Source organism: Bos mutus, chromosome 19 (genome assembly GCF_027580195.1).
Source record: "Bos mutus isolate GX-2022 chromosome 19, NWIPB_WYAK_1.1, whole genome shotgun sequence".
NCBI classification, from domain to species: domain Eukaryota; kingdom Metazoa; phylum Chordata; class Mammalia; order Artiodactyla; family Bovidae; genus Bos; species Bos mutus.
The window spans coordinates 55,670,812-55,814,990 of NC_091635.1; the positions used below are offsets into that span (position 1 = coordinate 55,670,812).

Consider the following 144,179-nt stretch of genomic DNA (forward strand, 5'->3'; position numbering starts at 1 on the left):
ACCAAAATATAGGCATGGATCTCACTATCTGGGAAACCTTCACAAGGCACTCGAGCAGTCTGTTCCCCAAATACAACCTTCCAACCTCCAGAAAGGAGACCCCAAACACAGTGAATTAAACAGAATGAAAAGACAGAATAACAAGCAGTAGATGAAGGAACACGGTAAAAACACACAAGACCAAAGAAATGAAGATGAAATCACAATCTATTTGAAAAAAATTCAGAGTAATGATAGTGAAGATGATCCAAAATCTTGAAAATAAAATGGAGGCACCGATGAATAGACTGGACGCATGGACTGAGAAGATGCAAGAAATGTTTAACAGAGACCTAGGCAAATTAAAAAATAAACAATTGGCAATGAATATCATAATAACTGAGATTAATAATACACTAGAGGGAACCAATATCAGAGTAATTGAAGAAGAAGAATGGATGAGTGAGCTGGAAGTTAGCATGGTGGACATAATTGAAGCAAGGCAGATTAAAGAAAAGAATAAAAAGAAATGAGGACAGGTCTCAGAGATCTCTAGGATAACATTAAGCATAACAACATTAGAATTAGGGGTACCATCAGAAGAAGACAAAAGGAAAGGGCATGAGAAAATATTTGAGGAGATTATAGTAAAAAACTTGCCTAAAATGGGAAAGGAAACAGCTACCCAAATCCAGGAAACCTAGAGAGTGCCATACAGGATAAACCCAAGGAGAAATATGCCAGGACACATATTAATCAAACTAACAAATACTAAACACAAAGAAGAAATATTAAAACCAGCAAGGAAAAAGCAACAAATAACATACAAGGGGATCCACATAAGGCTAATAACTGATCTTTCAAGAGAAACTCTGCAGGTCAGAAAAAAGTGGTAAGATATACTTAGAGTGATGAAAGGAAAAAACCTACAACCAAGATTACTCTATCCAGCAAGGATCTCGTTCATATTTGAAGGAGAAATCAGAAGCTTTACAGACAAGTAAAAATTGAGAGAATTCAGCACCATCAAAACAGCTTTAACACAAATGCTAAAGGAACTTCTCTAGAGAGAAAACAAAAGACAAATTAAAGGCCTACAAAAACAAACCCTAAACAAGAAATGGTAATATGATCATACATATCAATAATTACCTTAAGTGTAAATAAACTATATGCTCAGTCAAAAGACACAGATTGGCTGAATGGATACAAAAATAAGACCCCTATATATTGTGTCTACAAGAGACTCACCTCAGACCTAGGGACACATACAGACTGAAAGTGAGGGGATAGAAAAAGATATTACATGCAAACAGAAATCAAAAGAAAGAGGGAGTAGCAATACTCACATCAGATAAAATAGACTTTAAAATAAAGACCACTACAAAAAAACAAAGAAGAATGCTACATAATGATAAAAAGATAAATCCAAAAAAAAAAAAAAAAAAAAGTAATTATAAAACATATGCACCCAACATAGGAGCACCTCAGTATATAAGGCAAATTCTAACAACTATTAAAGGGGTAATCAACAATAACAATAACACAGTAATAGTTGGATACTTTAATATCCCACTCACACCAATGGACAGATCATCCAGATGGAAAACTAATAAAGAAACATAAGTCTTAAAAGATATATCTACAGGGCATTTCATCCAATTACAGTAGATTTCACTTTTTTTTTTTTTTTTCAAGTGCAAGTGAAACATTCTCCAGGAAGAGACTGCACCTTGGGTCACAAATCAAGCCTTGGCATATTTAAAAATACTGAAATCATTTCAAGCATTTTTATGGTCACAACACTATAAGATTAAGCATCAACTACAGGGGAAAAAAAAACCCTATAAAAAAACAAACACATGGAGGCTAAGCAATATGCTTCTGAAAAACCAATAGATCACTAAAGAAATCAAAATATACCTAGAAATAAATGACAATGAAAACATGACATCTCAAAGCCTACAGGATGCAATAAAAGAAGTGCAAAGAGGGAAGTTTATAGCAATATAAACTTATCTCAAAAAAAAAGAAAAAGAAACAAGAAAAACATAAAATAAACAACCTAACCTTACACCTAAAGCAACTAGAAAAAGAAGAACAAAGAAACCCTCAAAGTTAGTGGAAGGAAAGAAATCATAAAAACGAGAGAAGAAATAAATGAAAAAGAAATAAAGGAGACAATAGCAAAGTCAATAAACTTAAAAGCTGTTTTTTTGAAAAGATAAACAAAATTGAGAAACCATTAGCCAGATTCATCAAGAAATGAGTCAATGAGGGAGAAGACTCAAATCAATAAAATTAGAAACAAAAAAGTTAGAAAATACAGCTCAGAACTACAAAGGATCATAAGACATTATTATGAGCAGCTATATGCTGATAAAATGGATAACCTCAAAGAAATTAACGAGTTCTTAGAATAGTGAACCAGTAAGAAATAGAAAATATGAACAGACCAATCACAAGCAGAGAAATCAAAAGTATAAAAAAAAAAAGAAGCCTTCCAACAAACAAAAGCTCAGGGCCAAATGGCTTCACAGACAAATTCTACCAAAAAAGTTTGGAGAAGAGCTAACATCTATACTACTCAAACTCTTCCAGAAAATTGCAGAGGAAGAAAAACTCCCGAAGTCATTTTATGAGGCCACCATCACCTTGAATCAAAAACCAGACAAAGTTGCCACACAACAAAAAGACAAAATTATAGACCAATACCTCTGATGAACATAGATGCAAAAATTCTCAACAAAATTCTAGCAAACAGAATCCAACAACACACTAAAAGGATCATACATCATGATCAAGTGGGCTTTTCCCAGGGATGCAAGGATTCTTCAGTACACTCAAATCAATCAGTATGATACACTATATTAACAAATTGAAAGATTAAAAACTATACGGTCATTGCAGAGAAAGCCCTGACTAAAAACCAATTTATGATAAAAAAAAAAAAAAAAACTTTCCAAAAAGTAGGTATAGAAGGATCATTTCTCAACCTAATAAAGGTATACAACAAACTCCCTGCAAACATAATTCTCAGTGAAGAAAAGCTGAAAGCCTTTCGTCTAAAATCAGGAATAAGATAAGGGTGACCACTCTTGCCACCATTATGTAACATAGTTTTGGAAGGCCTAGCCACAGCAATCAGAGAAGAAAAAGAAATAAAAGGAATCCAGAACAGTAAAGAAGTAAAACTGTCACTGTTTGCAGATGACATGATATTTATATTATACATAGAAAACACTAAATATTCCACCAGAAAATTACTAGAGCTAATCAATGAATATAGTAAAGTCACAGGATATAAAATTAATACACAGAAATTCCTTGCTTGCTGTGCAGGTGCAGGAGGGCCTACAGGAGCTATCCCACGTTGAAGGTCAGCAAGGGCAGCAGTGAGGAGTTACCCCTCGTCCAAGGTAAGGAGCAATGGCTGCACTTTGGTGGAGCAGCCGTGAAGAGATACCCCACGCTCAAGGTAAGAGAAACCCAAGAGAGACGGTAGGTGTTGCAAGAGGGCTTGAGAGGGCAGACACACTAAAACCATACTCACATAAAACTAGTCGATCTAATCACACTAGGACCACAGCCTTGTCTAACTCAATGAAACTAAGCCATGCCCGTGGGGCAACCCAAGACGGGCGGGTCATAGTGGAGAGATCTGACAGAATGTGGTCCACTGGAGAAGGGAATGGCAAACCACTTCAGTATTCTTGCCTTGAGAACCCCATGAACAGTATAAAAAGGCAAAATGATAGGATACTAAAAGAGAAACTCCCCATGTCGGTAGGTGCCCAATATGCTACTGGAGATCAGTGGAGAAATAACTCCAGGAAGAATGAAGGAATGGAGCCAAAGCAAAAAGAAAACCCAGCTGTGGATGGGACTGGTGATAGAAGCAAGGTCCTATGCTGTAAAGAGCAATATTGCATAGGAACCTGGAATGTTAGGTCAATGAATCAAGGCAAATTGGAAGTGGTCAAACAAGAGATGGCAAGAGTGAATGTCGACATTCTAGGAATCAGTAAACTGAAATGGACTGGAATGGGTGAATTTAACTCAGATGACGATTATGTCTACTACTGTGGGCAGGAATCCCCCAGAAGAAATGGAGTAGCCATCATGGTCAACAAAAGAGTCCAAAATGCAGTACTTGGATGCAATCTCAAAAATGACAGAATGATCTCTGTTCGTTTCCAAGGCAAACCATTCAATATCACAGTAATCCAAGTCTATGCCCCAACCAGTAACGCTGGAAAAGCTGAAGTTGAACGGTTCTATGAAGACCTACAAGACCTTTTAGAACTAACACCCAAAAAAGATGTCCTTTTCATTATAGGGGACTGGAATGCAAAAGTGGGAAGTCAAGAAACACCTGGACTAACAGGCAAATTTGGCCTTGGAATACAGAATGAAGCAGGGCAAAGACTAATAGAGTTTTGCCAAGAAAATGCACTGGTCATAACAAACACCCTCTTCCAACAACACAAGAGAAGACTCTACACATGTACATCACCAGATGGTCAACACCGAAATCAGATTGATTATATTCTTTGCAGCCAAAGATGGAGAAGCTCTATACAGTCAGCCAAAACAAGACCAGGAGCTGACTGTGGCTCAGATCATGAACTTCTTATTGCCAAATTCAGACTTAAATTTAAGAAAGTAGGGAAAACGACTAGACCATTCAGGTATGACCTAAATCAAATCCCTTATGATTATACAGTGGAAGTGAGAAATAGATTTAAGGGCCTAGATCTGATAGATAGAGTGCCTGATGAACTATGGACTGAGGTTCGTGACATTGTACAGGAGACAGGGATCAAGACCATCCCCATGGAAAAGAAAAGCAAAAAAGCAAAATGGCTGTCTGGAGAGGCCTTACAAATAGCTGTGAAAAGAAGAGAAGCGAAAAGCAAGGAGAAAAGGAAAGAAATAAGCATCTGCATGCAGAGTTCCAAAGAATAGCAAGAAGAGATAAGAAAGCCTTCTTCAATGATCAATGCAAAGAAATACAGGAAAACAACAGAATGGGAAAGACTAGAGAGCTCTTCAAGAAAATTAGAGATACCAGGGGAACATTTCATGCAAAGATGGGCTCGATAAAGGACAGAAATGGTATGGACCTAACAGAAGCAAAAGATATTAAAAAGAGATGGCAAGAATACACAGAAGAACTGTACAAAAAAGATCTTCACGACTAAGATAATCACGATGGTGTGATCACTGACCTAGAGCCAGACATCCTGGAATGTGAAGTCAAGTGGGCCTTGGAAAGCATCACTATGAACAAAGCTAGTGAAGGTGATGGGATTCCAGTTGAGCTCTTTCAAATCCTGAAAGATGATGGTGTGAAAGTGCTGCACTCAATACGCCAGCAAATTTGGAAAACTCAGCAGTGGCCACAGGACTGGAAAAGGTCAGTCTTCATTCCAATCCCAAAGAAAGGCAATGCCAAAGAATGCTCAAACTACCACACAAACGCACTCATCTCACACGCTAGTAAAGTAATGCTCAAAATTCTCCAAGCCAGGCTTCAGCAATATGTGAACTCTGAACTTCCTGATGTTCAAGCTGGTTTTAGAAAAGGCAGAGGAACCAGAGATTAAACTGTCAACATCTGCTGGATCATGGAAAAAGCAAGAGAGTTCCAGAAAAACATCTATTTCTGCTTTATTGACTATGCCAAAGCCTTTGACTGTGTGGATCACAATAAACTGTGGGAAATTTTGAAAGGGATGGGAATACCAGACCACCAGACCTACCTCTTGAGAAATCTGTATGCAGGTCAGGAAGCAATAGTTAGAACTGGACATGGAACAACAGACTGGTTCCAAATAGGAAAAGGAGTACGTCAAGGCTGTTAATTGTCACCCTGCTTATTTAACTTATACTCAGAATACATCATGAGAGACCCTGGACTGGAAGAAACACAAGCTGGAATCAAGATTGCCAGGAGAAATATCAATAACCTCAGATATGCAGATGACACCACACTTATGGCAGAAAGTGAAGAGGAACTAAAAAGCCTCTTGATGAAAGTGAAAGTGGAGAGTGAAAAAGTTGGCTTAAAGCTCAACATTCAGAAAACGAAGATCATGGCATCTGGTCCCATCACTTCATGGGAAATAGATGGGGAAACAGTGGAAACAGTGTCAGACTTTATATTTTTGGGCTCCAAAATCACTGCAAATGGTGACTGCAGCCATGAAAGTAAAAGATGCTTACTCCTTGGAATGAAAGTTATGACCAACCTAGATAGCATGTTCAAAAGCAGAGACATCACTTTGCCAACAAAGGTGCATCTAGTCAAGGCTATGGTTTTTCCTGTAGTCATGTATGGATGTGAGAGTTGGACTGTGAAGAAGGCTGAGCGCCGAAGAATTGATGCTTTTGAACTGTGGTGTTGGAGAAGACTCTTGAGAGTCCCTTGGACTGCAAGAAGATCCAACCAGTCCATTCTGAAGGAGATCAGCCCTGGGATTTCTTTGGAAGGAATGATGCTAAAGCTGAAACTCCAGTAGTTTGGCCACCGCATGTAAAGTGTTGACTCATTGGAAAAGACTCTGATGCTGGGAGGGTTTGGGGGCAGGATAAGAAGAGGACGACAGAGGATGAGATGGCTGGATGGCATCACTGACTCGATGGACATGAGTCTGAGTGAACTCCAGGAGTTGGTGTTGGACAGGGAAGTCTGGCGTGCTGCGATTCATGGGGTCACAAAGAGTCGGACACGACTGAGCGACTGAACTGAACTGAACTGAACTGAAAGAGACGAAAGACCTTTGTCCAGAGAACTATCAGGCTTGACCAAGGAAATCAAAAATGACACAAATAGATGGAGAGATATACCGTATTCTTGGGGTTCTCTAATAGCTCAGCTGGTAAAGAATCTGCCTGCAATACAGGAGACCATGGTTCAATTCCTGGATAGGGAGGATCCCCTGGAGAAGGGAATGACTACCCACTCCAGTATTCTGGCCTGGAGAATTCCATGGACTGTATCGTCCATGCAGTCTCAAAGAGTTGGACACCACTGACCGACTTTCACATTCACCATGTTCTTGGATTGGAAGAATCGATTTTGTGAAAATGACTGTATTACCCAAACCAATCTAAGATTTGATGCAATCCCTATCAAACTATCAATCGTATTTTTCACAGAACTAGAGCGAAAAACTTCACAATTTGTATGGAAACACAAAAGACCCGAAGCAATACCCAAAGCAATCTTGAGAAAGAGAAAGAGAGCTGGAGGAATTAACCTGCCTGACTTCAGGCTGTACTACCAAGCTACAGTCATCAAGACAGAATAGTACTGGTACAAAATCAGAAATATAGACCAATGGAACAAGATAGAAAGCCCAGAGATAAACCCATGCTCCTATACTCACCTTGTCTTGGAAAAAGGAGGTTAGAACACACAATGGAGAAAAGACAGTTTCTTCAATAAATGGTGCTGGGAAAGCTGGATGGCTACATGTAAAAGAATGAAACTAGAATATTTCCTAACACCATACACAAAGCTCATAATAGATTAAAGACTTAAATGTAAGGCAAGAAACTATAAAGCTCCTAGAGGACAACATAGGCAGCACACTCCTTGACAAAAATCACAGCAAGATCCTCTGTGACCCACCTCCTAAAATCATGGAAATAAAACCAAAAATAAACAAGTAGGACTTAATTAAATTTAAAAACTTCTGCACAGCAAAGGAAACTATTAATAAGGCGAAAAGAGAACCCTCATAATGGGAGAAATTAATAGCAAATTAATCAACTGAGAAAGGATTAATCTCCAAGATATACAAGTAGTTCATTCAGCTCAATACCATTAAAATAAAGAACCCAATTAAAAAGGCGGCAGAAGACCTAAACAGACGTTTCCAAAAAAAAAAAAAAAAAGACATCTAATTAGCCATTAGATGGCTAATAAATGCATAAAAAGATGCTTAACATCATTCATTATTAGAGAAATGCAAATCAAAACAATGAGGTATGACGTCACACTGGTCAGAATGGCCCTCATCAAAAATTCTACAAACATACAGCAGAAATAAATGCAAAAGAAACAAAAGAGACCATATCAAAAATCAACAAAACCAAAAGCTGGTTCTTTGAAAGGATAAATAAAATTGACAAACCATTAGCCAGACTCATCAAGAAACAAAGGGAGAAAAATCAAACCAATAAAATTAGAAATGAAAATGGAGAGATCACAACAGACAACACAGAAATACAAAGGATCATAAGAGACTACTATCAACAATTATATGCCAATAAAATGGACAACCTGGAAGAAATGGACAAATTCTTAGAAAAGTACAACTTTCCAAAACTCGACCAGGAAGAAATAGAAAATCTTAACAGACCCATCACAAGCACGGAAATTGAAATTGTAATCAAAAATCTTCCAGCAAACAAAAGCCCAGGTCCAGATGGCTTCACAGCTGAATTCTACCAAAAATTTAGAGAAGAGCTAACACCTATCCTGCTCAAACTCTTCCAGAAAATTGCAGAGGAAGGTAAACTTCCAGACTCATTCTATGAGGCCACCATCACCCTAATACCAAAACCTGACAAAGATCCCACAAAAAAAGAAAACTACAGGCCAATATCACTGATGAACATAGATGCAAAAATCCTTAACAAAATTCTAGCAATCAGAATCCAACAACACATTAAAAAGATCATACACCATGACCAAGTGGGCTTTATCCCAGGGATGCAAGGATTCTTCAATATCTGCAAATCAATCAATGTAATACACCACATTAACAAATTGAAAAATAAAAACCATATGATTATCTCAATAGATGCAGAGAAAGCCTTTGACAAAATTCAACACCCATTTATGATAAAAACTCTCCAGAAAGCAGGAATAGAAAGAACATACCTCAACATAATAAAAGCTATATATGACAAACCCACAGCAAATATTATCCTCAATGGTGAAAAATTGAAAGCATTTCCTCTAAAGTCAGGAACAAGACAAGGGTGCCCACTTTCACCATTACTATTCAACATAGTTTTGGAAGTTTTGGCCACAGCAATCAGAGCAGAAAAAGAAATAAAAGGAATCCAAATTGGAAAAGAAGAAGTAAAACTCTCACTATTTACAGATGACATGATCCTCTACATAGAAAACCCTAAAGACTCCACCAGAAAATTACTAGAACTAATCAATGACTATAGTAAAGTTGCAGGATATAAAATCAACACACAGAAATCCCTTGCATTCCTATACACTAATAATGAGAAAACAGAAAGAGAAATTAAGGAAACAACTCCATTCACCATTGCAACGGAAAGAATAAAATACTTAGGAATATATCTACCTAAAGAAACTAAAGACCTATATATAGAAAACTATAAAACACTGGTGAAAGAAATCAAAGAGGACACTAATAGATGGAGAAATATACCATGTTCATGGATTGGAAGAATCAATATAGTGAAAATGAGTAAACTACCCAAAGCAATCTATAGATTCAATGCAATCCCTATAAAGCTACCAACAGTATTCTTCACAGAGCTAGAACAAATAATTTCACAATTTGTATGGAAATACCAAAAACCTCGAGCAGCCAAAGCGATCTTGAGAAAGAAGAATGGAATTGGAGGAATCAACCTACCTGACTTCAGGCTCTACTACAAAGCCACAGTTATCAAGACAGTATGGTACTGGCACAAAGACAGAAATATAGATCAATGGAACAAAATAGAAAGCCCAGAGATAAATCCATGCACATATAGACACCTTATCTTTGACAAAGGAGGCAAGAATATACAATGGATTAAAGACAATCTCTTTAACAAGTGGTGCTGGGAAAACTGGTCAACCACTTGTAAAAGAATGAAACTAGAACACTTTCTAACACCATACACAAAAATAAACTCAAAATGGATTAAAGATCTCAATGTAAGACCAGAAACTATAAAACTCCTAGAGGAGAACATAGGCAAAACACTCTCCGACATACATCACAGCAGGATCCTCTATTACCCACCTCCCAGAATATTGGAAATAAAAGCAAAAATAAACAAATGGGACCTAATTAACCTTAAAAGCTTCTGCACATCAAAGGAAACTATCAGCAAGGTGAAAAGACAGCCTTCAGAATGGGAGAAAATAATAGCAAATGAAGCAACTGACAAACAACTAATCTCAAAAATATACAAGCAACTCCTCCAGCTCAACTCCAGAAAAATAAATGACCCAATCAAAAAATGGGCCAAAGAACTAAACAGACATTTCTCCAAAGAAGACATACAGATGGCTAACAAACACATATCAAGATGCTCAACATCACTCATTATCAGAGAAATGAAAATCAAGACCACTATGAGGTACCATTTCACACCAGTCAGAATGGCTGAGATCCAAAAGTCTACAAATAATAAATGTTGGAGAGGGTGTGGAGGAAAGGGAACCCTCTTACACTGTTGGTGGGAATGCAAACTAGTACAGCCACTATGGAGAACAGTGTGGAGATTCCTTAAAAAACTGGAAATAGAACTGCCTTATGATCCAGCAATCCCACTGCTGGGCATACACACTAAGGAAACCAGAAGGGAAAGAGACACGTGTACCCCAATGTTCATCGCAGCACTGTTTATAATAGCCAGGACATGGAAGCAACCTAGATGTCCATCAGCAGATGAATGGATAAGAAAGCAGTGGTACATATACACAATGGGGTATTACTCAGCCATTAAAAAGAATACATTTGAATCAGTTCTAATGAGGTGGATGAAACTGGAGCCTATTATACAGAGTGAAGTAAGCCAGAAGGAAAAACACCAATACAGTATACTAACACATATATATGGAATTTAGAAAGATGATAACAATAACCCTGTGTACGAGACAGCAAAAGTGACGCTGATGTATGGAACAGTCTTATGGACTCTGTGGGAGAGGGAGAGGGTGGGAAGATTTGGGAGAATGGCATTGAAACATGTAAAATATCATGTATGAAACGAGATGCCAGTCCAGGTTCAATGCGATACTGGATGCTTGGGGCTAGTGCACTGGGACGACCCAGAGGGATGGTATGGGGAGGGAGGAGGAGGAGGAGGGTTCAGGGGGGAGCATATATGTATACCTGTGATGGATTCATTTTGATGTTTGGCAAAACTAATACAATTATGTAAAGTTTAAAAATAAAATAAAATTAAAAAAAAATTCTACAAACAATAAATGCTGGAGAGGGTGTGGAGGAAAAGAAACCCTCTTGCACTGTTGGTGGGAATGTAAATAGATGGAGAAGAGTGTGGAGAGTCCTTAAAAAACAAGAAACAAAATTACCATATGACCGGACAATCCCACATTGGGAATATACCCTGAAGAAAACGTAATTGAAAAAGATGCATGTATCCCAGTGTTCACTGCAGCACTGTTTACAATAGATAGGACATGGACACAACCTAGATGTTCATCGACAGATTAATGGATAAAGAAGTGGTGGTACATATCAATGTATACAGTGAAATATTATTCATCCATAAGAAGAAATGCATTTGAGTCAGTTTCAATGAGGTGGATGAACCTACAGTCTATTACACAGACTGAAGTAAGTCAGAAAGAGAAAAACAAATATATTAATGCATATATAAGGAATCTAGAAAGATGGTGCTGATGAACTTATTTGCAGGGCAGCAATGGAGATACAGACTTGTGAGAGAACAGACTTGTGGACACAGCGGAGGAAGGAGAGGGAGGGACGAATTGAAATATATACATTACCGTATATAAAATAGATAGCAGCGGGAATTGGCTGTATGATGCAAGGAGCTCAAACCCAGTGTTCTGTGACAATGTAGAGGGGTGGAATGGGACTGGAGGTGGGAGGGAGGTTCAAGAGGGAGGGGAAATATGTATACCTATGGCTGATTCATGTTGATGTATAGTAGAAGTTAACACAATATTATAGAACAATTATCCTCCAATTAAACATTTTAAAGAAAAATTCTAAAAATTCATTTGTTCTAAAAGCTCACTCTTTTGTTAAGAAATGGGTGGAACACAAGTAAATTTAGTGTAAATGAAAATTTAGTGTAAATTTAAAAATAAAGTGTAAATTTTTATATCATCTTTCTGCTGTAGGTTCAAATTGAGATCCTAGGGCTTAGGATTGTTGTGCCACCATTGATTCATTCATTCATTCAGCAGAGAGTTTAAATGCTCTGTGTTCTCTATATTGAGTGCGTAGCTGGGAACAAGACAAAGTTCCCTTCTGTCTTGGAGTCTTTATGCATATACAAGGATGAGCATGAAATGATCTAATGTGTGTGAAGTGTTCACCCTGTGATTTAGAAGTTGGTTAATATACATTCACTGTTATTAGGTATTACCTATCTCTGTGCTTTAACTCAAGATATCCCTTTTACCTCCTCAGGTTTCAAAGGAAATCCTCTGCATGTTTTTTCAAATTTCTGTCCAAATTCAACATTTATCACAAGGCATTGGCTCACATGATTATGTCGACTGAGAAGTCCAAAAATATTTTGGAAACTGTTTTTAAGTAGTTTAATGACTTGAGTGATTTTTTTTGAATATATGAGAAGATGGAAGACATTGGGCTCATAAAGTCTTTTGAAAAAATAAAAACAGCAAAATTCTGTAAAGCAATTATCCTTCAATAAAAAATAAATTAATTAAAAAAATATATACATCTGATAGCCTATTCTGTCACATCTTTCTGAGCAGAGTGCCTCATTCCTGACCTCCACTCTGAATTCCTTATAGCATTTGTTGAAGATCAACAACTGAAGCCAGTACTTCATTCTTGTAATAACAGATGGTGCCAGTTAATAGTTTGCAATAGTCCCTCACGATTATAAATTGGATCATGGTTTTGGAGACATGTCATAATCATTCTGTCCCATGGTGCTAGGAATGCTTATTCCTAGGTCAGGCAAAGATTTCATTGATAGGCCACTCAGTGTGCTAATATCAAAATAGTTAGTATACACACTTGGTCTGGCAACTTGGGTCAGCTGTCTACTTCAGATATATATGTGTGTGTATATATATATATATAGATAGATTTTTTTTTTTCTCATCTTGGTCTGCTAGAATCTTCTCTGTTTGAGCATTCCTTTCAGGAGATTTTGAAGTCAGCAATCCTCTCTATAGACCAGTTTAGTGCAGGGACCCTTTTTGAGTAGAAATATTCATCCAAGAGTCAGTTCCTTCAGTGTTGCTGTGCAGGAGCAAGTTAAGCATACCTGATAACAGTCCTTCCATTGAGGTCGGTGGTGATGTCCAACTCTTATGACCCCATGGACTGCAGCCCACCAGTCTCCTCTGCCCATGGGATTCTCGAAGCAAGAATACTGGAGTGGGTTGCCATTTCCTTCTCTAGGTTGGAGACAGTCCTTTAAATGTTGTCTTTCAGTATGCATAATCTGCTGCTTGCAAATCATAGGGTTTCTGATCTTCATACAAATATAGATTAATAAGATAAACTTCAGAAACAAACTTGATTGTCCTTTAAATAATTCAGTTGAATTTTACAATAATATAACAGCAAGGAGCTAACTGGGAAGTAACTCTTAGTAAACTGCAGACCTTAACTAACAAAATTCAATGATTCAGCAGGTTGCACAAAACAGGGTGGGTGGGGTGGTGGAAATCCGAGACAGCCAAAGAGGGCAAGGTAAGCCTCAACTCCTGTTGCAGGTGGTCTAACTCACTGTCCCCAAGTGACTCTCGAGGAGGGTCTGCTGGCAAGAGGATGACCCAAGTCTTGCATGCTTCAATCCCCTTCCCAGGGACTCCCAGCCCAACCCTCTCTTTGGGCCTTCCCCTCCAAAGTGCCCAGACCTGCCCTACTCTGTGGAGATGCCTTAAGGCTACCACCTTGATCTGGACTTTCTCAAGAACAAGTACTTGAAGTACATTGAAAAAGTACAAGTACTTGAAAAAGGGCCACATGCCGAGGCAGGTGGTTGTGCAGCATGGGGCCTGGCCTCAGCTTCCTGCCCGGTTATAGCCTGGGCTCCTGGTGGATTCCTACCGCAGCTGCCGCTTTTGCCCACAGTAAGGCACCCTGGCTTCTTGTGCCAGCTTCAACCTACTTGTGCAGCACAAGCAGCTAGACACCTGTCACCACCTTGAGGACCAGAAGACCGCACCCACTGGCCTGGACTGCCTGACTACCAGTGTAGCAGGCTTCATGTGCTCGCTGGTAAGTGAGGGGCTGCCGCCAATGACACCATGGGGATAGGGATTGTCCACACCTCTGCCACCCAGCACTCCTCAGCTGAGCCATGTGTGGGAACAGATGGCCAGAGAAGTTGTAGCAGCTAGAGGAGCAGGTGAAGCTGATCTCTGTGTTCTGAGTGAAGCAGTTGATGCTGCAGGAGGAGAAGTGGCAGCCCATGGTGCAGCTCAAGAGCCAGAAATTCATAGGGACCCCGCGGAGCCCTGGGGGGAAGTGAGCTCTGCCAGGACTTCCCTGAACCCCCCAGGAACCCAGTGGCCCTCTAGACCTGGAGTGTGGGCACCTGGGTCCAAGAGCAGGGCTTGGGCATGCCGGAAACTGAGGCAACTTGCTGCTAAGGTTGCTGTACTAGAGACTCAGCTCAAGAAAATGCTCCGGGAACCACTAGCAGCTCATGCATGGCAGGCTGACCTCCAGCCTTAGACCTGCCCACCACCGAACAGCCCAGTTTCTGTGGACACCACTGGGGTGGTGGAGGGGCTGAGGAAGGTGGAGATGGTGACCAGCATAACTCCTGGGTCCCCTGGAGAGCGGCCCCAGAGTCTGCAGCCCTACGGGGGAGGGCCTGGCAATGTTAGCAGGGCTGAGAGTCCCGCTGGGTAGTCATAAGGTGGTGGAGACAGTAGGTATGCATCGCCCACTGCACACACCAGCAACATCCACCTGGTGAAGATCAGCATTACAGAGCCCAGCTGCAATGTGGTGGCAGGTGAGTCACAGTTGGCTGGGTCAGATAGTGGAGGGTCCTTTCTTATTCCTCTGAGTGCTGGCTTCTAGCCCCAGCCCTAAGTTCTTCAACCAGCTCTCAGAGCCTTGGTCTCTTCATCTGAGAATAAAAGGACAGTTGTGCAATTGACTCAGTGCCTCTAGTGACCGTGTGAAGAAACTGGGTGTCTGTTAAGTGAATGTGCTTATGTCTAGCACATTGTAACTCTTTAGAAAACAGAAGATATTTGGGGAGGTCCCCAAGGCTGTTGGTTGCTGGGCAAAGAATCATCTCTGTTTGTTCAGTAAGTGGCAGGAACCAATCTTAGATCATGAAAAGGAAGTATGTTGTTCATGTAACTTAGTTACAGCCTCAGGCAGAGTTGGATCCAGGTGTACAAATATAATCAGGATTCTCTAACTCCCTCTCTTTCTTCCTCTGTGCACCCTGGAGGTTCTCAGACAGGATAAAAAGGTCTCCACCACTCTGGACATCTGTCCTTGCAGCTCAGTAGAAAGGGAGCCCCTCAATCCAGATCAGATCAGTCATTCAGTCGTGTCTGACTCTTTGCGACCCCATGAATCGTAGCACGCCAGGCCTCCCTGTCCATCACCAACTCCCAGAGTTCACTCAGACTCATGTCCATCGAGTCAGTGATGCCATCCAGCCATCTCATCCTCTATCGTCCCCTTCTCCTCCTGCCCCCAATCCCTCCCAGCATCAGAGTCTTTTCCAATGAGTCAACTCTTCACATGAGGTGGCCAAAGTACTGGAGTTTCAGCTTTAGCATCATTCCTTCCAAAGAAATCCCAGGGCTGATCTCCTTCAGAATGGACTGGTTGGATCTCCTTGTAGTCCAAGGGACTCTCAAAAGTCTTCTCCAACACCACAGTTCAAAAGCATCAATTCTTTGGTGCTCAGGCTTCTTCACAGTCCAACTCTCACATCCATACATGACCACAGGAAAAACCATAGCCTTGACTAGATGAACCTTTGTTGGCAAAGTGATGTCTCTGCTTTTGAACATGCTATCTAGGTTGGTCATAACTTTCATTCCAAGGAGTAAGCATCTTTTAATTTCATAGCTCTAGTCACCATCTGCAGTGATTTTGGAGCCCAGAAAAATAAAGTCTGACACTGTTTCCACTGTTTGCCCATCTATTTCCCACGAAGTGGTGGGACCGGATGCCATGATCTTCGTTTTCTGAATGTTGAGCTTTAAGCCAACTTTTTCACTTTCCACTTTCACTTTCATCAAGAGGCTTTTGAGTTCCTCTTCACTTTCTGCCATAAGGGTGGTGTCATCTGCATATCTGAGGTTATTGATATTTCTCCCGGCAATCTAAATTCCAGTTTGTGTTTCTTCCAGTCCAGCGTTTCTCATGATGTATTCTGCATATAAGTTAAATAAATAGGGTGACAGTATACAGCCTTGACGAACTCCTTTTCCTATTTGGAACCAGTCTGTTGTTCCATGTCCAGTTCTAACTGTTGCTTCCTGACCTGCATACAGATTTCTCAAGAGGCAGATCAGGTGATCTGGTATTCCTATCTCTTGAAGAATTTTCCACAGTTTATTGTGATCCACACAGTCAAAGGATTTGGCATAGTCAATAAAGCAGAAATAGATGTTTTTCTTGAACTCTCTTGCTTTTTCCATGATCCAGCGGATGTTGGCAATTTGATATCTGTTTCCTCTGCCTTTTCTAAAACCAGCTTGAACATCAGGAAGTTCACAGTTCACATATTGCTGAAGCCTGGCTTGGAGAATTTTGAGCATTATTTTACTAGCGTGTGAGATGAGTGCAACTGTGCAGTAGTTAGAGCATTCTTTGGCATTGCCTTTCTTTGGGATTGGAATGAAAACTGACCTTTTCCAGATAGCACAAATAAAATTCTCAGAGGCGGTCCTTCTTAACTGGCTTGGGTCATATGCCCATTACTGAGCTAATCACTGACCAGGCTAAGGTCCTGGGATAGAAGAGCCCCACCCAAGTCCTGAGGGAGGAAGGTAGTGCTCCCTGGAGGAAATGCTGAGTCCTTGTGCCAGGAAAGGGCATGTGGAATGTGCAGAATGGCAGCTGCCCCACCACTGCCATCCTGAGGCCCCTGGGAGAAGCTGCCAGAATGATTCCTAATAATGACAGCTGCTCTTTATTAAACACCAGCCTGGTGCTAAGGGCTCTGATAAGTGTTCCACCCATGGAGGAGCTGTGCGGTCAGGCAACCTGGGCTCAAATTCCATTTCTTACTGTGTAACTCTGAATGAGCACTTCATCCCCCAGGCCTCAGCTGCCCTATTTGTTAAGTGATATATTAGTGAATACAGTAAGCACTTAGTTAGTGCTTGTTGCTATTTCCATTGATCATTTTTCTTTTTTTTCAGGTTACAGCTCAGAGTTTTATTCACCAAGCAAAGGAAAGTACACCCTCCAGGCATGGGGTTGGGCGGACCTCAAAGGAGAGAGGCCTCAATCTGTCTTGGCTTTCTCTTTTTATACATTTTGTCTCCCCACCCACCCCCCCGCCCCGCCTCCCCGGCCCTCTCCATCCAGTCTACTGATCATTTTAAGGTCACTTCTATTTATAGCTGGGAAAACAGACTAGAGGAGAAGCTTTACTTGCCCTGTATCACACAGTCAGGATTCAAGCCCAGGCCAGCCAGACCCCACAGAAGGATTCAAAGGTGGGGCCTAGATCCTTACCCCAGACTTGAATGTCAGGCCAGAGCCTCATGGAGGGACCAGAGGGCACAAGCTGGAGGGCAGGGAACCAGTTCTGTTTTCTTGATTCCCCTGTTATTCCTGGCCAGCTCCTGACTCCACTTCTCTGTTCTGCATTTATACTAAACAAAAAACACCCAGCCCTAAGACTCTGGCCCCCAGCCAGGGGCCCCACCCAGCCCAGCTTCAGGATCCTTGAGAGTCAACTTCCATACCAGACTTGTCTCCCATGGCAGCCATGGGGCCTCCTGCCTGCACGGTACACAGACATGGCTATACCACCACCCTGTGCAAGCTGGTGCCTCCAAAAATTCAATCTTTGGTCCCACTTAACTCCCTGTTGCTGTAACCAGGCCCAGTCTATGCCTTTCTTGGGCAGGACAGTTCAGTTCAGTTCACTTCAGTTGCTCAGTCATGTCTGACTCTTTGCGATCCCATGGACTGCAGCACGCCAGGCCTCCCTGTCCATCACCAACTCCTGGAGCCTACTCAAACTCATGTCTGTTGAGTCAGTGATGCCGTCCAACCATCTCATCCTCTGTCATCCCTTTATTCTCCTGCCTTCAATCCTTCCCAGCATCAGGGTCTTTTCAAGTGAGTCAATTCTTCATATTAGGTGGCCAAAGTATTGGAGTTTCAACTTCAGCATCAGTCCTTCCAATGAATATTCAGGAGTGATATCCTTTAGGATGGACTGGCTGGATCACCTTGCAGTCCACGGGACTCTGAAGAGTCTTCTTCAACACCACAGTTCAAAAGCATCAATTCTTTGGTGCTCAGCTTTCTTCACAGTCCAACTCTCACATCCATACATGACTACTGGAAAAACCATAGCCTTGACTAGACGGACCTTTGTTGACAAACTAATGCCTCTGCTTCTTAATATGCTATCTAGGTTGGTCATAACTTTTCTTCCAAGGAGCAAGTGTCTTTTCATTTCATGGCTGCAGTCAGCATCTGCAGTGATTTTGGAGCCCCCCAAAATAAAGTCTGTCACTGTTTCTCCATCTATTTGCCATGAAGGGATGGAACCAGATGCCATGATAGTTTTCTGAACGTTGAGTTTTTTTTTTTAATTAATTAATTTATTTTAATTGGAGGCTAATTACTTTACAATATTGTAGTGGTTTAGCCAACTTTTTCACTCTCATCTTTCACTTTCATCAAGAGGCTCTTTAGTTCCTCTTCACTTTCTGCCATAAGAATGGTGTCATCTGCATATCTGAGGTTATTGATGTCTCTCCCGGAATCTTGATTCCAGCTCGTGCTTCTTCCAGCACAGCATTTCTCATGATGTACTCTGCATATAAGTTAAATAAGCAGGGTGACAGTATACAGCCTTGGGCAGAACAGGCATGTGCTAATTCACTTCAATATCTTCTCATCTTCCAAACATGTGTTGAGTACTTGCTATTTGCCAGACTCTTCCAGGCACTGGGGACACATCAGTGAACAAGACAGGTAAAGACCTTCAGAATAAACAAGAGACCACTGGAAGCAAGTGAAGAAATATCATTCAGAGAACACATGCTTGAAACAAATAAAACAAGGGCATGGAATGGCTGGTGTTTGGATGGAGTTGTGGTTTGGGTTCAAATTCTGGTTTCCATGCACTCAGGCTCCGTGCCTTCTCTGTGCGGCATTTGCAAATTAGTGGTCCTGACAGTCTGATGTCACCAGATCAGTGTAAGTTTAAAAGCATCAGTTGGTGCTGAATGTTCAGCATGGTACCAGGTGCTGGAAGGTGATCAAAGTTTAGCTGTTGGCTCTTTGAACCAAGATGTGAAAGGAAAGAAATAGCCAGGTGGCTGCTTGACAAATGCTTGGACTACTTTTTCTTTCAGGTCAGTAAGCTCAATGGATAGATCAGATAGAGGAGGCAGGGAGGATCCCAGCCTTTCTAGCATCTAAGATTTGCTTGCTGTAGCCCAGGACAGGGGATGTGACTGGCAGGCTTCCCCTCAGGCTGGCAAACATGGGTGGGTAAGGCAGAGGCCTGGAGACCCTACAAAGTCTCCTTCACCCTATACCTCTCAAAGGCACCACAGAGAGATTAGTGAGAGAAGGGGCAGTGGGGTGCATGCATCCATGGGGTCTCTCCAAGGCTTTGACATTTCTCATGATTTTGTTTAAAACATTCCTATGAAAGCAATTCTTTGTGGAAGTTTTGAAAAGTACAGAGGATTCTAGAACACAAAGTAAAGTGTCCATACCCCTCCCCAGCAACCACCAAAAATCCCAAAATCAAAAACCTTGAATCTAATATCCACTGAAATATAATCTTTTTCTCTCTAAAACAATCCTAATTTCTACCAAATATAGCCAAATTTAGATGAATTTTTTTTTTGCAAAATAACTCTGGTTTCAGTACTTGCCTGGTGTGAATTTCAGAAGTGTAATCGATCATACAGGCTGTTTTAAAACTGGTTTTGTGGGACTCTTTTACAGGGAAACTCAGAGTGAATTTTTAAAATGTTTATAAAGGCCAGGAAAGCCACACTAAAGGCTTGCCACAGATTTCTACAAATTTGGGCAAATTTCTCCATTTTCAGGGTACCTCAAATGCTTTAGGATTCTTGTGTGTGTTGGGAGATGAACCTCCTAATTTACCTGATTTTTAAAGTTGTTTGGAACCTAAGAGTTTCCAATCAAAGGAAGGATCAGTTACATAAAAAAGACAAAACTTTTGATTCTGCTTACAAAAGTATAATTTACCAAATTGTTGTAAGTCATAATTAGCTTGAGAGGAAATCTCTCTTTATATCTAGAAAACACAGATTAAAAGTCAGTAATATTTCACACAGAAACCATAAATTTTATAATGATATTCATCAGTTCCCACAGTCCTATATAAATGATCCTTTTAGTTAACAACTTTATAAAGACATCAGATTTTCCATTAGAATTCTTTAATTTCTTACTCAGTTCAGTGGTATGATCAGAAAGTTGTCAGAATCTTGTACTTGTCAAAAAGTCCTTGCTAAGAGTCTTCTTGAAAAGGAAGCACTTTTGCAAAAGCATCAAAATAAAATTATAATTGTATGAATGACTATTTAAGAAGGGGCGGTTGAAGACCTGTTCACAATGCAATAGACAAAGAAACTTGCTTACTGCTGTGATATACAACATTTTCAGATAATTACTAGAATTATGACAAATAATATTTTACTAGGAAATATGAGAGTTTTAGGAGTTCCATTTAATTTCTGGAATATCTAGATTAGTAACATTTACTCATATAAGCTAAGGAGATTTATTACTCATTTGACAATGCTTCTCATGTAATTTAACATAGCAAATACACCTAATTAGTTTAATATCTCTCTTTGGGATGTTTCAGGGTCCTTTGAAGCATTTTAAAATTAGCTAGACTGGACAGTTACATGTAAAAGAATGCAATTGTGATACTTCTTAACATCATACAGAAGCATAAACTTAAAATGGACTAAAGACCTAAATATAAGTCCAGAAAGTATAAAACTCTTAGAGGAAAACATAGACAAAACACTCTATGACAAATCATAGCAAAATCCTCTATGACATATCTCTTAGAGTAACAGAATTTTTTTTAAATGGTACTTAATTAAACTTAAAAACTTTTGCACAGCAAATGAAACCATAAATAAGATGAAAAGATGAACCTCAGAATGGGAGAAAATAATTGTAAATGAATTTCCAAAATATACAAGAAGCTCATGAAGTTATACAGTTCAATATCAGAAAAATAAACAACCAAATCAAAAAGTGGGCAAAAGACTTAGACACTTCTCCAAAGAAGACATACAGATGGCTAATAAATACATGAAAAAATGCTAACATTGCTTATTATTAGAGAAATGCAAATCAAAACTACAATGAGGTATCACTTCACACTGGTCAGAATGGCCATCATCAAAAAATCTACAAACAATAAATGCTGCAGAGGATGCGGAAAAGAGAAACCTTCCATTGTTGAGAGTGCAAATTGATACAGTCACTATGGAGAGCAGTATGGAGATTCCTTAAAAAACAAGGAATAGATCTACCATATGACTCAGCAATGCCACTACTTGGCATATACCCTGAGAAATTCACAATTCTAAAAGACACATGTACCCCAATGTTCACTGAAGCACTATTTACAATAGCCAGGACATGGGTGCAACCTAGATATCCATTATTGGATGGATGGATAAAGAAGTTGTGGTACATATATACAATGAAATATTAGTCATAAAAAAGACTGAATTTGAGTCAGTTGTAGTGAGGTGGATGTATCTAAAGCCTGTTATACGAGTGAAGTAAGTCAGAAAGAGAAAAACAAATATTGTTTATTAGCACATATATATGGAATCTAGAAAAATGGTAATGATGAACCTATCTGCAGGGCAACAATAGAGACACAGACATAGAGAACAGACTTATGGACACAGCAGTGGAAGGAGAAGGTGGGATAAATTGAGAGAGTAGCACTGAAATATTACATATATATATATATATATATATATATATATATATATATATATATGCTATGCTAAGTCGCTTCAGTCGTGTCTGACTCTGTGTGACCCCATAGACAGCAGCCCACCAGGCTCCCCGTCCCTGGGATTCTCCAGGCAAGAACACTGGAGTGGGTTGCCATTTCCTTCTCCAGTGCATGAAAGTGAAAAGTGAAAGTGAAGTCGCTCAGTCGTGTCTGACTCTTAGCGACCCCATGGACTGCAGCCCACCAGGCTCCTCCGTCCATGGGATTTTCCAGGCAAGAGTATTGGAGTGGGGTGCCATTGCCTTCTCAATATATATATATATATATATATTTTATATATATATATATATATATACATATATACATATATACACACACACACACACATAATATATATAACCATATGTAAAATAGACAGTTAATAGGAAGTTGCTGTGTAACACAAGGAGCTCAATCTGGTGCTCTGTGACAACGTAGAGGGGTAGGATGGGGTGGGAGGGAGTTTCAAGAGGAAGGAGTCATATGTATACCTATGGCTAATCCATGCTGATGTATGGCAGAAACCAGCACAACAATGTAAAGCAATTATCCTCTAATTAAAAATAAATAAATTTATAAAAAAATTAAATTAGCTAGAGGTCAAAGGAACTTCATTAGATTTTGATTTCGAAATTTGTCGAAGATACCAAAAAGTTGCAAAACACTTGCTCAAATAGGATCACAGATCACTGTGAATCAATACTTATTCACTTAACCAACCAAAGTGACAAAGATTTCAAAGGCAAAATTAGAAACCTCTAACAGATTACAGTGTTGTTGTTTAGTCGCTCAGTTGTATCCCACTCTTTTGCTACCTCATAGACTGTAGCCCACCAGGCTCCTCTGTCTGTGGAATTTTCCAGGAATGATTACTGGAGTGGGTTGCCATTTCCTCCTCCAAGAGATCTTCCTGACACAGGGATTGAACTTACTTCTCTGTATTTCCTGCATTGCAGGCAGATTCTTTACCATTGAGCCACTGGGGAAGCCCCAAGAGATTACTGGTTAAAGGTAAAATAAGCCTTATAATCTGTTATCAAAAGCAGATCAATATTTTAAGAAAACTGTTTTCTTAACAGAGGAAAAAAAAAAAACTCAAATTCTGGTTTTGCACCAGCCTACTTCTAAAATTTACTCAGTTGAATTTATTCTAAGCTATCTCTACTGGTCCAGTGGTTAAAAATCCGCCTGCCCATACAGGGACATAGGTTCAATCCCTGCTCCAGGAAGATTCCACCTGCCCATGGGGACGACTAAGCGTGTGTGCACAATTACACAGCCTGCACTCTAAAGCCCATGAGCTTCAACTATCAAGCCCAAGTGTCACAACTACTGAACCCCAGGCACCCAAGAGCCCACGCTCTGCAACAAAAAAAGCCACTGCTGTGAGAAGCCCGTGCACCACAACCTGAGAGCAGCCCCACTCACCACAACTAGAGAAAGCCTGTGTGTAGCAATGAAGACACAGTACAGCTAAAACTAAAAATAAACCAATTAAAAATTTATTCTAAACTTAACTAATTCTGACCATGTGCAAAACTCTTTTCTCAGAGTTCCTTTTCCACAAACCTTCCATAAGTTTCTGTATCCATATTAGTTGGTCACTTATTTTTTTATATCCAGAAACTAATAGCTCGAAGACTATATTACTTACTTTTCTCTTAATAAAACATAACTCCATTCCTCATACCTTCTTTATGAAAACACAGATCCTACTTTGCTACTGTATACTGAAATATTTCTCTAATTATTTCTAGTAGCTTTAATGGCATATTTTAAATTTGAATCCTCAACTCTTAAAAACACTAATTTCTAGTAAAAACCAAGACATAAGCAATTATGAACTGTTTTTCACATTAGCATTCCATAGACAAGTAAACATAAATACCAATAATAATTTCTAAAAACATGTGCTTATAAGAAATCTCAGTATAGCATTAAACATATCTATTAATGGTATTAAATACCTTTGGTTTCTTTGTAAACGGAAACCAATTGTTCAGTAATTAGTGTTTCAGTGTCTTATCTTACTTGGGAATGACATTTAACTTAATTTAGCACGACTCTAAGATTTCAAGTTACCAAAATCTGTAGAGGTTATATTTTTAACTAAATACTCCTAAAGCATAATTATTCCTAAAGAATTCACACAACTTTTACCTCATTTAGAAATAATTTACTTATACAAATTTTATCATACCAAGATTTTTTTTTGCTAGAAAATTTGCAACTGATATAATAAGATCTTATTTGACTTCTATTAAACCTAGGAAAAATAAAAGTATTATACAGAAAGTTGATGACTCTAAAAAACATTCAAATATTAACTAAATCAATAAACTTTAACTTTAATACAGGTATTAATTTAATACCAACTATTTCCCAGTTCATATGAACCTAACATTCATTCTGTTCAGTTTCCTTTCATAAATCTTAGAGTTTATGCAAACACTTAATTCCCTTTAAGTCAATTGTGCATGCTAAGTTGCTTTGGTTCTGTCCAACTCTTTGCGACCCTGTGGACTGTAGCTCATCAGGCTCCTCTGTCTATGGGATTCTCCAGGCAAGAATACTGGAGAGGGTTGCCATGCCCTCCTCCAAGGGATCTTCCCAACCCAGGGATTGAACCCTCATCTCTCATGTCTCCTGCATTGGCAGGCAGATTCTTTACCACTAGCACCACCTGGGAAGCCCTTAAGTCAATTAAGAAAACTAACTTACAAATTAATTTTTATAATATTGCACACATAGATATAAAGACAGACCCAACCAAAGATTTCATAGCTTCATTCTGTAAACTTGGTCATGAATCAGTATTACAATATAAAATTCTCTACTTTATAAATAGCAATTAGAATATGTTACATTTTAAAAGTCCTCTTTCCCCCTTTTCTAGTCCCTCAGTTTCAAGATGTTATAGATAAGATAAGCATTCCTGAGAACTGTGGTACAACAAAACATCTTAAGGTACAGAGAGGGAAAAGCAACTTCTCCTAGAAGGACTTAATCCCTCAGAATCAGGATCCTGAAAAAGAAGTTTAACCGGGCCAGCTTTCTCCAGCAACTTGTACAAAATAAAGGAGCCCATATCATCCATTTTCAGGGCAAAATTGTCCTTTGCTTCCCAGTTGAGTAAGTAAGAGTTTTGTACATACATACGGGTATTAATCAGAGGCTGGTTTTCCAGCACCCTGAATTTCTCTGTTTGATAAGCTTGATTCCCATTTTAAAGTTGAATTTGTTTGGAAACAAAACTAACTAATGAAATTGTGTGATGGGCTGGTGTGCTGCTTATGAATTTAACTCCATTAACCATCACCCTAGAGTTATCTCACTTCCTCTTAAAATGTCTTAGTTTCTTCCTTTGTGGCTTAGATCTTGGTTTCATCATGGGTGGTCAGATCACTGAATGGCCAATTCTTATTCATGATCCCTAGATGATCAAGTCTTTTTACTAATGAATGGATTTCCCTATGGTACCACTGCAAGGTATGAGGACTCTGCCTCCAGCACTCTTGTAAATTTCTCAGTTGCCTTGAAAGCCATAATTAACTGGGAAGAATCTTGTCACTCTTATTTGGAAAAAAAAATTAACATCTAGTATCTTCACTTTGCAGCCGATGCACTTCTGTGCAGGGCAGGAGGGCCGAGAGGAGCTACTCTACGGCCAAGGTCAGGAGGGGCGGCTGTGAGGAGATACCCCTCATCCAGGTAAGGAGCAGCAGCTGCGCTTTGCTGGAGCAGCCATGAAGAGATACCCCACGTCCAAGGTAAGAGAAACCCAAGTAAGATGGTAGGTGTTGCGAGAGGGCATCGGAGAGCAGACACACTGAAACCATAATCACAGAAAACTAGCCAATCTGATCACAGGGACCACAGCCTTGTCTAACTCAATGAAACTAAACCATGCCATGTGGGGCCACCCAAGACGGGAGGGTCATGATGGAGAGATCTGACAGAATGTGGTCCACTGGAGAAGGGAATGGCAAACCACTTCAGTATTCTTGCCTTGAGAGCCCCATGAACAGTATGAAAGGGCAAAATGACAGGATACTGAAAGAGGAACTTCCCAGGTCGGTAGGTGCCTAATATGCTACTGGAGATCAGTGGAGAAATAACTCAGGAAAGAATGAAGGGATGGAGCCAAAGCAAAAACAATATCCAGTTGTGGATGTGACTGGTGATAGAGGCAAGGTCGGCTGCTGTAAGAGCAATATTGCATAGGAACCTGGAATGTCAGGTCCATGAATCAAGGCAAATTGGAAGTGGTCAAACAAGAGATGGCAAGAGTGAACGTCAACATTCTAGGAATCAGCAAACTAAAATGGACTGGAATGGGTGAATTTAACTCAGATGACCATTACATCTACTACTGTGGGCAAGAATCCCTTAGAAGTCATGGAGTAGGCATCATGTTTAACAAAAGAGTCCGAAATGCAGTACTTGGATGCAATCTCAAAAACGACAGAATGATCTCTGTTCGTTTCCAAGGCAAACCATTCAATATCATGGTAATCCAAGCCTATGCCCTGACCAGTAATGCCAAAGAAGCTGAAGTTGAAGGTTCCATGAAGACCTACAAGAGTTTCTAGAACTAACACCCCAAAAAGATGTCTTTTTCATTACAGGGGACTGGAATGCAAAAGTAGGAAGTCAAGAAATACCTGGAGTAACAGGCAAATTTGGCCTTGGAGTATGGAATGAAACAGAGCAAAGGCTAATAGAGTTTTGCGAAGAGAAAGCACTGGTCATAGCAAACACCCTCTTTTGACAACACAAGAGACAACTCTACACATGGACATCACCAGATGGTCAACATCAAAATCAGATTGATTATATTCTTTGAAGCCAAAGATGGAGAAGCTCTCTCTATACAGTCAGTGAAAACAAGATGAGGAGCTGACTGTGACTCAGATCATGAACTCCTTATTGCCAAATTCAGACTTAAATTGAAGAAAGTAGGGAAAACCACTAGACCATTCAGGTATCAGTTCAGTTCAGTTCAGTCGCTCAGTCATGTCCGACTTTTTGCGACCCCATTAACTGCAGCACGCCAGGCCTTCCTGTCCATCACCAACTCCGAGTTCACTCAAACTCACGTCCATCGAGTCGGTGATGCCTTCCAGCCATCTCATCCTCTGTCATCCCCTTCTCCTCTTGCCCCCAGTCCCTCCCAGCATCAGAGTCTTTTCCAATGAGTCAACTCTTCACATAAGGTGGCCAAAGTACTGGAGTTTCAGCTTTAGCATCATTCCTTCCAAAGAACACCCAAGGCTGATCTCCTTTATAATGGACTGGTTGGATCTTCTTGCAGTCCAAGGGACTCTCAAGAATCTTCTCCAACACCACAGTTCAAAAGCATCAATTCTTTGGCACTCAGCCTTATTCACAGTCCAACTCTCACATCCATACATGACCACAGGAAAAACCATAGCCTTGACTAGACGGACCTTTGTTGGCAAAGTGATGTCTCTGCTTTTGAACATGCTATCTAGGTTGGTCATAACTTTTCTTCCAAGGAGTAAGCGTCTTTTAATTTCATAGCTGCAGTCACCATCTGCAGTGATTTTGGAGCCCCAAAAAGTAAAGTCTGACACTGTTTCCACTGTTTCCCCATCTATTTCCCACGAAGTGATGGGACCAGATGCCATGATCTTCGTTTTCTGAATGTTGAGCTTTAAGCCAACTTTTTCACTCTCCACTTTCACTTTCATCAAGAGGCTTTTTAGTTCCTCTTCACTTTCTGCCGTAAGGGTGGTGTTATCTGCATATCTGAGGTTATTGATATTTCTCCAGGCAATCTTAAATCAACCACTAGACCATCCAGGTATGACCTAAATCAAATCCCTTATATATATACAGTGGAAGTGAGAAATAGATTTAAGGGACTAGATCTGATAGGCAGAGTGCCTGATGAACTATAGATGGAGGTTCATGCCATTGTACAGGAGACAGAGATCAAGACAATCCCCATGGAAAAGAAATGCAAAAAAGCAAAATGGCTGTCTGCGGAGGCCTTACAAATAGCTGTGAAAATAAGAGAAGTGAAAAGCAAAGGAGAAAAGGAAAGATATAAGCATCTGAATGCAGAGTTCCAAAAAATAGCAAGCAGAGATAAGAAAGCCTTATCTTATCCAAAGAATTAGAGGAAAACAACAGAATGGGAAAGACTAGAGATCTCTTCAATAAAATTAGAGATACCAAGGGAACATTTCATGCAAAGATGGGATTGATAAAGGACAGAAATGGTATGGACCTAACAGAAGCAGAAGATATTAAGAAGATGTGGCAAGAATACACAGAAGAACTGTACAGAAAAGATCTTCATGACCCAGATAATCACGATGGTGTGATCACTCACCTAGAGCCAAACATCCTGGAATGTGAAGTCAAGTGGGCCTTAGAAAGCATCACTATGAACAATGCTAGTGGAGGTGATGGAATTCCAGTTGACCTATTTCAAATCCTGAAAGATGATACTTTGAAAGTGCTGCACTCAGTATGGCAGCAAATTTGGAAAACTCAGCAGTGGCCACAGGACTGGAAAAGGTCAGTTTTCATTCCAATCCCAAAGAAAGGCAATGCCAAAAACGCTCAAACTACTGCACAGTTGTACTCATCTCACATGCTGGTAAAGTAATCCTCAAAATTCTCCAAGCTAGGCTTCAGCAATACGTGAACCATGAACTCCCAGATATTCAAACTGGATTTAGAAAAGGCAGAGGAGGAGGCAGTCCTAAGACATTGGAGAAATAGAATGGGGAGACCCACTTTCTCCCCCACAAATTCATCAGAAGAACATCTAAACACTGAGTAAATTCCACAGAACAACTTCTGAATGCTGGCAGAGGACATCAGGCACCCAGAAAAGCACCCCATTGTCTTCAAAAGGAGGTAGGAAAAAATATAAAAGACAAAAAATTAGACAAAAGAGGTAGGAATGGAGCTCCCTCCCAGGAAGGGAATCTTAAAAAGAGAGAAGTTTCCAAACACCAAACACTCTCACTGCTGAGTCTGTGCCAAGCCTTGGAAGCACAGAGGGCAACATAAGAGGGAGGAAAAATAAATAAATAATTAAAACCCACAGATTACGAGCCCAACCATAACTCCCCCAGTCGAGAAGCAGCACAGACTCCTGCACCCGCCACTAGCAAGCAGGGCCTGGGCAGGGAGGTGCGGGCTGCACTGCTTAGAGTAAGGATCTGGTCTGAATGGGCCAAGGGCAATTGCCAATTGCCAAGGGCAATCTGAGTGAAAGAAATTGGACTAGCAAACCAGACTGTGGGATAGCTACCACGCGAAAAGCCCTAAGACACCGCCAGGCCCGTGCACAGAACAAAGGACTGAACAGAACTAGCCAGCTGCAGACCATCCCCTTCCAGGGACAAGCAGCCAGAGCCAGAAGGGGTCAGTCACAGCCCTAGAGAGACATTATATACCAAACTGCAAGCAGGCTTCTTTGCTAACTAAGACTTCCTGGGGTTCTGGACAGTCAACATCTGCCTGAGAAGGTGTGCCAGTTTTACACCCAGAAAACCAAGCGGCAGGGACAGGGGAGGTGATAAGTCACAGCAACAGCACTCACCAAACACATCACATGAGCTTCTCGGACCTGGGAAGGGCACAAAACGCAGGCCCAACGGAGTCTGCGACTTTGAGGACTACTCGAGTGCCTGAACCTGAGCGGCTTAGACCTGGGAGGTGCATGTAGCCCAGGGCTAGCCTCAGACGGTTCCCAGCAGAGCAACCTAGAGCCTAAGCAGTGTGGGCAGGGAGAGCACACACGCCGTGAGCTGGGGCAGGCCCAGTGTGGCTGAGACACTTGAAGCACACGCCAGTGTTATTTGTTTGCGGATTTCCCTCCCTCCCCACAGTGCGACTGAACAAGTGAGCCTAAAAAAAGTGCCCACCACTCCCACCCCCCCACCCTTTGTGTCAGGGTGGAAATCAGACACTGGAGAGACCAGCAAACAGAAGAAGCTAAAACACAGGGAACCGCCTTGGAAGTGCAATAGATTAAAGCCCTATCGTTAGTACCTAACATAGGAAGGGGCCTATGCTGCTGCTGCTGCTAAGTCACTTCAGTCGTGTCCGACTCTGTGCGACCCACAGATGGCAGCCCACCAGGCTTCCCCATCCCTGGGATTCTCCAGGCAAGAACACTGGAGTGGGTTGCCATTTCCTTCTCCAATGCATGAAAGTGAAAAGTGAAAGTGATGTTGCTCAGTCGTGTCCGACTCAGTGACCCCATGGACTGCAGCGTACCAGGCTCTTCTGTCCATGGGATTTTCCAGGCAAAAGTACTGGAATGGGGTGCCATTGCATTCTCCAAGGAAGGGGCCTATAGATATTGAGAAATTTAAGCCGGACCAAGGAACTATCCAAAAATGAACTGACCCCATGATACCCACAACACCAGAGAAAGTCCTAGATATATTTTTACGATCATTCTTTTTTTTTTTTTTTTTTAATTTTTGACTCCTCTACTACTCCTTTAATTTTCACTTTTACAACCTACTATTACTTTGCAAAAAAAAGACCCTATTTTTTAAAGCAAACTTCATATATATATTTATATATACATATTTATAATTTTGTGACTTTTTTTCTTTCTTTCTTTTTTTTTTTTTTTTCTTTAATATTGTATTTTTGAGAGTCTAACCTCTACTCTAGATTTGTAATCTTTGCTTTTTGGTATTTGTTATCAATTTTGTACCTTTAAGAACCCAATCTTCAGTACCCATTTTTACTTGGGAGTGAGATTACTGGCTTGACTACTCTCTCCCCCTTTGGGATCTCCTTTCTCTCGACCAGGTTACCTCTGTCTCCTCCCTTCCCCTCTCTTCTGTACCCACTCTGTGAATCTCTGTGTGTTCCAGACGGTGGAGAACACTTAGGGAACTGATTACTGGCTGGATCTGTCTCTCTCCTTTTCATTCCCCCCTTTTATCCTCCTGGCCACCTCTGTCTCCTTCCTCCCTCTTCTGTTCTCTGTATAACTCCGTGAACATCTCTGAGCAGTCCAGTGGTGGAGTACACATAAGGAAGTGATTACTGGCTAGCTTGCTCTCTCCTCTGTTGATTCTACCTCATCTCATTCGGGTCACCTCTAACTCCCTCCTCCCTCTTCTCTTCTCCATGTAACTCTGTGAACCTCTATGAGTGTCCCTCACTGTGGAGAAACTTTTCATCTTTAACCTAGATGTTTTTATCAACAGTGCTGTATAGAAGGAGAAGTCTTGAGACTGCTGTAAAAATAAGACTGAAAACCAGAAGCAGGAGGCTTACATCCAAATCCTGAGAACACCAGAGAACTCCTGACTCCAGAGAACATTAATCGAAAGAAGCTCATCAAATTCCTCCATACCTACAGTGGAACCAAGCACCACCCAAGAGCCAACAAGTTCCAGAGCAAGACATACCACACAAATTCTCCAGCAACACAGGAACACAGCCCTGAGCTCCAATATACAGTCTGCCCAAAGTTACTCCAAAACCATTGACATCTCATAACTCATTACTGGACACTTCATTGCACTTCAGAGAGAAGAAATCCAGCTCCACCCACCAGAACACTGACAGAAGCATCCCTAACCAAGAAATGACAAGCCACCTGTACAACTTCACCCATAGTGAGGAAACTCCAGAATAAAGAGAACTCCACAAACTGCCAGAATACAGAAAGGACACCCCAAACTCAGCAATATAAACAAGATAAAGAGACGGAGGAATATCCAGCAGGTAAAGGAACAGGATAAATGCCCACCAAACCAAACAAAAGAGGAAGAGATAGGGAATCTACCTGATAAAGAATTCCAAATAATGATAGTGAAAATGATCCAAAATCTTGAAATCAAAATGTAATCACAGATAAATAGCCTGGAGACAAGGATTGAGAAGATGCAAGAAAGGTTTAACAAGGACCTAGAAGAAATAAAAGAGAGTCAATATATAATGAATAATGCAATAAATGAGATAAAAAACACTCTGGAGGCAACAAATAGTAGAATAACAGAGGCAGAAGATAGGATTAGTGAATTAGAAGATAGAATGGTAGAAATAAATGAATCAGAGAGGAAAAAAGAAAAACGAATTAAAAGAAATGAGGACAATCTCAGAGACCTCCAGGACAATTTTAAATGCTCCAACATTCTAATCATAGGAGTCCCAGAAGAAGAAGACAAAAAGAAAGACCATAAGAAAATACTTGAGGAGATAATCATTGAAAACTTCCCTAAAATGAGGAAGGAAATCATCACCCAAGTCCAAGAAACCCAGAGAGTCCCAAACAGGATAAACACAAGGTGAAACACCCCAAGACACATATTAATCAAATTAACAAAGATCAAACACAAAGAACAAGTATTAAAAGCAGCAAGGGAAAAACAGCAAATAACACACAAGGGGATTCCTATAAGGATAACAGCTGATCTTTCAATAGAAACTCTTCAGGCTAGGAGGGAATGGCAAGACATACTTAAAGTGATGAAAGAAAATAAACTACAGCCCAGATTACTGTACCCAGCAAGGATCTCATTCAAATATGAAGAAGAAATCAAAACTTTACAGACAAGCAAAAGCTGACAGAATTCAGCACCGCCAAACCAGCTCTCCAACAAATGCTAAAGGATATTCTCTAGACAGGACACAAAAAAAAAGGTGTATAAACTCGAACCCAAAACAATAAAGTAAATGGCAACGGGATCATACTTATCAGTAATTACCTAAAACATAAATGGTTTGAATGCCCCAACCAAAAGACAAAGACTGGCTGAATGGATACAAAAACAAGACCCCTACATGTGTTGTCTACAAGAGACCCACCTCAAAACAGGGGACACATACAGACTGAAAGTGAAGGGCTGGAAAAAGATATTCCATGCAAATAGAGACCAAAAAAAAGCAGGAGTAGGAAAATGCATATCAGGTAAAAATAGACTTTAAAACAAAGGCTGTGAACAGAGACAAAGAAGGACACTACATAATGATCAAAGGATCAATCCAATAAGAAGAGATAACAATTATAAATATATATGCGCCCAACATAGGAGCACCGCAATATGTAAGACAAATGCTAACAAATATGAAAGGGGAAATTAACAATAACACAATAATAGTGGGGGACTTTAATACCCCACTCACACCTATGGATAGATCAACTAAACAGAAAATTAACAAGGAAACACAAACTTTAAACAATACAAAAGACCAGTTAGACCTAATTGGTATCTATAGGACATTTCACCCCCAAACAATGAATTTCACCTTTTCCTCAAGTGCACACGGAACTTTCTCCAGGATAGATCACATCCTGGGCCATAAATCTAGCCTTGGTGAAGTCAAAAAACTTGAAATCATTCCAAGCATCTTTTCTGACCACAATGCAGTAAGATTAAGATCTCAATTACAGGAGAAAAACTATTAAAAATTCCAACATTTGGAGGCTGAACAACATGCTGCTGAATAACCAACAAATCACAGAAGAAATCAAAAAAGAAATCAAAATATGCATAGAAATGAATGAAAATGAAAACATAACAACCCAAAACCTATGGGATACTGTAAAAGCAGTCCTAAGCGGCAAGTTCATAGCAATACAGGCATACCTCAAGAAACAAGAAAAAAGTCAAATAAATAACCTAACTCTACACCTAAAGCAACTAGAAAAGGAAGAAATGAAGAACCTCAGGGTTAGTAGAAGGAAAGAAATCTTAAAAATTAGGTCAGAAATAAATGCAAAAGAAACAAAAGAGACCATAGCAAAAATCAACAAAGCCAAAAGCTTGTTCTTTGAAAAGATAAATAAAATAGACAAACCATTAGCCAGACTCATCAAGAAGCAAAGGGAGAAAAATCAAATCAATAAAATTAGAAATGAAAATGGAGAGATCACAACAGACAACATGGAAATACAAAGGCTCACAAGAGACTACTATCAGCAATTATATGCCAATAAAATGGACAACGTGAAAGAAATGGACAAATTCTTAGAAATGTACAATTTTCCAAAACTGAACCAGGAAGAAATAGAAAATCTTTTTTTTTTATTTTATTTTTAAACTTTACATAATTGTATTAGTTTTGCCAAATATCAAAATGAATTCATCACAGGTATACATATGCTCCCCATCCTGAACCCTCCTCCCTCCTCCGTCCCCATACCATCCCTCTGGGTCGTCCCAGTGCACTAGCCCCAAGCATCCAGTATCGTGCATTGAACCTGGACTGGCATCTCGTTTCATACATGATATTTTACATGTTTCAATGCCATTCTCCCAAATCTTCCCACCCTCTCCCTCTCCCACAGAGTCCAAAAGACTGTTCTATACATCAGCATCACTTTTGCTGTCTCGTACACAGGGTTATTGTTATCATCTTTCTAAATTCCATATATATGTGTTAGTATACTGTATTGGTGTTTTTCCTTCTGGCTTACTTCACTCTGTATAATAGGCTCCAATTTCATCCACCTCATTAGAACTGATTCAAGTGAATTCTTTTTAATGGCTGAGTAATACTCCATTGTGTATATGTACCACTGCTTTCTTATCCATTCATCTGCTGATGGACATCTAGGTTGCTTCCATGTCCTGGCTATTATAAACAGTGCTGCGATGAACATTGGGGTACATGTGTCTCTTTCCCTTCTGGTTTCCTTAGTGTGTATGCCCAGCAGTGGGATTGCTGGATCATAAGGCAGTTCTATTTCCAGTTTTTTAAGGAATCTCCACACTGTTCTCCATAGTGGCTGTACTAGTTTGCATTCCCACCAACAGTGTAAGAGGGTTCCCTTTTCTCCACACCCTCTCCAGCATTTATTATTTGTAGACTTTTGGATCTCAGCCATTCTGACTGGTGTGAAATGGTACCTCATAGTGGTCTTGATTTTCATTTGTCTGATAATGAGTGATGTTGAGCATCTTGATATGTGTTTGTTAGCCACCTGTATGTCTTCTTTGGAGAAATGTTTATTTAGTTCTTTGGCCCATTTTTTGATTGGGTCATTTATTTTTCTGGAGTTGAGCTGGAGGAGTTGCTTGTATATTTTTGAGATTAGTTGTTTGTCAGTTGCTTCATTTGCTATTATTTTCTCCCATTCTGAAGGCTGTCTTTTCACCTTGCTGATAGTTTCCTTTGATGTGCAGAAGCTTTTAAGGTTAATTAGGTCCCATTTGTTTATTTTTGCTTTTATTTCTGATATTCTGGGAGGTAGGTCATAGAGGATCCTGCTGTGATGCATGTCAGAGAGTGTTTTGCCTATGTTCTCCTCTAGGAGTTTTATAGTTTCTGGTCTTATGTTTAGATCTTTAACCCATTTTGAGTTTATTTTTGTGTATGGTGTTAGAAAGTGTTCTAGTTTCATTCTTTTACAAGTGGCTGACCAGTTTTCCCAGCACCACTTGTTAAAGACATTGTCTTTAATCCATTGTATATTCTTGCCTCCTTTGTCAAAGATAAGGTGTCTATATGTGCATGGATTTATCTCTGGGCTTTCTATTTTGTTCCATTGATCTATATTTCTGTCTTTGTGCCAGTACCATACTGTCTTGATAACTGTGGCTTTGTAGTAGAGCCTGAAGTCAGGTAGGTTAATTCCTCCAGTTCCATTCTTCTTTCTCAAGATCGCTTTGGCTATTCGAGGTTTTTTTGTATTTCCATACAAATTGTGAAATTATTTGTTCTAGCTCTGTGAAGAATACTGTTGGTAGCTTGATAGGGATTGCATTGAATCTATAGATTGCTTTGGGTAGTATACTCATTTTCACTATATTGATTCTTCCAATTCATGAACATGGTATATTTCTCCATCTATTAGTGTCCTCTTTGATTTCTTTCACCAGTGTTTTATAGTTTTCTATATATAGGTCTTTAGTTTCTTTAGGTAGATATATTCCTAAGTATTTTATTCTTTCCGTTGCAATGGTGAATGGAAGAAATAGAAAATCTTAACAGACTCATCACAAGCACAGAAATTGAAACTGTAATCAGAAATCTTCCAACAAACAAAAGCCCAGATCCAGACGGCTTCACAGCTGAATTCTACCAAAAATTTAGAGAAGAGCTAACACCTATCCTACTCAAACTCTTCCAGAAAATTGCAGAGGGAGATAAGCTTCCAAACTAAGTCTATGAGGCCACCATCACCCTAATACCAAAACCTGACAAAGATCCCACAAAAAAAGAAAACTACAGGCCAATATCACTGATGAACATAGATGCAAAAATCCTTAACAAAATTCTAGCAATCAGAATCCAACAACAAATTAAAAAGATCATACACCATGACCAAGTGGGCTTTATCCCAGGGATGCAAGGATTCTTCAATATCCGCAAATCAATCAATGTAATACACCACATTAACAAATTGAAAAATAAAAGCCATATGATTATCTCAATAGATGCAAGGATTCTTCAATATCCACAAATCAATCAATGTAATACACCACATTAACAAATTGAAAAATAAAAGCCATATGATTATCTCAATAGATGCAGAGAAAGCCTTTGACAAAATTCAACATTCATTTATGATAAAAAAAAAAAAAAAGAAAAACAACTCTCCAGAAAGCAGGAATAGAAGGAACATACCTCAACATAATAAAAGCTATATATGACAAACCCACAGCAAACATTATCCTCAATGGTGAAAAATTGAAAGCATTTCCCCAAAAGTCAGGAACAAGACAAGTGTGCCCACTTTCACCACTACCATTCAACATAGTTTTGGAAGTTTTGGCCACAGCAATCAGAGCAGAAAAAGAAATAAAAGGAATCCAAATTGGAAAAGAAGAAGTGAAACTCTCACTTTTGCAGATGACATGATCCTCTACATAGAAAACCCTAAAGACTCCACCAAAAAATTACTAGAGCTAATCAATGAATATAGTAAAGTTGCAGGATATAAAATCAACACACAGAAATCCCTGGCATTCCTATACACTAATAATAAGAAAATAGAAAGAGAAATTAAGGAAACAATTCCATTCACCATTGCAATGAAAAGAATAAAATACTTAGGAATATATCTACCTAAAGAAACAGAAAAAAAACCTATATATAGAAAACTATAAAACACTGGTGAAAGAAATCAAAGAGGACACTAATAGATGGAGAAATATACCATGTTCATGGATCAGAAGAATCAATATAGTGAACATGAGTACACTACCCAAAGCAATCTATAGATTCAATGCAATCCCTATCAACCTACCAACGGTATTTTTCATGGAGCTGGAACAAATAATTTCACAGTTTGTATGGAAATGCATAAAACCTCAAATAGCCAAAGCAATCTTGAGAAAGAAGAATGGAACTGGAGGAATCAACCTACCTGACTTCAGGCTCTACTACAAAGCCACAGTCATCAAGAACAGTATGGTATTGGCACAAAGACAGAAATATAGATCAATGGAACAAAATAGAAAGCCCAGAGATAAATCCACGCACCTATGGACACCTTATCCTTGACAAAGGAGGTAAGAATATACAATGGATTAAAGACAATCTCTTTAACAAGTGGTGCTGGGAAAACTGGTCAACCACTTGTAAAAGAAAGAAACTAGAACACTTTCTAACACCATACACAAAAATAAACTCAAAATGGATTAAAGATCTCAATGTAAGACCAGAAACTATAAAACTCCTAGAGGAGAACATAGGCAAAACACTCTCCGACATGCATCACAGCAGGGTCCTCTATGACCCACCTCCAAGAATATTGGAAATAAAAGCAAAAATAAACAAATGGGACCTAATTAAACTTAAAAGCTTCTTCACAACAAAGGAAACTATAAGCAAAGTGAAAAGACACCCTTCAGAATGGGAGAAAATAATAGCAAATGAAGCAACTGACAAACAAGTAACCTCAAAAATATACAAGCAACTCCTGCAGCTCAATTCCAGAAAAATAAATGACCCAATCAAAAAAGGGCCAAAGAACGAAATAGACAGTTCTCCAAAGAAGACATACAGATGGGTAACAAACACATATCAAGATGCTCAACATCACTCATTATCAGAGAAATGCAAATCAAAACCACAATGAGGTACCATTTCACACCAGTCAGAATGGCTGTGATCCAAAAGTCTACAAGCAATAAATGCTGGAGAGGGTGTGGAGAAAAGGGAACCCTCTTGCACTGTTGGTGGGAATGCTAACTAGTACAGCCACTATGGAAAACAGTGTGGAGATTCCTTAAAAAACTGGAAATAGAACTGCCTTATGATCCAGCAATCCCACTGCTGGGCATACACACCAAGGAAACCAGAATTGAAAGAGACACGTGTACCCCAATGTTCATCGCAGCACTGTTTATAATAGTAAGGACATGGAAGCAACCTAGATGTCCATCAGCAGATGAATGGATAAGAAAGCTGTGGCACATATACACAATGGAGTATTACTCAGCCATTAAAAATAATACATTTGAATCAGTTCTAATGAGGTGGATTAAACTGAAGCTCATTATACAGAGTGAAGTAAGCCAGAAAGAAAAACACCAATACAGTATACTAATGCATATATACGGAATTTAGAAAGATGGTAACGATAACCCTGTATATGAGACAGCAAAAGAGACACAGATGTATAGAACAGTCTTTTGGACTCTGTGGGAGAGGGAGAGGGAGAGGGTGGGATGATTTGGGAGAATGGCATTGAAACATGTATAATATCATATGTGAAATGAATTGCCAGTCCAGGTTTGATGCAGGATACAGGATGCTTTGGGCTGGTGCACTGGGATGACCCAGAGGGATGGGGTGGGGAGGGAGGAGGGAGGGGGTTCAGGATAGGGAACACGTGTATACCTGTGGCAGATTCATGTTGATGTATGGCAAAACCAATACAATATTGTAAAGTAATTAACCTCCAATTAAAACAAATAAATTTATATTAAAAAATGAAAGGCATTAGAGGAAAAAGTTAAAAAAAAAAAATAAAAGAAAAAGAAAAGGCAAAGGAACCAGAGATCAAATTGCCAACATCTGCTGGATCATGGAAAAAGCAAGAGAGTTCCAGAAAACCATCTATTTCTGCTTTATTGACTATGCCAAAACCTTTGACTGTGTGGATCACAATAAACTGGAAATTTCTGAAAGAGATGGGTATACTAGACCACCTGACCTGCCTCTTGAGAAACCTATATACAGGTCAGGAAGCAACAGTTACAACTGGACATGGAACAACAGACTGGTTCCAAATAGGAAAAGGAGTATGTCAAGGGTATGTATTGTCACCTTGCTTATTTAACTTCTATGCAGAGTACATCATGAGAAACGCTGGGCTGGAAGAAGCACAAGCTGGAATCAAGATTGCCGGGAGAAATATCAATAACCTCAGATATGCAGATGACACCACCCTTATGGCAGAAAGTGAAGAGGAACTCAAAAGCCTCTTGATGAAAGTAAAAGAGGAGAGTGAAAACGTTGGCTTAAAGTTCAATATTCAGAAAACTAAGATCATGGCATCTGGTCCCATCACTTCATGGGAAATAGATGGGAAAACAGTGGAAACAGTGTCAGACTTTATTTATATATATATATTTTTTTCGGCTCCAAAATCACTGCAGATGGTGATTGCAGCCATGAAATTAAAAGACGCTTACTCCTTGGAAGGAAAGTTATGACCAACCTAGATATCATATTGAAAAGCAGAGACATTACTTTGCCAACAAAGGTCTATGTAGTCAAGGCTATGGTTTTTCCAGTGATCATGTATGAATGTGAGAGTTGGACTGTGAAGAAAACTGAGTGCCAAAGAATTGATGCTTTTGAACTGTGGTGTTGGAGAAGATTCTTGAGAGTCCCTTGGACTGTAAGAAGATCCAACCAGTCCATCCTAAAGGAGATCAGTCCTGGGTGTTCACTGGAAGGACTAATGCTGAAGCTGAAACTCCAATACTTTGGCCACCTCATGTGAAGAGCTGACTCATTGGAAAAGACTCTGATGCTGGGTGGGATTGGGGGCAGGAGGAAAAGGGGATGATAGAGGATGAGATGGCTGGATGGCATCACCGACTTGATGGATATGAGTTTGAGTGAGCTCTGCGGGTTGGTGATGGACAGGGAGGTCTGGCGTGTTGTGATTCATGGGGTTGCAAATAGTCAGACACGACTTAGTGATTGAACTGACTGAACTGATCTTCACTTTATCCCAGTAAATTCTATTAAGGCACCAAATTGAGGAAATATGTCAGATCAGCCTCCTATCTTAACATTCAGTCCCAGGTCATTTTGTGTCTTTGAACTGAGCAAACTAATTTCTTTCAACTGGGTAGGCAATTTCCCCAGTGTCTTTCAGCTGCCCCCATCCCCCCAGTATCTTTCAACTGGGGGCCATATACCTATTATAGATCACCAAATAGAACTCAAGATCATCAACCTATAAGCGAGATGCAAGAACCAAGAGAGACTCACTCTAAATTCATCTGAACTCTCTAAGAAAGTGGAGGGGCACAGAAGATCTCTATTGGTACCAACCTCTGGTTCTTCATAAAGTTCAGAAGAAGGCAACAAGTCTGCTCTGGGTCTGTTTGTTGATTGCCAAAGTTGTCAACAAAAAAAAGCACAATGTGAGAGCTGTGAGTTAAGTTTTACTTGAGACAAAATGGAACTATAGCCCAGGGTTCAGACTCTCGTATATCTCTGAGGAACTGCTCTGGAAAGTAGGCAAGGGACGTCAGTATATATGTGATTTTAGTGAAGGGGGATACATGAAGTCAAGCAAATATTTTGGCAGAGGGTTTCCACTAGTCTCAAAAAGATTGATGCTATTCATGTGGAGCAGATGTCCGATAATAGTTTTAGTGATTTTCTAGATATAAGAAAAAGCAAGAAATTGGGCTAATAAAATCTTCTCCTAAAAATATCCAACTATGCAAAAATCTGTTTTACCAGAACTTCCCAGAGCACTGAATGCTTTATTCCTAATTTCAGCCCTGAACTCCTTTAAAGGTCTATTGAAGGTCAGTGAGTGCAGTAGCTGGGGACTTCACTCTTGTAGTGCCAGGTGGCAAGTGACAATTTTTAGTTGGCAAAGGGAAAAAAAAAGATTTGTTTTATAGATGAAAGAATGTTTTATAGTAATTTAATTGGCTCCTATAGCTGAACCATTTCTTGGTTAGAAGTTTGGGCACATAACCAGATTAAAATGAGGGAATTTTCCACTGTTTTTTTCAACACCACTCAATTGTCCTATAAAATAGGTCTATTTACCAACTATTATCCTAGATCACATGAATCTGGAAAACATTTGGGTTAGTTTCTATGTTTCTGATAGTACACTTGATTTGTATATTTCTTGTTGAACTTCAAGTCAGTTAGCCAGAGCCTTTAAAAATAACTTTGGAAATATCATTCAGAAGTACAAAAAATTCACTATAGCATATAGATAGAGAAAGAAATAAACAGGTATGATAATATGAAACTCAGTGGTTTATAGAAGAAGATTTGGATCCATTGTGATCCTGGAAGATGGAATAAATTAAGGTTATCTGCTCAGATAGTTTTTTACTAATATTTCCGAGTGAGACTTTTAAGATGTTTCCTGCTGCTGCTGTTGCTGCTGCTGCTGCTGCTAAGTCACTTTAGTCGTGTCCGACTCTGTGTGACCCCATAGACGGCAGCCCACCAGGCTCCCCCGTCCCTGGGATTCTCCAGGCAAGAACACTGGAGTGGGTTGCCATTTCCTTCTCCAATGCAGGAAAGTGAAAAGTGAAAGGGAAGTCAAAAGCTCAGTCATGTCCGACTCCTAGCGACCCCATGGACTGCAGCCCACCAGGCCCCTCCATCCATGGGATTTTCCAGGCAAGAGTACTGGAGTGGGGTGCCATTGCCTGCTCCTGTTTCCTACTACTAATTATCAAAATGGATTTTTCTCTCTTTTCGTATGAGATTCCTTTGTATCCTAGAGAAGACTATGTAGAATATTTATATCTCAAAGACACAAAGAAAGAATGGAAGTTGCACCAAGGACTTTTGTTCCTTAAGTTCATAACTTTTAGAATATCTGCAAATATTTTGAGATAAAAAGGGTACATTTGGGCATTGGTAAAAAGGACAAGTGGGCTTTGAATTCTTCCTAGAGCCTCCTTTTCAGTTATAATAAAGGCCTGGTTTGTAAGATAATATAGGTTTCTTTAATTCCTCAAAGAATTGAGTGGCAACTTGAACAATATGGAGGACAACCCACCCATCCATCTTTATTATCCTCAGTTTGCTTCTTTACATCAGGGAGAAGATCTGCAAGTAAGATGGAAATCAAAAGATTCCTATGTTCTCAACCTAGAGGGGTGGGATGGGGAGGGAGAAGGGAGGGAAGTTCAAAAGGGAGGAGATATATATATATACATACACCTTTCATGTTAAGGTTTGACAGAAAACGACAAAATTCTGTAAAGCAATTATCTTTCAATAAGAAAATAAATTATATATAAAAAAGATTCCTATGTTCTTGATTTAGAATTGTATGTCTTTGGAACATTTTGGTAAGTCCATCCACAAAGACTTCAGAGTTTTTCTTGCCCTCTTGGTGTAAAGTTTCATTTTAGCTTAGTGGAGAAGGCTTAAAAACAAATTCCCATCAGGCACTTATTATCAGCTTCATATTTGGCCAGTTTCCTACAAGAGAGCTACTTAAAAAAAAAAAAAAGCCCTGCCAAATATTTTGTCAAGTTTGAGCTGGACAAACAGTACATATTTCTGGTAGTATTGAACAATCCCATGGGAACAAGGGAAGTCCCCAAAGAGAGTGCAAAATACATTATCCTCCCAAGATCTAGAGCAAGTCCCAAGGGTAAGCAAAATGAAGAAAAGGCTGAGAGCTGGCAACAGGGATAAAACCATAGCTGCACATGGAGTGCAACCCACATTCTTCCAAGTCAAACATTTTGGGGATCCCAACCTGGCTTTTGCTAAGCCAAGTTCTCATGACAAAAGTTAGACAAACAAGAAGGAAATGAGTGTCTTTGGGGTAGAAGGGATCTACAATGAATGTGGACTCAATAGCAAGTTTGAGAGTCACAGTTCAAAGATCTGATACATTTAAATGTTTTGTCCCTGTCAATCTAAATTTGGAAAGGAAGGGAGAAAGTGCAATTTAACCTTGCTCTGTTAAATAAGCACCACAGGTGGAGATAGAGATGAGAGAGCTGACTTTGGTAGGAACCCTTACCTTTGCTATCTGCAGGCTCTGGAGTAAGAAGGATGTCCCAGTGGGTCCCATCCTGATCACTGAAAATTTTTAGAGAAGGAAAAATCATTTTTCCTCTACCCTTTATCATGAGATCACTTATGTTCTAGATAACATCATAAATGATGAGAAAATCTGGGGTAAAATTTCTCCCCTGTGGCCACCAAGATCAAGATTATTTTTGGTAAGGGTAGCTTATTTGTCCAGCCTTAAAACAAAAGTTTATTCTCCTGAGGCCTCACACTGGACTCAGTCCAACTTGAATAAGGCCCCGTCTGACTCTGGACTGAGTCCAGTTTCTAAGCTGGACCAAGTCCAGTTCGAGACCCAGACCAACTTCTAAGTCAGATTTAGTCTCTTTCTGGACAACTTTGGGCCCCAGTCCAGAGAAACAAAGGCTAAAATAAAGTATGAACGCTCATGTAAAACTGCAGAGCTAGAATTTGAGAAGGACTTGCTCACAACTTCCAGAAGCAGTGGGAGAGCAGTGAGCTGAAAACCTCAGCAGACATCCAAGTATCCCTGTTTGTGCTGCTGAGGTCCTTTTGGCTCAGTTCATTCTTCTGACACCAGAGCTGTTAAAAGATAAACTGAAGAATATTAAGATTTTTAAGAGTTTATCTGAGCAAAAATCAATTAGAATGGGCAGCATCTATCCCAGCAATAGAAAGGAGCTCTGAAGGATACTTTGAGCCCCTGAGGAGAGGCAGACCCTGAGGAATACAGGTCAACCTCCAAAACACCAGTTCTGTTTTTTAGGCCCCTGACATTTGTTATATGCCCCTTCATGGATCAAAGCCTTGTCTTGCATAAGGGACTTGCACAACTCAATGAAGCTCTGAGTTATGCCATACCATGCCATTCAGAGCCACCCAAGACAGGTGGAGAGTTCTGACATAGTGGAGAGTTCTAACAAAATGTGGTCCATTGGAGGGAGGAAGGGCAAATCACTTCAGTATTTTTGACCAAAGAACCCTATGAATGGCATGAAAAAGCAAAAAGATATGACAATGGAAGATGAGTTCTACAGGGTGAAAGGTATCAGTAAGGACCTAATAGAAGCAGAAGAGATTAAGAAGAGGTGGCAAGAATACACAGAAGAACTATACAAAGAAGGTCTTAACAACCCAGACCCCCATGATGGTATGGTTACTCACCTAGTGCCAGACATCCTGGAGCGAGAAGTCAAGTAGGCCTTAGAAAGGATTGCTACAAACAAAGCTAGTGGAGGTGATGGAATTCCAGCTGAGTTAGTTCAAATCCTAAATGATGATGCTGTTAAAGTGCTGCTCCCAATGGCAAAAAATTTGCAAAACTCAGCAGTGGCCACAGGATGGGAAAAGGTCAGTTTTCATTTCAATCCCAAAGAAGGGCAATGCCAAAGAATGTTTAAACTACAGCACAATTACACTCATTTCACATGCTAGCAAGATAATGCTCAAAATCCTTTAAGCTAGGCTTCAGTGTACACGAACCAAGAACATCCAGATATAGAAGCTGGATATATTCATTGGATATAGAGAAAACAAGGGAATTCCAGAAAGAAAAAACAAACAAAACAAAACATATGCTTCATATACTATAGCCTTCGACTGTGTGGATCACAACAAACTGTGGAAAATTCTGAAAGATATGGGAATACCAGAATAGGCACCTTACCTGCCTATTGAGAAACTTGTATGCAGGTAAAAAAGCAACAGCTAAAACTAGACATGGAACAGATGGACTGGTTCAAAATTGGGAAAGGAGTATGTCAAGGCTGTATATTGTCACCCCGCTTATTTAATTTCTATGCAGAGTACATCATGTGAAATGCTAGGCTGGTTGAAGCACAAGATGGAATCAAGATTGCCAGGAGAAATAACAAACCTCAGATATGCAGATGCTACTACTTTAATGGAAGAAGGTGAAGAAGAAATAAGGAACCTCTGGATGAAGGTGAAAGCAGAGAGTGAAAAAATTGGCTTAACATTCAAGATTCAAAAAGCACAAAGATCATACCATCCAGTCCCATCACCTCATGGCAAATAGAAGGGGGAAAATGGAAACAGTGACAGATTTTATCTTCTTGGGCTCCAAAATCACTGTGGATGGTGACTGCAGACATGAAATTAAAAGATGCTTGCTCCTTGGAAGGAAAGCTGGGACAAACCTAGACAAAGTATTAAAAAGCAGAGACATTATTTGCAGCAAAAATCCATATAGTCAAAGTTATGGCTTCTCTGGTAGTAATATACAGATGTGAGAGTTGGACCATAAAGAAGGCTGAGCACTGAAGAATTGATGTTTTCAGATTGTGGTGCTAGAGAAGACTCTTGAGTCCCTTGGACTGCAATGAGATGAAACCAATCAATCCTAAAGGAAATCAACACTGAGTATTCTTTGAAGGACTGATGCTGAAGCTCCAATACTTTGGCCACCTCATGCAAAGAGCTGACTCATTGAAAAAGACGCTGATGCTGGGAACGATTGAGAGCAGGAGAAGCAGGCAACAGAGGATGTTGTATTTGGATAGTGTCACTAACTGAATGGATATGAGTTTGGGCAAACTCCAAGAGATAGTGAAGCACAGGAGCTTGGTATGCTGCAGTCCATGGGGTCAAAAGAGTTAAACATGTGTTAATGACTGAACAACAAGAAGTTTACTGTTTGCTCAGGGGTTCTCAGTTTCCCATGTAACCTCAAGTTTCAATGCTGTGTAGGACTGTCTTTCCTGATTCCGAAATCTTGAATGCCAAGAGGGCCTTAATTCTACTAATCAGAGCAAGCTTAGTGACTTTTAAAAAATCTCCTACCTAGAATGTTAGGATTCTTAGTAATTCAGTGTTTTTAGCAGATCATCAAATACTGTTTAAATATACAGTTTGCCTGACAGCATTTCATGTCAACTCTCTACTCAAAGGCTATAATTTTAGTACTTGTCTTTCAATGACAAATGACTGGTAACTTGACCTCAATTACATGAGACATTCACATTTACTTTACTAAAATTAAATTCCAGCCACCTTCCTGATAGTGATATTTTCATGACACATTTATGAAGTAATTGTTGATTTGCACAGTTCTATCCACGTGACCACAGTGACTGCAGCAGGGATTGCCGTATGTTTTAGAGGGAAGCAGAGGAGGGTTCTGGATCTACTGGAAAGAAACACTGTCTTTTATTGACTTGGCATGAACCTGGGAAGATGCAGGCCTACCCTTTGCTAACAGAAGTGATCCTGCCAGCAAAAACAGCCTAACGTTAAAGAAAGCTTAAAGAACAGAGTTGATTCCAAATGCCAGCCTGAGCACCCATAAACCCTTACCTGAGACCACTCTATATTTGATCTTACATGTAAGTGAGTCTAAAATATCTTGTATATTCAAGTATGTGAGTTAGATAGGATGTGACTTGCAAACCGAAGAGACTTAACAGATGCATTCACACAAAAGGAACAAAGCAGGAAGGAGACTGAAGGACAAGTGTAAGTCACTATTTGGTATTCAATGCACTATGCCTTCTAAAGAGAAAAGACAAAATCTGAGGTATCCCATTAATAATTTTGCTGCTTCTGGGAATTAATTGCTGAAATTTTATGCCCATTAATCAAGGTTTAGTGCCATCACACACAGTAATTAAAATGTTACCCAAGATTTTAAGACTGTCCCTTTGTACACAGAATATCTTTCCTTCAAATGTCAAGAGAAAAGTAGAAAATGGGTGAGAGAAGTGGATAACTTAGGTAGAATTCCTGAGAGAAAATTGGAGTCAACCAGAATACTAATTCAATAACAAGGAAACTATTATCCCTTTCCAAGGCAAGAATGCTGAAGTGGTTTGCCATTTCTTTCTCCAGTGGACCATGTATTGTCAGAACTCTCCACCATGACCTGTCCTTCTCGGGTGGCCCTGCATGGCATGGTTCAGTTTCACTGAGTTACATAAGACTGTGATCCATATGATCATTTTGGTTAGTTTTCTGTGATTGTGGTTTTCATTCTGTATGCCCTCTGATAGATGAGGATAAGAGGCTTGTGCAAGCTTCCTGATGGGAGGGACCGGCTGTGGGGAAAACTGAGACTTGTTCTGGTGTGCAGGGCCATGCTCAGTAAATCTTTAATCCAATTTTCTGCTGGTAGGTGGGGCTGTGCTCCCTCCCTGTAGTCTGGCCTGAGGCAGCCCAGTCCTAGAGTTGTCCCTTGGACTGCAAGGAGATCCAACCAGCCCATTCTGAAGGAGATCAGCCCTGGGATTTCTTTGGAAGGAATGATGCTAAAGCTGAAACTCCAGTACTTTGGCCACCTCATGCGAAGAGTTGACTCATTGGAAAAGACTCTGATGCTGGGTGGGATTGGGGGCAGGAGGAGAAGGGGACGACAGAGGATGAGATGGCTGGATGGCATCACTGACTCGATGGACATGAGCCTGAGTGAACTCCGGGAGTTGGTGATGGACAGGGAGGCCTGGCGTGCTGCGGTTCATGGGGTCGCAAAAAGTCGGACACGACTGAGCAACTGAACTGAACTGAACTGAACTGATAGGCTCTATGATAGGGGTAATGGCAGCCTCCTCCTAAGGACTTATGCCAGCATGCTTGCCATGCCTCCCAGGACTGCTGCTGCCAGTGCCCCTGAACCTGCAGCAGGCCCCTGTCAACCCAGTGAGATACCCAGACAGTACATTAAAAAGCAGAGACGTTATTTTTCCGACAAAGGTCTGTCTAGTCAAAGCTATGTTTTCTATCCAGTAGTCATGCACAGATATGAGAGTTGGACCATAAAGAAGACTGAGCACCACAGAATTGATGATTTTGAACTGTGGTGTTTTAGAAGACTCTTGAGAGTCCCTTGGACTGCAAGGATATCAAACCAGTCAATCCTAAAGGAAATCAATCCTGAATACTCATAGGAAGGACTGATGCTGAAGCTGAAACTCCAGTACTTTGGTCACCTGATGCAAAGAGCCAACTCATTGGAAAAGACCCTGATGCTGGGAAAGATTGAGGGCAGGAGGAGGACAGGGACATGGAGGATGAGATGGCTTGGATGGCATCATTGACTCAATGAACATGAGCTTTCGCAAACTCTGGGAGATGTGTAAGACAGGAAGCCTGGCATGCTGCAGTCCATGGGGTTGCAAAGAGTCAAATATGACTGAGCCAACTGAACAACAACAACAATTATCCCTCCGACATCTCCAAACATTCTAGAAGAGAAATCCATTTCTTGCCTAAAAGACAATTTATTCAATGATGTGTAAAACAGGTTGGTTTCTGTTAACTGCCAGAGCAGTCTTGATGCCTCAGTGTCCAGAAATTCAGAGCAATTAAGGTACAGACAGCCTTCTCCAGTGGCAGAGAAAAACCCAGACACCAGTACTGAAATAACTGTCACCACACTGACATGTAGTCAAGTCTGCAACATTTTTCAAAATGATTTGAAATTGAAACTGCTCATGATCCTGTACAAATAGAAATGGGGAGAGGCTTAGATTATCATTTCAAATCAGGCAAATCAAGTCAGCAAAGCAAAAGGGAAATGGACATGAGTCTTTCATTCTTTCTGTACTGCAAGTCAACTCTGCTCTTGTGTTGCAAAAACTCACATGTGGGAAGGAAACAACTTGCTCGGGTCAGTCACTCTTAGGCAGTGTTACCACTCCACCAACCATCCCCCTAGAATGCAACAATGGAATGACTGGATTCCCTCCTGAGGATTCCCCTTTGAAAAAATAAACAATCAAGTTTATTTGACCGAATCTGACCCACATTCTACAGTGAAACAAGGCAGTGTGTCCCAGAGTGGGGAGAATGGGAAAGGAAGCCAGGCATCAGGCTGGCACCCTTGGGCACAAGGTGCTGGAGTGTGTGCAGGCTTCTGAGATGGAAAAATGACAGACATCCTGAGCAGCAGTAGTTGGGGCACTTCCAGGGACATCATTCATGAACAAAAAGCTCCCAAATCTCTCTTAGGTTCTCCTGGTACCTCAGGCAGGCATCCTCCAGGTCAGCCAGGAAGCCAGGAATTGCATTCTGCAAAGAAAAGGAGATTGTCATTACTCTGTCCTCACAGCAACTACTCTTGATTCTCAGGATGTGGCAAAGGTGAAGGAAGATGCCTTGGGGAATAATAAATAAGACAATAGGGCTCCTGGTAAGATTTCAACAGAATGTTGGCACTGATGATGAAAAAGGTAAGACTCAGGGCACAGGTAATGTAGGGGCCACAGTTTTCAGACCTTGCATATTTTAGCTTTTGCTAGTAGAAAGCTAAGACAATTCTAAGACACTATTTTTGAAAAGAAAAAGAAAACTCAGGAAATGGGACTGGGCTGGGCTGTGTGATTCTTCCAAAAAGATGAAAGAAAGGACTTGCTTTACAAAATTAGAAAATTGGTAAGAATTGGGAGCAAGAGGCAGGATATGTCATCCCTTTAGTGTTGAACATTGCCAAGACTTTCCCCAAATGTTGTTTTGGTTACTCCTTCTCTACATTGTGGAAATATCCATCCCTGTTTTTTGGAGGGGAGAAACTGATAGCTTCCTTAGATTACACAGTCAGAAGTAGGGACCAGAATTCAAAGTATGATGTGTTTTACTCAAGTTTGTGTACTTTCTTACTCTCCCTGTGAATTGGTGAGCCCACCAGCCCGTAAGTAGGACCTCACAAAGCAGACTGAATGGTCTCCAGGAGTGATCTGCATACCACTGAAGTCCCTTCTCCTTATAGAAAGAAAACACAAAAATGAAACTGGAGGCTTCCCCAGGCTTGAGCATATCTCATTGTCTCCCAAGCCATGTTGGCCTAACTCCTGCATAAGCAGATACAGGGTCCACAGGCACCCTTGTTCCTACAAGGACCAGGTTATTGTCCAAAGGTTCCAGAGAGTGATGCTGGCGGGATCTTGGTGGGAAAGTAGTGGGGAGCTGATATTCCAGGTGAAGAGTTTGGTCTTTTGTCCCAGCCTCAGTCCTGGGTGTTGGCAACCCCAGTCCTAACCAGAGTCAGTCAACCATGCTGCTTCGTAAAAGAGCATCATGAGGCCTGAGATTGCACATCTCTTCAGGCTAACAGCCCCACAGGGTAAGTCAACATTTGTCAAGCACGCTTCCCCCCTGCCTCTGGGGGTCTCACCTTGACAACCATGTTGATGAGCCAGGATGGAATCCAGCCACCAGGGTTTATGAAGCAATAAATAAATACTAGAGAGGGAAAGAAGGGACAATTCAAAAGGAGGAAAAATACAGCAGCAAACATCCAGGTTTACATTCAGGCCAAAAAATTAAGGAGGGAGGTAACACACAATTCAAGTGGACTCTCCCATCTCCTTTATGGGACACTTATATACACACTTTGGCAAACAGTCAAGGCACATTCTGCTGCTATTTATTAAACCCATGGCAAGTGCTAGATGGGGAGGGCATGGCAATCCACTCCAGTATTCTTGCCTGGAGAATTCCCATGGACAGAGGAGCCTGGGGGGCTACAGTCCATAGAGTTGGACATGACTGAAGTGACTTAACATAGCATTGCATAGCATAGCATAAGTGCTAGATATTTGGATATATATCTCAGTTATTTCTCTCAATTATCTTAATTATAAACATTGATAAAATTAAACTCCAGTTTATAAATGATAAAATTGAGACTTAGAAGAGTGGGGTGATGCATCCAAGGCGGCAGATCTAACACACACCAGAACAATGTTCAGATTTCCCTGCAGTCTCCAGGCCACACCCATTCCAGTCCAGCAGGTGGCCACATAAACCCCTCCCAGATTCTCTCCTGAGTATGGAACTCAAGGCAGACAGGTCCTGAGTCCCTTAGCTTTTTGCTGAGTGAGAGGTACCTCCTCAGAGATGGTCCCACTAGCCTTCCTGCTCACCTCCAGCCAGAATGTGCAGAACAAGAGCAGCCTGAAGTGAATTCCTAAACCTTTTGGTTCACTTCGATGTTCTGATTTCATTTGCACAATGCAAGAGTAAGTAAAAAATAGATTGATCAGATTTAAACATCCACCTTGCATTGTAGCCAGACTTCAGGGGTGGATTGAGTCTCCTCTGTTTCCTCTGAAGTCATGCCCAGTTCTCTGACCTCAGGGGAAATGCATCCTGCATATTCTGAGCCTCACAGTCACCGCAGCCCTCACAGGGCACACCAGCACACCAACAGCTGCCTTCGTTTTACCTTTGCTCTGGTTATGGCCAGCACTCTCCACAGCCAGCTTCACCTGGCACTGGCTCACCCGGATGAAGCCTGGTCTCTCTGGAAACTGTGGCAGTGAGGTGCCCTGGCCAGGACCACCTGAATCTTCTGCCCTCTGAAGTCCAGTTCTCGCCGCTGCTTCACATAGACGCACTACACTGCCAGTCAAGGCAAGGCCAGAGTCAAACCTCTCAGATGGATGAAAGGAAAGCCCACAAGTCAGAAGCAAAAGGCAATTGTTTTGTTGCCTCCACTTGGTGTTTGCTCCCTTAATCTGCCAGTTCACTGCCTGCTTGGTCTGCCTAACTTCCCTGCAGAGCCCTGTCACCTCCCACCTGGTGTTCTCTTTTCATAGCAGGCATGGTGTACATACTCAGTTCCCAGTGGTGTCTGACTCTTTGTGACCCCATGGACTGTAGCCTGACAGGTTCTTCTGTCCATAGGATTCCCAGGCAAGAATACTGGAGTGGGTTGCCATGTCCTGCTCCAGGGAATCTTCCTGACCCAGGGCTCAAACCCACAGCTCTCCTGCATATCTTGTACTGGCAGGCAGATTCTTCACCACTGAGCCACCCGGGAAGCTCAAGAGCATGCATTCAGATCAGATCAGATCAGATCAATCGCTCAGTCATGTCCGACTCTTTGCAACCTATCTGTAATAATTCCTTGCTGCTCTAATTATGAGGGGAACCCACTCCTCCTTTCTCCAATAAAGCAATGAGATCTCAGAGGATTGGTCATTTATCAGCTGTGATCCTGGGTAACTTAATTTTTCTGAGATTCAGCTTCACTGTGCAAGAAAAGAGAGGAACACTGCCTGTAGACAGGCTTGGTGGGGGCATTGGAGAAAGACTGGAGCAGAATCTCACGCAGGAAACAATGGGGTCATTGCTCTCTGTCTTCCCCTTAAGCCCTAATCATTGACCTCTGGGCACAGAGGATGGTCAGGCAAGGTTACTTACACCTGGTGACCACAGGAAGATATGTGGATATCCAAATAGTAGTAGGCAAATGTCCTCACTGGTTCTGGTTCACCAAGAGTAATATAATCATTTCATCTCAATAAAGATTCACAGACCAGCCACCACATCTATGGCGCTATTACAGGGAAGGTAATTCAGTTTTAAGAAACTGAGCGGGAAACACACACTCACAGGGTCCAGAGCCAATGCTGGGGGAGGAGGGGCGGTGGAGAGAGCTGGAAACGCGGGGCCTGAGTTCCATCCCTGAGTCGGCTGCTCACCGCCTGTGCGCCTCGGTCACCTTAACTCTCTGGGGCCCAGCTTCCTCCTCTACAGACTGAGGGAGTGTAGTGAATACTCTGAAGGAAAAGTTGTTTTCAGGCCCCCAAATCTGTGGTACAAGGATTTTCTAGGAAAAATCTCAGGAAAGTATGAGCTGCCTTCCCACAATTATAGATGCTCCATGTCGTCAGACCCAGAAATCACACTGAGATCTCTGAAAGCTACACAAGAAGCAACAGCTTTAGCAGATGCTTATGCAAGAGTCAAAGACAATGTTGTCCACCTTCTGGATATACCGCCATTGAGTCATGGCCATGAAGAACAAAGACACTTAGAAAGCTGAATAATAGTATGCATTCGAAAAGGATACATCTCTGCTGGACACAAAAAAAGGGAACTCCATTTTCATGTAGGTCACTGTTTCTCCATTGCATTCTGTTTCATAGGCTTCTATTAGACAAAGCAAAACAAACAAAAAAAAAAATAAACACAAAAGACGTTATTGCATCTGGAAGTCCCTTTGGCTTCAATTAACAAGAAGCTTTGATATGACAACCTTGTAGGGTGATAAACCACTAACTCACAAGGCATTGAATTTTAGAGAAAGTCAGATATTTAGAACCACTGAAATCTTGTTGTCCAGGGACAGTGTCTGGTAGATAGAAAAACACAGTAGAAATAAAAGAACCCAACAAAACTTGTTCATTGTATACCACAAACAACATTCTAAGACAGAATGCAGTGAAACAAAATTAGGCATCCAAAAATAAATTTTCAAGTTCTAAAATCTTGGTAATCATCAGATGACACTACAGTGCCAATAATTTTTCTGTTGTGACCTTTCTCCTCATCTTAAATTTTGTGACATATTACAGGTGTCCTGGAACTGAGCAACCCAGCTTAGAAATGAAGTTTCAAGAGAGGTTAGTGTCCTTCTGAAAAAGCTAGAAAGTGGCTTAACTATGTTAACTGTAAGATGCTTGCCTCTCTCCCGTGTTGCTTTATATCATAGTTACAGGGACCAAATCTCCTTAAACCCACCATGCTACTGTGTGCAAATAGCATCAGCTCTTGGAGAGAGAGAGCAAAGCAATGCTATGAAGTGCACAGCCTCTGCCCTCAAGCTGTGTGGGAAGCTTCTAACTAATTATTTAGAAGAGGAGCCAAGCCTAAGCTTCTGAAGGAACCAAGAGAATCCCTAAAGAAGGTGCTGACAGCACAGAAATGTGTTATTTAATTCAGCTTTTGAAAGAAAGAAAACCTATTAGAAGCAGACCATGGAGTAAAGAATTTATCAGCCCATTACTACAAGAGGTTGAAGATGACCTTGAAAGGAAGGGAATGAGTGGACATCTGCTGCTTTTGCCTGCTCTGCTATGACTCTCCCCTTCTTGCACCAGAATCTCATTCTCCTTCAGGGCATCACCTTTTACCTCCTTCTCCCACTATGTGGTTTAAGCAGGACTGTTCAGTTCAGTTCAGTCACTCAGTCATGTCTGACTCTGAGACCCTATGGACTGCAGCACGCCAGGCCTCCCTGTCCATCATCAACTCCCAGGGCTTACTCAAACTCATGTCCATTGAGTTGGTGATGCCATCCAATCATCTCATCCTCTGTCATCCCCTTCTCCTCCCACCTTCAATCTTTCCCAGCATCAGGATCTTTTCAAATGAGTCAGCTCTTTGCATCAGGTGGCCAAAATATTTGAGTTTCAGCTTCAACATCAGTCCTTCCAAGGAACACTCAGGACTGATCTCCTTTAGGATGGACTGGTTGGATCTCCCTGCAGTCCAAGGGACTCTCAAGAGTCTTCTCCAACACCACAGTTCAAAAGCATCAATTCTTTGGCACTCAGCTTTCTTTATAGTCCAACTCTCACATCCATACACGACTACTGGAAAAACCATAGCTTTGACTATGTGGACTTTTGTTGGCAAAGTGATGTCTCTGCTTTTTAATATAATGTCTAGATTGGTCATAACTTTCCTTTCAAGGAGCAAGTGTCTTTAATTTCATGGCTGCAATCACCATCTGCAGTGATTTTGGAGCCCCCAAAATAAAGTCTGACACTGTTTCACTGTTTCCCCATCTATTTCCCATGAAGTGATGGGACCAGATGCCATGATCTTTGTTTTCTGAATGTTGAGCTTTAAGCCAACTTTTTCATTCTCCTCTTTCACCTTCATCAAGAGGGTCTTTAGTTCTTCACTTTCTGCCAGAAGGGTGGTGTCATCTGCATATCTGAGGTTATTGATATTTCTCCCAGCAATCTTGATTCCAGCTTGTGCTTCATCCAGCCCAGCATTTCTAATGATGTACTCTGCATATAAGTTAAATAAGCAGGATGACAATATACAGCCTTGACATACTCCTTTTCCTATTTGGAACCAGTCTGTTGTTCCATGTCCAGTTCTAACTGTTGCTTCCTGACCTGCATACAGATTTCTCAAGAGGCAGGTCAGGTGGTCTGGTATTCCCAGACTGACTCAGTGTTAATTTCAGGGCTGGGAAAATGAGCAGAACATGGTCACAGTGATTAGTTCAGGGAAGGCATATGTGGACAGAATCCTGGCTTGCCACTCTCCCAAGTTTAGGCCCAAAAGTGGCTTTGTAAAGTTCTCAGGTAGCTTATAGAAGATCTGGGAGGACCAGAGTTAGGTTAAGAACCTCAGGATGATTCCAGAAAAGTCAAACTACTGCAGCCTCTGGACCATACTCCATAGTGTGGACTGTTGATAGCAAGTACCACACATCAGAGGCTCTGTAAATGGCTACAGCACATGACTGAATCACAACTGGCAGGGAGATGGCCAGAGAACACCTGGCTTCTCCCTCGAATATACGGCACCACCATTCCCCATAAAGTAAGTGTGTTTGAAAACAGTATGTGGCCCTAAACCATGACAAACATGCTGAAAGAAATAATATATTATCCAGGCTGAGGTGATAAGAGCCAATCCTGAGACTCTGGATGCCATCAGTAGAAAAGTTCCTGTTCCTCTGGGGTTGTGTACTTGGTTAGAATGTAACCAGTCCATTCTGAAAGATCAGCCCTGGGGTTTCTTTGGAAGGAATGATGCTAAAGCTGAAACTCCAGTACTTTGGCCACCTCATGTGAAGAGTTAACTCATTGGAAAAGACTTGGATGCTGGGAGGGACTGGGGACAGGAGGAGAAGGGGATGACAGAGGATGAGATGGCTGGATGGCATCACTGACTCAATGGATGTGAGTCTGAGTGAACTCTGGGAGTTGGTGATGGACAAGGAGGCCTGGCATGCTGCAATTCATGGGGTCACAAAGAGTCGCACACGACTGAGCGACTGAACTGAACTGAACTGAAGCCTGCCTCTTCTGGTGGCCTCTCTGCATGACACAGAATCTGCCTGAGAATCTGGTCAATACAGAAGAAGGCAGAGTCCAGCTGGAGAAATGAACTATTATGTGCAGCTATCCTGGAAGCCAGACAACTATGGATTTTCAATGTCATGAACCAATAAACATTTTTTCCTTTCATTACACTGCAATTTGTTAGCTTTTCTTCCTTGCAACCAGGATTCCTAACCACAGCAAGTGCCTGTCAGGGTTTCTGGCCCCTGGGCTAGCTGTATCTGGTCCATTGTGCCTGGGACAGCAGAGATCACTCCCCACTCTAAGTGCCAGAAAGATCCCCTATCTAATGCCACTCATAATTCTCCATCATTTCTGGGAAAAATCTAAGAAGTGTAGTCAGGTGACCAGCCTAGGCCCTTGGGTCCCTGGACTCTCCTCCCAGGCTAATTCCAGATTCTGCTACCCCAACAACCCAAAAGCACCCAACTGCTCACAGATTAAAAAAAAAAAAAAAATCATATTGTTTCATGCCTTCCTCATTTTACTCATACTGTTCCCTGGGCCAAATGTCCTTAACCCACTCACCCTTCACTTTTCACCTCACCATGTATATATATTCTTAAAACTTTGATTCAATTTGTCAAACAAAGCTCAGACACCACTTTGTCCAAGAAGTCTTCCATGCTCTTCCTGGTGTGTGTGTGTGTGTGTGTGTGTGTGTGTGTGTGTGTGTGATGACAACAAACTTGTAGTAAGTTCAAACAGGAGCAAACAGGAGAGTGAATCTATTAAAGTATAAAAAGGAAGTCCTAGAAATATTGAAGGCATATTTCAGCACAGAACCTCAGATATTTAAGCCAAAATTTAAAATGAAACATAGTATAATAGAAAGTAAACCTATTGATTTCTGCTGGTTAGAGAAAATAGCAATAGATTCTACCTTCTAACTGATTTTTTTAAAGGAATACATGTCACTCACCCGTCACTTGTGGGATCCGCCGTCTTATATAGCCCAAATCCATACAGATATCTGCAAGTATATCTGGTGGGGCTCTCAGGGTACCAATGAGCTTATACTCATAAAGTCCAGTTGGCTGTAAAATGAGAACAGACAGAAACAGCCTATTGATTCCCCAGTTGCTATTACACAGCATATGAAAAATAGTTGCTTGTGCCATCTCACTACCGGGCATCTCCTCTGCAGTCTTGGAAACGCAATGGTGAAAGAACAGGTGAAGATCTTGCTGATCTTGCTCTCATAGTTCTATTTGTTCTTTACCACAGGTGCTGGTGACAGCTACCCAGGTCATTTAAGTAGGATAAAAGGAGGTGATGTGATAAATGGTGTCTAGTTTTGGGGGGCTGGTGGTTTGTTGTATCACCAGGTGTTCAGGGAATGTCTCTATGAGGGATTTATCAGAAGAGTTTCTTCTGAGTATTAGAAGGAGCTGGCCATGGGAAGATGAGAAATGCCCATTCCTGGTAGGGAGAAGGCCCACAGGCTGATGGATTGATTGTCTTCCTCAAAGAACAGAAAGTCAGGGAGACCAGAGAACTGTGATGGGGAAAAGTGATAGGAGCTGCTGTCAGAGAAGTAGTGGGGGCTGGGTCCAGAGGGCTTTGTGAACCAAGGCAGTGGGCAAAAAGATTTTATTCTAGTAACTATGGAAAGCCAGTCAATAACTTAAAATAGGGAAATTATTTTTTAATAGTTCTTGCTTCTTGGTAGAAAATAGAACATAAATGAGTAAGGAGATGGGTTAGAAGACCAGTACAATGATCCAGAGAAGAGAGGTTGACGACTGGCCAGAGTGGTAACAATAGTGATGGGGAGAAGTCAGTAATTTAGGGTAACATTTTGGAAGTAATGTCAACAGAAATTGCTGACAGGTTGGCTGTAGAGACAGAGATAGCTAGAACAAATCTTTTAACATTTGCTTAAACAACCAGGTAGATGGGAGATCCATTTCCTGAGAGAGAGAAAGCTTGCAGAGGTGGTGACCTGTGGGCTGACCAGAGTTCTACTTTGAGCATGTTGAGTTTGAAGTGCTTGTTAAACACTCATGTGGAAATGTCACATAGGCAGAGTTCAGACTATTTTAGATAACCATGGGCCATAATGAAACCCAAAACATTATTGTTTTACCAATTCCAAGATGGAATTTTTCAGCAACTGCTTTTTTTTTTTCTATAAAAAAACTTGTATATAAAAGAATGAAAAAGGATATGTAGATAGAGAACAGATTTGTGGATACAACAGAAGAAGGAGAGGGTGGGACAAATTGAGAGACTAGCATTGAAACCTATACATTAACATATGTGAAATAGAAAGCTGGTGGAAGCTGTTGTATAACACAGGGAGCTCAGCCTAGTGCTCTGTGACAACATAGAGGGGGGGGATGAAAGGGGAGGATGGAGGAGACCTACAAGAGGGAGGGGATATATGTATGCTTATGGCTGATTCATGCTGTTGTATTGTATTGAAGAAACCAACACAATATTGTAAAGCAATTATCCTCCAATTAAAATTTTTAAAAAGATAAAAAAAAAACAAATGGGGAAAGAAACACCAGCTTCAAATCACAGTCCTTTTTATTCAGAAAAAAAAGATCATTTCTAAATGTCTAAGTACAAGAGATTTTCCTTGTTTTCAAGCCATATTCTGTGAGGATGTAGGCTGGAGGGGATACACTTCACTCTCTGTACAATGGCAACTAATTCCTGACACCCCTGCCAAAAAGTTTATTGTACAATTCCTGACCCTCTTGGCAAAGGGTTCTTTGTTAAGATTAAACTAATGACTTAATTCCAGTACAGAAACAAACAAACACAAGAAACAAAAATGAACCTTTTAAATGTACCTCTACTTCCAGGTGCTAACGCAGTCCTAATGGCTAACCCCAGAGGAATGAACCTACATTCTTAAACACTGTTCCAAGAACTTATGTGAAGTCAAGGTGTAAACGTGAAAATCTTTCTAGAGATCCTGAGGCTTCAAGGGTCTCCTGACTTAGGTGGCATAACCATAATTCTCAGTTTAGGAATCTCAGATGTCTGTGAAAGTACCTGGCAGAAAATGGAAAGTAAAGTTGAAACTGAATTCATACTGGTGTTTCAGCTCTGAGAGCATGTGGCATTATACCAAGAGTTTCCAATGAGCAAATGAGAGGCTGGTAGGTCTGACCTCCACGCGTGCTGTGCCGTGGAACCCCACAGGAGGGAGGGAGTCAAGAGAAAAGCCCTCCTCCTCCTGTCTCCTCCCATCAACTTCACAGAGGATGAGGCTTTATACCAGCACATATCTACACCCACACACGTTTTAGTTAGCTTGGGAAGACAAAGAATTACCTTCTGTTCAGGAATAGTGTGGCCCTGTTTTCTATACACAGTGAGCAAAAAGGATAGCTATGTGTAGAGATTGTGATCTCCCCAACTTCACATGAATTAGCTTTGGTTATCTGGATAAATGAAGACAAACTGCTTCCTGGAACTAGTTCCCAGCCCTCCTGCATGTATCGATCATTTGAGCCCTTAGGGACTTCAGTCCTGTAATATTACAGAAAAGAAAAAAGAAAGCCCTCAAAGAAGAGAAAAATAAAACAGTGTGATTTATGTGAATACCCAAGAATGAACTATCATGACAACTTTCTTTAAACACTGTCTTCATGGCAGGACTGAAAATGCCAGAACACCAGAGGACAAATTGTGGGATGACACCTTTCCTTGTCCATCAATAAAATGTTCTTTACAGGTGTTTAGCAGCCCCATCCAAATTCTTGCATCAAAGAATCATTTCCTTTGAAAGAGGACCTCAGCAAACATATTCACAACTTCATTTTGTCTTTGAAACAATAAAGTGAATTTTTATAACTATAAAAATAATTCATATTCATTAAGAAAAATTATAAAATGTGAAGAAAATTTAAATGGCATGTAATGCTAAAATCCACAAATAACTAATTGCAATATATGATATATTGCTTCTCTTTTTACAATTTTTTATTGAAGTATAGTTGATTTACAATGTTGTATTAAATTCTGCTGTTTAGTAAAGTGACTCAGTTATAGATATACATACCTTCTTTTCCATGGTCTTTTCCATTATGTTTTAATTTATCACAGGATATTGAATGTAGTTCCTGAGCTATACAGTAGGATTTTTTGTTCACCCATCTTACATGTAAAAGTTTGCATCTGCCAGCCCCAAACTCCCAATCCTTCACACCCCCGCTCTATCTCCCCCAGGCAACCACAAGTCTGTTCTCTGTATCTGTTAGTCTGTTTTCGTTGCATAAACATGCTCATTTGTGTCCTACTTTAGATTCCATATATAAGATAAGCATATAAGATATCACTTATATGCTGAAGGACTGATGCTGAAGCTCCAACACTTTGGCCACCTGAGGTGAAGAACTGATTCCTTAGAAAAGACCCTGATGCTGGGAAAGATCGAAGGCAGGAGAAGAAGGGGATGACAGAGGATGAGATGGTTGGATGGCATCATTGACTTGATGGACATGAGTTTGAGCAAACTCCAGGGTTGGTGATGGACAGGGAGGCCTGGCGTGCTGCAGTCCATGGGGTCTCAAACAGTCATATACGACTGACTGGCTGAACTGAACTGAGTTTCTATACAGTGAGCAAAAGGGATAATTATGTATAGAAAAAAAGATCTTCTCAGCTTCCATGAGTTAGCTTTGGTTATCTGGACGCATGAAGACAAAGTGTTTCCTGGAATTAGTCCCCTTCCCTTCTGAATGCAGTTTCTGCTCTTAGTGACTTCACTCCAGTAATACCACAGAAAACAGAAAGCCCTCTAAAAGAGAAAAAGAGAGTGATGCGACTTACGTGAATACCCAAGAAGGAACTACTATGACGACTGCCTTTAAACAGTCCCTTCACGGCAGGACTGAGAAATGCCGGAACACCGGAGAAGCAAAGTGCTTGGTGACACCTTTGCTAGTCCGTCCATAAAATGCTCTTTTCAAGCACCGAGTAGCTCCACTCAAATTCCGGGTCAAAGCAATTTTTACCCCTCATTCCTTTCAAAAGAAGGGGTTTGTTTCAAAAGAAACAAACTCACATTTTCATTATGTCTCTTAAAAATGAAATTTTCATAATTATAAAAGTAAGTCATATTCATTGAGAAAAATTAGAAGATGCCAAAAATAATAAAGAAAACTAAAACATGTAACTTCATAATCCTCAAATACCAACTGATAATATTTTGCATATTTTTTGAGTAAATAAATATTTCTATGTGTTATAAAATGGGAGTAAGATAGTATAAACAGACTGTATTCCTATTTTTAATGACATCATTTTGAAACTGAGTGATCACAGCTAATTTTATTATTCTGTAAGTTATTTCTGTTTCCATATATTTTCACAATTATGAACATTGCTGGAAAAATTATTCCAAATGGACAAACCTGGTTCCTAATTCTAACTTCCTCATTAGGCAAGCAAAATGCCTCTTCAGAGATCAATTTTAGGGTCAATGACATTAACATTTTAATGCTCTTTATACTTTTTATAAATCTTTAAGAAAGAATTTTACCTATTTATACTCTCACGGTAGCAAAGAAGCATCTCACCAGGACTGGGTACCATTGTTTGTACAAATAATTTAGTAGGAGGAAGCATAAATCTTAGTTTTATTTGGGCAATGTACTGATGTGTAATTCTCTTTCAAATTAGAGATATAATTCTGGTGCAAAATTTTTTGCAGATACGTTTTGAAATTCTAACATTTCAATAAATGACTAAACAAGTATACTCAAAAGGTGCTTGGCTTTTCCTGAAGGTCCTCCAGAAAAACACTTTTAAGAATGGCTCAATTTCTTTATCCAAAGTAAAATGCAATGCATGCTTTTCTTTTTTACATTACTTTTAGGGTTAGTTTCTACTGTATACCAAAGTGAACCACTTGTACAAATATCCACTATTTTTTAAGACCCTGATGTCAGAAAGATTGAGAGCAGGAGGAGAAGAGGGAGACAGAGGATGAGATGGTTGGATGGCATCATCGACTAAATGGACATGAGTTTAAGCAAACTTTGGAAGACAGTGAAGGATAGGAAAGCCTGGCGTGCTGCAGTCTATGGGGTCACAAAGAGTTGGACACGACTGAACAACAGAAAAACAACATACTTTTCTAATGACACACTGATTACAGGATACTGTAATTTCCTACATTACAGGTGGTAAAAGAATTAGTCAATGGTAGAGAATCAGTTGATACCATGTGTAGAATATAATTCCCAGAAGAAACGGGAGATTCATTATAGCATATACTCTCTTTCTTACTAAGAAAATTGCACAGCTGATAATTTTCCTCATCTCTTTTACAGGTAGAGGCAGCCATAAGACGATTCTTTCTTCTTTTGAATATGGGTATGATGTCTAGAGCTGAAGCAGCTATTTTGTGATTAAGAGACAATAAAAATGAGAAAGCAGAGTGAAAATATTCAGAGTTTTACTGACATTGTTGATCAACTGATTCAACGCCAGCAACTGCTAACCTCTGGACTACTTGCTAGGTGAGAAATAGAAACCCCTCTTTGGGGACTTCCCTGGTGACTCAGCTGGTAAAGAATCTGCCCGCAATGCAGGAGACTGGGTTCGATCCCTGGATTGGGAAGATCCCCTGGAGAAGGGAATGGCTACCCACTTCAGTATTCTGCCCTGGAGAATTCCATGGACTGTATAGTCCAGGGGGTCCAAAGAGTCGGACACGACTGAGTAACTTTCACTTTCCCTTTTCACTTGTTTAAGTCTTTGTTAATCCAGTTGTCTGTTACTTGCAGCTAAAAGCAATCCTACTTATTACAAGTGGTTCTTATTGAGAATTTTATTTGAGCTCTGTGATCCTGAAAAACAACAGAGATTAAGAAACTCTCCCATGCTTTGTGTTTCAAAAAACAGCTATCACAAAAGAATCACTTTTACACACACACACACACACCCTTTGTTTACCTATCACAAGGCCAGACACAGCACCTCTAAATTCCCTTTGACGGTCCCACAAATGATCCGCTAAGCTACTTATTCCAAGGATCAATAGGCACAAAACGGTTGTTCACCAAACTAGTTAAGCATCTCCTTCCTCCAGACTCTAAATTTTGGCCCAGCCTCAGTCTAAGCAGCATCCAGCCCTGCTGAGAATGAACTGGCCTCAAGGTAAGATATTCTGTTCTATTCTCCAGCAGACCACCTTCACCTCACTTCCCCACATGCAGTTTCAGTCTTGCTGACTCCTCTCTCTCTGGGAAAAAAAAAAAAGACCTTTCTGCCTCTCCCTGAGAAACTCACGGGTCTTATGGTCAAAGTATTCTTCCTAATACAATGTCCTCCAACTCTAAGTCCAGGTTTGCTTCTTATTTGACATTAAAGTAGACTGACGAAACAGTACTGATCAGACTTCTGAACGTTTCCAAGCATGTAAGACTGTGTGATTCATTAAAACAGTACAAAATAGTACACTATGTAATTCATTAAAATAGTACAAAAACACATAAGCATTACTAAAACAAATAGTTAAGGAAGAGAAATAAGAGATAATGGACACAATTAATGGACATTAAACTGCAGCATATTTAATTCTGCATAGAAATCTGAAACTTCACACACTCTATTACAGAAAGTTCCACCTCCTTCTACTATGTACCACAGGAAAAAAAAAAAAAAACAACAGCAACAACCACCATGGGCCCACTATATTCTTGGGCCTGAGAAAACAGTCAGGCAAGGTTTACACTTGGCTTTTCAGCTTGGAATGGATTTGCCTTGGTGATCTGTCAGCGTCACTACAGCTGCCATGCATTCTGCACTGGAAGCTGTCCAATCACTCTGACCTAAAACTCTTTCAATAATACGAACATTCATTTCTCTAAACACAGTGCAGGTTCCAGTTTTAGGTTCACTATCTTGTGTAATCTCAACAGAGCCCTGTGGTATCAATAGGGACACTGGTGTCATGTCCCTATGACATGAAGCTCAGAGAGGTGACATACTTGCTCGAGTTCTACAGTTAGCTCTGGGGACAGCCAGAGAGAGGAGGGCACCATCCCCTTCTTCTCCCCACGACGGCTCCTAATATGGCTCTACTCTCTCTGCACACTTGCTCCAAGCCACTGTTCCAAACGACAAGCTAAAGATGTCAGTAAAGATGGCACAGGCTCTCAGAGCTGGAAGGAGTCTTAGATCCTTATGTAAAAAATGACAGCAACGCATCAAAAGGCAGCTGATGACTCCTGCTGGCAAAACCTGGATGGGAAACTTTCCTTCCAGTCCCTAACCCAGTGTTCCTGCCCCAGACTACCCAGAAAAATGCAAATCTGCAGAGACACCAAGTAGCTTGGTGGCTGTCTAAGACTGGGAACGGGAACAGGGGATGACTGCAAATGGGGAACAGGTTTCTTTGGGGATGACACAAATATTCAAAAATTAGACTCAGGGAAGGATGTGTGACTCCATAAACTTACTAAAAATTAGTGAACTATACACTTAAAATGAGTAAATTTTGAGGTACTTAAATGATACCTCAAGAAATACAGCTGTTAACACTAGAAGATTATGAAACTCACTCAAGGTCACACAAGTAATGAGCTTGACCTGAAGCTCATTGGTTGCAAAAGAACCTGGACCTGAAGCCAGCGATGTGATGGCAGAGTTCACAGCCTGTGATCCCACCTCCAAGCATCACTGGCCTCTCCCAACATATTATTAGAGAAATAACAAGCCATCAGAGTAGACAGAGCTGTGGCCAAGGTGACCGACCTTGTGATTGACCATTCTAGTGGACAGTTCTGAGTGAAAGAGCTTTGTCATATGTTTCACCAGGACAAACATAATGCAGGTCTTGAAGGGTAGAGTAGAACATAGATCACCCTACTCACAGCAAACACCATTTAATTTACTAGGGGCTTCAAAATGTATCCTCTCATTGGATCCCTGGCACAACTCTGGCAGAAAAGGAATTATCTCCAGCTTACAGATGAGGAAGCTGAGACTCAGCTAGGGCCCTAGGTTCATAAATCCCAAAACCTCAGAGCAATTAAACATCAGAACTGTATTTTAGACCAGGAGTTACTGAATCTGTCATGCTGTCTATTTTTCACAGTCCACAGCTAACAATAGTTTTTAGATTTCAAAGTGGTTATGTAAGGAAATATACAGCCTCTTAGTCTATAAAGCCTAAAGTAGTTTCTATTTGGCTCTTTACAGGAAAAAAAAAAAAATTGCAATCCCTGCTTTAGACCATTGCTGCCACCACTTCTAAAAACATACAGTCCAGAAAAGCTCTGGATTACTAGAGTCATACTGCTATTCCACATGCAAGAGAGGAATCTTTGCATTATAAACCCCAAATATATTATATTTTATTTTAAATCACATGTGGCTTTACCATTTAAGCTCAGACCACTCTTCAAAGTAAATCTGCTGATCTTGAGCACACCATACAGGATAAACAACAACACTCTTAAACAAAACATATTCAAACTCAGAAAACCAAAGAGAAAAAGAAAATCTTAAAAGAAGCTGTCAGGAAGGAATGGGCCATCACTTTACTTATAGACAAATACCGATGATAATTAGAGCAGACATCTCATCAGAAACCACTCTGCAAAAAGAGAAAAGGTAGGGTGAAATATACACTAAATAAATCACTGACCTAGAATTCTATACCCAATGAACCTGTCCTTCAGAAGTGAAGAAGAAATACAAACTTTTTCAGACAAACAGAAACAGGGAATTCATCAGCAGCAGACCTGGCTCTGGAAGAAATGTTAAAAGAAGCTTTTCAGGGAGAAAAACATATGATATAGGTCAGAAACTCAGATAGACATTGCATAAAAGGTGCCTGTTTTATTGTCTTAAAGTTTCTGGAAGGTATGAACTTTCTGTCTGATGAATACGTCAGGCATCACCAAAATGCAGGCACACAGTAAGTTCTGAAACACTGCTTGAATGGGTCATGAAGCAGTATTTTGGAGGTTTCTTCTTACTAGGGTGTATTCAAACAGCCCCAAACCAGCTGTGCAATACAAAGTCTGACTTACACCCGCAGACAGGCCTGGGGGATCCTGCTCCCCCTCCCCGCTAAGGCATGCCTTCAAATCTTGGACCAGCACCTTGTCATTGGTCAGCATCTTCATGCTGCCTCACACCACAGGCTCATCCTGAGAGAAGTGAGGAGAGAGAGCTGAGGCTCCAACATTATCTATCCAGTTACACTGAGGGGCGATGGGACAGGAGAGAGACAGAGAGAGAGAGCAGACCTGCACCAGTGGCAGCAAGTAGAGGAAGGCTGCACATGCTGCTCAGCTTTAGCCACGGTGGTCCTACCCACTCGTACATATGGCTCTGTAAGTGTCCCCAATGCATCAACTGCTCCATCAGTCATGTTGGTACCTAGAAGGATGGGAAAAGGGAGAAGAGTCCTGTCACCCAGAAGTGAAGAGGTCCATGATGCAAGTTGGATTATGATCCCATCTGGGAAATCAGAGTGAAGCTTCTCACCACTGAGGTAAATCTGTTTCCATGGCAGTTTAATCACTGCTTCCTTCCAAAAGGCCAAGCCATCTCTCGACACAGCACGGCTGAACCTAGTTTTCCAGTAAGGCCAGGCTCTCAGTAGTTCAGTAGGGCAACAGCACAGGAAAGAACAGTCCCTGGGAAAGTACTGTCTTCTCTTGACCAAACTCACTGATGAGAAGACCTTTGCAAGGACAAAGGCAGCCGCTTCACACAGTGCCAGACACTTGGTTTCAAATCATAAGAAGTCAAGCCCTCAGTCAGATCTTTCCAGACCAACATTTTCTTGGTCTAAATCAATGATGTGAGCTCTGCATGCCAGTTTCACACCATCTACAGGCAGGTCACAGTGTCTACTGGCATGGTATCCAGCCTAAAGCTCCAGCGAGACCTGACTGCAGATCTCTGGGAAAGCTTTTGCAAATGACCCACAACCCTTCTCTCCCAGGGAACCTTCTCCCTGCTGTTCAGGGGACCACATCCACTCCCAAGTGGCCACTAATTTAAAAACCAGGAAGAGTTGGTCTTCACCTGGACATGACTTCCACCTTAAGATAGTCCTCCTTTTCACTCTTCCCTCTCCTGAGCCTCTTGCTGCCACCACATGGGGTGGTGCACCTGAGCACCACGTGAGAAGCTCCCCTTACATCAGTGGTTCACAAAGTATAATCCATGGAGCTTCAGTATCACCTGGCCATTTGGTAAAAACAAAATGTTAAAAAGGAGGAGGAGGAGAAGTAAAGAAATGTAAAGCCAACTCTCAAGTCCCACCCAGATCCACTGAATCTGAAACAGAGTAGGATATTAACTGTGATTTTAACAGGCTTTGCAGATGAATGTTAACAGGCTTTGCAGATGAGTCTAGTGTATGCTCAAGGTCAAGAATCACTCTGCCATGGATCATTTCATTCAATGTTTGTCAGAAGCCAATGATCCTAAAAAGCAAGAATTAGACTTGTTTTGCAAATGAGGAAGCTGAGATTTTAAAATGAAATAGCAGCTGGCCAATATCCCCCAAGTAGTAAGTGGGGGCCACTCTCCAACACCAGGTTCACCCTGGTCCTGTGTCCTTCTGGCCCCTCCTGGAAAAGGAGGGAAGGTCAGCCTGGCTCTGGAACTTAGCACTCAGCGTTCCCTCTACTGCAATGGTTTATAACACAGCACACTCATTACAATTTCTTGGGAAGCTTTAACATGAAAAAACAAAAAGAAGCAACAAAAACATATTTTATTTTGAAGCATTTCAAACACACCAAAGTAGACAGGACAGAATAATCAGCCTCTAAAATCCCATGAAAGGGGCCTGGTAACTTCCATGGGGTCAAAGAGTCGGACACGACTGGACCATCCAAGCTCCACATTGGAGAAGGAAATGGCAACTCTGTGTTCTTGCCTGATGGGGCTCTAATAGGGCTGAGAGGTGTCCTGAGAGCTCCCCAGGCAGCTCTTGAGCTTTGAGGAACACTCTCTGGTCCATTTCTCCTCTGATATTTGCAGGGCACAATCTCTTCTTTCATTTATATCTCCACTCAATTGTTAACCTCTGGAAGAGGGTTTTTCCAGATTCCCTGTATCTAAAGCACACCTGGATATCCCCACCTCTGCCATAACATCTCTGTATCCCTTCATCCCACTTTGCTGTTTCTGTAGCATTTTTCAGCTGCCATTTCATTATATACTATGTTTATTATCATCAGTGAGTACTGTTTATTGTTTAAGAAGCTCATTCACTGAACCAGCAGCTCCAACTGCCTGCTCCCTGCTTATGCCCAGTGTCTGTCAGGGCACTACCACATGGGAGGCACGCAGTGAACATCTCCTGAATAAATGAATGACAGCGGAACAGAGCAGAGACTGCAACTCAACACTGTCTGCCTCCAAAATCCATGCTCTTTTCCACAGCACCACATAGACTAGCATAGCACACAGCAGTGTTGCCCTAGCTTTGCTTTCAGGTCAGTTCAGTCGCTCAGTTGTGTCCTACTTTTTGCGACCGCATGGACTGCAGCACACCAGGCCTCCCTGTCCATCACCAGCTCCCAGAGCTTACTCAAACTCACATGCATCGAGTCGGTGATGCCATCCAACCATCTCATCCTCTGTCATCCCCTTCTCCTCCCTCCTTCAATCTTTCCCAGCATCAGGGTCTTTTCCATTGAGTCAGTTCTTCATATCAGGTGGCCAAAGTATTGGAATTTCAGCATCAGCATCAGTCCCCCAGTCAATATTCAGGACTGATTTCCTTTAGAATTGACTGGTTTAGCTTTGCTTAGCTTGGAGAAAAAGAATGTAGTTCTGAATTGAAGCAAGCTATATATTTGGTACTGAGTTTATCCAAGTACACTGGTTCGTGTCTAATTACTAGCGATGAGGGCTTGTGTGGCTCGCTCTGGGTCTTACTGCCATCCATAAAATAGGAAAATAAACCTGTCTCTACCTATCTTCTATATTTGTTGAGAGGGATAAATGAAAACTTACATGTAATAGCATTTTGTATATTAAGGGGCCATGTAAAGATAAGTTAGCACTACACTTGGGGAGAGAAAAAGAAGGTGAGAACAAGGAAACAGAGTAGGCAAAGAAAGCAGGAAGAAAGAAAAAAGAAAGGGTGATGGTAATTGGACAGAATGGTTGCAAAGAGACTTTCTAAATCTAAAATTCTGTGATTTAACAGGAAAAGAGAAAATGGAAAAGTATCAAAAGTAGCCATTTGTCAAGAACAAGATTCAGAATTCTTCATGTCTACTAAAAAGAAGCCACAATCTTTTTTAGTTTAAAATACAATTTATCTGTCATACTGCAAACTCTTTCAAGTAGCTCTATGCTTATGTCAGTCTTTTCAAATCATGTGATGGTAACTTTGTTAGAGCATCATTTTTAGATCATGATCACACCTCCCTGATTCAGACTCACAGCAGGTTATTCCCTGTGGAACAGCCAGCCTGGTTCAACTGGATAAAAGTCACTGAAAAGTCTGAGAAGGGGGCCTGTCTGATTCTTCTTATTCCATAAATTCCAAATGGTACACCCCTGATGAAACAGCTAATATGCTTTGTATGCAAACCATGATGGACTGCCTTTACCATAATCAGGACATTCATCCATTGAACATGTCCCTTACTCAACAAAGATTTAGAAAGAACTTTGATGAAAAGGGTTATTTTTGTATGGGTACCAAACGTAACCTTACTGAAACAAAATCAAGCATTTCAAGAAGCCTTATAGGATTACCTGTCTCAGCTTCTGCTCATGGGTTTCACATTAACAAGAAATAGGAAGAGACAGGAAGAAGCAAGGGACTCATTCCAGCAGGGTGGAAATCTGTAGATGGTTATTAAGAAATAAGATGAATAATGTGTCTATTGATGGGACTGAAGGAAAGGTCTTAATGCAACTCCATCAAAAGTCAGGTGGATCAATAAGACCCTCTGCTAGTCCCCTAACATTAAAGGGCCCCAAACAAGTCCACTCTGTACACCAGTCGGAAGAATTGAAAAAGCCAGATGATAACAATTGCAATGAAAACCCTGACCTGGAATGACCTGGGCAATAGTCTGGTATGTAAACCAAGGTGAACATTAACAGAGGGGCCAGGATTTTTTGGTTGGACCTCCAGTCAGGGACCTGGGGACCCAAGGCCATATGCACAATGGCTCTAGGCAGGAAAGTGTGGGGAAGAGGAAACAGAGTCACATAATATCAACAGCATGCATGGTGGATGAAACCACACTGGATCACCAGACAGAAGAGGGCACAGGGTGTTAGGGGAGATAAGTGCAGGTCTAGGCAGGGTAGGACAAGCTGAATTCACTTGACGTGGAGTGGCATTCAGAAGACAAGATTTACTAACCGAGGGATTCGATGGAATTCTCCTCCAGGAGGAAAGTAAAGGATGGGAGTCAACCTGGAAAGGAAATGAGGCTCTAGCAAAATGGGTCAGGCAGCAAATAACACTGGATGTGCAACTAAGGCTCTAGGAAAGGGCTCACACCTGACACAGCAGGGTCCCTAGACACTGAATGCACGTGCAGATCACGGTGGTCATGGGCAGTGGCCCCAGCCTAGCTGCTGGGGCTCAAGGCCACGCCTATGGCCTCCAACTTACGGGAGCTCTCTGGAAAGACTTGTAGCTTACATCAATGTACTATAACTGCCCTCATGCCCAGAACAGGTGGAAATACGACTTATATCATGGTTCAGAGGGATAGGAACAGTTCTGAATACCCATCCTCCCCCCAGGAGGGAGGTGGGCCCTGCTCCATGTCAATACACAATGGAAACAATACAAAGCCAGACATTCTGCCTCAGCTCAGGCAGCAGCTGCTGTGGGATAAAAGGCACAGCCCTTCAGGGGATGTGAGGGGAGTGGTCAGGGCTGATGGGAGGACAGGACCAGTGTGGAGGAGCCATGGGCCCTGGACCAGCCTAGTCCCCGAGCACAGCCCACCTGGCATACTTGCCCTCTCAGAGTCAGTGGAGGAGTGTATCATAGCGTAGGTCTGGAGCTAGAAAACTGAGTTCCAACCCCAGCGTGAGTCTTGAGCCTTCAATTTATTTATTTATTTATATTTTTTTTTTTTATTTTTTTTAAAATCACATGCTCCCATCCTGAACCCTGACCCCTCCCAATGGCATACCATCCCCTGGGCCTAGCGCAGCACAGCCCCAAGCAGGCATCATGCACTGAACCTGGACTGGCATCTTGAGCGTCAGACATGACATTTCACATGTTTCAATGACATTCTCCCAAATCTTCCCACCTTCCCACAGAGTCCATAAGACTGTTCAATACATCAGTGTCCTTTGCTGAAGGGGGTTCCATCTTTCTAAATTCCATATACAGGTTAGTATACTGTATTTATGATTTCCTTCTGTGTTGGATAATAGGCTCAGTTTCATCCACCTCATTAGAACTGATTCAAATGTATTCTTTTTAATGGCTGATCATACTCCATTGTTTATGTACCAGAGCTTTCACCATTCATCTGCTGATGGACAAGGTCAATGTCCTGGCTAATAAACAGTGCTGGATGAACATTGGGGTACACGTGTCTCTTTCCCTTCTGGTTTCCTCAGTGTGTGCAGCAGTGGGATTGCTGGATCATAAGAAACTATTTCCAGTTTTTTAGAAGAATCTCCACACTGTTTTCCATAGTGGCTGTACTAATTTGCATTTTGCCAACAGTGTAAAGGGTTCCCTTTTCTCCACACCCTCTCCAGCATTTATTATTTGTAGACTTTTCCATCTGAGCCATTCTGACTGGTGTGAAATGGTACCTCATAGTGGTTTTGATTTGCATTTCACTGATAAAGGCCCATCTTTTCAAAGTGTTTGTTAGCCATCTGTATGTCTTCTTTGGAGAAATGTCTATTTAGATCTTTGGCCCATTTTTTGATTGGGTCATTTATTTTTCTGGAGTTGAGCTGTAGGAGTTGCATATTTTTGAGATTAGTTGTTTGTCGGTTGCAGTTTGCTATTATTTTCTCCCATTCTGAAGCACTTTTCACCTTGCTAATAGTTTCCTTTGATGTGCAGAAGCTTTTAAGTTTAATTAGGTCCCATTTGTTTATTTTTGCTTTTATTTCCAATATTCTGGGAGGTGGGTCATAGAGGATCCTGCTGTGATGTATGTCAGAGAGTGTTTTGCCTATGTTCTCCTCTAGGAGTTTTATAGTTTCTGGTCTTATGTTGAGATCTTTAATCTTTCCATATATCCATTTCCAAATTGGTAATAAGGTGATGGTCTATATAGTGCCTGACAACCTGGCACCGATGTGAGGACTAAGTCAGTGCTGCAGAGCACTTAACCCTGCCTGGAGCATAAGACAGCATGCAATGAGTAGGCTATTACTGTAGGTTTTATTTTTTACGCAATCAACAGGGCCATTGGAAGGGGCATGATAAGATCACAATCTCTTTCAGGTGCTTGATTTCAGGTGTGCAGGATGGAAGGGAAAGGGTGGAAGGCCAAGAAGCAAGTCAGAAGATCACTGCAATTCTAGGGAAGAGGTGGCACTCAGAGTGACAGGGGTCAGGGAAAAAGGGAAGGGGAAGGGGCCAGACATCAGATACATCTGAGCAGTGAATTGCCAACATTTGGCAAATGCCTGGAAGTGGCCGGTGTGGAAAATGAAACAATTTTATCCAGAAGATCAAAGGAGTTTTTCTGAAAACATGTCCATTTTTGCAGCCAGGTAAATGCTTAAAGGACACTCAGAAATTAATTCTGCCTGGTCTACACTGAGCTTCCTGCTCATCCTGTTGTACCCAGTGACGCTGGGACACACAGACTCAGAGTTCCTCCCTACTCTAACAGTTTCATACTCTGGTCTCTGCCAGGAAACAGGCACTTCACTTCTCTTGCCTAAAGGCGACTTTTAAGCTAGTTACCACGCAGCAGCTAGCACACAGAGCAACCGATGACAGGCCATCATTCCACCTGGCCGGTTACCTGGCTGCAAAGGCCTGCCGCACACCCGCAACTCCATTCCTCCTACCCTTCAACTTTTCCCCAGACTTTTTCTCAGGCTAAAGCTATTCGGTGCAATTTACAAGGAATGGGGCAGCACTCCAAGGAGCAAGTTAGTGAAATGACTAGAGTCGACGGTAGGTCCCTTCTCAGCAACATTCCTCACACCACACATACCACCCTGTACATCCACTCTCTGAACAGCCCAGTCGCTTATCTTCCTGGATTCAATCTGAACATACTCCCCGCCACACAGATATCACTGGCACCCACCCGGGAGAGAGGCTCACGTCCCTTGCAGGCAAGTGGGTGGGGCTAAGCAAGAATCCGCAGACCCACGTTTTCACGCTGTCATCAACTTGTAACAAAACACTGTCTGGTCCCCACCCCAGGCCCCCAGGACCCCTCCCCCACCCCACCCCCAGAGCACCCCCACCCTGCCCCCGCAGACGGCCGCCCGGCGGTCCTCTGGGGGCGGACAGCTACCTGGTCCAGCAGCCGGTAGACGCTGATGCCCTGGGTCTCCATCAGCAGCTCCCAGGCGGCCCCGGAGAGTGCGGGCCGCTGGAGCTCGGCGCAGGCCTCCCTGAATCTGCTCCTCCGAGAAGGTGCCGGTCCCAGGCTCCATCCTTCTGCAGCGGCTGCCCAGGGGCCCGGAAGGAAGAGGGGACAGGTGGGGATCGTGTTCGGAGACGGGACGAGAGAGTGGCCCAGAGCGACTGGCAGGGACTGGAGAGGGACCGAGACCCGGCTGGGGGCGGGGCCTCTAGGGTTGGGGCCTTGAGGGCCTCGAGGGGACGGGCCTCGAGGGGTCCGCCTGGAGGATTGGGCGGACCCAGAGCTGCCCAGGAACGCACAGCAAATAGAACTAGAGAAAGATCGGACTTGATCTGCATAAAGGTGGAGGGCTTAGGAAATGGGGAGGCTTTCAACAGGAAGAGAAAAAGAAGACACTACTACAATCTCAGAAACACAATTTCCAAATTGCATAATTTCCAAATTGCTTGCCTGTCTCTCCTTTACTTTCTCTGAAGAAGGTTAGGGAAGGTCTCAGAGCAGTTGAGTACAAGTGGGAGGTGAGATGGACAGAGTGGAAATGCTTGAAAATCTCAGGGGTCAGATGCTACAGCAATGTTCCATTTGCTCTGTTATGCACTTTAAAACATTGTTCTGAGAAGAGGTCCATGGGATTCCCCAGAAGGCTAAATTAGGGGTCCATGGTACAAAAAAGATTAAGAACCCTATTCCATAATAGTACAGTGCCACCACCGGGAGGGTGAAAGATGATCTCAAAAGGTATCACGGTGTCCATCCAAGACTTCTGCTGCTTGTATAATTTAGATCTTTTGTAACTCAAAGACGTTTTTGTTCCCTCAAGTCCCTTTGTTTTACTATATTTCTTACCGCCACATTGTACTTTGGTTTGGATAAAGTGGACAGTTTAAATGTCAAATCAGATAACACCGCATGGATGCCAGAAAACTCGCAACCCTTTCCCAATCTGTAAAATGGGGTAAAATTGTGCCACCAGTTAGAACTGAGGAGGTGACCACATAAGATAAACATAGAACATGTTTGCACAGTGCCTATCAAAGTAAATGTTTATAAAAATTTCCACTTGCCTTACATGACAATACTGAAATGTTTCTCTTTCTATACTTGAAAGGAAAACTTGGAAGTTGATGGCAAACTCTACATTTATACCCATTTCCAAGAAGAGAAATAAAATGAGACTTGGCAGAATAAATGAATTACGCCTTTATTCAATTCAATGCTGGTTCTGTTCTGTTTCATGAGGATGGAAAGAGGGATGTGGTAGTTTCTGACACAAAATGCATGAAAATCAGAGACTACTGTTTTGATAATGCCTTTTAAGTTTAGTTGTTTTATTTTAAAACATATTTAGACTAAATTTCAATTGTTTTGAAAAAGGAATTTCTTAAAAAGCCATTGACTATGAAGTATTTTCATATATTGTCAAGGAATTCTATTTTTAAGGTGGGTGTTGATGAGGCTCCACCTTTATATTTTATACCAATTGGTTAATGAAGACAACCATGAGGGTATAAATAGTATTATGAAAGATATAAGGTAGGAAGTTTAAATTGTATTTATTACACGTGTTTAAAAGTGTGCTTATCTACTAAATTTAGAAGGTGAATGTCTATATATTTGAGTATACTGAGATTTACAACAATATTTATTTTCTTACAGATAATGAAGGAAAGAATCATATTATAAAATAATTTCTATTTCGTGGCAAAAGTCTGAAAAAGACTTGGAAAGGGGTCCAGAAGGACCTGTTTTTCTCCAGGACTTGTCTGTTGTAATAGGCCAGCCGGTTTCCTTTGTGAAAAACACTTTCTAGAGGAATTGCCAACAACAAGGCAAGTGAAGAATAATATATTTGGGGTTGCTGGGTGGCTCAGATGGTAAAGAATCCGCCTCAATGCAGGAGACCCAGGTTCAATCCTGGGTTGGGGCGATCCCCTGGAGAAGGCCATGGCAACCCACTCTAGTATTCTTGCCTGGGAAATCCCATGGACAGAGGAGCCTGGCAGGCTACAGAACCTGGGGTTGCAAAGAGTCAGACACAACTAAGGGACTAACGTTTTCACTGTTGAAAATCCAAAAGGACAAAAGTTGCAAGGGCTGGAGTCAGGGTTCTAATACTCTCACTGTGGGCTAGAGATGTAGTGCTGGGCCACAGTGGTGGAAATCTGGCCCAGGGACTCCTTCATAAAGCCTGGCTCCTCTAGGAGCTGCCCCTTCCATTCTATGAAACCAGAAAATTCCCTGCCTGTAGACCATGGAGCCTTCAAGGAAACTCATGCTTTCCTCGAAGCTGTAAGGAGAAAGAAACAGAAAGGCAACTAGGGGAAATCACACCCCAAGCCTATGCCAGAGATGGAATTCAAATTTACATTACCAGCGACTGTATGGGAGTCACAGGAGATAAATTAATGCAAACGACCTTTGAAACCCCTGGGACTCGGCCAGAATCAAAGCCAGTGACACTTTCACAACTAGGACCCATGAAATTATCCAAGAGAAAACAATACCCACAGAAAGTGCATGTACAAAAAGTGGGTTACAAAGAACTGAGGGAACAACTCTCCATGTCAGAAAGTTAGAAGATGTGCCAACGGAACTGTCAGAACCAAAGAACCATGATAACAGACTGATATGAGAGTAATTACTGAATATGTATTCATAATATACATAAATTCATTTAAGAGGTAAAAGAAGGTCTAGAAATAGAACACTAACAGAAAGATAAATGAATCTAAAAATGAACCAAAAGAACCAAATATTTCCTACAAATGAAACTTCCGCAATTAGAAGTGTGAAAGAGGAGGTAATATAGTTGTCCTGCCACAGTTCAAGAGGGAAATAAGAAGGTGACTATAAGAAAATTCCCCAGAAAGCAACAAAGAAATAGGACACAGAGATATAAAGAACTGGAAAACACAAAAGATTAATTAAGAGACATGAAGGTCACACTGATAGGTAAAACATTTCTGACTGCAGTTTCACAAAAAGAGAACAGAGATGTTAGGATGGATGGGTGGGGAGGTAGATAAATAGACACATGGAAACAAAGTGAAACTAAAATTTCAAACAACAAAAAAGCAGAAATAAAGTGGGTGGGGCGGGGAGGGCAAAGTCAGGGTTTTGTTTAGAAGTGGATAAGAGATATTAATTAATTAAGTCTCTTGTGGATGTTACATTTAATGGAATAATTTCTTGAAATGCATTAATAAAACAAGGCAGTAAAAATGGGCAAAAGATTTAAACAGACATTTCACCAAAGAATGTATACTGATGGCAAATGAGAACATGAAAAGATAGTCAACATCATTCATTATCAGGATAATATAAGTTAAAATCACATATGAAATATGAATATGCACCTTTTAGATATCTGAAATTAAAAAGATTTACCAAAGTAAGTGTTGGCAAGGATGTGGAAGAAATGGAACTCTCCTGCATTGCTGATGGGAATGGAAATGGAAAAATCACTGTGGGAAAACAGTTTGACAATTTCTTTAAAAGTTAAGACAGACTTCAGAATGGGAGAAAATAATAGCAAATGAAGCAACTGACAAAAAATTAATCTCAAAAATATACAAACAGCTCACACAGCTCAATACTAGAAAAATAAATGATTCAATTAAAAAAAAAATGGGCCAAAAGAACTAAACAGATATTTCTCCAAAGAAGACATACAGATGGCTAATAAACACATGAAAAGATGCTCAACATCTCTCATTATTAGAGAAATGCAAATCAAAATCACAATGAGGTACCATCTCACACCAAACAGAATGGCTGCTATCAAAAAGTCTACAAAGAATAAATGCTGGAGAGGATGTGGAGAAAAGGGAACCCTCTTACACTGTTGGTGGGAATGCAAACTTGTACAGCCACTATAGAGAACAGTGTGGAGATTCTTTAAAAAGCTGAAAATAGAACTGCCAAACAACCCAGCAATCCCATTGGGCATACATACTGAGGAAACCAGACCTCAAGAATCACAGTACCCCAAATGTTCCTCCCTGTTTACAATACCAGGACATAGAAGTAACCTAGATGTCCATCCATCGAGACAGATGGATAAGAATGTAGTACATAAACACAACAGAATCCTGCTCGTCTCCTTCTCCTCCTGCCCCCAATCCCTCCCATCCATAGAAGGCAGCCCACCAGGCAACCCGTCCCTGGGATTCTCCAAAAGAACACTGCAGTGGGTTACCATTTCCTTCTCCGATTCATGGAAGTGAAAAGTGAAAGGGCTGATGCTCAGTCAGAATGGACTGGTTGGATCTCCCCATGGACTGCAGCCTACCAGGCTCCTCCATCCATGGGATTTTCCAGGCAAGAGTACTGGAGTGGATTGCCATTTCCTCCTCAACAATGGAATATTACTCAGCTATTAAAAAGAACACATTTGACTCAGTTCTAATGAGGTGGCTGAAACTGGAGTCTATTATACTGAGTGAAATAAGTCAGAAAGAAAAACATCTTCCCAGTGGTAAAAAAAAAAAAAAAATACAAATACAAGGATAGATACATATTCTACTTTAATGTGGCACATAGACAAATACCTGTATATAAATGCATATATGCACAATGTAGACAGAAGTATGTATTGTTGTTCAGTACCTAAGTCATGTCCAGCTCTTTGTGACCCAATGGACTGCAGTACACCAGACTGTAGTATATATACATCAAAATTAAATTACATGGTTCTTTTTTCAGGCAAAAAAAAGAAAGAAAAACACCAATACAGTGTATTAACACATACATATGGAATTTAGAAAGATGGTAACAATGACCCTATATGTGAGACAGCAGAAGAGACCCAGATATAAAGAACAGACTTTTGGACTCTGTGGGAGAAGGCAAGTGTGGGATGATTTGAGAGAATAGCATTGAAACATGCATATTATCATATGTGGAATAGGTCACCAGTCCAGGTTCAATGTATGAGACAGGGCACTCAGGGCCAGTGCCTGGGGATGGGATAGGATAAGGAGGGAGGTGGGAGGGGGATACAGGATGGGGAACACATGTACACCCATAGCTGATTCATGTATGGCAAAAACCACCACAGTATTGTAAAGTAATCAGCCTCTAATTAAAATAAATTTTTAAAAAAGTTAAACATACAACCTATCATATAAGATAGCCATTCCATTCCTAGATATTTATGAAGAAAAAAAAACTACCACTGCTCATATTGACATAAATGTTCATACCATCTTAAGTTGTAATAGCCAAAAACTGGAAGCAACTAAAATGTCCTTCAATGGGTGAATTGATAAAAACAAATTGTGATATATCCACCAATGAATTATTACTCAGAAATACACTTTTAAATGATTAATATATGTGTATGAGTTCATTCCAATCCCTAAGAAAGGCAATGCCAAAGAATGCTCAAACTACTGCACAACTGCACTCATCTCACACACTAGTAAAGTAATGCTCAAAATTCTCCAAGCCAGGCTTCAGCAATACATGAACAATGAACTTCCAGATGTTCAAGCCGGTTTTAGAAAAGGCAGAGGAACCAGATATCAAATTGCCAACATCTGTTGGATCATCGAAAAAGCAAGAGAGTTCCAGAGAAACTATTTCTGCTTTATTGACTATGCCAAAGCCTTGGACTGTGTGGATCACAATAAACTGGAGAATTCTGAAAGAGATGGGAATACCAGACCACCTGACCTGCCTCTTGAGAAACCTATATGCAGGTCAGGAAGCAACAGTTAGAGCTGGACATGGAACAACAGACTGGTTCCAAATAGGAAAAGGAGTTCGTCAAGGCTGTATATTGTCACCCTGCTTATTTATCTTATATGCAGAGTACATCATGAGAAACGCTGGGCTGGAAGAAGCACAAGCTGGAATCAAGATAGCTGGGAGAAATATCAATAACCTCAGATATTCAGATGACACCACCCTTATGGCAGAAAGTGAAGAAGAACTAAAAAGGCTCTTGATGAAAGTGAAAGAGGAGAGTGAAAAAGTTGGCTTAAAACTCAACATTTAGAAAACAAAGATCATGGCATCCGGTCCCATCACTTCATGGCAAATAGACAGAGAAACAGTGGAAACAGTGGCAGACTATTTTGGAGGGCTCCAAAAATCACTGTAGATGGTGACTACATCCATGAAATTAAAAGACACTTGCTCCTTGAAAGAAACGTTATGACCAACCTAGACAGCATATTAAAAAGCAGAGACATTACTTTGCCAACAAAGGTCCATCTAGTCAAGGCTATGGTTTTTCCAGTAATCATGTATAGATGTGAGAATTGGACTATAAAACAAGCTGAGTGCCGAAGAATTGATGCTTTTGAACTGTGGTGTTGGAGAAGACTCTTGAGAGTCCCTTGGACTGCAAGATCCAACCAGTACATCCTAAAGGAAATCAGTCTGAAATGTTCATTGAAAGGACTGATGTTGAAGCTGAAACTCCAATACTTTGGCCACCTGATGCGAAAAACTGACTCATTTGAAAAGACCCTTATGCTGGGAAAGATTGAAGGCAGGAGGAGAAGGGGACGATAGAGGATGAGATGGTTGGATGCCATTACCGACACTACAGACGTGAGTTTGAGTAGGCTCCGGGAGTTGGTGATGGACAGGGAGGTCTGGCGTCCTGCAGTCCAAGGGGTTGCAAACGGGTTGCAAAGAGTTGGACATGACTGAGCTACTGAACTGAACTGAACTGATGAGTTCGTGTGCAGATGTATGTGTAATACATATATTATATTATAAATATAATGTAATATGTGATATATAAATCATTCAATTCAGAGTAAAGTAGCATGTAATTGCAACTTATGTAAAAATTGTGTAACCTGTAAATAAAATGTAAAGGTGATAAAAACAACTGATAAATGTAGGTAAAGGTAGTAATATTTCTTGGAAAAGGCAACGGCACCCTACTTCAGTACTCTTGACTGGAAAATCCCATGGATGGAGGAGCCTGGTAGGCTGCTGTCCATGGAGTTGCAAAGAGTTGGACACAACTGAGCGACTTCACTTTCACTTTTCACTTTCATGCATTGGAGAAGGAAATGGCAACCCACTCCAGTGTTCTTGCCTGCAGAATCCCAGGGACGGGGGAGCCTGGTGGGCTGCCGTCTATGAGGTCACACAGAGTCGGACATGACTGAAGCAACTTAGCAGCAGCAGCAGCAGTAGCAGTAATATTTCCTATTCTATTCCTTTAAATTTTTTGTATACATGTAATTATTCAAAATTCAAATTTTGAGAAAACCCAGCTGTACATGTTTATATGAGATATAACTAAAATAAATTACACAGAAAATGTAGAGGTAATGTTATGGAAAAAATACATAAGTTAGCCTCAAACTAAAGAAAACTGATGTGGCTGTAAAAATATCAGACAAAACAGGCTTTAAGGCAAGAAAAGTTCATGAGTTAAAAGTTAAAGGACAGAACTTTTCGGGAGTTCTGAATGCCTAAATTTATTTTCACTTCAGAGTATAATCTCAAATACATAAGGGGAAAATGTCACCAGTACAGTCTTCTCTCAGTTTCTGGGAGGATTGATTCTAGGACCCTCGAAGATACCCAAATCCACAGATACCCACATCCCTTACATGAAAGGATATAATATTTGCATATAACCTATGCAGATCCACACATACACCATAAGTTATCTTTAGTTTACTTGTAATGCCTAGTACAATGAAAATGCTACAGAAAGAACTGCCTGTGTTTAGCATTTTCAATTTTTTCTTTCTGATATTTTCTGGATTTTTTTTATGTTTTCAATGTGAGGTTGACTTGAAATCAAGGAAACTCACAGATATGAAGGGCTCACTGTACAAGGAGAAATCAGCAAATTCACAATCACAGTGGGACATTCTAAAGGTTCTTTTCTAGGAAATAGATTGATCAAATAGACAAAACATTGGTAAAGATATGAAAGGCTTGAGCATATAGTTTACATGCTTGATATAAAGGGTTTTTATAGAACCTCCTAGCCAATAAATAGACACACATTACTTACAAACTCTCATAAAATATTCCTTAAAGTTGATGATTCCATAAGTCACAAATGATATTTTCAACCAACTGGAAACACTCTATAGCATTCTCTGGTGACAATTGTAAAAGACAAAAGAAGGGAAGAAAAATGGAAACAAAATAGCCAGTCTCTCCCCCCACCCCATATATTTAAAAACAAAACAAAACAAACACCCACTTATTCTAGGAACTTAACCAGCAATTAATTCCCTGCATCAAATTCCTTGGTGCTTAAAATAAACAGAAACTTCTTTCCTGCACCTACTCTTGACTGACTACTGTTTACATTAAAACACAGGAACTCCTGTTCAGTTGTATACTATGAATAAATCAAAACCCAACATATAAATTGGTAGAAGACATTTGTTACTCACAAAGCCAACCAAGGATCAATACTGATAATATATACAGAACTAGGAATCAGTGAAAAAAACCCAAATAACAAAATTGAAAATGTGAACTGGTAAAAAACCCAAACAGCATAAGCACACATGAAAAGCGGCTAAATTTCCATAGCAACTGGAGAAATGCAAAATAAATTACATCATTAATTGTTTACATTAAATTGGCAAAAACTAAAAAATTAGGTGTTGGTGAATATAGAGGAAAACAATAGCTCTGACAAAGTATTCTAGTTAAAATGTAACTGATAGCATGAAACACAAATTGAAAAGGTCAATTAAATGTGAGGATACACATACTGTATGTCCAGCAGTTGCATTCCTATTAGTATATTCAGAGAACTGCTAATATTGCATAAAGAATTCACATTGTTTTAATGGCAAAAAAAAAAAAAAAAATTGATAAAACATAATGACGATCTACCAACCAGAAAATCAATAAGTAAATTATGCTTTATTCATTATACATCCTTTAAAACTAAAGGAAAAAAATCTGTAAATCATGGACAAATCATGAAAATACTGATGAATAAAAAAGCAAGTTATAGAAGGATGTACAGAGTAAGCTACTTAATAGTGTTTACAGACCATAAATTTGCCCTGAAAACTGTGAATGTGAATGAGAAGGATACTTGTTAACTTCAGCAATAACTGATTTATTTTATTTCTTTAAAAAATTTATGAGTCAAATAAGAAACAATATCAATGTATATGCTGGATGGTGGGTTCAAGAATGTTACACTCTACACATCAGTAATGCTTAAAATTCTCTAAGCTAGGTATGTGAATTGAGAACTTCACGTATGTGAAGAATCAACAATACATGAATTGAGAACTTCCAGGTGTTCAAGCAGGATTTAGAAAAGGCAGAGGAACCAGAGATCAAATTGCCAACATCTGTTGGATCATAGAAAAAGCAAGACAATTCCACAAAAACATCTACTTCTGCTTCACTGACTACGCTAAAGCCTTTGACTGTGTGGATCACAACAAACTGTGGAAAATTCCGAAAGAGATGGGAATACCAGACCACCTTACCTGCCTCCTGAGAAATCTGTATGCAGGTCAAGAAGCAACAGAACCAAACATGGAACAACAGACTGGTTCCAAATCGGGAAAGGCATACTTCAAGGCTTTATATTGCCATCCTGATTATCTAACTTTTATACAGAGAACATCTTGCAAAATGCTGGGCTGAATGAAGCACAAACTGGAATCAAGATTCCCTGCTGAAATATCAATAACCTCAGATATGAGACGATACCACCCTTATGGCAGAAAGTGAGGAAGAACTAAAGAGCCTCTTGATGAAAGTGAAAGAGGAGAGTGAAAAAGTTGGCTTAAAATTCAACATTCAAAAAATGAAGATCATGATATCCGGTCCTATCATTTCATGGCAAATAGATGGGGAAACAGTGGAAACAGTGACAGACTTTCTTCTCTTGGGCTCCAAAATCACTGCAGATGGTGACTGCAGCCACAAAATTAAAAGACACTTGCTTCTTGGAAAAAAGCTATGACAAACCTAGACAGCATATTAAAAACATTACTTTGCTGACAAATGTCCATCTGGTCAAAGCTATGGTTTTTCCATTACTGGTTTTTCCAGTAATCATGCATGGATGTGAAGAGTTGGACCATAAAGAAAGCTGATGAAGACCATATAAAGACCATAAAGAAAGGAGAAGAGTTGATGTTTTTAAACTGTGGTGTTGGAGAACTTGAGATTCCCTCAAGTTCTGCAAGGAGATCAAACCAGTCAATCCTCAAGGAAATCAGTCCTGAAAAATCATTGGAAGGACTGATGCTGAAGCTGAAGCTCCAATACATTGGCCACCTGATGCAGAGAGATGACTCCTTAGAAAAGACCCTGGTGTTGGGAAAGCCTGAAGGCAGGAGGAGAAGGGGATGACAGAGGATGAGATGGTTGGATGGCATCACCAAGTCGATAGACATGAGTTTGAGCAAGCTCCAGGAGTTGGTGATGGACAGGGAAGCCTGGTGTGCTGCAGTCCATGAAGTTTCAAAGAGTCAGACACAACTGAGCAACTGAACTGAACTGAACACTTCAGTATATTTGAAATTTGTGCAATTTAAACAAATAAAAGAAATAATTATAATAAAGTTATGAGACTATAATTGTCATTAATAATAGCAGAAGAAAAAGAAAACACCATTCTGAGATACTGTGAAAAATGAAGGAATAATGAATGCTCACCAATGCCTAACTTTGCACAGGGAACAAAGTTAGGCTTTACCTATTGTGACTGATCAGTGTTTTGGTTTTATTTTTAGTTGGGGGACTAAAAGAATATGTGTTCTTATTCACTAATAAAAGGTATTAGGCACCAAGAAACTGAAAAGTTAATGAAATGTATTCTATCATAGACAAAAACATCTGTGTATGGATCAGAACTACTTTCCCTGGGACAGTTTTCACAGTACTAATTTGGTTTGTGGATTTCCAAGATAGAGCCATGGTCATGAAAACTAGCTTTGCAGTTAAAAAATTTTAGTGTTTAAGAATCAGGAGAGTCACTTCAATTTTTTAAACTTGATTACATAACAGTAAATAAATATAATACTACAAATGAAAGCACTCTGTAAAGTGAAGGCAAACACTTATGAAGTGTGTTATCTCAGAGTGTGTTCAGTCACCAAGTCATATCCAACTCTTTGCAACTCTATGGACTGTGGCAAGCCAGGCCACAGATGGTCCCTCACCATCTCCCGGAGTTTGACCAAGGTCATGCCCACTGAATCAGTGATGCCATCCAACCATCTCATCCTATATTGCCCTCTTCTCCTTCTGCTTTCAATCTTTCCCAACATCAGGGTCTTTTCCAGTGAGTCAGCTATTTGCATCAGGTGGCCAAAGTATTGGAACTTCAGCTTCAGCATCACTCCTTCCAATGAGTATTCAAGGTTGATTTCCTTTAGGATGGACTGGTTTGATCTCCTTGCTGTCCAAGGGACTCTCAAGGTTCTTCTAAAGCACCAGAGTTCAAAAGCATCAATTCTTCAGCACTCTGCCTTCTTTGTGGTCCAACTCACATCCGAAAGTGACTACTGGAAAGATCATAGCCTTGACTATATGGACCTTTGTCAGCAAAGTGATGTCTTTGTTTTTTAATACACTGTATAGGTTTGTCATAGCTTTCCTGCCAAGAAGCAATGGTCTTCTAATTTCATGGCTGCAGCCAGCATCCTCAGTGATTTTAGAGCCAAGAAGAGGAAATCTGTCACTGATTTCCACTTTTTTCCCACTGATTTTCCACTGATTTCTACTGTCCACTTTTTCCCCTTCTATTTGCCATGAAGTAATGGGACCTGATGCCAAGATCTTATTTTTTTTTTTAATACTGAGTTTTAAGCTGGATTTTTCACTCTCCTCTTTCACCCTCATCAAAAGGCTCTTTAGTTCTTCTCTTTCTGCCATTAGAGTAGTATCATCTGCATATCTGAGATTGTTGATATTTCTCTAGCAATCTTGATTCCAGCTTGTAACTCATCCGGCCTGGCATTTCACAAGATGTGCTCTGCATATAAGTTAAAGAAACAGGGTGACAGTGAGCAGCCTTGTCATACTCCTTTCTCAGTTTTGAACCAGTCAGTTGTTCCATGTAAGGTTCTTACTGTTGCTTCTTGACCTGCATACAGGTTTCTCAGTAGTTAATTTGAACTTCTATAGCTGAGCTGATGTGAATCTGTTTCAAAGGCCATCCGAATCACATTTGTTTTATTCTATTCAACTTGTAATGTTGAATGTCTGCTCCTGTTAAAATACTCAAGAGTTTTATCTTGCTAGGGCAATGGAGTAGCAAAGTAGGGTGATGAACCTGTTGCCAGGCTCCAAAGCTCATAAAACAGTAACCTATAAATTGGTTAAGAGTAGATTAAGTCTGCTGAATACTTCTTGTAACAGAAACTGTGCTAAGGGTTTTTGTTTAATCTTTAAAATACCAGTTTTAAAATCCATTCTATTACACTCTCCAGATTTTACATGAAGACACTGAAGTTTAGAAAAGTAATGTAGGGGAGGGAGGAGGGAGGAGGGTTCAGGATGGGGAACACATGTATACCTGTGGTGGATTCATTTTGATATTTGGCAAAACTAATACAATTATGTAAAGTTTAAAAATAAAATAAAATTTAAAAAAAAAGAAAAGTAATGTAACTTGTCCAAGTTCACATGAGTAGATCAGAGGCAGAGCTAAGGTTTGGAGCCAGTTCTGTTCAATTCTAAAACCTATTTCTCATCCCTAGGACACCTCTTACTGATATGGGATCTATAGACATGAAGCCGGAGAAGGCAATGGCACCCCACTCCAGTACTCTTGCCTGGAAAATCCCATGGGTGAGGAGCCTGGTAGGCTGCAGTCCATGGGATCTCGAAAAGTTGGACACGACTGAGCGACTTGACTTTCACTTTTCACTTTCATGCATTGGAGAAGAAAATGGCAACCCACTACAATGTTCTCGCCTGGAGAAACCCAGGGACGAGGGAGCCTGGTGGGCTGCCGTCTATGAGGCTGCACAGAGTTGGATACAACTGAAGCATCTTAGCAGCAGCAGCAGCAGACATGAAGCAGAGAACATAACTTCTAGTCCAATTAGATCTGCAAACATTTTTATGCCTAAAAAACTGTAATGAATCATAGCCGTAAAACTATAAAATTTAATACTGAAAAGAATTTAGATATCACCCTTAGTTTATTCTTTTACTTATTTACATACTCATCTGTTTATAGATGTTTATTGATCAATATTTATCAAAGTGGCTAATGTTAAAAGATAAAAGAATAAAATTAAATAATAAATAAGAATTCTCCTTAAGTACTGATCCCCTGGAGAAGGGAATGGCTACCCACTCCACTATTCTTGCCTGGAGAATCCCATGGACAGAGGAGCCTGGTGGGCTACAGTCCATGGGGTTGCAAAGGGTCAGACATGACTGAGTGACTGAACAAGAACAACAACGTGAGATTTTATGCTTTCATGGCTCTAATAGCTATTATAGGGTACAAAGATGCATGAGGTGCAAATTCTATCTTTACCTTGCTGTTGAGAAGAACACAATTTACTATAGAAAGTAGTTAGTGTATGTTACATATTATCTAGTCCACCACTTCTATAGATGAGAAAATTGTAATATAAAGAGGTAATACCTTGAATAATAACTAGATTATCCAGTTAGTCAAATCATATTGTCACCGATCCAATGAAAACTCAGGGTCCCTAGTGTATTCCACCTGCTAATACAAATACAATGCACACAAATCAGCTGCTAGGGAAAGGAGTTTATAGTTTTGCTTGTTGAAATATATACCTTATGTGAACTTTATTAAATGAAAATGATAGTTCAAAAAATTAGATCTGTTTGACTCCTGAAAGGGATCAGAGAATAAAGTTATCCAGCACCTTCCAGTAAAGGGATTCAGAGAGTAGCTGGAGGTGTTGTATTACAAAGTCCCTTCCTTTGCCCTGACTAATCACCACAGGGGATGTTTCAGGCCAAGTCTAGGGTTTCACTTCAGTTGTGATCCCCAGACTGAAAAGCTGCACTCTCATATTAATCGGCATAAAAATTGGTGCCTTGAATCTTCCCTTAGAGTAGAGCACTCAAGTTTGGAATCCAAAGCCTGACTGGGATTGTAGACCACGTTCTTCATAACTTCTACCGACTTAATTTAGACCATTTCCACCTGGAAAAGGTCTCATTCAGGTCCTCTCTGCTCACTGTCTCACTAGGGTTGCATGTCCATGAGAGTAGATCAGATTTCTTTGGAAGTTAAGAAAACTTACAATGATACTACTCTCTTTCCTTCAAAACCAAAGTATGATTTTTCAAGTTTTTGCCATTTGTACTTCCCACATGTGAGCTTGGATTTGTCCACTTCTTGCTATCTGCACTTCTCACCTCACCAAAGCCACATGACTGCTCCTGATGTCCTAGTGACCTGCTGATGGTCTCCCTGCTGGAGTCCACTCCTGACACAGAGACAGAGAGCTGCATTAAAATGCTGAGTCATCCTGTGATCCCACCCCACCCCCTGGCCTACTTGTAACCATTCCTTGGCTACAGGGTGCAGTAAATATCATTAACATTTCTTCCCCTGGCCTGTAGAGTTCTCTGCCATCTGATTGGCCCTTGCTGCATCTCCTCCCCATCTTCTCCACCCTCCCTTAACTCACTAGGCCACAGTCTGCTGTTCTTTAGTTTCTGGTTATACCAAGTGTCTCCTCACCTCAGAAATGCAGCCCTCACTCTTTTCTCTGCCTCAGCTGCTCTCCTGACACCCTTCACTCATTCCAATCTTTTGGGTTTCAGCCTAAATCTTCCTTCTAGAGACTCTTCCTCAGCCTCTTTTATTTGTTATCTTAGCCATTTACCTTTTTTCCTATATAAAATTTACTCCCTCAGTGGGGAGAGTGGAAAAGCAATGAAAAGTAAACAAATAAGTGCTATTTGCTCTCCAATAATGATATTGATCTGTAGTTAGTTGAGCACATGCCTTCTCCATCAGAGCATAAGTCCAACAGCAGAGACCTGCCCATCCCTTTCACCACTGTATCCCCTGTTACAAGCACATACCTGCATGTAAATAGGGCTTCCCTGGTGGCTCAGCTGGTAAAGAATCTGCCTGCAATGTGGAGACCTGGGTTCAATCCCTGGGTTGGGAAGTTCCCCTGTAGAAGGGAACAGTTACCCACTCCAGTATTGTGGCCTGGAGAATTCCATGGACTATATACTCCATGGGGTCACAAAAAGTTGGACACAACTGAGCAACTTTCACTTTTACACATAAATACCTGCTGAGTGAATTAATATAAGAATTCTGTGGATCTTCCTATATATTCACATGTATATATATATGAATATGAATTGTATACTTAATTATTTTGTCAGTTCCATTAGTTTTTAAGTTGTTCTCAGTTTTCTACACAGACAATCATATTGTCAGGTGTGGGGAAGATAAATGTTTCACAGCTTATCCAATAACTATACCAAGTATTTTCCTTTCCCATGTTATCATATGGACTGAAACGTCTGAGCAGATGTCTCCAGCTCCGTCATGGGAAGTAGAGTACACCAGCAGGGAGAGCTCCAGAGCCCCAGTCTTGCTTCAAAAATAAGAGCTAAGCTTTTGTTGGTTTTCTAATCGCTTTGCCAAAGAGTTATGAGGGGAAACGGGTTCTACTCTCAAAACTAAACTTGAAAATCACTGGGCTAGAATTTCTGAAACAATATGAACAGTGGTATCCCAGTCATCCTTGTTTTTTTTAGAAATGATCATTTATTGACTATTTAATATGAGTCAGGTACAAACTCTAGGCATTGTATATCAATATTTCCCTTTAACAAATAGTTTTTAAAAGACTAAGTGAAATGTCCATAGATGCAGAGAAAGTAAGTATTACAGTCAGGATTCAAATTCAAATCTTTCTAATTCTAGCCGTTTCTCATAATTACAAAGTTAAATAAGGCCTTATATAAGGAGATTTTGAAATACTTTCTCCCCTTTAGTAATTTGACAAATTGTACTTTCTAAGAAACGGCCACGACAGTATCTCTCATCCCACATAAGCTCCTATGTCGTGACTGTGACAGTCATATCAGCGAGAGGTAGTGCCTACGTCCCCTCATCGTAAGCCAGGGTGACCTCTGCCCACACCCAGAAGTGATACTCTGTAACTCCTAGGACCAAGTCACAGAAGAGAATACTGCTTCCTGTTCCTCTGCAGGCTTGCCTCAGTTTCTAGACACCATGACGTGAGGAAGGCCAAGAAGCCTTGGAGGGGATCCAAAGGCCCTAGTCCACAGCCTGGGCTGAATTCCTGGCTGGCAGGCAGAACCAGCTTGCCAGCAATGCAAGTGCGTCATCTTAAAAGTAGATCCTCTAACCCACCATTTGCATACTCCATTGAGTTGCCCCAGCAAACACTGCATGGAGCAGAGGTGAGCTGGCTTCACTGCTGCTGCTGCTGCTGCTGCTAAGTGGCTTCAGTCGTGTCCGACTCTGTGCGACCCCAGAGACGACAGCCCACCAGGCTCCCCCGTCCCTGGGATTCTCCAGGCAAGAACACTGGAGTGGGTTGCCATTTCCTTCTCCACTGAGTCCTGCCTAAATTGCAGATACACAAGCAAAACAAATAATGGTTGTTGTTTCAAGTCACTAAGCTTTGGGGTAGTTTGTTAAGCAGTAATAGATAACTAAAACAGAAGACATTCTATACACCAGAAAAGGTGAAAAAATTCTACTAACAATTAGGTTTTTGAATATACAGATTATATGTATTAGTATCAAGAATAAAAAAACATCGACAAAGCAAAAAGACAACCTACTGAATGGGAGAAAATATTTCCAAATGGTATGACTGATAAGGGGTTAATATCCAACATATATAAACAGCTCGTATAACTCAACATAAAAAAAAAAAAACCTCAGTTGAAAAATGAGCAGAACTGAAAGACATTTTCCAAAGAGGAAATGCAGGTGGCCAACAGGCACATGAAAAGATACTCACCTTTGACAATCATCTAGGAAATGCAAATCAAAACCTCAATGAGATACCACCTCACACCTGTCAGAATGGCTATCATCCAAAAGAACACAAATAACAAATGTTGGCAAAGACGTGGGAAAAGGGAACCTTGTTACACTGTTGGCAGGAATGTACTTTGGTGCAGCCACTGTGGAAAACAGTAAGAAGATTACTAAAATAATAAAAATAGAATTACCATATGATCCAGCAATTCCACTCCTGGTGTATATCAAAAACAAAACAAAACACTAATTCAAAAAGACAAATGCACTGCAATGTTCATAGCAGCATTATTTATAACTGCCAAGATATGGAAACAACCTAAGTGTTGGGCAACAGATGAAGGACAAAGAAGATGTGGCACAGGCGAGGGGCTGCTGAGTCTCAACATCCCCTGCCCACCGTGGTGCTGGGCACTGGCCTGCCTTGCCTGTCTCCGGACACCCAGGATAAATATAGCAGTGATGCTGACGCTGGCAAACAAACTGAAGCGCGAGGACAGTCTCAAAGGTCCTGGGTGTCAGCTACAGCCTCTGACTCCACTCGGCGGGTTTCTGTGACAGACAGGCTGTTTGTTAAAGAGGTTGTAGAACTTGAATCTAATTTACCTTATAGGTGTAAAGTGCATTTTTCCGACCCAAGCGAGCTTCATTGCTTTCAGCTGTCACCCCAGATAAGGGTTACTAACAGGTTGGAAAATTTCAGTTTGGAGCTGAAGTTTTCGATGCATACAACACGGTGCCTCCCAAAGTGAACTGCTTGACCCAGGTCTGGCACCCCAAGTCCACAGGAAAAGGCGAGACACGTCTCAGGGCACTGACTGGGCCCCCACAAGGATGCTGAAGGATGCTGTTTGGGGACTAAACTCTTTATTTACTGATCCTTTGAATTTTGGTGATCCACTGGATATAGAAGCTGCAGAACATCGTTTAGGGGACAAGGAGGTCTTCTGGAATAAAGGGGAAGACTACATTAAGCGTTACACCAGAGGATATGGGGAGAGGACTGCAGGGCCCTGGACTGTGCCTTAGAAGTTGGTCTCCAACTGAAACCAGAAGGGAGCCTCCTCCCAAGTACTCAGCTCCCCCCAGTCCCACTGGGCCATCCAAGTCCTCTGATCCCATGTTGTCCCAAGGAAGAGCATCTTCCAGGCCACCCATTGCAGACAGAGAGCCCCACATAAATATAGCCAGAAAATATACTTGGGGTTCTAAAAGAGTTATCTGCTTACCTTAAGATGCTTATTTTTTGAAACTATACTGCATGGACTGTTGATGAGATTCTCGAGAAGTTGTAATGAACTCAGCATTGAGGCTTGAGTTTGCTTTTCCCCCTCTCAGAGTTAGTCCTTGCATGGGTGTTGCTAAGGATGTGTTCAGCGCAGTCACAGATTGGCGCTCAGAACCCTGCTACAGACTGTGATTGGAGGCGAATTCTCGTAGCTGCTCCCATGAATGTCGCCCCTACTTAAATGCAGTGAAGCTTCCCAGAGTACAGAGCCATTCACTGTAGAGCTCTTACCGCAATGTATATTTTACTGAATTTGGAAGAAATAATCCATGTCCCAGGGCCTCGCTTATGGCTCCGAGGGTGAAGAGTCAACCTGCCATGCGGGACACCTGGGTTTGATCCTTAGGTTCAGAAGATCCCTTGGAGGAGGGCATGGCGACCCCCTCCAGTATTCTTGCCTGGAGACTCCCCATGGACAGAGGAGCCTGGCGGGCTACATTCATGGGGTCTCAAAGAGTCAGACACGACTGAGCGACTGACCACAACACGGCAATCCATGTCCCAAGAGTTCCTGGTGCTGGAGAAGAGACTACGGCAGGCCCTGGGCACTGCACACTGGGCCGGACGGTGATGGGAGGCCGGGAGCCAGCAGAGAGGTCTGGCAGTGGCTGTGGGTGGCCTGGCATGTAATGTGGTCTCCCACAGTTCCCATCAGGGGATGCACTACCCTCCTCTGATACCCCTGTGAGTCCTGCAAGATCTCCTCTCCACCTGGCAGGACTCACGTGTCTGATGTAGTTTTGGGTGCTGGATTCTGAGTCCCTGAACCTCAGCCTCAACCTCCTCACAATGCGTGGTTTCCAGGTGATGCATGGTGCTTGACAGTAAAAGATTTTTGTCTCTTAAAAAGGAAGAAGAAGAAGAAATGGTTTATATATACAATGAAATGCTACTTGATCATAAAAAAGAGGGAAATTTTGCCATTTGCAGCAATATGGGTGGACTTGGAGGGCATTATGCTAAGTGAAATAAGTCAGAGAAAGCCTGACTGTATGTGATCACTTATATGTGGAATCTACAGTAGAACAAGCTAATGCCTATAATGAGAAAGAAGCAGACTTACAGATACAGAGGACAAACTAGTGGTTACCAGTTTAGGGGGAAAAGTGCAGAGGGGGGTGAAGAGGTACAAACTGTTAGGCATAAAATAGACTACAAAGACATTGGACAGCATGTGGAACACAGGCAATGTTTTACAACTAAAAAGGGAGTATAAGCTTTAAGACTGTGAATCAGTGTAGTGTAGACCTGTGACTTACATAGTCCTGTGCATCAACTAGACTCAATATAAAATATTAATCTCATCCCCCAAAGAAAAAAAATACAGTGATTTTATGCTACCTTTCACTAAGCTATTACTGTTGTGGTTTACAACGTCAATCCTCTCCTTAAAGAATTGTATTTTTACTTTTGCAGAATGCTTCAAAACCATGCTTTTTTTTTTTTTTTTTTAAATTTTATTTTTAAACTTTACAATATTGTATTGGTTTTCCATATATCAAAATGAATCTAAGGTATATGTTTTTCCCCTATCCTGAATTCCTGACTCCTCCTTTGACCCATCCTCAAACCATCCCTCATTGGTGATTGACATTTAGCCCCAGGAGCATCCAGTTGATTTGTGTTCTTCTCTAGAATGCATGATTTTCTGTGTTTGAAGCTTCAATTCATGCATGATATTTTGTCTTTTATATTCTCCCAAATCATCCCACCCTCTCCCTCTCCCACAGAGTCCAAAAGACTGTTTATACATCAGTGTCTCTTTTGCTGTTACAGGGTTATTGTTACCATCTTTCTAAATTCCATATATATGGTTAGTATACTGTATTGTGTTTTTCTTTCTGGATTTCACTCTGTAATTTAGTTTCATCCACCTCATTAGAACTGATTCAAATGTATTTTTTAATGGCTGATTATACTCCATTGTATAAAAGTACCACAGCTTTGGTCTGCCCATCTAGGTTTCTTCCATGTCCTGGGTATTATAAACAGTGCTGCAATGAACATTGGGGTACATGTGTCTCTTTCAATATACAAGCAACTCCTACAGCTCAATTCCAGAAAAATAAATGACCCAATCAAAAAATGGACCAAAGAACTAAATAGACATTTCTCCAAAGAAGACATACAGATGGCTAACAAACACATGAAAAGATGCTCAACATCACTCATTATCAGAGAAATGCAAATCAAAACCACTATGAGGTACCATTTCACTCCAGTCAGAATGGCTGGGATCCAAAAGTCTACAAACAATAAATGCTGGAGAGGGTGTGGAGAAAAAGGAACCCTCTTACACTGTTGGTGGGAATGCAAACTAGTACAGCCACTATGGAGAACAGTGTGGAGATTCCTTTAAAAACTGGAAATAGAACTGCCTTATGATCCAGCAATCCCACTGCTGGGCATACACACTGAGGAAAACCATGCTTTTATTGTTCAGTTTTAACTCTTTTAAGCTATGTTTTTACTATTCTTGAATTCTTAATTTTGACCCATCCTCAAAGTTCTGTAAACATTGATGATTGGCATTTAGGTTTAGGAAGAGCTTGATTTGTGTTCTTCTCTAGAATGCATGATTTTCTGTGTTTTAAAAAGCTTCAATTCATGCAAAAGCTTGGTTTGTCTTTTATATTCAAGAATTTTGCCTGAGTATACCTAGGCATGTGTTTCATTTGTTTTTAGTGAGCCTTTTTAAAAGATTATTTATTATTTTGTTTGCCCTGGCTCTTTGCTGCTGCATGCGGGCTTTCTCTAGTGTGGTGAGTGGGGGCTACTCTTCATTGGGGTCGCGGGCTTTTCATGCAGTGGCTTCTCTTGCTGCCGAGCACGGGCTCTAGGCGTGCAGGCTTCCATAGCTCAGCACAGGGGTACAGTCGCTGCAGCTCCTGGGCTCCAGAACGTGGCCTCAGAAGTTGTGGCGCATGGGCACGTTATTCCCCAGCACGTGGAATCTTCCTGGAGCAGGGATGGAACCTGTGTCTCCTGCATTGGCAGATGAATTCTTATCCACTGGGCCACCAAGGAAGTCTTCAGTTCAGTTCAGTTCAGTTCAATATTTCAGTAACTCCGAAAATGTCTTTTGACCCCATGAATTGTTAATTGTGCCTCCCTGTCCATCACCAACTCCCAGAGTTCACTAGTGGATCTTTGTAAAGCTTCAAACAAATATTTCTTTAACTCAAAAACTATCTTCTGTCATTTAATTGTTAATTGTGTTCTTCTGGTTTCATTTCCTGCTCTGGAATTCCTATTTTGCAAATTACATCTGTTGGATTCCTTATTTCTTATCTTTTCTCTCATTATTTTCAATTATTGGTTGTTTTCCTGTGAGTCTTCAGAGAGCTCTCAAGTTTTTTTTTTTTTTTTCAGCTTCATTAATTGATATTTTTTTTTCAGTATAATTTAGGGCATTCATTCCTTCAGCAGGAGGTGAACATGCCAAAGACATTTCTAATTTTCACTCAATCTTTCCAGACCTCAATTATTTCCTTATTCATGATAATCAATCCTCATTTTGGAGATGAACTATCTTCTTGGATCCTATTGCAAACAAGATTTTAAATCTTTTAAAATGTTTGCTCTTTGCTTGTGACATATTTTGGTGCAGTTTAGTAGGAAAAGATAAGCAGTGCCGGGAATGGGAACTGACAGAAGAAATATTCGGCAGTACTCTGTAGTGTGACTCTTAGTACTGATGTATCTGTTTTAGATTCCAGGGTTAATTATGGAGTGTTATCAATTTTGGCTCTAGTTTCTAACATATCTTCATGGAGAATATGAGGCATAAATATTATGCAAAAATAGCAATGAGAAAAGCTGAGGCAGACTCAATGTGCTCTCATAAGGATGGGACATCCTTGCAATGCAACACCATGTAGCCATTATGATGATACATTTATTGACATGGAAAGATGTTTGCCATACACAGTTAGTGCTAAAAGCACATTTTTGAAAACATATGCAGCCTGATCCTATTTTTTTGAGAAAAAGTAGCATACATATTAGTCATAGTCACAGGCTGGAGAACTGTAATCTTTCTGTTCAAAATGTGGCTTCCCTGATAGCTCAATTGGTAAAAAATCCTCCTGCAATGCAGGAAACCTGAGTAAAGAATCCGCCTACAATGCAGGAGACCTGGGTTCGATCCCTGGGTTGGGAAGGTCCCCTGGAGAAGGGAACAGCTACCCACTCCAGTATTCTGGCCTGGAGAATTCCATGGACTGTATAGTCCATGGGGTCTCAAAGAGTTGGACACGACTGAGCAACTTTCACTTTCACTTTATTCAAATCAGTTCAATTTGCTAGATCAATACAAACTTGCAGTCAGTAGAGGGCGCAAAGAGAGAGAGAAAGAAGTGAGGTGAAAAAGCTGATGAATGAGTAGGATGAAATTTTTCATAACATAGAGATTATTCTGATTTTCTGTCCATTTGTTTATCAAAGAAAATTTCGAAAGGATCACAGAAGCAAAATTGCAGCTTGACTATTATTCTGCAGAATGTTTGGTGTTAGCTAGAGAGTCAAAGTATGTACTTTCAGTGGGTAAGATCAAATCATCAGATCAGTGACTCGGTCGTGTCCGACTCTTTGCGACCCCATGAATCGCAGCAGGCCAGGCCTCCCTGTCCATCACCAACTCCCGGAGTTCACCCAGACTCACGTCCATCGAGTCAGTGATGCCATCCAGCCATCTCAGGCTCTGTCGTCCCCTTCTCCTCCTGCCCGCAATCCCTCCAAGCATCAGAGTCTTTTCCAATGAGTCAACTCTTTGCATGAGGTGGCCAAAGTACTGGAGTTTCAGCTTTAGCATCATTCCTTCCAAAGAAATCCCAGGGCTGGTCTCCTTCAGAATGGACTGGTTGGATCTCCTTGCAGTCCAAGGGACTCTCAAGAGTCTTCTCCAACACCACAGTTCAAAAGCATCAATTCTTCGGTGCTCAGCCTTCATCACAGTCCAACTCTCACATCCATACATGACCACAGGAAAAACCATAGCCTTGACTAGACGAACTTTGTTGGCAAAGTAATGTCCCTGCTTTTGAATATGCTATCTAGGTTGGTCATAACTTTCCTTCCAAGGAGTAAGCGTCTTTTAATTTCATGGCTGCAGTCACCATCTGTAGTAATTTTGGAGCCCAGAAAAATAAAATCTGACACTGTTTCCACTGTTTCCCCATCTATTTCCCATGAAGTGGTGGGACTGGATGCCATGATCTTCATTTTCTGTAAAGGGAACAGAAAATAATAGAGTGTCTATTTTGTGCCAGGCACTAACATATACATAATACTCAGTAGTATTCTACATAGAACATATTTTGATATTGCATCAGACACTGCAAGCAGATTAACACAGTCTTGATGGGGTTTTGATTAAACAATAAATCTTGGAGATACTGACAAAATCTCACAGCTACAGATCACTTTGTAGTTATTAAATGCTTTCAGATTTACTATTTCTTTTCATACAACATTCTGTAGAACAGACTCTTCTTTTAAAGATGAAGGTGGGGTGGTTTCTGGAGGTGTGTCAAGATTAGAGATTCTCTCAGCAAGGTTTTTATGTCTGGGTATGCTGATTTCCTCATGCTGTCTCTCAAATAATCAAGAAATCTTCAGACATAAACAACACCTTGGCCTCATGAAAGAACCTCATGATACTACCAGTAATTAATACCAACATACATCAAAGGATTTATATTCTCCATTATTTTTTTATAGGATTTGACATGATACCTCACATCTCTGACTCTTGGATTAATTAATATAGATTTGGTGGTTTCCAAAAGTCAATGTTGTGAGAAGGCTCAAGAGAGGACCCCAGTGACAACTAGAAAGAAAGAGGGGCCCTCAGCCCTACAGCTACAAGGAACTGAATTCTGCTGACAGCCCCACAAGCTTGGAAGAGGATCCCGAGATCCAGAAAGGAATACACCCCACTGAGATCCTGATGGCAGCCTTGTGAGAACCTGAGCAGGAAACTCAGGATGGTCTACAATAAATAATCAAACTGATCACATGGACCACAGCCTTGTCTGATTCAGTGAAACTATGAGCCATACCATGTAGGGCCACCCAAGACAGATGGATCATGGTGCAGAGTTCTGATAAAACGTGGAGAAGGGAATAGTAAACCACTTCATCATTCTTGCCTTGAGAACCCCATGAAAAGGCAAAAAGATATGACACTGAAAGATGAACTCCTCAGGATGGTAGGTGCCCAATGTGCTACTGGAGAAGAGGGGAGAAATAGCTCCAGAAAGAATGAAGAAGCTGAGCCAAAGTGAAAACAACACACAGTTATAGATGTGACTGGTGGTAAAACAAAGTCCGATGCTATAAAGAAGAATATTGCATAGGAACCTGGAATGTTAAGTTCATGAATCAACATAAATTGAAAGTGGCCAAACAGGAGATAGCAATGGCACCCCATTCCAGTACTCATGCCTGGAAAATCCCATGGACAGAGGAGCCTGGTGGGCTGCAGTTCATGGGGTTGCAAAGAGTTGGACACAACTGAGTGACTTCACATTCACTTTTCACTTTCCTGCATTGGAGAAGGAAATGGCAACCCACTCCAGTGTTCTTGCCTGGAAAATCCCAGGGATGGCGGAGCCTGGTGGGCTGCTGTCTATGGGGTCGCACAGAATCAGACACGACTGAAGCAACTTAGTAGCAAATAGGAGATGGCAAGAGTGAACATTGACATTTTTGGAAACAGTGAACTAAAATGGACTGAAATAGGTGAATTTAACTCAGATGAGTATTATATCTACTACTGTGGGCAAGAATCCCTTAGAAGAAATGGTGTAGCCCTCATAGTCAACAAAGAGTCTGAAATGCAGTGCTTGGATTCAATCTCAAAAGCAACAGAATTATCTATGTTCATTTTCTGTGCAAACTATTTAATATCAGTAATCCAAGTCTATGCCCCAACCACTAATGCCAAAGAAGCTGAATTTGAATGGTTCTATGAAGACCTACAAGACCTTCTAGAACTAACAACAACAACAACAAAAAAATGTCCTTTTCATCATAGTGGACTGGAAAGCAAAAGTAGGAAGTCAAGAGATACCTTGAGTAACAGGCAAGCTGGGCCGTGGAGGACAAAATGAAGCAGGGCAAAGGCCAACAGAGTTTTGCCAAAAGAACACATTGTCACAGAAAAATCACTCTTCCAAAAACAAAAGAAATGACTCTACACATGTACATTACCAGATTGTCAATACTGAAATCAGACTAATTATATTCTTTGCAGTCAAAGATTGACAAGCTCTATACAGACAGCTTTGGCATAGTCAATAAAGCAGAAATAGATGTTTTTCTGGAACTCCCTTGCTTTTTCTATGATCCAGCGGATGTTGGCAATTTGATCTCTGGTTCCTCTGCCTTTTCTAAAACCAGCTTGAACATCAGGAAGTTCAAGGTTCACATATTGCTGAAGCCTGGCTTGGAGAATTTTGAGCATTATTTTACTAGCGTGTGAGATGAGTGCAATTGTGTGGTAGTTTGGGCATTCTTTGGCATTGCCTTTCTTTGGGATTGGAAGGAAAACTGACCTTTTCCAGCCCTGTGACCACTGCTGAGTTTTCCAAATTTGCTGGCATATTGAGTGCAGCACTTTCACAGCATCATCTTTCAGGATTTGGAATAGTTCAATTGGAATTTCAAAAAAAGTGATGCTTTCTAAGGCCCACTTGACTTCACATTCCAGGATGTCTGGCTCTAGGTCAGTGATCACACCATTGTGATTATCTGGGTCGTGAAGATCTTTTTTGTACAGTTCTTCTGTGTATTCTTGCCATCTCTTCTTAATATCTACTGCTTCTGTTAGGTCCATACCATTTCTGTGCTTTATCGAGCTCATCTTTGCATGAAATGTTCCTTTGGTATCTCTGATTTTCTTGAAGAGATCTCTAGTCTTTCTCATTCTGTTGTTTTCCTCTATCTCTTTGCATTGATTACTGAAGAAGGCTTTCTTATCTCTTCTTGCTATTCTTTGGAACTCTGCATTCAGATGTTTATATTTTTCCTTTTCTCCTTTGCTTTTTGCTTCTCTTCTTTTCACAGCTATTTGTAAGGCCTCCCCAGACAGCCATTTTGCTTTTTTGCATTTCTTTTCTATGGGAATGGTCTTGATCCCTATCTCCTGTATAGTGTCACGAACCTCATTCCATAATTCATCAGGCACTCTATCTATCAGATCTAGGCCCTTAAATCTATTTCTCACTTCCACTGTATAATCATAAATTTAGGTCATACCTGAATGGTCTAGTGGTTTTCCCTACTTTCTTCAATTTAAGTCTGAATTTGGCAATAAGGAGTTCATGGTCTGAGCCACAGTCAGCTCCTGGTCTTGTTTTTGCTGACTCTATAGAGCTTCTCCATCTTTGGCTGCAAAGAATATAATCAATCTGATTTCAGTGTTGACCATCTGGTGATGTCCATGTATAGAGTCTTCTCTTGGGTTGTTGGAAGAGGGTGTTTTTTATGACCAGTGCATTTTCTTGGCAAAAGTCTATTAGTCTTTGCCCTGCTTCATTCCGTATTCCAAGGCCAAATTTGCCGATTACTCCAGGTGTTTCTTGACTTCCTACTTTTGCATTCCAGTCCCCTATAATGAAAAGGACATCTTTTTTGGGTGTTAGTTCTAAAAGGTCTTGTAGGTCCTTTTAGAACCGTTCAGCTTCAGCTTCTTCAGCATTACTGGTTGGGGCATAGACTTGGATTACTGTGATATTGAATGGTTTGCCTTGGAAATGAACAGAGATCAATCTGTCGTTTTTGAGATTGCATCCAAGTACTGCATTTCGGACTCTTTTGTTGACCATGATGGCCATACAAATTTCTTGAGAAATTTGTATGCAGGTCAGGAAGCAACAGTTAGAACTGGACGTGGAACAACAGACTGGTTCCAATAGGAAAAGGAGTTTGTCAAGGCTGTATATTGTCACTCTGTTTATTTAAATTATATGCAGAGTACATCATGAGAAACGCTGGACTGCAAAAAACACAAACTGGAATCAAGATTACCAGGAGAAATATCAATAACCTCAGATGTGCAGATGACACCACCCTTATGGCAGAAAGTGAAGAGGAACTCAAAAGCCTCTTGATGAAAGTGAAAGGGGAGAGTGAAAAAGTTGGCTTAAAGCTCAACACTCAGAAAACGAAGATCATGGCATCTGGTCCCATCACTTCATGGGAAATAGGGAAACTGTGGAACAGTGTCAGACTTTATTTTTCTGGTCTCCAAAATCACTACAGATGGTGACTGCAGCCATGAAATTAAAAGACGCTTACTCCTTGGAAGGAAAGTTATGACCAACCTAGATAGCATATTGAAAAGCAGAGACATTACTTTGCCAACAAAGGTCCATCTAGTCAAGGCTATGGTTTTTCCTGTGGTCATGTATGGATGTGAGAGTTGGACTGTGAAGAAGGCTGAGTGCCAAAGAATTGATGCTTTTGAACTGTGGTGTTGGAGAAGACTCTTGAGAGTCCCTTGGACTGCAAGGAGATCCAACCAGTCCATTCTGAAGGAGACCAGCCCTGGGATTTCTTTGGAAGGAATGATGCTAAAGCTGAAACTCCAGTACTTTGGCCACCTCATGCGAAGAGTTGACTCATTGGAAAAGACTCTGATGCTTGGAGGGATTGCGGGCAGGAGGAGAAGGGGACAACAGAGGATGAGATGGCTGGATGGCATCGCTGAGTCGATGGATGTGAGTCTGGGTGAACTCCGGGAGTTGGTGATGGACAGGGAGGCCTGGCCTGCTGTGATTCATGGGGTCGCAAAGAGTCGGACACGACTGAGCGACTGATATGATCTGATACGGACAGCTAAAACAAGACTGGGAGCTGACTGTGGCTCAGATTATGAATTCCTTTTTGCAAAATTCGGACTTATACTGAGGAAAGTAGAGAAAACCACTAGACCATTCAGGTATCTTATGATTATACAGTGGAAGTGACAAACAAATTGAAGGGATTAGATCTGATAGACAGAGTACCTGAAGAACTATGGATGGCGGTTTGGGACATTGCACAAGATGTTGCGATCAAGACTATCCCTAAGAAAAGGAAATTCAAAAGGGAAAAATGGTTGTCTGAGGATGCCTTAGAAAGAGCTGAGAAAAGAAGAGAAGTGAAAGGCAAAGAAGAAAAAGAAAGATATATCCATCTGGATGCAGAGTTCCAAAGAATAGCAAGGAGCAATAAGAAAGCCTTCCTCAGTGATCAATGCAAAGAAATAGAGAAAGCAATAGAATGGGAAAGACTAGAGATCTCTTGAAGAAAATTAGAGATACCAAGGGACATTTCATACAAAGATGAACACAATAAAGGAGAGAAATGGTATGGACCTAAAAGAAGCAGAAGATATTCAGAAAGGTGGCAAGAATACATAGAAGAAATATACAAAAGAGATCTTAATGGCCCAGATAATCACAATGGTGTGATCACTCACCAAGGGCCAGATATCCTGGATTGTGAAGTCAAGTGGGCCTTAGGAAGCATCATTACAAACAAAGCTAGTGGAGGTGATTGAATTCCAGCTGAGGTATTTCAAATCCTATAAGACCATGCTCTTAATGTGCTGCACTCAATATGCCAGCAAATTTGGAAAACTCAGCAGTGGTCACAGGACTGGAAAAGGTTAGTTTTAATTCCAATGCCAAAGACAGGCAATGCCAAAGAATGTTCAAACTGCTGCACAATTGCACTTATTTCACATGCTAGCAAGGTCATGATCAAAATTCTCCAACTAGGCTTCAACAGTACATGAACCAAGAACTTCCAGATGTGCAAGCAGGATTTAGAAAAGGCAGAGAAACCAGAGATCAAATTGCCAACATCTGTAGAATCAGAGAAAAATTAAAAGAGTTCCAGAAAAACACCTACTTCTGCTTCACTGACTAAGCCTTTGACTGGGTAGATCACAACAAATTGTGGAAAATTCTTAAAGAGATGCAAATACCAGACCACCTTACGTGCCTCCCGAGAAATCTGTATGCAGATCAAAAAACAACAGAACTGGACATGGAGCAACAGACTGGTTCCAAATTGGGAAAGGAATACATCAAAGCTGTTTATTATCACCTTGCTTATTTAACTTATATGCAGAGTACATCATGCAAAATGCCAGGCTGGATGAAGCAAAAGCTGGAATAAAGATTGCCAGGTGAAATATCAATAACCTTAGATATGCAGATGACACCAACCTTATGGCAGAAAGTGAAGAGGAAATAAAGAGCCTCTTGATGAAAGTAAAAGAGGAGAGTGAAAAAACTGGCTTAAAACTCAACATTCAAGAAACGAAGATCATGGCATCCAGTCCCATCACTTCATGGCAAATAGATGGGAAACAATGGAAACAGTGACAGACTTTCTTTTGGGGGCTCCAAAATCACTGCAGATGGTGACTGCAGCCAAAAAATTAAAAGACACTTGCTCCTTGGGAAAAAGCTATGACAAACCTAGACAGCATATTAAAAGCAGAGATATTACTTTGCTGACAAAGGATCAGTCTAGTCAAAGCCATGATTTTTCCAGTAGTCATGTATGGATGAGAGAGTTGGACCATAAAGAAAGCTGAGTGGTGTAAAATTGATGCTTTTAAACTGTGGTATTGGAGAAGACTCTTGAGAGTCCCTTGGACTGCAAGGAGATCAAACCAGTCAATCCTAAAGGAAATCAACCCTGAATATTCATTGGAAAGACTGATGCTGAAACTGAAACTCCGATACTTTGGCCACCTGATGGGAAGAACTGACTCACTGAAAAAACCCTGATGCTAGGCAAGGTTGAAGGCAAGAGGAGAAGGGGTTGACAGAGGATGAGATGGTTGGATGGCATCAGTGACTCAATGGACATGAGTTTGAGCAAGGTCCAGGAGTTGGTGATGAACCAAGAAGTCTGGCGTGCTGCAGTCCATGGGGTCACAAAGAGTAGGACACGACTGAGCGACTGAACTGACCTGAGCTGATTTGGAGAGATGCACTGAAAAAAATATGAAAAATAAAAGCAGTGTGGAGAGGATATGTCCTGTTTGTTGTTTTTGCTCTAAAGTGGTCTCTCTTTTAAAAAGTAATCATGATTGTGGATGGTGGTACTCTTGTTCTTTTAAGTACTTATTTAGCAAAAGACAGCAAGCTCATAGATACAGAGGACAGATTTGTGTTTGGATTGGGTGTCATAGGTGAATTGGAGCTTTTTTGTTAATTTTGATTTAAATAAGTCAAATTGTTCTTTGAAAAAAAAAAATTACATCATTTATGCAAAATCTGTCCCATCAGTGTTAACTCTATCCCCAGAGATGCCAGCTGAGACTCACATGGGACCTTTGTCAATGTCTGCTGTGACATGACATTTACTGCTTGCCAATTCTTGGCCCATTCCAATTCCCAACCATCATTGTTCTGAGATAATTTTCACAGAGTGCAAGAGGGAACAGGGAGAAGAAACTCATTCAGGAGGAATCATTCCTAAGGCATCTGGATACAGATGAGATCTCCTCCTATGTGCATGCCATGCAGACTTCATGTAGATACAAAGGGATGGGACTGGGTTCCTAGTGAGAAATTTAGTCTCTTCACTTCTGCTTGGTCTGTATGGAGCAGTTCCCTGGTTACTTCCCCAGATTTGTGACTGGTTGGCTGTGCAAGGGAGGGAGGAGGGAAATCAGCTGAAGGGGCAGCAGCATCCCTTTGTCAAAGGCCCTGGGAGGGGAGGGGCAAAGGGGGTTGAGCAGGACAGGGGAGAGGGAGTCATTTCTCTCCACTGACTGCAAACTCCACACTCACAGCTCACATCTCTCAGGAATCCAGAGTCCTCTTTGCCACAGTGGTGGATATTTTCTTCCTGATGCTCTTTGCCATCATGAAGTGAAGTGAAGTGAATGAAAGTCACTCAGTCATGTCTGACTCTTTGGGACCCCATGGACTGTAGCCTGCCAGGCTCCTCTGTCCACAGAATTCTCCAGGCAAGAATACTGGAGTGGGTAGCCATTCCCTTCTTTAGAGGATCTTCCCAACCCTGGGATAAAACTCAGGTCTCAGGCATTGCAGGCAGATTCTTTACCATCTGAGCCACCAGTGAAGCCCATCATAAGTCTGCTCATTTCGTCCTACATTATTTATCTGTTCTAGGGGCCTGCAGAGGTGGTGTGGAGTCCACAGCTTGGGGAGGTGGGGGAAGATGAATCTGACTGGCCTAGAATCCTGCTTGGGGATGCACCAGTGAGTTTTTGCTTCTGGTCACTATTTTAGCTATTGATTGAAAAACACAACTGTAAAAAATCTTGTTTTCCTATTTTTTCCTCACATGCATTGATATAGCATTTCTCAGACCACTCTGAAAAGTGTAAGAGGCACCAACTTCTTTCTTAAAGACCTAATTTAAAATGTAATTATTGGGAGGGGGATTCAGGATTGGGAACACATGTACACCCGTGGTGGATTCATGTTGATGTATGGTAAAAACAATACAATATTGTAAAGTAATTAGCCTCCAATTAAAATAAATTTAAAAAAAAAAAAAAAAAAAAAAATAAAACCATAAACGTGAAGAATTTTTCAGTAGAATGAGTTTGGAATAGTGTACAGGGCAGGGGGAGGACTATTAATTCTCAGCTTTTTTTTCAAGGTGGGTGCTCAAAAAAAGTTTGAAATCCTATACCAGTCTCTCCCTCCTAATTATAATTTTTACTGGTCTGAAATTCCCAAGGACACACTATTCTTGATCAGCAATGAATAACATTGGGATCTTAGGCTGTCAAGCTTTTCAATCAAGCTGTCCAGGAGGCCAGTGATGAGGACTTTTCCCACTCATGTTCAAGTTTCCCGCTCATGAGATGAGTCCACAGGCACTGCCATCTGTGGCCACCACCCTGCCTGCTTGGCAGGGGCAGCAATGTCTTCGCATGCCCCACTGAGCAAGCCCGCTGTCTCTGCCCACAGGCATGTTGCCCCCAGGACCACACGAGGCCAGGCTGCTCTGGACTGCCTCGGGGCATTTGAGGGATCCCAGTACTCCATGAAAAAAAGTGGATGATGTTCCTGCTGCTCTCTGAGTCATGCGTCTGAACCTTATGCAGAAGTTTCCCCACCTAGGGCACCTGGCTCAGGAGGCTGGCTGGAGAACCAGGCAGTTACAGCCACCCTGGAGGAGAAGAGGAAGAAGGAGGTCAAGATCTATTTCCACAAGAAGCAGCAGCTCATGAGGCTATGGAAGCAGGACAAAAAGAACAGAGAAGGAAATCTACAAGTTCCCAGAGATCTTCAATACCCATGGATCCTACTCTGGGCACTCAATAAAACAGACTGCTTATTCCTTTTTAAAAAAATAAAACCCAAAAACTGTCCATGAGCTCTTCAGATAACCTAGTAGCAGGTGTGTGGCATCCCATCCCATCTCTTCATGGCAAATAGATGGGGAAACAGTGGAAATGGTGACAGACTTTATTTTGGGGGGCTCCAAAATCACTGCAGATGGTGACTGCAGCCATGAAATTAAAAGATGCTTGCTCCTTGGAAGAAAAACTATGACAAACCTAGATAGCATATTAAAAAGCAGAGGCATTATTTTGCCAACAAATGTCCATCTAGTCGAAGCTATGGTTTTTCCAGTAGTGATGTATGGATGTGAAAGTTGGACTATAAAGAAAGCTGAGTGCTAAAGAAGACTCTTGAGAGTCTTGCAAGAAGGTCCAACCAGTCCATCTTCAAGAAAATCAGTCCTCAATATTGATTGGAAGGACTGATGCTGAAACTGAAACTCCAATACTTTGGCCACCTGATGCAAAGAACTGACTCCTTGGAAAAGACCCTGATTTTGGGAAAGATTGAGGGCAGGAGGAGAAGGGAATGACAGAGGATGAGATGGTTGGATGGCATCACCGACTCGATGGACATGAGTTTGAGCAGGCTCCAGGAGTTGGTGAAGGACAGGGAAGCCTGGCATGCTGCAGTCCATGTGGTCACAAAGAGTCAGACACAATTGAGCAACTGAACTGACTGAGATGGGGAAAAGTGGAAACAGTGACAAATTTATTTTCTTGAGCTCAAAAATCACTGCAGACAGTGACTGCAGTCACAAAATTAAAAGATGCTTACTCCTTGGAAGAAAAGCTATAACAAACCCAGACAGCATATTAAACAGCAGAGACATCACTTTGCAGACAAAGGCCCATAGACTCAAAGCTATAGTGTTTCCTGTAGTCACTTACAGATGTGAGATTTAGGCTGCAAAGAGAGGCTGAGGGACAAAGAATTGATGCTTTTCTAATTGTGGTGCTGGAGAAGACTCTTGAGAGTCCCTTGGACTGCAAGGATAAAACCAGTCAATCCAAAAGGAAATCAACCCTGAATATTTATTGGAAGGACTGATGCCATAGCTGAAGCTCCAATACTTTGGCCACCTGATACGAAGAGCTGTCTCATTGGAAAAGACATGATGCTGGGAAAGATTGAAGGCAGGAGGAGAAAGGGATGACAGAGGATGAGATGGTTGGATGGCATCACCGACTCAATGGACATGACTTTGATTTAACTCCAGGAGCTAGTGAAGGACAGGGAAACCTGGCATGCTTTTAGTCTATGGGGTCACAAAGAGTCTGCTTAGGGACTGAACAATGACGACAATGGGAAAAACATCCTGTTCATTGCTCTAAACCATGTGTTACTGTAAAAATACATAGACCTCACCATTTTAGAAACACCTACCACTTCTTTCAGAGGAGATGTCTCCAAGCCCTGTATTGAAAGGAAATTATTATTTTAAGCTTAAAGAAGGATCATGAAGTACAGAAACAGTTGGAATATAGAGATTATCTGTGATGCATTTAAAGAGGAACAGAATGATTCAGGGTGGTTTTTTGAGATGGTCAGACTGCAAAGAAAATACTCTGAGGAAGTCAGGCTTCAATAGTCACAAACTTCAAATGGAAGACCTAGATTAAATGGTAACCAAGCTCTCTTGTAGCCCTGACAGTATATGCATTCAGGACTTTTTGACATGTCTGTGTAGTTTTATAGTTTGTGATAGCTTTTGTAGCCTTCATGTTTGGGATGTGAAATAATTAATGGGGAAGTTCTGGCCAACTGCAGCTGGAGGGGAGTTGATGGTGGCATACACACACACACACACACACACACACACACACACACACACACACACACACACAAGTATCAGAGCCTATGTTTCCATGCAGCAGAGGTTTTTCTCAGCTGAACTCAACATGGAAACTAATTCATTCTGTTACAAAAGGGAGGAGGTATATAAACCAGCCCACCACAGTGCTGGGAGAGCACAGAGGCCACAGCGATGGAATGCCCAGGATGTAAAGGAAGTCATAAAGTAGGTAAGCAAAGAAAGAGAGACAGAGTGGGGGGAGACCTTCCTGAAGATAATAAATAACTGGAGAGGAATTCCATAGGCTGTACTAGAGGAAAAAATCTTTATAAAGAGTGAAGAGGCTCCCTTATTAATGCCACGTATTCTGTGCAATTACAGATGTAAAACCTGGTAACTTCCTGCACTGACATTCAAGGCCAGGAAACAAGGGAGCCCCAGCACAGAACAGAACAGAATGGGGCTAAGGAAAGGGTTTGACAGCCCCTGGAGGCCAGAGAACACTGGACCGGACTAGGGCAGAGAGGGCCCCCTCAGGCCCGGCTGGGTCCTTATTAGACCCACAAGGCCTATCTGGGGCAGGGAGTTGAGCCTTTAAGGTTTCCACAGTCTGTTCATTTTAACAAAGCTCCTCATGTTTATAATGCTCCAGATTAAAGATCTCCTCCAGATATTGGTACAGGGCACTGTACTGTTTGCATAACCTGAATTTTCAGTACTCCCCAAGCTTTGTGTCTGGAGAAAACATGAGAGAACCCTGTCTTCCTCACATTGCCTTCAGCAGGCTTCCTTCTCCACTTTTCACTTTTACAGACCTGTTCTCATTCCATCCATGGGGAACGCAAAGGCACAAGGCTGAGGGTTACAAGTGAGGGAAACTGAGGCACAGGGATGCTAACTGGTTTGTCCAGCTTCGCCACATCTAAAACATAGAGCCCACCAAGATAAGCTAAAATGTAGCTCTTCTGACACCTAGTGCGTCAGTCAAGTTTTGCTAAGGGGACTTCCCCGGAGGCCCAGTGCTTAACAACCCACCTGCTCAGCTGCAGGGGACGCAGCTGAGATCCCTGGTTGGGGAGATAAGCTCTCACATGCCTCGGAGCAACGAAGCCTGTGTGCGGCACCTGCTGAAGCCCTCACATTCCGGAGTCCACGCACCACACGAAAGATCCCTCATGCCACAACAGGAGTCAACAATGAAGACCTGATGCAGCCAAATAAATAGACATTTTATTTTTTAAGTTTTAAGGTGCTATACAGGGGACAGAAGGATACACTAGGCAAAACCCCTACTCTGGAACTCTCGGGATCTCAGAGGAGATAAATGACAGCAACTTCCCACATGATTTGGCTCGGGCTATGATGTTTGTAAGTCTAGGGCAGTGCCCTCAACCAGGTACAGCTTTGCTCCTCAAGAGACATTTGGCAGTGCCTGAAGACATTTCCAGTTCTCACAACTCGGGAGCTGCTACTGGCATCTCATGGGGAGAGCCAAGAATGCTGCTAAGATTCATCAGTAAACAAGACGGCCTCCCACAGCAAACAGCTACCCAGCCCCAAATGTCCAAAGAGCCTAGGTTGAGAAACCCTAGCATAGAGCAGTATAGGGATACAGTGTAAGGACTCAACTCTGCCTGGTCCTAAGATGGTGGAGGATTTATCAGGGAAGCAGGTGATGCTTGAAGTATCAGGAAAAATGAGTAAATAGCATCCCAAGTATCCAAAAGAACCAACAGGTGAGAGTCACATGAAATAGTCTATTGTACAGATATCTGTAATTTGATCTAAGCTGAAGGTGACTCTTCAATGAAGGGAACCATTGATGGTATTAATCAGAGAGGTGTCGGCTCATGCACTCAATAGTTTGTTATATTAGTGTTGAGCAGAAGATCTCAAACTTCATTTGGGGTATGAATAAAAAATACAGATTCCAGATCTACCAACATACACACACATGCACAAATATCCTGATGCAGGAACACAGTAGGTCTAGGGTAGAGCCCTGAAACCAGTACTTTTTATAAGTACTCCGTGCAAGTCTAAAGCAGGTAATCCAACTCCTCACTGGTATACAGAATATATTTGACAGTGGTAAAATTGCAAACTCAAAGAAAATAAAAAGGAATTTCAGAAAGAGACTAACTAAGTAGACTAATTCTTTTCTCTGTTCTGAACTGGGTGCTTATATAGGAATCTACTGCTTTAGTACAAGTCACACAGCAGGAGAGCTACTCTTCCTGGATTCCTGGGATGGGAGAAGCACTGAAGAAGTGCACACTCCATGTGACACTTTCTGGGCAGTTCTTGGGGATCCCAATTGCTTCTCCAACTTGAAAAATTCTGTGTCCCCAAACCTTGCAGACACAGCAGTACTTGCTTCCTGTCCCCAAAGAGATCATCCCTGGGCTTCCCCATCAGTCATACCATGAGAGCTTGGGTAGTTTTGTTAGCTCTTTCCCTTAGTCGTCTCATCTATGTTCTCTGATAATGATTTGGGAAATTATAGAAGCCCAAATAGGATTTTTACAATAGAAAGAAAAGAATAGTAAAGAATCTACAAGACAGGACCCTGAGATCTGACAGATGGGACTCTGAGAGGTTGGGTGTCTTGCCCAAGGCCACAAAGAGGAAAAAAGCTTCAAACTCAGATTTCCTGACTTTCAGTTTATGGTTGCTTTCATTGCACAAGAGTGAAGAGTCAGAAATGTTAATTTTGTTGTGGAAGCGATCCAAAACCTTACCCTGTAACCCTGGAAAGAAAGAATGAGTCATATCAGAACTGTAAAGAAAATTTTCCAAACTAAGTTTACCTTAGAAAATAAATAGAAATAAATCAGGGGAGAGAGGCCCTGCTGAGACCATGAAGCCCCTCAAGTTAGAAGTCAATCAGAGATGCCAATGGCAGACTTACTGACCAGGCTCTGTGGTCCGTTGGAGTTCAAAGTGGACTTGGAGCCCTCAGTGAGGAGGAAAGAAAATGTGTTCTCATTCTTTGGCCATGTGCTATCTTAGGGTCTTTAGTTTCACCAAGTTTTACAATTGCTTTCACAAAGACAATAATGCCTGTTTCCTATGTAGTTTAAGTAAACAAGAAGGAGACAGAAAGGCACCTTTTGTGAAACAAGACTTTAAAATTTTTATCTAAAGAAAGAAAGCGAGAGATCTGTTCTCTGCACTGTTCCATAAGATAAGTTCATTAAGATAAATAGTTCTAGTTTGACCTCAGTTCTGCTTGGCAAATGGCTCCCTTTCCCACCACCCACCCATGTCGTGAACATCAAAGATTTTAAGTGAATAAAAATGTTTCCAAATAGTTTCTTGAGCTGATCCTATTCTCATCAATGGGTCACCACAGAGGTTCTGTGGGAAGGTGATTGTATGTTTTTTCTGGCAAAACCAGCTTGTCCAAACCCAGAGTTTATTCTGTTGTGACTGTAAATTCCTATGAGCAACAGAAAGAGTGCATATCATCTGAACACAGAAACGATAATGCACAGGAATTAGGAGGTAATCTTTATTTTTTTTTTTAACTTTACAATGTTGTACTGGTTTTGCCATATATCAACATGAATCTGCCACAGGTATACACGTGTTCCCCATCCTGAAGCCTCCTCCCTCCTCCCTCCCCATACCATCCCTCTGGGTCGTCCCAGTGCACCAGCCCCAAGCATCCAGTATCGTGCATCGAACCTGGACTGGCGACTCATTTCACATAAGATATTTTACATGTTTCAATGCCATTCTCCCAAATCATCCCACCCTCTCCTTCTCCCACAGAGTCCAAAAGACTGTTCTATACATCAGTGTCTCTTTTGCTGTCTCGTATACAGGGTTATTGTTACCATCTTTCTAAATTCCATATATATGCATTAGTGTACTGTATTGGTGTTTTTTTTTCTGGCTTACTTCACTCTGTATAATAGGCTCCAGTTTCATCCACCTCATTAGAACTGATTCAAATGTATTCTTTTTAATGGCTGAGTAATATTCCATTGTGTATATGTACCACAGCTTTCTTATTCATTCATCTGCTGATGGGCATCTAGGTTGCTTCCATGTCCTGGCTATTATAAACAGTGCTGCAATGAACAGTGGGGTACACGTGTCTCTTTCAGTTCTGTTTTCCTCAGTGTGTATGCCCAGCAGTGGGACTGCTGGGTCACAAGGCAGTTCTATTTCCAGTTTTTTAAGTAATCTCCACACTGTTCTTCATAGTGGCTGTACTAGTTTGCATTCCCACCAACAGTGTAGGAGGGTTCCCTTTTCTCCACACACTCTCCAGCATTTATTGCTTATAGACTTTTGGATCGCAGCCATTCTGACTGGCATGAAATGGTATCTCATTGTGGTTTTGACTTGCATTTCTCTGATAATGAGTGGTGGTGAGCATCTTTTCATGTGTTTGTTAGCCATCTGTGTATCTTCTTTGGAGAAATGTCTATTTAGTTCTTTGGCCCATTTTTTGATTGGGTCAAAATCTTTAAACAGGCTTTGGTTCTAGTTTCACCATTATCCAAATGGTGACTTCCCAAAACAAGTCACTTAATCTCTTCATTTGTATATCAACACTGTCTGACACCTACCTGTTGGATTACTTATGAGTATTGAATAAAAAATAAACCTATAAAAAGTATATAAGAATATAATACAAATTAAGTGTTCAATAAATATGTGTTTCTTATTAGGTAAAGCCATTGCAGGGTCTACAGGATGCCCACCACCCAAAGAATCCTGGAAAAATGCAAATACTAAATGAATAATTATTTAGTTACAACTAAATAACTAATGTACTTAGCACTAAATATCTGGACACTTTGAAGTAATCCATTTGAATAATATCTCAGTTTTCAAGTTTATATCTGATTTCAGTGTCAAGTCATCCTTTTACTTGTTTACTTATTTGGCAAAAATTTTCCTTACTCATTGACACAATTACTGATACTATCTTTTAGAAACTTACGAGGGATTTTCTAGTTAACCTGATCCTGGTAAATCCCAATGTGAAAGCTTGCTTGCACTGAGTGAGGCCCAAAACAGGACATTTCTAAAGAAATCCAGAATGGACTGGGACTGCCTTTATATTTAAGCTTTAAATCATGGGGCAACATAAAATTACCTCTTCGCTTGTCCCTTGGAAGAAAAGCTATGACCAACCTAGACAGTGTATTAAGAAGCAAAGTCATTACTTTGCCAACAAAGGCCCTTCTAGTCAAAGCTATGGTTTTTCCAGTAGTCATGTATGGATGCAAATGTTGAACTATAAAGAAAGCTGAGTGCCAAAGAATTGATGCTTTTGAACTGTGGTGTTGGAGAAGACTCTTGAGAGTCACTCGGACAGCAGGGAGATCAAGCAGTCAGTCCTCAAGGATATCAGTCCTGAATATTCATGGGAAGGACTGATGCTGAAGCTGAAGCTCCAATATTTGACCACCTGATGCAAAGAACTGACTCATGGGAAAAGACCCTAATTCTGGGAAAGATTGAAGGTGGGAGGAGAAGGGGATGACAGAGGATGAGGTTGGATGGTATCTCCAACTTGATGGACATGAGTTTGAGTAAGCTCTGGGACTTGGTGATGGACAGGGAAGCCTGGCATGCTGCACTCCATAGGGTCACAAAGAGTTAGACACGACTGAGTGACTGAATTGAACTGAACTGAACTGAATTTTAATAACAAAGGCAGTTTCTCTGATTGTAAAGTATTATGAACATTCTATACTTACTCTTGTATGTTAGTGGTACTTCGGAGAGTGATCATTGGGAGAAATCATTTTCATTCCCAGAAAACATCTATGAGGTGCTTTTTTCATGCTAGGCACTGTACAAAAAGAACTGCACAGCTATGTTCTTGTTTTTGAGTAGTTTAAAATTGAATCAATATATTATTTGCTTATCGTCAGTACATTCAAAATCTTGAGTGAGAATTCTTAAATATTTATTGTTCAGGCAGAAAGCTAGCAATCTCTAATCGTCTATGTGTATTGCATATGTGTCTGCGGTTCTGTTTTCATAAAATGAACTGAATTATAAATTTGATTTTACTTTTAGTGGAAAATTCATCAGTGAGACTATAAAAACATATTTGGCAACTCAGACCATGTGTCACAAATCAGTAGTCAGAGAGGAAGGCCACTTCCTCAGGCATTTGCATCTCTGTTGGAGAAATGGATAGCTGTGATAAACAAGCTAAGTGTATACCCTCCACGCCCTGCCCTCTGTTTCTGCCGACAATATCACCAAGCCATTAATTACATAGACTTAAAAACCTTACCAACCCCCTCTCTTGACTGTCAAGTTTTACTGATTCTACCATTGTAGTGACTCCCCTCCTGTATGAATTTCTTCACGGACAGAGGAGCCTGGTAGGCTACAGTCCATAGGGTTGCAAAGAGTTGGACATGACTGAAGCGACTTAGCCCACACACACGAGCTACATTTATATATAGGCTGTTCCTTCCACAGCCTATCTTCCAGGGGCTTCTCATAGCAGTTTGGTATTCTTTCTTCAGAGAAAAATTACCTGTGGCTTTCCTGTTCTGGGCTGTAAGCTCCCTGACAGCAGAGACCTTGCTTTGCTAACTGGTTTCTATCTGCTCAACTAGAACATCCAGCAAGCCCCTGGCACCCAAAAGGGTTACAGTAAATATCAGTGGATCCCAGGCAAGTACTTCACTCAGCTTGGTTTTAGTTTCCTCATCAGTAAAATAAAAATACAAGTACCTGAGACAGGGTCTGTATGTCAGTGGTGCATATTAGATGCTGGATAAGCATTACTGTGCTCTCTCCTCACCAGACTGGAGATATTGTATAGGTCAACGCAGAATGAAGCAGCCTGGAGTTAGATCTGGGGACAGTGACACCCCTTGCACCCCCATTTCTTTCTCCAAAACCAAGACATAACAAAATCTACCTGTGAAAAGAAACTCAATGCACGTTCCTCTTACTGAGGCACAGAGCTTAAAATCTACGGTTTCATTGTTTGGGAGTCGGGGCCCAAAATGGCATGCCCATCCCTTGCCAATCACTTTAAGACCAGAGCTACACAACTGGGATCTGGAGAATCAGGTCAGAAGGCAAGTTCTGCCCTATGGATGTGGAGCAAGAGAAACCAGCTGACCCTACAGAACATCACAGATAAGGAATTTTAGAAAATTGTGTATGTTACAGGGTGGTTTCAAATCCCTGGGACCAGACTGATGTTGAAATCTAGAGTTGTGGGGCTGATTAGGAGTGGATTGGGCTCACAATGCTTGTGTGCATCATTTTATGGTCAAATGACATTTGTCACCCGAGGCTGGGGGTCACTGCTTCTGTCAAAAGGCATAGAAGGGCCCTATATTATCAGGGATCAGCAAGAATGGCCAGAAGTGCAGGGCATTGTGGTCCCTTTCCTTCCCTGGAGAAGGCAAAACTGGTGGGCTACGAGCCCCTGATTACATGACCCATAGCCCAATAAGGGAGACTGACCCAAGGGTTGGGCACTTCTCTTGGGAAAGCATCAGCCCAATTTGCTATGGCTCTTTACCTTTGAGCTTCCTCATCTTAGGCCTCTGAAGAAATGGTATACAAACATAGAGGACTGTGCAAGATACCTGGAACATACCAGGATCATAGCTGTTTCAGTATATATTTACATTTGAAACAGGAAAATCAGTTCTTCTCCTTTGGGACCAGAAAGATGATGAGTTCTTGTTACAGTGAGAGAGAATTTATTCATCCCTCCTTCAGTTCCCAAAATGTTACTTGATTTCATCAGCTCCAGATTTTTATGTTTATATAATTGAACAAAGCTAGTGGAGGTGATAGAATTCCAGTTGAGCTACTTTAAATCCTGAAAGATGATGCTGTGAAAGTGCTGCACTCAATATGCAGCAAATTTGGAAAACTCAGCAGTGGCCACTGGAAAAGGTCAGTTTTCATTCCAATCCCAAAGAAAGGCAATGCCAGAGAATGTCAAACTACCAAACAATTGCACTCATCTCACACGCTAGTAAAGTAATGCTCAAAATTCTCCAAGCCAGGCTTCAGCAATACTTGAACCGTGAGCTTCCAGATGTTCAGGCTGGTTTTAGAAAAGGCAGAGGAACCAGAGATCAAATTGCCAACATCCGCTGGATCATTGAAAAAACAAGAAAGTTCCAGAAAAACATTTATTTCTGCTTTATTGACTATGCCAAAGCCTTGGACTGTGTAGATCACAATAAACTGCGGAAAATTCTGAAAGAGATGGGAATACCAGACCACCTGACCTGCCTCTTGAGAAACCTGTATGCAGGTCAGGAAGCAACAGTTAGAACTGGACATGGAACAACAGACTGGTTCCAAATAGGAAAAGAAGTGTATCAAGTGTGTATATTGTCACCCTGCTTATTTAACTTATATGCAGAGTACATCATGAGAAACGCTGGGCTGCAAGAAGCACAAGCTGGAATCAAGATTGCCAGGAAAAATATCAATAACCTCAGATATGCAGATGCCACCACCCTTATGGCAGAAAGTGAAGAGGAACTAAAATGCCTCTTGATGAAAGTCAAAGTGGAGAGTGAAAAAGTTGGCTTAAAGCTCAACATTCAGAAAACGAAGATCATGGCATCTGGTCCCAGCACTTCACGGGAAATAGATGGGGAAACAGTGGAAACAGTGTCAGATTTTATTTTTTTGGGCTCCAAAATCACTGCAGATTGTGACTGCAGCCATGAAATTAAAAGACGCTTACTCCTTGGAAGAAAAGTTATGACCAACCTAGACAGCATATTGAAAAGCAGAGACATTACTTTGCCAACAAAGGTCCGTCTAGTCAAGGCTATGGTTGTTCCAGTGGTCATGTATGGATGTGAGAGTTGGACTGTGAAGAAAGCTGAGTGCCGAAGAATTGATGCTTTTGAACTGTGGTGTTGGAGAAGACTCTTGAGAGTCCCTTGGACTGCAAGGAGATCCAACCAGTCCATTCTAAAGGAGATCAGTCCTGAGTGTTCATTGGAAGGACTGATGCTAAAGCTGAAACTCCAGTACTTTGGCCATTTCATGCGAAGAGTTGAGTCATTGGAAAAGACTGATGCTGGGAGAGATTGGGGGTAGGAGGAGAAGGGGACGCCAGAGGATGAGATGGCTGGATGGCATCACCGACTTGATGGACATGGGTTTGGGTGGACTCCTGGAGTTGGTGATGGACAGGGAGGCCTGGAGTGCTGCGATTCATGGGGTTGCAAAGAGTCGGACATGACTGAGCGACTGAACTGAACTGAACTGAATCTTTCATAACTCAGAACAAAATGGCTAAGAGAATGGTGACCACAGTCTGCATCTAAAACATGTGTATTTCTTTCTGTATCTGGGAGGATTTTCTGAGTTTTGGGTACCTTACTATAGTAAAATATATACTTATATCTAAGGAGATCCAACCAGTCCATCCTAAAGGAGATCAGTCCTGGGTGTTCATTGGAAGGACTGATGTTGAAGCTGAAACTCCAATACTTTGGCCACCTGATGCCAAGAGCTGACTCACTGGAAAAGACCCTGATGCTGGGAAAGATTGAGGGCGGGAGGAGAAGGGGATAACAGAGGATGAGATGGTTGGATGGCCTCACCAATTCAATGGACATAAGTTTGGGTAAACTCTGGGAGTTGGTGATGGACAGGGAAGCCTGGCGGTTCATGGGGTCACAAAGAGTCAGGCACGACTGAGGGACTGAACTGAACCGAACCAAACTGAAGGCATACCCATCATTTCACTTGTTACTATCAGATCTCTCTATTTGATTGTCTAGTCCTCAAATAGAAGTGCTTTGGGTAGGGGGTGGGGTAGCAATAATAATATGACCTGGTATCCAAACTGAACACACAAGCACAGATCACTTTCCAAAACGTCCATGATTTCAGAGCATAAATGCAGACACACCCTTAAAAGAAGCATTGGAAAGGAGAAACTCTGGCCAGCTTCCTGAACCTCACTGGATCCAATTGGACTGGGTGATGACAGAGATCAAACGATGTGGTGATTGGACAGAGGGCCGGGAAGAACTGGCATCTTCAGGGCTGCTGAAAAAAAGCCATCTCAACCCCACCAAGCAAAGCAAACTGAAAGTAAGTATGTGAGTAATCGAATGCACATGGGGATGCGCCTCACAAAATGAAGTCTGTGCTTTCCCAAAGGAGGAATTTCCAGGTCTTCAACAGCATCTATCCAATGGCAAAATCAACACGTTACCCTTTCCAATGGAGAAACTGAACCTTTGGCTTCTACTAAAGGTAAACAAGCAAAATCTCCTCTTGGTCATGGTACGCTCCATTTTCCACTTCCACTTCTATATCCCCCTTATCTAAATAACTTTGTTTCTGGCTTGTTTCTAAGTACACTGAGATTTTTGCCCCTAATTTGGGGAAGTTTTCTTTAAAATAGCAGTGTTCCTTAATTCTGCTTTTTATGATGTCTTTGGTAGAATGTTAGCTCAGTTGCCTAGAGATGTGATTTTCCTGTGCACCTCCATTTCCACGGTGCCTTCCCACCCTCTCATGAACAGCATGAAAAGACCTCTCCTCTGGCTTTAGGGATAGAGTCCCCACAGGGCACCAAAGACCATTTCACCATCAGCTGATCTCTTCTTCGTTTACTTCCCTTATCACTTGCTTGTCATGGTGAGAAAAAAAATAATAATAATAAGTTTACCTTCTCACTACCCACCTTACATACTTCCCCAACCCCAGACCCTTCCAGAGGGGTAGGACAAGAATTGCAAAATTCTTTTCTTCAGGTTCATAGTCCTACAGAAGAATAGTCTCAGAATAGGGGCTTTGAATAAGGAAAATCTTGAAAATGAAAGCCTGAATGAGGACACAAAGAAAGAAAAACAAAGGAGGACACCCTGTCCAAACTTGGATCCCTTTTTTAAAAAAAAAATTATATGGATTCCATTTTCGTAGAGGGAAACAGAGAAGAAAATACAGCAGCACTTAAGGAATTTCCTCTCATCAGTTTTTCTCCGGTCCCTTGATTGTGTTTAAGCCTCGCTGAGTACTTTGCCTACGGTCCCTGGTGTAGTGATTTGCATCCCCGTCTCTGGGTGGCTGTAGGCCAGAGCTGGCAGCTGTCTCAGTCCAATTCTGGCTAGGAAAGGTAAGGATCTCTGGTTTTTGAAAGATCTGGAAGAGAAATGTGGAAGTCTTTGGAGGGGTGAGGTGGGGTAGGAGGATGTAGATTTAATTCATGAATTGGAAGCTTTCTGAAAAGCTTTCAAAGCTTAAAGGAATCTCCTGGAGCCTTGTGTTTAAAAAGAACCAGAAAGATTTCCTCTCCCTTCTGAGCAAAGGCTTGCAGAAAAAAAAAGGCTAGTTGCTTTATAGATGAGATTTTGCATCGGGGGCAGGTGTTTCTTAAGGCACGCTCAGGAGGGTTTAATTTCTAATAGGCACAGAGATGAGGGAGAAAAAGTCATTCAAAGACTTTTGATCACTAGTAATTCTCTTTGAATTTTGATTTGAAGACTTAAAAGTCATTTAAAACTGTAGGTGTACTTGAGTGTAATGATAGGTATCCTTCATTTTTTTTAAGTCATTTCATCTTTTTTTCTAGATTGTTTTTGATATGGGTCATTTTAAAGTCTTTATTGAATTTCTTAAAATATTGCTTTTATTTCATGTGTTTTTTGTGGTTTTTTTTTTTTTTTGGCCTCCAGGCATGTAGGATCTTGGCTCCCCAACCAGGGATCGAACCTGTACCCACTGCATTGAAAGGGGGAAGTCTTGACCATTGGACATCCAGGGAAGCCCCAGGTATCTATTCTTGAAATACAATTTCTGCTTTATCCCAAAGCTTTCTACTTCTCTGTATCAATCAGTGCAAGTCATCAGCTGTTAGAATCTGAAGATGTGCATCTGTGTGTGCGGGCAGATGCAGCTCTGTGAATAAGAATTAGAATTCTGAAGCCTGAAAAGGCTGAGGAGGGCTTGGGTGTTCGGAGCAACACAGACAGACGTACCCTGCTCCCAGCTCACAGACACACTCTCTGCCCCTCATTATAAATTCAGCCAAGAGCTTACCAGTTGCCTCTGGCTTCTTTCTGGGAGAAATTCAAATCATGTACCTTTGACTTTGACAATGGGAAAGCATGGTCTTCAACAGGATAGGGTGATATTCAGGGCTTCAGTGGGGTCATTGGATTATGCTGTGGGGAGGCGGAAGAGGCCCCTGCTAGAAAGTAAAGAGGAATTGCCCCCAAAGGTCACAGTTTGCAGTGGAAACATAGCTGCTCTCAAACAGAGCTCCTCAAGAATCCCCAGTATCCCCATCCTCCCAGGGCATTGCTGGCCAGTGCTTAAATGCTCTGGTTCTAAATACCCCTTATCTCGAATACCAAGCAACAGCACTCCTCCTGGAGGGTGGCTGTGTCCCTTATAACCACATCTTTAAAGTCCAAGGATAGTAGCTGAGGCCCTCCAGCCCAGCTCAACAGGCTGGGCTCCCTGACTCAGCAAAGCCTCTGGAGCTTTTCAGCTTTATTTCTTTTCAATGAAGAAATACTTCTCGCCCCTGTCCCTTTATGACAAAATCACCAGGGCCTTATTTCTAGACTAGGCTGGAAAGAGTGAGCTCTGGTAGAACAGCGGTGAGGTGCCTAAGAACATCCATGCCCTCCACCAGCAATTAGAGAAACTTAACTCAAGAGAAAGAAGGAAAACAAATCTCCTTCAAGATTTAACTTATATTTTAGTGTTACTTATATCAGTTGAAAGTAAGTTATTAAAACTTGTACAGACTAAAAATAGAAGATGGCTTTTTTAATATAAATTTATTTATTTTAATTGGAGGCTAATTACTTTACAATATTGTAGTGGTTTATGCCATACATTGACATGAATCCACCATGGGTACAGAAGTATAGGATGAGCTTATAAGAGTCACCCGGTATGATCTCATTTTTCACTCCAAAAGACATATGATCTCATTTTTCGCTCCAAAAAACAATCTGTGGCTTTCAAATTTTAAATAGTTCATGTGTCGCTTAAAGCCCATTTGGCAACAGGGGGTGGGAAATAGACCTTTACCTTTATCGTTTGAGAATATGATATATCCAGTCATATGTATTTGAATATTGAAAATATCTTCTTCCTTAAAGTGGGTCTAGGAGCAGCTGATTAGCATCAGCCAGGATCAAGCTACAGACCTACTAAATCAGAATCTGCATTTAACAAGCCCCTTGCAGGATTAGTGTGCCCGTTAAAGACTAGAGTTAAACCAAGAGTCTCTCTCTCTATGACATTTGTCAGATTGCTTAACATTTCTGAGCCTCATTATAAACTGCTTATAAACTCCTTTGTACAGTTGTGAGCATTAGTGTTAATGCGTGCACCTTGCATGTGCCATGCCCATGGGAGGTGCTCTATAAATGAGAGATGGTGATGATGACAATTTCAGTATTGCCAAGGCTACTCACTTCCTAGTAATCATGTTTAAATCAGAATGACTGGTTTTCACCCTTAACCACAAACATTTGTATCTTCCACCCTCATTCCTAAATGAATTATCATCCAATGAGACAAGCGGGGGAGGGAGGTATTACGCTTCAGATGGCCAGCACACACACACATGAAGAAAGAACACTCAGGAAACCTAGGAACATAGATTTTTGTTGGCTTAGAGGCTGGATTCAGCTGCCCGATGACTTCACAGCTGTTCCCGCAGCCCTAAAAGTGTCTGTCCCTTCGGCCCCGTCCCCTCAGCTGGGTCTGCAACGCTGACTCGGGGATTTTCTTGTGAAAATGCCTGCTGGGCGGGGGAAGATTTGGAGTCTGGCTGGGGAAAAAATGAGTAATGCAAAGCAGTGCGCTCAGTAAAGGCTGCAAGAGAAATAAAAGTAAAAGCTGCCTCCTGTGTCTCTGGGGACTCTAAAATGATTCTGACTTATCATGTCACTGAGCAGAGCTGGGGGAAGCCAAAACTCAGAATCTGCTGGCAAGGAAAAGAAAGAAGAAAAAAAAAAAAATGTCAGGGAGGAGCAAACCGGCGGGGGAGGAAATAAAAAGAGAGAGGGAAAGACAAGCGTCATTTAGGAAGGGGTAGAGTGAGAGAAAGAGCTCAGGATCTAAAACCCACAGCATTTTATATCTTTTCTCCTCCCCAGAGATCCCTGTCCCGTCACTTTCCTGACAGAGGTGCTGTGACAGGCTGCCTTCTCAGAAGTCCAAGAAGAAGCTCAGACTGCTGTTCCTTCTCTCTCAGGTCCAGGGGTCTCCCTGGTAATGGATTGCTTCTCTCTGAGGTACATGTAAGTATAAACCTTTGGGGGACACAGCCTCATTTTTAAGTTAGCTGAAGTTTCAGCTTTGGGTTGAAGTTTTTTTTTTTTTTCCTTTCAGACAGAATCTCAAATATGCTTTTATTGATCTAGCCAGTCATTAAGGTATCTTGAATAGCAGTGATTAATTTTGGTGACTGAAAGTCTCATGCAAATAGACAGCTCTAACTTTTAGCTCATTGGATAAGGAGTGATATTTTGACCTCCCAGGGCAAGGAAGAACCCGTGAGGTCTGACTTTGGGGTTGAATTAGTTTTCAGTGAGTATTTAATAGGATCAAAGTTGTCATCTCACTGAAATCATCTCTGCTATCTTCCTTTAAATGCTTTCATTTAAAGCATAACTGTAACTGTTCAACACTTTAGCTGCTAGATCACTTCTCAAGGGTGAAAGAGAATGACTTGCCATGCCTAAACAAGACAGGAGTGTCCACTGTTTTCTCAGCGATGGCATTTCACCTAGAGATTTTTGATGGAGAGTTTCAGATTTCCTTCTGAAATGTTCAGGTTCAAAATATTTACAAAGATGAATCGCATGACATTTTCGTACACTGGAGCATGGGGTAAAAGTGAGCTTGTAAATCTTTATTGAAAATCTAGTATGCTCATTCTTTTAAAACAAGTAGTACATATAATGTCAAAATTCCTTGTTGAATTTAATGGAAAATTTGTAAATTAACTGCTAATTACTCTCATAGTTGGCCTCTTCTTTAACATAAAAAAGCAAAAAATTATATCCAACAAAATTGTTGAATTGCTTTTCTTATTTTTCTCTTTTCAAATGCATCAAAGGATATTGCCACATTTTAGATCACAAATCCTAGCATTATTATCACTGAATTTTTGCCACACTGCACTCCCACCATGGACCCAGGATGCCTGCTTCATTGCATTTAATAGTTACAACAATGAAGACTTGTTGACCGTCAGTTGATGTAGAAAAATATCACTTAAATGCTGGCTGCTGGTCTTGACATTACTTTGGTGCACAGTGAATGGGCCATAGTTTGGAAAGAATGCATGTTATGCCCGGAAATACTGGCAGCGTCTAGGTTGCTGTGAGTGTGGAATGGACTGTGAGAAATGTTGTTTATAACACGCTCTCCTTTTGAATGAGGGTGTTTTGGGATTAAGATTAAGGATTCTCTGTGTTTAGAGGAAAGAAAGCAATAGACAAAGGAGAAAAGCTTGTAAAACATTTGTAGGCTGCCAGAGAGTATTAAGCACTGTAAAGTGCTTCCTGCTTATATACCTTCCCTTTCTTTATGGTTCTCTGCTTTATCTTGCTTTCTGCCCAATGCAAAGAGAATGCAAAAGTTGGGGAAAAAATACATTAAAGTTGATTTTCACAGGCATCCATGTCTCCTAGAAAAGAAAAGAACATAGTGGTGTTTCCCCAGGTCTTTGCTGCTACTTGTGGGGCTCACTCTAATGCATTCAGCTGACATCTCCTGTCTTCACAGTTTTTGCCCACAGTTTTTGAGACCACCCAGATCTAGTCTGTGAACTCAGCTAGGAGACACCACTGTAACAATGACAGACGAGCCCATAAAGGAGATCCTGGGAACCCCAAAGTCTCCCAAGCCGGTGGCGATGGAAAAGAATGCCAATGGCGAAGTGGTGGTTACCTTGGTGCCCCTGGTCAGTGAGATTCAGCTGGCGGCCGCCACCGGGGGCGCTGAGCTCTCCTGCTACCGCTGCGTCATCCCCTTCGCCGTGGTGGTCCTCATCACCGGGACCGTGGTCACTGCCGTGGCGTACAGCTTCAACTCCCATGGCTCCATCATCTCCATCTTGGGCCTGGTCCTTCTGTCCCTGGGACTTTTTCTGTTAGCGTCCAGCGCTCTGTGCTGGAAGGTGAGGCAGAGGAGCAAGAAAGCCAAGAGGCGGGAGAGCCAGACAACTCTGGTGGTGAATCAGAGAGGCTGGTTTGCTTAGGGCCGAATGAGACCAGTTGGGACGCGTGACTTGAAGGACCTGCTGTCACCTCATCAGCCAGGGCACCCAGGACGGCTGTGGGGAGCACGCACTCGGCGCGGACCAGACGCACGGGTCGGCCTGACGGCGGAAGGTGCGCGGGGCTCTCGTCTGTGAGCAATGACTGCTTTCTTCTTCAACGACAAACTTAACTCCAAGGGCTATTCTAAGACTGAAAACCCTCTGTATTAAATATTTTAGGAGTCATGAGAGGTTCGTGGCATTAGACGTTTTGTTGGAAAGTAGGCCAGAAAAGATGAGTTCTGGCACACCAGTGACCTGCCTCCAAAGGAGATAACCCACACTATTAGGATGTTATATCCCAAGAATGTTCTGCTGAGAGTCTGATCTGCTTTGGACTTTGCATTCACCCGTGAAATTCTATGATATTTCTTTTTCCCGAAAAGTTGATTCTCTGGCATCTGTTTATTTTTCATGTTCAGTAAAGCATCACTGGTGGTACTTTTCTTGAGGAATAAACTAATATTTTTTTTATGTTTTAACATTGGACAGTTCTTACATGATTGTAATGATGTGTCAGATCATTAAAAAAGGTAAAATGTGTAGCTACTAGATCACATGGGGGGATAAATTAATATTAAAATAATCCTAAACAGCACTTTTGATGATTTTTATATTTCATGTAAAAATTTAAGTTTCATGTACAGTTCATTCAAAATAATAAATACTCATTGCTGCTGAAACTTCTTACTTCTTTGACTATGCCAGGTCCCAGCTGCAGCATGCGGGGATCTTTGACTTTGATTGCCACATACGGGTTCTTTTTAGTTGCAGCAATTAGGATCTAGTTCCCCGACCAGGGATCGAACCCAGGCCCCCTGCATTGGGATCTTGGAGTCCTAGCCACAGGACCACCAGGGAAGTCCCTACTAAAACTTCTCAAATGCTTACTTCTATTGTCGTTATGTTACTGCGGTTACAAATTGCCCTTCTTCCCTTGCGTCGGCAACATCTCAATTGTATTCCTCTCAAATGTTGCTTCTTCCTAATTTAACTCAAAGATTTCTATTTTTGTCACACCATTTTTTATAACTTTTGAAAAATATTAAGAATTATGTCCTTTTAAAAGATTTCTATGTCATTACAATTAGGAAATCAAAGCCAGAGGTCAAAAATTGTATAATATGTTGTTAAATATGTATTACATGTGTATTAGTTGCTCAGTTGTGTTTGATTCTTTGCGACCCCATGGACTGTAGCTCACCAGGCTCCTCTGTCCATGAAATTCTCCAGACAAGAACACTGGAGTGGGTAGCCATTCCCTTCTCCAGGAGATCTTCTTGACCCAGGGATCCAATCCAGGTCTCCTGCCCTGCATACAGCTTCTTTACCATCTGAGTCACCAGGGAGTCCTACGTATTTATTGAATCTGTGGTTATTTGTGTACCATATTTTTGAGCACCAGCTATATGCCAGGCATTGTGTAGCTTCTCGGACTGCTCAGCTGAGTTAGTTATAATGCAACATAAATAGGGTTACTGCTTGAATTCTGTGGATAATGAACAGCTAGGACTCTACACCATAACTCTAGCCAGAAATATCCCTGGTTCGTGTCATTTAAACTACGTTAAACTAGAGTGGAAAGATAGACACAAAGCCTTTCCTAAACCTTGGAAAAACAAAGGAAGCCTAGCATAGCACTTTTGATGGAAATCGTCCTATCAAGGACTTTAATTAAATATTTGAGCCCTCTGGCACTGAGTGCGCACTAGAGCTCAGATGGTTGTGTTAAGGGGCGACACCTGGATGGCCTAGTTTCTCCTGGCTTTGAAGGTCACATGGCAGAAGTTTGGAGTTCAGTACAGTAGAGTATATTACAATTATCTTAAACACAGGCAGGTCCCCCCTCCTCTGGACCAAATGAACGTATATGGCATTGTGTTTATGACAGTGGAAGGAATATTGTGTTTTGATGTGCTTCTTTTTTTTGGCCTGAAGATATCCCAAAAAATCCCCTCTGCTCGATGAAGAAATTTCTCAGGCCAGTGTTCAAGGTTCTGCTGTGTCTGATCCAAACAGATGTATCCAGCTTTCACTCTCAACCTGAAAACTCATATGAGGTAGCCAGACCACACGACTCCCTATCCTTGAATCAGGCTTCAAGTTTCCTGCCTCCATGTACATTCAAACTTCTATTTTCCCTCCTGCATAATGCCATCCTTTCCCTCTCCAACTCAAACATACCCAAACTCTGATTCTCATTAGAGCCCCAACTTAAGTGCAGCCTCTTCCTGCTGCTGCTGCTGCTGCTAAGTCACTTCAGTAGTGTCCAACTCTGTGTGACCCCATAGAAGGCAGCCCACCAGGCTCCTCCATCCTTGGGATTCTCCAGGCAAGAACACTGGAGTGGGGTGCCATTGCCCTTTCTGGCAGTCTCTTCCTAGAGGTTCCCATTTATCTGAAAGGAATTGCTTCTTCAAGAGTCTCTACCTATACAGTCTCTGATGGCAACTTTCATTTTCTACCACAATAATGCCATAAATGTAGAATCCTCTTCCAAAACTTCTTAGAAGTACATAATGTGTCATATGTGTTTAAACCCCCTGTGTGATGCCTAATAAAATGTCCTTCCCACATTAGATACTCAACAGCAAGTGTTTGCTAAACAAACTAAAGAATAAAAATCAGAGAGCGTTGAGCAGTTTATCCAGAATTAGAGTTCATTTGTTTTCATCTCTTAAAAGTAAATTCTTTAGTTCTCACCTCTCCCAGAATAAGTCATCCTCCTTACCCTGCCCTACTGGATGCGCCTGGTCCAGATGAGTATTTACTACCTTTGTGCTTCTCCAGCTACACCTGCCCTTCCAAATGCTTAAAAAGTAAGCTTGTGAATTATTTCAGGCCACCAGGGGGCCTCATGCTGCTACCCGAGAGTCCCCAAAGAAACCCCATGGAATGACTTAAATTGTAAAGACTGAAATAGGATCATACTGGAAATAGTGATATCTCTCCTAGATGTGAGACGTTGGAGAAGATTCTCCCCTGAACCCACCCCTGCCTTCCTCCCCAAGTCACTTTGCAATGGCTAATTCTGGGTTCTTCTAGTAAGTACAGGAAGGTCTTGCCCTGTTGAGGGAGGCTCCAGTCACATTTAAAAGGTCTACACACTTGCAAGACTGTAAGGCACAGCCAAGTCCTGTGTACTGTGGCTCCCAACTCCCATGAGGAGGATAAACCCAGACTTGAATCATGGTATCACAAGCATCTCATAACATATGTCTGTAATGGTGAAGGTTTGTCTTTACAAATGGTTTGATTATCTAGTGATAAGCACATGTCAAATGCATGCATAAGCATGATGCAGGCATATATGTATTGAAGAGATAAACTGGCCCCACCCTGGAGCATCAGAAACCAACTGTATCACCTAGCAAAACATTTCCTAGACTTCACACATACCAGAATGCACAGGAACAACCTTTAACCCCATTGTGGGCAGCAAGTCTCTGCCCAGATAAGAACCACAGCCACCAGAGAAACTCTGCTTGCCCCACCTCAATATCTTATCTGATTTAGGGAATCTCACCTAAAGATGGCAAGGTCAGGAGGGTCATACAGGTGGCTAGGGCCACATAAGCCCAGGAGAGCCAGATCACAAGTTCCCAGACCTACCTCTCTGTTCCACCACCACCCTAAGAGACAGACAGACACACAGACAGAGATAGAGACCAGGGTTTGCCCTGTATTATGGTTCTGAACTTGGAAGTTCTGGTTATGAATCCCAGCTCTCCTGTAAAACTAGTTTGATCTTGAGAGGTTAAGCCTTATCTTTAAAATAAGGTTAATTTTAAAGAAATGATTTAAGTTTTGTCAACTATAATGTACTACCCTCTTGAAATAAATTGTTATTTATCTCTCTAATGTTAACCTCAGCTTCTTTCTCTATTTATTGCCTCAACATGCCATCAAGAATCAAGCAAACCCCTGTTTTGGTTAAATGACATTAATGAGTCACTTTAACCTTGACATTATCCACAAAAGCTTTCTAGAACCAAAATAATCTGGGGAAAACCCCTGTTCCAAAGGGAAAACCCCTTTCCAGGACAGAAATATAAAGAAAAGAAGAAAAAGTAAATTCCTTGTTCCTGATCTTTGGGCCTCAAGGGCATTAAAGTGACTTAAGGCTCATCTAAGGAATTTTCAAAGGTACTTTGCTTGCGCTTGACTTTCACATTACTCTTTGACCCCGTATGTGATGGGCCTCAACTGTACCTGACATTACTCAGTATTCTCTGTCACACTTTGAGGCTAGAAGTGCACGTCCACCCTGCTCTCAGATAAGCAAACTACAGTTCCCAGAGATTAGTAGCTTATCCAAGTTTTCATGGCTGGTGGGCTTTGAGTCAGACCAATTTTCTGACCAGAGATTATAATTACCCCAGGTTTATACTTAGCTGTGGCTGATATCATTTCCAGAATGATAGGAAAAGGAGACCAAAAAGGTGTTCTAACACCTATTTTCAGAAAACTTTAAAGGATAATATGCATAGAGAAAAGTAAAATTTCACACACACCGACACACACACATACAGAACCTGTAGAGTCGGATGAATAAACTGAATACTGCAGGTCTCTCAAAACTCCCCTTGAGCCCATCCTGTCATTATCTCTCCAGGAGGAACCATCATCCTCGCCTCTGACACATGAGTAGCTTTGCCTAATCTTTCAGTTCAGTTCAGTTCAGTTCAGTCGCTCAGTCGTGTCCAACTCTTTGCGACCCCATGAATCGCAGCATGCCAGGCCTCCCTGTCCATCACCAACTCCCGGAGTTCACTCAGACTCACATCCATCGAGTCAGTGATGCCATCCAGCCATCTCATCCTCTGTCATCCCCTCCTCCTCCTGTCCCCAATCCCTCCCAGCATCAGAGTCTTTTCCAATGAGTCAACTCTTCGCATGAGGTGGCGAAGTACTGGAGTTTCAGCTTTAGCATCATTCCTTCCAAAGAACACCCAGGGCTGATCTCCTCTAGAATGGACTGGTTGGATCTCCTTGCAGTCCAAGGGACTCTCAAGAGTCTTCTCCAACACCACAGTTCAAAAGCATCAATTCTTCAGCGCTCAGCTTTCTTCACAGTCCAACTCTCACATCCATACATTACATAAGTGGAAACATAGGATGTATTCCCTGTGCCTGGCTTCCTCAGTGAAATATTATGTTTGTGAAGTACATCCACACTGCTGTGTGTCATCACAAAGAGCTTGGTCTCATCGCTGTGTAGTATTCATTGTATGAATACACCATCTTTTATCCTTTCTACTGTGAAAGGCATTCAGATAGTTTCTAGTTTCATACATATTACCACGTGAGAAATAGCCAGTGTATCGATGTATGATGCGGGAACATAAAGCCAGCGCTCTAGATGACCTAGAGGGGCGGGGTGGGAGGGAAGAGGAAGGGGAACTCAAGAGGGAGGGGATCTTGTTTGCCTGATGCTGCTTCTTGCTACTGTATGGCAAAAGCCATCACAGCATTGTGAAATAGTTATCCTCAGGTATACCTGTGGCAGATTCATTTCAATGTTGGGCAAAACTAATACAATATTGTAAAGTTTAAAAATAAAATTAAATTAAAAAAATAATAATAATAAAAGAAAATAGATAGTCCCTGTGATAGCCAGGCTCCTGAGTGGCCTACCTCCTGTATTCACACGTCTCCTGCATTGTCTCAGGATCTGTGTAACCAACAGAACGTGGCAGAAGTGATGGTGTGTCACGTCCAAGATAACCATTTTGGAAGACGCGGAGGCTTCACCTTGGTGCCTCTCTTTCCCTCCCTTCTTTGGGGAAAGCCATCTGCCACATTGGGAGGACACTCAGGTCACCATGGAGAGGCTGCGCGGGGAGACACTGAAGCCTCTGGCCAGCGGCTGGACAGGAGCTCTGAGACCTGCCAGCCACCGCTCGAGTCACTGTGGAGGTGGATCTGTGGTCCCAGCTGACAGTCTGACCAAAACCTCCCGAGAGACCCTCAGCCAGGGTTGCCTTATGTGATTATATGACTTGATTGGTCCTCAGCCCTCTTGTCACCGGAAAACAAAACAAAAGAAAGATGAATTTCACTTATTGCAAGAAGGAAATTGTACTGACAAACGCCATGGACCCCAGGCACTGCACACACTGTGCCTAATGGGTGAATTGACCCTTCATCCAGCTCAGTCATTCGCAGATTTCCGAGCCACAGAAACTGTGAGATAATAAATGTTTGTTGTTACAAGTTGCTAAGTTTTAGAGTAATTTGTTATTCAAGAAGAGATAACTAACATTGTGCTCTTGTGAAATTTCTTCTACATGATTTTTTGCTTACGTACATACACAACTCCTAGGGTGAGAAATACCAGCAGTGGGATCCCTGAATTAAATAAAGGATAGGTTGTGTTTAGCTCTAACTGCCACTTTTCTAAAATGTCTGCATCAATTTATCCTCCTACCAGCACTGTAAGAGTTCTGGAAGCTTTACATCTCCATCAATATTTTTACACTTTCATCTTTTCCATTTTAGTTGTTCCAATGGGTATAACATTTGCTTTTCAGTATATATTTTAGAAAGGGAATGCTCCCAAGAACTTGGGCTGTGATAAGGCAGAGCAGGTTAGAAATGGGAGAAGAAATTAGAGTGTAAACATAAAACTTAGACCTGGGCTTTGAAAAAGCAAAGCAGCAAGAGGACAAATTCTCAGGGAAGTGCTCTGAGACCAGGAAAGCAGACTGGAGACTGGAGTTTAACTCACAGTATGAACAACAGTATTTACTGGGCACTCAGTATACTCTAAGCATTACTCTCTGAGCTTTGTTTGAATGCAGGCTCTCACCTGATCTTCACAACAACCCAATGAAGTAGGTATTATTATTACCTGTATTTTACAGATGTGGAAACTGGGGCACACATTAAGCCAAGTAATTGAGATCATTCAGTAGTAGAGTAGGATCTACTACTTAACTGCAATGCCCGGACACCCAGGTACACAGTAAATTTTCAATACCTGATTCTTGAATAAAGTCCCAGCAGAAGCTGAGCCACAAAGGATCAAGAGTCCAAGCTAACACTGAGGACCAGCTCAATAGTTTGGGCAAGCCAGGACTGAAAATGCAGATGACCTCTGAACCATCTGCCGCCAGAACTTGGGGCTGTCTGCCACATCTCCCACCACCAAAGCTGGTACTCTGATCCCTGGCCTCCTTGAGTTTCCTGCATGGAAAACTCAAAACTCTGAATATCAGCCAGCCTCTGCCTGAAACTGGGGGACAGGGTATGATGGAGTTCATAGCCGGAAAAGATAACACACTGTAGGGGGGACTGAAGATGAAGGCGATGACTTGATGAGATCGAGACTGGAAGAACAGTTAGCTAGGTTCGGGGAGTGAGAGGGGGAACCGGGGTACTTCTAGAGGGAACCTTGGAATTGCAAGGTGGATTCTTCACCACTAGACCACCAGGGAAGACCCCTGCTTTTACCTATCTTAAAATTAAGTTTAAAGCATGGCTGATGTATGATTGAGTGAGTTTTTAAGACACTGAAAAGTACAGAAACTCTGAGAAAGTCAGTTTAAATGGGATGTTGGTAGAAAAACCAACAGTTTACCTTAGAAGTGAAATTGCAAACACTAAGAGAAAATGAGTTGACACAAGAATTTGTGTTAGGTCCTATCTGACAGGAACCCACACCCTCCAAATCCATATACATATTAATGTTTTGCTCTTTCAATCAGAGATTCCTTATGTTCAGTATGGTGGTGGTGGTGGTTTAGTCACTAAGTCATGATGACTCTTGGGACACCATGGACTTTAATCTGCCAGGCTCCTCTGTCCATGGGATTTCCTAGGCAAGAATACTGGAGTGGCTTGCCATTTCCTTCTCTAAGGGATCTTCCCAGCCCAGGGATCAAACCTATGTCTCCTTCACTGCAGGTGGTCTCCTGCAACTCAGGCAGATTCTTTACTGCTGAGCCATCAGGGAAGCCCCTATGTTCAGTATATCCTTATCCAAATGCATATATCTCAGAAAAACCTGAACACTATCATGCTATCTGATTAGAGGGCCAGTTAGCCTTTACATGGCACTTGGAAGTAGACATAGCATTTTCACCTGCCTTGCCTTTCTAACTCCTTTCCATAAGTTCAATGAAATATTATTCTTATTTTCAGATGATGAAATGGGGGCTTGGAGAGGTTAAACAGCTTGCTTGTGACCCAACAGGTTAGGAATAAGACTCACACCCAGATGCAGGTCTTTGCCTTTCCATTCCATTTTGCCCCTGGGCTTTGGAGGCTCCTATAGGATGCCCACCCTTGGTTGGAGGTCTGTGTCACTGGTTGGCTGTTAAGGATGCTTCTAAAAAGCCTTATTTTTAAAAATGAATTGTTATTGGAGTATAGTTGCTTTACAATGTTGTGTTAGTTTCTACTGTGCAGCAAAATGAATCAACCATAGAAAAAACAGTGTTAGTCACTCAGTAATGTCCAACTCTTTGTGACTCCCTGGACTGTAGCCTACCAGACTCCTCTGTCCATGGAATTCTCCAGGCAAGAATACTGGAGTGGGTAGCCGTTCCCTTCTTCAGGGGATCTTCTTGACCCAGGGAGGGAACCTGAGTCTCTTACATTGCAGGCAGATTTGTCACTGAGTCACCAGGAAAGCCCCACTTAAACATATATCCCCTCTTTTTTAGGAATTCCATCCCACTGAGGTCACCACAGAGCGCTGAGTAGGGTCTCATTAGTTATCTGCCTTATACAGTGTATCGATAGTATATATATTATATATGTCAGTCCCAATCTTGCAGTTCATCCCACACCTCCTTCTCCTCTTAGTGGCCATACGTTTGCTCTCTCTGTCTCTATGACTGTTTTGCAAATAAGATTATCTATATCCGCTATGCTTTATTGTCTTTTCTGGCTGGACACAGACATTTTTAAAAAGTTAAGATGGTGAATTGAGATTTGCATCAACATCTAAAATAAGTACAGTTTAAAGTCATATAAAAATGACATTATTACACACACACAGATTTCACTAATCAGATCTTATTGCTGTTGAGGATTTTGTTTTGTTTCTAAATAATGGAAGCTTATGTGTCAACCAGGAGATGATTTTGATCAGTGCTTCCCAAATGGCTCTCCAAACACTGACTGCATCAGACCCACCTGGCAGCTCTACAGAGACCAGGATTCACAAGTGCTGACTCCAGAGATTCTGGTTCAGTAGACTCAAAGTGGGCCCTAGAATCGGTCCTTAAAAACAAACTGTTCCCAGGGAATGTAAATTAACAACCACAAAATGATACCATTTTATTTTCCAATAGATTTATAATGAAGTAGAGGATTTATAAATACAAGAATTGGTAAGGGTTAAGAATCAGGTAATACAGCCATATTTTATTAAAACTTAAATGTGTATGCTCTGTATCCTACTTCTGGAAATGCATGATAGTTAGAGATATAATAGAACTCATATTGAGGTTCTATTATATTTCTGACTTGCCAGAATGTAAACACATACACCAAAACAATTTTAAATGAAATATGGTATGTCTATATTATATATAAAAGTGAAAGTGTTAGTCACTCAGTCGTGTCCAACTCTTTGTGACCCCATGGACTGTAGCCTGCCAGGCTCCTCTGTCCATGGAATTCTCCAGGCAGGAGTACTGGACTCAGTAAACCATTCCTTTCTTCAGGGGATCCTCTTGACCCAGGGATCAAACTCTGTAGCTAATAAAATGAATAAGGCAGATTGCTAGGTACACATATTAATTTAGAAGGATCTCTACAATATACTATGTGAAAAAGCTTTCAGCTAATATTTATCATCCAATACCATTCTTATGGGCTTCCCTGGTGGCTCAGACAGTAAAGAATCTGCTTGCAAAGCAGGAGACCCAGGTTCAATCCTGGGTCAGGAAGATCCCCTGGAGATGGGAATGGCTACCCACTCCAGTGTTCCTGCCTGGAGAATTCCATGGACGGAGGAGCCTGGCGGGCTACAGTCCATGGGGTTGCAAAGAGTCAGACATGACTGAGTGACTAACACTTTCACTTTTCACCATTCTTATAAAATAAACTGTAAGTATAAATGAGTTCATTTAAGCAAAGAAAAATTATAGAATGTCATTAAGTGCATGTATACCACTGGGGTATTATTTTATTTTTATTTATTTTTATTTTTTTATTTTATTTTTTAACTTTAAGACAAGTTTTTCTTTAGAATCCTCTATGTTGTTTGAATTATTATAATGAGCAATCATTAGAATAAAGAATGAGGAGGAGATATGGTTTTACTTGGAGAAACACAACAAACATTTTACAAATAAAGCACTTATAAATGAGTCTGGTATGTGACAATGCTAGGGAATTACTGAGTCATGCCAGCATGCCAGCTCCCTTCTAGGATGAAGTTCCTCTCTGTTTATTCATTCACTCATTTGCCCAGTATTTACTGAGCACTCATATTGAGGTACTGAAAATGTAAGCAGTGAAAAGAAATGTTTTGTGGTTCAATTAAGTCTGGTTCAGGTATTCAGGCATAATTCTACAAAAAGAGTAAAAGCATATAGGGTCAACTTCCCAGTCTGTGTTTAACCTCATACATTTGGATTCCAGTACCAAAGGAAATGATTCCAGTATCAGTAGAAAGGGAACGCAATGTCTATAGTAATTTGGAATGCATACCTGTAAGAATCTTGAGTGTAAAATTAATGGGAGTTCAAGACAGTCTATTGATTTCCTCTTCCTTTCTAAGTTAATAACATGTTTATAGGCCATAGCCTTATTTGTGTTTTGGTTTCAATGCATTCCTTGTGGTGCTATGTTGATAAATTAAGGAATCTTTAATGATTCAGAATATTCACTCAGGAGGCAACCATATCCTAAAAATACTCGTTGCCTAGGAACCCTGAATAGTAATAGAGAGAAACTAGGCAGGGACGTTGAGAAAGTCCTTTGTGCTATTTTAACAAGGACCATCCAGCCTTGAGTCACAGTGGCTCTGACACTCAGAGCTCATTGGGAACTTTAGGACACATCCAAAAAAAAAATAGAATTACACTTTTGCTCCATCTCAGCCTCCTATTGAGAAAAGAAAATACAGATGATTTTCCATTTCAAGTTCAAATACAGAATGGACTTGAACTTGCTTGACTGGGCTATGTCTTGCTTGACTGGGCTAGTTAATGAGAGTTCAGAGACTGGCAGCCTGCCAGACATAAATCAGTCATGATCACATTGTCCTATGAACCCAGAAAAAGAAATAGAAAAGAAGGAAGGGATAGAGCCAGAAAAGTTGTAGGTTTGGGTAAAGTGTGACTGTGAACACTTGTATTTTGAGTGTCCGGCACACACTGCTTTCCTATAGAGAGTGGCTAGTCCAGAGCGAAAAGGGATATTTGGAGGCAAGATTTGTGTTGCTTCACTTCTCTGCAACTAGACTCTATAATAAAAGTGCTTGCCTCAGAGCACATTTTAGCACTCTCACAGTTCTAACTTAATCATGGCAGGAAGCTCTCCTGCTACTGGGAGAGCAAGTTGCGTCACTAGGAACATCTGACTCCAGAATCCAGTGTCAATCATTTTGCCTAAGGTCATTAAAAAATACTAGGGTATCACCTTACAACATAAAGACTTTGCCCAAATGACAATTAAGGGGAAACACATAGCATGATAAATCATTGAACAGGTGGATTAAAGAAATGCCTCTCCTGTGCAAAATGAGATGTGTGACTGACAGTCGTAAATCCAGGCTCTGGCCATGTTCCTACACAGCCCAGGGCTTCTAACCAGTCAGACTGCTCTATTTTTTCAGTTTGCCTTTCTTGGTTGTTCAAGGAGTCTCTGGCTTCACGGAATCAGACAAGCTGTAAAGAAAGGCAGCACCTCAGGAGAAGTTCCTGAGAGCAACTTTCAAAGAACGCCTGCCAGTGAGGGGTCTCAGGGCTTGCCCCCTGGGTGGGATAACATTTTGGATATGGTTTATGCAGAATGAGGTCTGCTGTGGATCAAATGGCAAGTCTGACTGCTTGGTGTGACTTCAGAGATGCCATTTGACTCGCTGGTGTAAAGTACAACCTGAACGTCACCTTTCATATAGGGTCTCATATTTGAGTTTTAAGCATATTTTCCTCCCAGACCAACAATAATTCTCCCAAAAGGGTACTCAGGCTGCTGATCTACCAAGTCATTCACAGCAGGGCAAACAGCTTTGCTTACGGATATCCTGGAAACATTCAACACCAGAAAGTTCCTGTATCCTCTACTTGGTAACCTCCCATCAGTAGATGCTTTTCCAATAGCAGGGAAAGAAGAGAGAGAGAGAGAAAGAATGAGAAAAGGAAAAAAGAACACGGTGACTTTTACAAAAGAGCCACCATCCTAGTTTCTAGTTGCAGCCCAGCGGCAGAATATGAAGTTCCCAGTAAAAATACAACACTCGGACTTGCAACTCCTGCTACCGTGACATGTTTTTAAATGGTTATGAAAGGAGTCTGGGAATTCAGACTGGCAAAGGCCAAGGTTCCCGGGCCACTTGGTGGATAGTATTTGAGATTCGCCAAGCAGAAAGACCCCTGTTTCCCCGGCTGTGTCGGGTAAAGAAGATGAGACAAGTTGGGACAATGAAAAACGCAGAGGTGCCAGATCTCCCACCTCCTAAAACAGAAAGGCTAACCATGCTAGAATTGTGCAGAGCAGAATGTGAAAACAAGAGATTCTTTTTAAAGAAACAAAATTGAGGGAAATTTCAAACATATACTAAAACGAGAGAGAATGGTATGATGAACCCCTAGGTACCCATCAGCCAACTTCAATAACTGCCAGCTCATGGCCATTTGGTTCCTTTGTACCCTTCCCCCAATCCCCATTAAACACCAGATTATTTTGGAGTAAATCCCAGACAATATGCAATAGATGCTTTAGAAGGTAAACTCTTACACGGTTTATGACTTGATTAGTTAGTGCAGTTAAATGCTGTAGAAGACCAATTAGGATAATTCATCTGGGATAGATATTCTAAGAAAAGTTCCCCTAAACTTTCATACTAGCTAAAATCTGGTTTCATACTAGTTTTATAAAACTTGTGTTAGTGGTTCTCTCTGATGGTAGGTGAACAGCAGAGCTGTTAGGAGGTGGAGGTTAGAAGAAATAAAGGTGGAGTGTAACTGAGAAGGGTGCTGACCCCAGGAAAGGGTGCAAAATGCAGCTTGAGATCACATGGGGCATAGAAGAACACATAGAGATCAGAGAGTCTCTGCCGGTTACTACATGGTCTGCTGCCAAAGCCGTTCTTTGATCTTCATCCTTCAGACCTTATTATTAATCTCCCCAGAGGGCTGCCCTTTCCCTCCTCACATACTCAATCCAATCCGGAATCACAAAAGGGCAAGGAAGGTTGAGGCTGAGCATCTGATCATGTCAACCCGCCTCTGCTGCTCTGTATCTCCACCTTTTAGCCCTTGCTACCTCCTCTATGTGAAGCAGAGAAGTGGAAGCAAGACACTCAAGACTCAGAGGAAGTCCATGTGCAGTGTGTGTATATGCAAATACAGATTTGGCAAAGACATACATTACAGATGCTGCTTAAGAAGGTTTTATAGTAATGGGATATAGATTAATCACAAGGTTAATCCTTTGCAGCATCTCACCTCTCCCTGCATTTAATTACATCTTGATAAATGAAAAGGGCTTTCCTAGTGATTCAGTCCAGAGAAGGCAATGGCACCCCACTCCAGTACTCTTGCCTGGAAAATCCCATGGACGGAGGAGCCTGGTAGGCTGCATTCCATGGGGTCGCTAAGAGTCGGACACGACTGCAAAACTTCACTCTCACTTTTCACTTTCATGCATTGGAGAAGGAAATGGCAACCCACTCCAGTGTTCTTGCCTGGAGAATCCCAGGGATGGGGGAGCCTGGTGGGCTGCCATCTGTGGGGTCACACAGAGTCAGACACGACTGAAATGACAGCAGTAGCAGCAGCAGTGATTCAGTCGGTAAAGAATCTCCCTGCAATGCAGGAGACCTGGGTTCAATCCCTGGGTGGGGAAGACTCCCTGGAGAAGGAAATGGCAATGCATGCCAGTATTCTTGCCTGGGAAATCCCATGGACAGAGGAGACTGGCAGACTACAGTCCAAGGAGTCACAAGAGTCAGATACAACTTAGTAACTAAACCACCACCACTTGATAAGTGAAAACTATATATATATATATATATATACACATACACACACATATATGCATATATTTCTAAGTTACAGATATATAACTCAGTTATATATATCTATATTCACAGTTGTATATATTCAATTCAATGGATTTTTAGAGGTTAAAGTGTTTGCCTGGGATGCGGGAGACTCGGGTTTGATCCCTGGGTCGGGAAGATCCCCTGGAGAAGGAAATGGCAACCCACTCCAATACTCTTGCCTGGAAAATCCCATGGAGGGAGGAGCCTGGTGGGCTACAGTCCATGGGGTTGCAAAGAGTCAGACACGACTGAGCGACTTCACTTTCACTTCACTTTTACTATAAAACAAACACTGTTGTAAATGCTGGGGAAAATAAAAAGCTGAATAATAAATGATTATTAGGCTCAAGGAGGTTGCATGTAACAGATTCTTAAGGTAAGTATCCATGTGGCCATAATGCCACATAAGAAAAATACAAGAAAAGGAAACAAGAGTGAGTGACAAAAAATGTTATCAGAAGATTATGAAGGTGCAAAAGAAGAAACTGTCGCTTGTGGATGGGAGTGGGGAGAGGAATGGTAAAAGGCACCTTGGAAGAAGTGCCATTGACATGGACCTTGAAGCTGGGGCAGGGACAGTTGGTGACATTGGAGTTGAGGAGAGGAAAGCATTTCAGGAGGAAAGAAAGGTGAAAGGAAAGGGAGATATATGAATATAAGTGGGATGTGTTCAGGGGACTGCACACACGCCACATTGGCAGGAGGAGAGCAGGATATAAAAGGCAGGTTGATTGCATCAAGGGAAGCAGCCGAGAACTTCAGAGGGAGTTAATGCACAGAACCTGAAGCAGGATTACCTGATCCTAGCTCTGACCCCGAGCTGAGTGATCTTGGATAAATCACTGAGACCTTGAAGTTCAACATCTTTGTCTGCGTAATCAGAGTATGAACAGTGCCCATCTCTTGCCATTGTTGTTTTGTTACCCTGTCCGTGGGGCACAATGAGGCTTCCTGGCTAATGTGGGAGGGGCAAGGCCACTGAACACACAGTTGTGCTGGGGAAGGGAGCAGGGTGTGGACGGCAGCCATAATCTACCACCCCTGACATGAGCTCATCCAGACAGGTCTGAAGCCTGGAACTACTCAAGAGGAGGGGATTCTTCTGGAAGCTTGCTTTTCCGTTGCTGGCAGGACAACAGAGCTTTGCCTGAGTGGAAAGCACATTCACAATCCCAGGGAGTCTGAGCCAGCAGGAGGTTCAGCCTGCAGGTTCCAGGCTGGAGAGGGACCCACGTTCTGAAAGCTATGTCGGGGCCTTCCGCTTTTCAGTTAGTTTGCCTTATGACACAAGCAGCTCTGTCTTTAGGACCTGGAGTGTCTTTAGCTCTGCCCAGGACCTGGAGTGTTTTCCAGTTGAAAAAGTCTCAAATGTGGAAAGAAAAAGGGGGTGTGGGAGTGTGTGGGGATTGATGGGAGCTGACAGCACTGGGACGGATGGGTCAGCTCTCTGCTCCGTCCCCTTTCAGGGTTATGAGAGCCTTTCCTCCTGGAAGGGGTGGAGTGGGAGCCGATGCCAACTGAGTGGTCACAACTGGGTGTCTCTCCCTTCCTGGAAGGCCTGGCGACATCTCTCCTACCATTGTGATTAGGAAGAAAGCATTCACAAGGATGATTATCTAATCAGGGAATTAGCCTTAGTTCATGAGGAAAGCATGAGGAGATTCTTAAAAAATCTAATAGAAAAAAAAAAAAAGCCTGTATCAGGAAACAGCACCAGTAATCACACCCTGATTATTACACACAAACATTATTAAGATTTGGGGCAATTATTTGTAAACAATGATCCAATATAATTGGCAGGTATTTATCTTGAGCACCTACCATACTGTACTTTAAGCTGCCTGTTTCTCCTATTTGATTCTTCCCTTCATGTCACTGTACTGATTTCTCTGTTATGGTTTAGGGGCCATCTGATTCCAAATTCCCTGTGGTGCTTGTTAAAAATTTAGACTTCTGAGTACCTCTGTAGATCTATGGCATCAGAATCTACAGGGAATGAAACCAAGGAATCCGAATGTAAAATATTTTTTTAGGAAGCTTTCAAGCATATTCAAAAGAAAAGAGAAAAATATAATGAAACACTGACCATGGATTTAGCACCAGCTTTAATTATTATCAACTCGTGGCCAATGCTATTTGATTAATATCCTCTCCCCAAATTATTTTGAATATTTCAAAGTAAGTTTCAGATAGCACATCATTTCATCTGAAAATATTTGTGTGTATCTCTAAATAATAAAGACTTTTAAAGACTAATTTAGAATTTTTTTTAATTTTTTAAATTTAGAATTATTACAATTATTATCATTATTACAATTATTTCTTTAAAAATTAAGAATATTTTCTTTGTATCAAACATCTAGTCAGTATTCATATTTCCCATGTTGCCTCACAATTTTTTTGAATCAAAACCTGAGTAACTTTCCTACATTTCAATTGGCTGATACATCACCTAGCTCTTTTTTCTTCCTCTATCACCCGTTTCCCTCTCTGCTTCTTATTTGTTGAAGAAATTGGGTTATTTGTCCTATAAAGTTTGCCAGAGTCTGTATTTTGTTAGTTATATTATTGTGGTATAACTTAACCCCTATATTTTCTTTAATTTCTATAATAATGTTCTCTAATAACTAGTTTTATAATTTATTATATACTTTACTTATAATTATATAACAATTAATAATAATGTCTTAACTATTACGGAAAGGTAAAGCCTTGATCAAATTCAAATGTGCTGCTTTTGTCGAGAATTCTTCCTTGGTGGTGTGAGGTATCAAATCCTTTCATACATGTCTGACTGTGTTTTCATAATATTCATAGCTATTGATGAATAGTATTTACTTCCATTAACTCACTGGGGACTCTGATTCTTTATTTCTAAAGCAATCCAAGTACATTTTACACACCTTAGAACTCAAGGATTTTGCTTTAGTTCTTTTCCCATTCTGCTTGTGCAATTATCTTACAGAAAAGCAAATATACATTCACCCCCTAACGAACTTTCTAATAACAGATTGAGGCCAGCAAGACAACCTTTGGCATGTGAGAAGACAACATTAGTATTGTATTATCATAACTTTAAAAAATTAATTATGAAATTCATATAATTAGTACTTCATACATGAATCCATCAAAATACTAGATAAGATTATAATTCAGTTCAGTTCAGTTCAGTTGAGTCGCTCAGTCGTGTCTGACTCTTTGCGACCCCATGAATTGCAGCACGCCATTTAGGTGAACATATATTTGGGCAGAAGCTCAAACAAATGTGATGGAATGCATGATCAAGAAGGCTAAGACACTGTCGCCTGGAGGGTGGAGCCCACATGACTGAACTCACCAGACAGGCTCCATTCCTCCAGCTTGATTTCCCACCACTGTCCCTCCCTCACATGCTATGTCTCATAGACACATAGACACATTGGACTTCAGTCATTGTTCAATATTCCGTATTCTTTCTCACTCCATTGCCACTGTACATGCTGGCTCTGTGCCTGTACTGCCTTTTCTCCAGTTCAATTCCTGTCAATCCCTCTGCATTGAAGCTTAGCACAAGAACGTTCCCCTTCATGCCTCAGTGAACATACTACGTATCTTCATTCTGGCTTTTATCTTTGGGAAATGTAATTGTTCCTTGTATGTTTGCCTTTTACTAAGCATGGCATCAGCGTGAGCAGAGGGCCTGTGACTTTGGGCTCTGCATATTTTACCTCTGTGTATTCCTCTCTGCATTCGTAGCTCAGGATCTGGCTCACAGGGCACAGATGATCAAGAAAACAGCAGGGGAAAGAGTGGGTGGGATGAATTGAGAGAGAGCACTGACATCTATACACTAAAATAGATGGTAGGCGGGAAGTTGCTGGAGCTCAGCCTGTTGAGCTCAGGGAGCTCAGCCTGCTGCTCTGTGATGACCTGGAGGGGTGGGATGTGGTGGGGGTGGGAAGGACGTTCAGGATGGGTAGAGTGTGTATGCTTATAACTGATTCATGACATTGTACAGCAGAGACTAATGCAACATGGTAAAGTGATTATCTGCCAATTAAAAATCAATTTAAAATACAGAAAAGTAACATTTGAGCTTGATATGGAAAAAAGAGACTGAAGTTAGAAAGACATTCTATACACAGAGTTAGCATAGCGAAGAGACAATGGTGAAAACAGCGAGGTGCTTCGGGGGATAGATCAGTTAGGATTCTTAAGATTGAAAACAGAAGAAATTGCCCATCTGTAAGAACGATGATGGAAATGTACTGGAAAAACATCAGTAGCATACAGAATCACCAACAAGTTGGAGGACTAGGCTTAGAAAAAGGTAGGAATCAAACATACTCCCAAAAGCCTAGAGGCAAGCAGCATAATAGTATTTCAGCAAAAATAATCTAGTCAGGACGCTGCAACAACTGCCAGAGGACTCAGCCAGTGCCCCTACCACCAGTATAAGTGAATTCCAACTGCTTCTCTGTCTCTGTATCACTCACTTTCTAGTCATTGTCCTGCGTGGGAGCATCTGATTGGCTAAGCCGAAGTTTGTGCTCATGTCATAGAAGCAAAGAGGGAAGCAGCTGCTGCTGCTGCTGCTGCTAAGTCTCTTCAGTGGTGTCCAACTCTGTGTGACCCCATAGATGGCAGCCCACCAGGCTCCGCCATCCCTGGGATTCTCCAGGCAAGAACACAGGAGTGGGTTGCCATTTCCTTCTGCAGTGCATGAAAGTGAAAAGTGAAAGTGAAGTCACTCAGCCGTGTCTGACTCTTAGGGACCCCATGGACTGCAGCCTACCAGGCTCCTCTGCCCATGGGATTTTCCAGGCAAGAGTACTGGAGTGGGTCACCAGTGCCTTCTCCAAAGAGGGAAGAAATGGTGCATTTGACCCTTATTATTCCCCCAAATAAGAAGGCAGTGTGGTTGAATTGTGGGACAGCCAAAAATAAAAGTACACTTTACTTAAAAAGTAAGTAAATTCGATTGACAGTAAAGCAAATAATTCATCTATGGGAATGGTGAGGATAAATCTTGAAAGATAGGTAAGAATCAATTAGTATAGTTCCTCACTAAATTTCCAGGCAAAATAATTTAGTATTTATGCTGTAGACAATGGAAGAACTCCTGAGGTTTATCTATAGAGTAATACTAAATTAAAGGAATTATTTGGATGATTAAAGTCATCTCTTTTGGAATGCCGAAGTAGACAGGAAGACACTGAAAGAAGGGAGACCAGTTAATGAGTATTTGCAATACTTGAGGTTCCAGAGATGAGCCATTAATCCACAGTCTAGAAAAGTTGAATTGGAGCCTCAAATATCAAAGATAAAAGCAGATGCTAAGTCTGGATCAGGAGACAAGCATTGCAGATCAGAAAAAAATAAAAGAGAGACTGGGGACCAGGCTTAGGGAGCCTCCAAGGAATTTTGTTAAGTGGATTCATGCTCTCTGCACCTGTTTTTTTGGATTTAGACACAAGTACTTCTACTCCTATCTGGGGATACCTTGAGGGTATCTATCTTATGGCCTCTGCCAGGTATCAGTGGAGTTTGGGATAAAGGCTAGGTAAGAAAATGAGATGAATGATAGACTGTTGGTTTTACTAACAAAAATATGGAGGGAAATGAGAAGGACAGAGT

General features: G+C 41.3%; 2 protein-coding genes, 1 non-coding gene and 1 pseudogene across 7 annotated transcripts; 3 read left to right on the forward strand and 1 right to left on the reverse strand.

Annotated features, from left to right (window-relative positions):
• Window positions 1–49,031: 49,031 nt before the first annotated feature.
• Window positions 49,032–73,787, reverse strand: PCTP (phosphatidylcholine transfer protein). The gene is given in 7 exon segments (XM_070357284.1): window positions 49,032–50,517; window positions 51,503–51,604; window positions 51,607–51,673; window positions 53,135–53,214; window positions 57,076–57,190; window positions 73,592–73,696; window positions 73,698–73,787. Coding segments are annotated over 7 exon segments (609 nt in total). The 5' UTR covers window positions 73,734–73,787; the 3' UTR covers window positions 49,032–50,413.
• A 17,301-nt stretch (window positions 73,788–91,088) lies between these two features.
• LOC102286635 (NEDD8-conjugating enzyme UBE2F pseudogene) lies at window positions 91,089–91,699 on the forward strand (annotated as a pseudogene).
• Window positions 91,700–105,713: 14,014 nt separating this feature from the next.
• On the forward strand, window positions 105,714–105,798 carry LOC138983985 (small nucleolar RNA Z195/SNORD33/SNORD32 family). The gene has a single exon (XR_011461347.1). It is a non-coding gene; the product is annotated as a small nucleolar RNA Z195/SNORD33/SNORD32 family (small nucleolar RNA).
• A 13,336-nt stretch (window positions 105,799–119,134) lies between these two features.
• Window positions 119,135–124,815, forward strand: TMEM100 (transmembrane protein 100). Of its 5 annotated transcripts, none has more exons than XM_014481488.2 (4): window positions 119,135–119,158; window positions 119,718–119,814; window positions 122,163–122,306; window positions 123,799–124,815. In XM_014481488.2, exon 4 carries the CDS (start codon window positions 123,869–123,871, stop codon window positions 124,271–124,273), a length of 405 nt encoding a protein of 134 aa, XP_014336974.1. In that variant the 5' UTR covers window positions 119,135–119,158; window positions 119,718–119,814; window positions 122,163–122,306; window positions 123,799–123,868; the 3' UTR covers window positions 124,274–124,815. The 5 variants fall into 5 exon arrangements, with proteins under 5 accessions (XP_014336974.1, XP_070213388.1, XP_014336973.1 ...); XM_070357287.1 differs by lacking the exon at window positions 119,135–119,158 and adding an exon at window positions 119,193–119,215; XM_014481487.2 differs by lacking the exon at window positions 119,135–119,158 and adding an exon at window positions 119,225–119,369 and having other exon boundaries at window positions 122,163–122,300.
• Window positions 124,816–144,179: the final 19,364 nt, after the last annotated feature.

Coding starts and splice junctions, on each gene's coding strand:
- TMEM100 (XM_014481488.2), top strand. CDS start 123,869: ATGACAGACGAGCCCATAAAGGAGATCCTGGGAACCCCAAAGTCTCCC.